Source organism: Cololabis saira, chromosome 10 (assembly GCF_033807715.1).
Source record: "Cololabis saira isolate AMF1-May2022 chromosome 10, fColSai1.1, whole genome shotgun sequence".
Lineage (NCBI taxonomy): Eukaryota > Metazoa > Chordata > Actinopteri > Beloniformes > Belonidae > Cololabis > Cololabis saira.
In genome coordinates, this window is record NC_084596.1 from 27,273,063 (window position 1) to 27,417,241 (window position 144,179).

The 144,179-nt window shown below is 40.0% G+C and overlaps 1 protein-coding gene across 1 annotated transcript; it reads right to left on the reverse strand.

The window, feature by feature from the left end:
* Positions 1-11,388: 11,388 nt before the first annotated feature.
* On the reverse strand, positions 11,389-74,904 carry cdh2 (cadherin 2, type 1, N-cadherin (neuronal)). Its single transcript, XM_061732356.1, has 16 exons — positions 74,580-74,904; positions 72,844-72,952; positions 32,502-32,710; positions 29,447-29,614; positions 27,815-27,970; positions 26,648-26,792; positions 26,270-26,442; positions 24,511-24,648; positions 23,831-24,016; positions 22,965-23,218; positions 21,696-21,838; positions 20,530-20,763; positions 19,451-19,684; positions 19,059-19,198; positions 15,860-16,024; positions 11,389-12,701 (listed from the first exon to the last, which is right to left on the reverse strand). Exons 1-16 carry the CDS (start codon positions 74,640-74,642, stop codon positions 12,495-12,497), a joined length of 2,724 nt encoding a protein of 907 aa, XP_061588340.1. The 5' UTR covers positions 74,643-74,904; the 3' UTR covers positions 11,389-12,494.
* Between the last annotated feature and the right edge of the window lie 69,275 nt (positions 74,905-144,179).

The following is a 144,179-nucleotide window of genomic DNA, read 5'->3' on the forward strand; positions in this document are numbered from 1 at the left end:
TAAATCAAATGCAGGATTTGGGTGGCAGGGAATATAAATTTCCAGGTGCGGATATATTTGGCTGTACATGCAGATAAGTCTTGTAGGATCTAATGATTGATCGTTACGCTGGGCAAATTTAGTGGCATCGTGAATTTTCCCAGACTGTAATAACTTCAGCTGCAGTGACATGTCGCACAGCCACCTCAGCATTGTGAAACAGGGGAGCATCTGGTCTCTCTATATATTTGTTTGCCTGTAACACAATTCTTTCTTGAATTAAACAACTTAAGCCCTTAGTATATAAGCAGACAAAGGGGAAAAATACAAAAGCAAATAAAACTTAGGCCATTCACATTGCTTTGGCTGAAGATCCTTCCCTTTACTTCAGGTCAATCTTGATCGTTTTTTTGTGCTTTAACTCAACTCAACTTTAACTATTTATATAGCACTTTAAAAACAACACAGTTGACCAAAGTGCTGAACACAAACATGGATTCAGATAGAAAAATAAAATAAATTTAGTTTTAGTTTATTTAGCACATACAATAACAAATAACATCACACAAATAAGTGCAGTTAAAAGAAACTGTGCAGGGAGGAGCGAGCAAGCCAGTAGGCTTATGAGGAGCCCCCACCTAATAACATTTAACAATATAGTTTTAAGGATACAAAATCATAAAATAAAAATAAATAATACATCATAAAAATTGCATGCAGAACATGAATGAAAATAAAAAATTACTGTAGACCTATGATCACATCATCATGAAAATATGAATATTATGCTGAACAAATGGCAACACAGAATATGAAGTACAAAAGAAACATTAACAGTGGGAAAAGCAAGAGCTTTCTTGACTACATTGTTGAATTAAATGTTCTCTTGAGCAACTTTTGAAGATGGATAGGGACCTACAATTGTTTGCAATATGGTACCAATTATTCCAGACTTTGACACCTCTAAACCTAAACAAAAATTGGCTTCTAGATTCCAGACATTTCGGCGGATGTAGGGCGAGGGCCTGCCGTGTTGAGTAGGAATGAAATTGAGAGTTTGTAGCAAAGTATGACCTAAAGTGCTCAGGAACATTTCCTTCTGAGGAAAATATCTTGTAAAGAAAAATGCATATTTGGTAACTGTTGATGTCATAAATAGTAAGAATCTGGAGATTTTTAAATAAAGGAGCAGCAGTAGCATCCCAGATTGATCGAGATGCAAGTCTTACAAAACGATTCTGGAGAATTAAGATTTTATGGAGAGTAGTTGTAAATGTACTCCCCCAAACAATATTGCAATATGAAAGGTGAGGATAGATTAGACTATAGTAAAAAGTAAGTAGACACTGCTAAATAAAAATAAAAACATGTAAAGCAAATATAAAACATAAAAGCAAAGAACAAAAATAAAACTGTAAAAAATAAAACACTAAAACCAAGATCTCAAACTGAGTTAAAAAGCAAAAGCAAAAAATTATGTTTTGAGGGAATGTTAAAACAGGAAGTGAGTGGGGCTGCCTGATGTGTAAAGGTAGCTGATCTGCCGACCTGAGGTTTACCGTTTTCAGGTGAAAAGCCATGTTTGATGTGGACTGTGATGTCCAAACTGTTACTTGCAAAGTTTGCATTCAACTTTTTTTCCGTTGTCTATTTTATTAAACTTTGCCAAACTACAGATGTCTTTGATATGATAAAGTTCAACAAATCACCGGATCTTGTCTTTCTACTTTACAATCTAGCTGTCTCTAGTCAGTGGGTTGGGCTGATCCAAAACAGCAAAAACAAGGGGATGTCCAAAGATAGACTGTTACCTGTGAAAGAGGTGGGCTCTGAAAACACCCCCTTTAGAACTTGGTACTTTCCTCCTGATTAAATTAAATTAAATTAAAGAATTGATCAAATTGGAATTTTTGTCAAGCCAGGCTGCATCGACTAATAAATCGACCAGTCGACTGGGAGATTACAGCCCAACTGTCAACGGCATCCAACCTTGAGCCAACCATAACATTACATAAAATTAACGAAAACAAACCGTGTGCCTCTTCTTAGCCAGGTGCTAATGTATTTCACGTAACTTAGTAGGCCTATATAGAGACAGTCTTAGCCTACAGAAACACTTTCCTAACTGCTGGTAAAATCCTTAGCAACGGATGTTTTTATTGAAGGTCTCGGCGAGAGGCTTTCAAAGTAAAAGCACCAATATAACATCTGCTTAATATTTTAAAAATAACGACCTGACCTTAACGTATGTTCATAAATACCTTGGGATCTGGCTGGATGATAAGTTGAACTTTGATGTTCATATTGATAGCCTCCTAAAAAAGCTCAGACCAAAGTTAGGTTTTTATTTTCGTGCAAAAAATTTTTTTCCTTTTGCTGCTAGAAAAAGATTGGTACAAAGTACCTTTTTGTCAGTATTAGACTATGGTGATGTAATTTACATGCATGCATCTTCATTTCTTCTGAAAAAACTGGATGTAGTCTACGTGCTGCCTTGCGGTTTGTAACTGGTTCAAGTGCACGTACACATCATTGTAATTTGTATCAAATTGTTGAATGGACTTCACTGAGTCTAAGGAGAAAATCACATATGTTAATATTTATTGCAAAGGCATTACTGGGTAAACTACCTCTGTACATATCCAATTTATTAAAATATTACTCTAGTAGCTATAACACCAGATCATCAGAGAAAATTCTCCTCATGGTCCCAAGCACTCGAACAGAGTTGGGTAAATCGACCTTTTCCTTTTATGCACCGCAAGCTTGGAATGAGCTACAACACATACTCAACTTGAAATGCTTACCCTCTCTTAACATGTTCAAACATATGTTAAAATCATTTTTCACAGAACAATGTCATTGTTTTTAATCATGTGTCATTCTTTGTCATGAATTCTTTTTAGCTTTCTGATCCTTGTATGTTTTATGTTTGTTTGTTTGTTTGTTTCTTGTTTTGATATGTTTTTATTTTTTTTTTGTAAAGTTACTTGTCCTTGTATGTATTTTCTTTTATATGAAACTGAATTTATTTTTCTGCTGCCATCTTGACCAGGACTCCCTGGCAGAAGAGGGACTTTCCTGGATAAATAAAGGATACATAAAAAAAATAAAAATAAACTAAATAAATAAACATAAAAACAACAATTAAGTCATGTGTCAAATATTAAAGGTAATTTACAACAACCTCAGTCTTATCTTGATTAAAGGAGCTTGAGGCCAGATTGTGGCAGGATTTATGAAAAAAATCCGTATACATTTTAAGTTTTCTAGTAATAATGTCAGATGAAGCGTTCCAAACCCAAAAGAATGAGCCCTCTAGTGTATCTCTCCTTTGCCTTGAACAGGCTGTGTGCTGCAAAATGTGCTGCAATTCGGTCCCAAATTTCCCACGCTGGGCTGCAGATGTGACGTCACATGACGCTGCATGTGCGTTCTCCCCGTTCTCCCCGTTCTCCCGTGCCGGCTTCACTGTTGGCTGCAGTACCCCCAACGGCCGTCGTGGTGAAAGGTGGCGCTAGAGAGTCTAATTTCTTAAAAGGAGCCTCAAGCTCCTTTAAGTGACATCCATGCCTTCACCCTGAGGTCCTCTGGCACCGGCCTTTTAACCATTCCTCGAACCGGGACTAAAACCCACGGTGAGGCTGCATTCAGCCATTATGGCCCCTCTTTATGGAACAGCCTGCCAGAAAACCTCAGGACCGCAGAGAACGTTGATATTTTTAAAAGGAGGCTCAAGACACACCTTTTTAGCTTGGCTTTTATCTGATCTCATTTATCTAGTCTTTTCAGCTATTTATTGTATCTATTGTATTTACTTTTTTTTTTTTTTTTTAATCTTTTTTATTATCTTTAAACCTTTAATCCATTTTAGTGACTTTGTATTTTATGTTATTTATTATTCATCTTAAGTTTTGTATAGATTTTTCTAAAATTTTACAAATAAATAAAGTTTAAGTTTAAGTTCATTTCATCAATGGATTCTATTAACTGTTTAGCAGAGTAAGCTTTTTCATGCCTCCAAGTTCAAATCCAAGCAGAAGCAAGTATAATGAAAAAAGAAGAGGGCCAAGAATAGAACCTGGAGGCACGCCGCAAGTGAGAGGTGCTCTGGAGGACCGCAGCTCCGTGACAGACAAAAAAACATTCTCAGTTATGTAAGATCTGAACCAACTTAACGTAACCCCCTGAATGCCCACCCGGATTTCACAGCAAGGCAGGAGGATCTGATGGTCGCCTGGATCAAAGGCAGCTGTTAGATCCAATAAAACCAAAACAGCATAGTGACCAGCATCTGTGGCTAAAAGCATGTCATTAAGAGCCCTCAACAGAGCCGTAGTGGTACACCAGTACTGTGGCGGGTTATAAATCCAGACTGGAACGCCTCAAGAACGTTGTACTCTTCTAAAAAGTTATCAACTGGTAGTAAGCAATTTTTTCAACAACCTTAGAAAGGAAAGGGAGCTTTAAATTCTGGTCCAGGCTTTCACAGATTATAAATAATGAAAATAACTTATATTTGGGATACAGACAAGGAGAAGTTTTTTTGAAACACCGAATATACTATATCACCTTGATCATAGCAGATGTAGGGGTGATTATAGCTTTAATGAAAGACGGAAATTCAGTTTTGGAGAAGCAACCTAAAAAGGCAATTAGCTCAATAATGAGAAATCTGTATATGAAGATAAATAAACCTCTGTGGCTATTTCCTCTAATGCAGCAAGTACTGGATGTGCCTGCTTTATCTCTGCCATCCACACAAGAGATGTGGAAATATGCCATGGACCGTTGGAAAGCAATAAGGCCCACTGGGACACTCCAGAAATTTCCCCGAGTAAAATCTGTGCTTGGACTTTGGACTTGTAAAGGACACTTACCAGAAGGTGGAATAACTTCAAATTGAGGGTACAGGGTCAAAACAAAGGAAGCGGGCATTCGTAAAAATGTTGGCCTGAGGAGAAATTAGTCGGCACAGGTTGAAAACTCATTTAACTTCATCCAGCTGCAAAGCAGATCCTCTTTGCACCTTCCCAGAGTAGCTGTGGCAACTTCATTCCTGCACAAATGAACCATGTTGGCTATTTATTATCTTTTTTTTCCCCATTTCAATTCCCAGAAGCTGAAAAGGATTCACAAAAGTTTGCAATGGCTGTTTACACTAATGATTTTCAGTAGCTGCTTTACAGTAGCATGGTGTAATTCATCCAATAGCAGACATTTTATAAATGTCAAACACATAATGATTAAAGCCCACTTGAACTGATGTGCTTTCTCGTTACATATTGTTGGCATTGCATGAGTGGAAACTGATGGTTTAGATAGGACTGACCTCCAGAGTTTTGTTCCTGCCCGGCTGACGGCTTGTCAGACTCACGCTCTGCTATTCATATAAGCAGCTGACTACAATAGGTTCAGTAGACGGGAAAGTCTGGCTGACCCAGTAGCCTCTTTTCTCCCGCATATAGGCACTAATATAGCAACCGTGCTGTAGAATCAGCAGCACATTGACCCCCCGGCATCTACCGCTCAGCATATATGCATACAAACCACCAATCGTGGAAGTTCCTGGCTATAGTCAGCACAACCAAAGTAACCAATTTGTGCTTATTGAAAGTCATTTTCAACTTATTGTGTAAATGTGACCAAGGGACCCAAAGCCTTGATGACAAGAGGGTGATGGGATATCAAGTGTTAAAAAGCATGAATAAATCTAAAGGTTCTCAAGGGATTGTTTCCCACTTTTTTCCTCGCTGGCCTTCTTTCTCGCTCATGTTTTGCATATTCTATTTCACAGGAGAATAGAAATATCAGAAGTATTTCTCTGGAGTCGGCGGCTGCTTAATGCGACTGCTTCTTTTAGTCGTTTCAGTTTGTGACAAAAAACAAAAAAACACAAAGGCTGCTGCAGTTGTGTGTATGTGTGTTACAGAAAGAAATTAAAAATAATGGCCCGGGTGTCTTTTCATGTGTGCGTGGTTTATGATTACATCTCTTTTTGCAGAACGCATCAACCTTGCGTGCATGAGGAACCACAGCAAGATGAGAGATGCCCTCTGAAAGTATCACCCGATCCAATACTCACATACAAGCTGGAAATCTCATGCTCAGCTGATATGAATCTTGTGAAAGAAGCTTCGTTCGGCGCCTCAGCCTCTCACATCCCCCTTCGCCTCCCCGGTTCTGTGACCGAGTGTCATGGCTGTGTGTGGACGGGGCCAGATAAACAAGAGTTGATGAATCAGTGTCAACAACAGAAAGAGAACAATACCTGCTGAAAAAGAGGGTGAGCCACTGGAGAGATATCTGCCTGGAGTCGGTGAAACACAAGGGCCTGCAGGTTAAAGCGAGACGTAAAGAAAACTGGGCGAAGCCCCGTGGTCGCTTTTGAACCCAGTTTTTCAAGCATGTGGAGGATGACATATTCACAGGAGCTGACTCTGACTGAACCCAGTTAATCCAAAAATGTGCAAATGAGTGGAATGAACAAGCCCAAATACTTAAGCTCAGTTTAGCTCCTGCTAACCGATGATGGTAACTAATGTTAACTTAAAGGTATAGTCTGTAATCGTATTCAAAAACATTTATTGTTATACTGAGTGAAATGGTCCTTCCATCCTGAGAGTAGCCAGTGAATAATGTGTTCAGAAAAAGTAAAGAAAAAAATCCGACCTCTCTGACAGCTTTAATCCTGTAAAAACTCTGACCAATCTGTTTTTTGCGCACCGAATGAAACGGATTGGTCAGAGGACCAGGGGATTGGCAGGGGGGAAAGAACCTATCAGATGCCTTCATTTTAAGTCCCGCCCACGCCGCCCTCTGTCCCATGCGCGCACATGTCACGTCGAAAATCTTGGAAAACTTCACACACTCGAGTCACGTTTGCTGAAGAATGGCGCAGAAAACGAGAAAACGCAGCCAAAAATACCACCTCCCCAGTATGGAGGTCCGTGGGGATGGAGGCGTCTCCATCCCGGCGAGGGCGGAGAGCGCCGGTGCGGGTGGCGGTGCGGGTGGTGGTGCGCTGCAGTGCCCTGCAGGCTCTGGAGCCACGGCTTTGCCGTAGGGTACGGCGTAGGGTACGGCGTAGGGTACGGCGTAGGGTACGCGGCGACGCGCACCATTCTGCGTGGGTGTAATGCGGAACCATAAATCAGCCTTCAGTGTGTGCTCTGTGTGCTGTTCTGAACTTCTCTGTTGTGCTCATTTTGCTGGGACGTCGGGTCCCTTCGCCGAGACACAACTTTTGCGGTATGCTTTCATTGTTGTGTCTAAAAATGATGCGCAGTGCCCACCCAATCAGAAACGGTACAGATATTCTGTGATATTTTTTTATATTTATAAAAAAATAAAATTATAAAAAAATAAAGGATCCCCATAACTTTGATTGGGTGGGCACGACGCACGTTTGGGTGGGCATAGCCCACCCCTGCCCCCCCCCCCCCCCTAAAACCGGCTTCGCTTACAGGTGAATGAGACATGGGGTAGTTTTGTTGAAAATGTGCTGTCCAAAATGTCCTGGAAAACTCGACTCCTGCAAATGCGCGTTCCCCAAAGTTTGTGGGGGCGTGGCTTTGGACGAAGCGCTGACGGGAGGGGGAGGAGGGGGCGGGGCTTAGAGGAGGTGCCACTTTCAAATCTTGCTAGCTCTCCAACATTACTGACTATACCTTTAATGTTATTATAGTAGTTACTTTCAAATCTTGCTAGCTCTCCAACATTACTGACTATACCTTTAAATTCAATAAAGCTGCCGTGGCTAACAGCACAACCAGCTACATTTTCTTTGAAATTAGAGTGAATATGCTTCCTTAGGTTGTAAATATCTTTATTTTTGCTGCAAAGTTGGAGTCAATGAAGATTGACTGGCTCTTGGAGTCAGGCCCCTAGTGGTCATTTGAGGAACTACACTTTCCCATATTCAAATTGACACGATCAGAAATCCTGCGACTCAGAAGGAGGGATCCTTTCCCTCTCTGCGAGTAGGAAACTACAAACCACCTTATCTAATATTACAGTTAAAGGGAAAGTGTATAGACATCAAATTGATTGATTTTACACAAGTGCCTGAGTCTATACACAAATACATTAAAGAGTGTGCGCGCTCCAGTCTGCGCTCTGTCACCCAGACTGCTTACTTATTCATACGACAGCAGCATGCACAGGCTGGGAAACCATATGAAATATGCTTTTGCTGCTCAGGGCCAGAAATTTCTATCGATAGCCCGGGTAGCATCCATCTTCCCAAAGTCCACCAAAGGTCAGGAGCAGCATAACTCAGAGAGTGGTTTGCATTGGTTCCTAGTCTGTATTCTGCATGTTTTCCTGACAATCCCCCCACGGAGGCTGGGTGGCTCTGTGACACTTGCTCAGCCATCCACACTCGCAGGGGAGCTGAGGATGGCTGTCTTGTAAATCTGCTGTGGTGAGGAGGTGCTGCTGGAAACATTGTTTCACAGTCAATAAAAGGAGCCCTGGGGCGCTGGTAAGAACAGCAATCTGCAGCCATTTTTCAGGGATAACACCCTGGGACGACATGGGGTGTTAAAAGTCGAGTGCCTCCATCACATTTGGAGTTAATATTTTGAATAAAACTTAAAATAATAATCTGCCTGGCATATATTGCAACATCAGATGGGGAAAGATGTGAAGTCACTGGAACGCAGTGCAGCGTGCACACGAGAGCCAGATTTCACTCCAGGAGAGACAACAAAGCCCGAAGTGGGAGCCAGTGAATGATAACACATTCATTACTTATTTATTGTTTTGTATCACTGAGGTGTTAAACTTCTTTTCCTTTTTCTTTTCTTTTCTTTTTTTAAATGTGCAGTTTGTATGTAAAAGAGATTCAACGAAACTGGCAGAAGAAACCGGTGTCATCCCCATCCAACTTAATTAGCTTTGCAAATAATTATCTGCTTATTTAAATTCCCTCGCATTACTATTTTTATCCATTTGTCAGCTATCTAAAATGTGCAAATGAGACAATGTTTTGAGCAATTATTTCACCCAACCTCTCTGCACCATACGGAAAATAGATGATGAAAATATGCTCCTCGCACAATAGTCTTTAATTACTGCTCTGTCTGTCAATTTCAATGATTTTAATCCTCAAAACACTGTATATTGTCCTTTGATTTCCCATGTAATGTATTCCAGCAACACTCTGGAGTGAAGCAGCTTCCTTTTATTACACCATTACAGTCTCTAGCAGTATGTGTCTATAAATGGCAGAGCTGTATGTTTTGGTGTGTATATTGAAGGAGCTGTGCAGCAGCTGCCTTTATGTCCTGGACTCTCTTAGATTGCCGGTGTACCTTCGGGGATAATCCATGTTGTGAAATTGAAGTGGGGTGCTGGAATATCAATTCCTTTCTTTTTCCCCTGCTGAGGGTAGAAAGAAAAAAAAGGAATGGGACCTGACAGCTCGGTGGATTTGAACTGGTTTGAACAATAAGAACATCAAGAAGACAATGCAGCAGAGCAGGAGATCCTGCAGGGAAGAGGGGGTCTTAACTGCCCTGCATTGTGGTGCAATTACGATGCTGCTCACCTTTTGTGTTAATCTAAGAAAAATAAGAGAAAAGAAGGAGGATCTCTTTGTCTCTTGAGGTTTCAGTTTTTTTTTGTAAAGAACCAGGTTAGTGAGTTCAGAGTTCTCATTTTGTAAAAACAACATACTACACAAAACGTGTCAGGGTCTTTTTCTTTCCAAACTTCTGCTCTTTCTTTCTTTGTTCAGCAGGCCAGCAGAAAACACGCAAGCATCAGTCTGAAAATACCCGAATGTTCCTTTAATGGTACAAAAGTATGCCCTGCTTCGGTGTGCTCTTTGGACGCTCTTAAGCTACAGAAATAATTCGATCAAACCCTTTTACGATGTTGAGTCACTGGACACATCTGCGCTCGCTCAAGATCAAAGCAAGGAAAGTAGTTAACCCAAAGTTCAAGCGGCGTAACCCTCCTATGAAAAGAAGAGGAAAAAAAAAGCAAAAACAAAAGCAAAGTAATGAAATCTGGTATAGTTTGGTTCAAAAGCCTCAAAGTGAGAGGAAGCGATTTGGCGGCGCGTATCTGATTCAGCTGCAGTTGAAACAACAGCTCGAGGTCAGACGTTTTGTTGTTTAACATCAAATCCAGCTTGGCGCTGTAACATTTCACGTTGCTTCTGGCAAATGGAGTGCAGAGCTGTGCATACTCGGAGATAAGTGCTGCACGCCAGACAAGGTCATTGGAAAACAACGCCGTCATCAGAGCTATTCCTCGGCTCATGTAGAAGCATGTACCGTATGAACGAGAGGAGCTACAGGAAGAAAAGACTGATTAACAAACATCAGCTACGACTCTTACGACGAGCTGGAAAACAAAAAGGTTGTATGTACCTGAGCATGGTTCAGTGGTTAATCTCCAACAGCCGTAGTCATCACGTTCTGCGTGAGGAATACGCAACCAAACATGGCCCTGTCCAATTTGGTTCAATCGAAAACATGTCGACGACGACTGTACTTGGTACAGGAAGGCTGTGTGAGAGAGAGAGGGGGGGGGGCTAAGCCAACCAAAGACACCGTTTTAACGGCTCAACAGCTACTTCCTCTCAGACACTCACTGAGATTTTAATGCTGCCGAATGCACAAGCAGAGCAGGTACACAGAGAGACTCTTTACGAGAAAAAAAGCAAGTTTTCTCCGTCTGGAGGTCAAGTCCAGGCTGACACAGAACTCCACGGAGCAGATAAGTAGAAAAGTGCTGGATGGATCGGGGCAATCTGTGAACCTTTTACCATCGAGTTGTTTTTTTTTTTTTTGTTTGGATGCAGATAACAGTACAGGCTGTGTTTATCATTTAATGTGTAGGCCTTAAGCCGCAAAACTTATCATCAGTGGACTTACACAGTCCTCCAGCATTTATTGTTGTACAATCTGTGCACACAACAAAAAAGGAAGTGTATCAATGATTTATTCTACCTTCCGGTAAAATATTCCACACTGAACTCTTTTATTTTATTTTTTTCTTAAGCACAAAACTATTGCTCTCTGAGATGTATTACAAAAATGCAGCATTATTAAGCCTCTGCAGTAATGAGTAAAAAAAGAAATAAAGAGGCAGAGTTTTTTTTGCTTTTTAGCTCCAAAATTAGCATTTTATTTGGATGGTTGGGGTCAGAGATGTATCATTTGTGTTTCAGTACACATGGTTATCCACAAGGCTTAGGTCCAAAACCGTTCCCAGTCTTAAAGCTGATTCATTAATTAGCGCCTGGCGTCCCCCCCACCCTCCCCTCCCCCAGCCCACCTTTTTGGTACAAATTCAACAGTTGTGCTGATAAGATTACCATTTCTCAGTTTTTAAATCAGTGCGTTTTTTATTCATCTTTTATACAAAAAAAAAAAAACTCCGAACTTCTACACATTTAATGTCACCCAGATTTTTATTTTTTTCACTTTGTAAATAAATTTGGGAAACATTTTTTTTTTGTATTTTTTTTTCCAATTTTTGTTGTCATGAAAAGATAAAAACATGCAAAAAACTTGAATTTGTTGTCCAAATTATACATTTACAAGTTTGGAACTTTTTGCACTTCTTCATAATACTACATCAAAAGAAAATATAAAGAAAAAAAAACATTATGTACACACATCTTTTTACAGTGAAGTAAAACTTGAAAATATCAGATGATGACTAAGGCAAATGAAGTGTACATAGATTAGACCAAAACTTTTTTTTGTGTTTTTTTTTGTAAAATACTACATCACCTCAAAAGAAGGGGAAAAAAAAGAAAAATTGCTACAAAAGTATGATTCATAACTCCCTTTATTTGCAACCAGCTGCATAATTTTAATTTTTTAGTGAGAAAGTCTAAAAGTCTAGCATACTGTACAGTGCTGCTCTTAATTGTTTTTCTTCCCATCCAAGCTAACAGATGTTCCTTCATTTCTTCATCTATGTGATTTATTTAAATAATCTTCAACAAACAGGAGTGTTGTGTCACCAAAAGAAAAGAAAAAAGCATGTAGAAGCATACCAGAGTGTAACATACTTTGTTTGAAATCACTCTAAAAGTCAGTACCATTAAAGCCTTGAACATAATACTAATCATTTAGATCCCAAACAAAAAAAAGAAAATAAAAATGTACAAAAAGGCACATTATATCCCAGTGCTTCTGTACTGTGAAATTCAAGTGTAACTGAGCGCATTCAATACCGACAATCTGAGGGTGACAGTCGACCAATGTTCCCTCCCACATCCTCCACAACTGGACCACAGCCTATGCCGAAGCTTTCAACAAGCATATGTATGCACAGACTACAACAATAAGCCTAGGTTGGTTGTTTTTGAAAAAAAAATTTGAATCAATGTTTATTTATTTTATTTGAATGTTTTCAGTCACAGTTCTATCATTCTCTCGGGGGAATATCAGAAGCCGTCCTTGTCCTTCAACAGGAAATATTTCCTTTTCTTCATTTTGTTTTATTTTTTCTTCATCTCGTTATCCTTCAAGTTGTGGCTGTGTGTCCTAGTCGTCGCTTCCACCGTACATGTCCGCCAGTTTTCTGAAGCGAGGGCCCCAGTCGTTGAGATAATCGTAGTCTTGGTCGCCCCCGCTGCTGGAGGAGTTGAGCGAGCTCAGGGAGCCGGCTGTGGAGCCGCTGCCCTCGTAATCGAACACTAGCAGGGAGTCGTAGGGAGGAGCGGTGGGGTCATTGTCTGCTGCCTTCAGTCCCTGTGCAAAAGGAAATAAAATCTCGGTTAGATAAGATTAAGCCACGTCTGCACTCTTGCACACCAACACCGACTGCAACAAGGAGCGGGCAACAAAAACCTCTTCCCGACTGCTGCTTCACACAAACAGGCTAATCCTATCCTAAAACCAGTCAGTGGGTCTTCCTCCACTTATTCAGGAAATCCGCTTCTTGTCCAGATTAATCGGGCACCAGTGTTCCTGCACGTTTGAACTGGAATCCTCCTGATGTTTCTTGAACGTTGGATTATCACATTCTTGATCAGAGGCCAAAGCTGAGCATAACCGGGAAGCCTTAAGCTGCAGTTCAACTGCAGGAACCTTTGCGAGGAACCGGGGTGTTTTTTGGGGGGGCTCCACTCCCTTTACAGTCTCATTCATTCAAACTCGAGAGCGGATGAAGAGAGGAAGCTCAATCATGAAAAGAAAGCAATACATCCAAGTAGTTCAACTGAAATCCCTGACTCTCCCTCAGCGGTTATTTTCTAAAGCAAAAGTAAAATCAGTCACAACCCTGCAGAAATGCGTCAGATTAAAAGATGTTCCCTGAACCCGGCTGAAACACTTCCTGGTTTATTTTGCAGGCTGCCGTGACACCAGTGCTGCAGCCTCCAAACTATCAAGCAAATTTAAAAGTCTTGAGGAGAAAATTCTCTTTTAGCTTCTTGTAAATTAAAAAAAGGAGCCTGGGGTATTTAGGTTCCAGGTGCTGTTGGTTGAAATCCACCTTTAAATGCATGGAAGACAATTCAATAATCCTATATTATTACTCCAGGGGAAGTTACTGTGTATCAGCGGGTGCAGGAGGGTTTGTGAGGGAAGGAAGGGAAACGTCTCCCCTTCCCGACGCCTGTGATTGAGCCCTCCACCGCACCGTGCCTTGCACAGGCAGTACAACCGCACTACTTTGTCATCTGCCATTTAACTGAAAATACCTTTTAATATTTTATATCCAGCCAACTCGGTAAACGCTTTGATTCGAGCACTGAGCTCGGCCGAGGCAGAGATGAGGTGCATGTGTATGTTTGTCACGCGTGCGTATCGCCGTGCTTTATCTGGAGGCCCGTGGTGGTTCTATTTTGAAGATTGTTCTTGACATTCCCAGAAATCCTCATAATGGCACAAGAGGTCCTTATGGATTGTTATTGATCTCCACCCTCATTCCCTAACAGTCTCGGGGGAGCTGATGGATTGCTAATCTAGGAGTTGAGATGTGCTCTGGCCATGAAGCACTTCTGGATCCAGTCCCGGTTCCTCCCTCTTATCGCTGCGACCGAGGACATCAAACAAATAATAAATGAATTAAAAGAAGTGAAGCAACAGAACACGCTGAAACGAGACCTCAGCTCATTGGGAACTTCTCAAAGATTTATAGTTTTCTCGGTGCTGCCACTGCAGTTGCTCAAATAAAAAGATGGATTGAATTAAAGCGGCTGGGAACGTGGCCATTATTTTCCACTTGTTAGGTTTTGATAAGTATTTGCTCAGGGCTGCGGTGCTGATAATTTTGCTAGAAATAAGACAGATGGATCGTTCATTACAATTACAACAATAATGGCTCTGCTGGTTATGGCCCCCTCCACCTACAACCAAAGCCCCACTGGCAGTTTCATAAGGTTAGTCAATCACCGAACTAAGCCTCATCATTCCTTTACAGCCGAGTCATCCACCGCAGCCCAAACGCTCACGAATTTTCAAAAGCGAAAACGGCAAACTGTCCTGGCTTTTTTTGGAGCCTCTCTGTCCCGCAGATAAAGCGATGTGTAATCAAACCCGCCGCTATCTCTATTCACAAACGGCCCTGCAAGGCCTGAAAGGAACCGCTGTGCAAAACAATGAGTGCAATCACTTCAGCTTTGTGTCACCGTGTCCACCTGTGATCCACAGAGGTCAAGTTGGTGCTAATATATTTAATGTCACCCCCCTCTGGGAGAACAGACCAAGAGTTGAGTAATGGACCTTTGTTTGTCCAACTGTGGGGTTAAAGTACTTATGCTAAACCTGTGCTTCTTTTTTTTCCTTCTTCTGTCCCTCTAATTTAATTAAGAGCCCCAAGCTCCGGGAGAATGTACACAATTCAGGATGGAGATGAGACAAGCTCCCCTCCCCCGCCTCTTCTCCGTCTCCCTGCCTTCCTGGCACCAAGCCCCCTCGGTTAGGTCTGATTCCAGCTCTGTGTGTGTGCCGACGTTACCCTGACTGAACTTTCGCAGTGCCCAAATTTGGGGCTTCAAATAGACCAACGTCGCCTCGTCCCAGTGAGAACACTCTGGAGCAGGAAGCTCGCAGACATCTCAAAGATCTCGTCAGCATATTAAAATGACAAGGAAATCCCGAGTCTGATGAAGGATGGTGTACACTGTCAAAGTGTTCTTTATTGGACACGGCAAATTATTAAATTTTACTCCATATCAGCTGTTACGACAAGGTGTATTAGGTGTATTCATGAGTCACGGAGTGAGAAAATGAATGTTGCCAGGGTGGAGGGACTTGGGAGATAGATGGCCGGGCAGCAGAGCCGAAAGAGCAAGCACTAATCTAAAAACATGGGCACCATCCAAAAACTGGGAGCGGACTCCATTTGTAATGCCGTGAAACTCTTGTCTCTTGGAGCTTGTGAAAAATATATGACTGCTCTTTTCATTTTACATTCTCCCTTCATGCCGAAGTCAATGATTGCCTCGGGCAAAAGAGGGCTCTCTGAGCCGTGCATGCCGATAGAAAACCAATGCAACGCTCCTCTCATCTTCCACTTCTATCCTGACACATCTATATCTTCACTTTGGCAGAAAGTGGAGAGCAAAACAATTATATCTGAGCGAGTTAGCATCATGTACATTTTAGGATTTATCCAAGTCGGAGCGGATATATTTGAAATTTAAAACAGGTCTGAATAATATGTAAACAATTCTTGACAGTTGACTGAATTTAAATTATATTTTACCAGTACAAGGCAGTGGGGAAAAAAAATACTATTTCTCTTGATGTTCAGGTATACAAGCCAAACAGTTTATTTACATACAAAGTGTTCAGCTTTAAAATGAAATCCAAGCTTTTCAAGCACTGTTTTTTTTATTGGAATGTGTTTCCGCTGCACAGAAGACGGTGTCATTTTCTTTGACTTTTACTCTGGATTTTACCTCATTGATGAAGTCTCCGATGTCTCCAGGATGGGGTGCTGCTGACCTCATGGGGTACTGCGGCTCTGGGTGGAGGGGTCGCTCGTCTAGACGCCGGATTCCCACCGGCTTGATGGCATCAGGCTCTAACGTGTCTGGCTGCTGGAGCTGACTCAGGTCGTAATCCTGGAGAATACGGAGACAGATGGGACTTAGCTGAGCTGCGTGACAAGACCCCAAACTGAGTGTGATTATTTAAATAGGTAAACAAATCGTGTACTGTAAAGAAGAAGAAGCAGCTCCAGTCAGGGGAGGGAGATTAAAGTAAAAAAAATCGAATGCAGCAAGGAGAGCTAAAGAAAATGAGAGAAACTTTAATCTACTCATCTGTGACGCACAAGCCCAGGGACAACTCGAGACATAAAAAGAGTCAGCACTAAGGGGGTCCAGGCTGAGGACCAGATCACACGCTGCAGAGTGTCTGTACTCGTGCCGTCTGCTGCAGGAAGGACGTGCAGGCGACTGTTTTGCTCTAATCAATGCCCAGACACGGGATGGTGGATATGCATAAGCCATTGCTAATCCTATTAACATTACCAAGGCAACGTGAATGGCCCACGGTTTGTGCAAAGTCATGGGCAAGGAAAAGAGGAGGAGAAAGAGTGAAGAGAGCAAAGAAGCTGTGGTGAAGAGCCGAGCAACGGAGCTGAATGACTGGATGGATGCGATCGGGGTCGCGCTGGATATGATGGAGATAATGCTATTTGAGAACCAAGAGTGTGTGTCTGATAAGCGTGCGTGATGGATTGTCTATCCTTACGAGATCTTCTGTAATCCATCCATCTCTAATATCCTCCTTCAAAACTATCTTGCTCAGTTGCACATGTACCTTCACATACTTCTAGGAAAAAAGGTCTGTAGAAACTGGGAGTTCAAAATAAATATATAAAAACAACCAAAACATTCTCAAATCTTCCTGAACAAAATAGACAGGTGTATGTCAATACTTTGCATATGTTGATATGTTTTAATACTTTACCCTCTTATTTTTTTTTATAAATATTTGCAGAAAACATTTCTGCATGTTACCCAAGTCAGGAAAAAATAAACCTTTTCAAAGCAAACCTCCGCTCTCGAAGGCAAACATAAATCAAATTATCCGAAAAATCTTTGTGAGAACCAGATGACACCTCCGTCTCGCATTTTTTCACAGGAGAATTTGTTCACAAATACCCCTCAATCGCGGCGTTATTTTTGCTGCGTATAGCAAGCTGATCGGCTGTCTGCCTCCTGATTAAAGGAGGGCTCCACGAACCGACACAAACCAGGACGATGACAGCAGCGACTAAAATCATGTACTCCTACAGCAGCCAATGGTCTGACACTTCAATTTCCTCTCACAGTTGGAGATTTTTTTGGGGGGGGAGGACCAGGGGTGGGCATTATAAAAAACACATTGCTGGGGAAAGTCAGGTCCATTTTTTACCCCACACTGACTCTGCATACGAATCCACCAGAGCAGCATTTCCTCCTGGCGCCCTGCCCTTCTCCGAGTTCAAAATGGAAGCTTGTTTTCCCCTCAATAAATCGCTGCTCTCGCTCATTTGCCTTTGAGAAGTGCTATATCACCGAACAGTTTCCTTCTGAAAAGGTTCTGGTCCGCAGGTTTATGCGTTTTCTGCTTCAGACCGAGTATGGCGATACACAAATAGGTGCTTTCCCTCCTGCCTAATCACTGGCAGATGTGTAATAGCTTTCCAGTCATATTGTTACCTTAGACAAGGCTTCATTATTGCACCGCGGCAGATGTCTGTCTGCAAATGACATCAGTCCACCAATTACAAGTCCCCGACACTAATATGGCCCTCTGCTGGGTCAGACTGGGGTCTCACGTTTCTGTGCTCCACATAAGCCACCGAAGCACTTCACCCAGCAGAAAGAAGATAACATATTCTGTAAATTACTGCCTCTGTATTTGTTTTTTTTAATGAAACGGTTCCGTTCTGCTAACAAGACAATCATTAAGACAATCAAAATCCTGTGTGCGTCTGATCGGTGCAGAATGATGCCGGGATGGGATATTACCGATGCCTGTGGCACTGCGTCTGCATTGTTATCAGGTTCATTTGGGCTGTGAAGCAGGAAACGTTCCCAATATTTCCAGAACCAACCGGATCAAAATGCAGTTGCCTTATTGATTACAGCTTTCGATTGCTAGCTCCCTTTAGGGGAGAACAAAAACTACCTTTCCAACAAAAGCAGTCGTACTCCTCGTTGTGAATGCCTGAAAGCTGCTCCGGCGCCAGGAGACGCTTTGTAAATACATGTATGCTTCCAGAAATAATCCAAGTGTTCCTGGCTGTTCTAATGCTGCTTCACCTTAACAAAAGCTGCATCTGCGCTGCGTAGATGTGAATATTCCTGCCCAGCAAGTACCAGACACGCCCCTTAACTGTCACCTGTCAAACACAAGCAGCTAACAGACTTAATCTACCCAACATAGGGTCTATTTGAATCAAAAAAGGTCTCACGGACACATTTTTGCCTTGAAAGAAGAAGGAAAAATCTATTAAAATTTGATCCTCCACCTTGATAATGTATAGAACCAGAAAGCACAAGTTATAGCTATAAATAAATGTATTAAGGGCTATGCTAGGGTAAATTCCCAGTCGAGCAGATCATAGTAATCCTAAAAAGCTTAAGTAAAAAGGCGAATGGACTTCTTTCCTCAGAAGAAAAAAGAAAAAAAATATCCAGATGTGTTCTTTACAAGGTTTTTAGGATTATGGGTTCTAGAAATCCAGTGGGCAAGATGTCTTAGTCTTTCTGTCACTTTTAAATAAAAAAAATAACTGGCTTAAATCGCGTTTCTCAGTTTCTAGAAATGTGTTCATCTTAATAATTGAGTCATAACACCTAAATAATATTTAAGTAATAAATTAGTCCTCTTCACAATCAGAATAAACACTATGGGTTTCTTGCCGTCATCAAGCAAAAACATTCACAATTGTCGGTTTCAAGGAAAAAGTTGTTTAGTTTTTTTTTCTTCTGCCTTGGGCCCAGAACCAATTACAGAGAACAGAGAACATATTACTAGCAAGTCTTATTGTCAAAATAGCAGTTCTTAGTTTGGAGAAAAATGTAATCCAGGTATAACATTTTCAGATTTGAAAAGTAAATAAACAGAATCAGAAGAGTGTATTCACCACAGGATTCTCACCTGATCCTCCTCTCCACCTCCTTCCTCATCATACTTGAGGATGTTGTCTCTCACATCATCCTCGGGATCGATAAGAAGCTGTTTGGCCTGGCGCTCTTTATCGCGACGTTTCATCCATACCACAAACATCAGCACGAGAACTGAATGGCAGAGCAGAAAAATAAGAGATTTTATATTTTAAAAAAATACCAACAACAATAAAAATATTAACTTGCAAATTTGTATTCGGATGTAATCGGATCCAGTGTATTAGAGCTTGGAATTGGGCCCGATCGAGGCTCTCTTTTCGATAATCCTACAGTAATCTATTGATATCACGGATAGCCATCTTTATCATCCCTGTGTGCCCTTGTGTGATGTGCTGTGTGAGCGCGAGGCACAGAGACACTCACTGAGGAGGATGATGATGCAGAGGAGGATGGAAATGATGGCGCCTGTTCCCAGACCAGCAGCCATGATGTGCTGCTGGTCGGTGCAGCTCCCACTGATGTCGCACTGGCACACTTTAATCCGCAGGTACGAGGTGTTGGACATGGGCAGGTTGCCCGAGTCCGTGATTATGATGGGGATCTCATAGATTCCAGTTTCAAGGGATCCACTCTTGAGGCTCACTTGAGCGTAGTCACCTGCGAGATGGAGAGGTAAAGTAGTAAGTGATCAATCCTCGTCTGCAGAGTAACATTCAGAGTAACTGTGTGCATTTTAACGTAAAATATCATGTTCCTCTCACAGATCAGTCTTTAACTGAGGATTAAATCTAAACTTGAAATAGTCATTTGTATAGATTGTGTTCACAACGCGATTACACTCGCATTGTCACAAATATATACGGCATAAATTTATACCTGGAAGTTGCATCAGCATATCTAATCCAAAACATGGTCAGGATTTGGATTTGGAGCTTATAAATCTTCTGAATACCTTTTGATAATGCTGCTTAGGCTAAATTCCCAGCAGCGATAATCCAAATGCTATTATCCTATTAAGATTTATTCACTGCGTTTCAGCTCACACTATCTAATAGCTGAATGACAACAAATGACTTCTTCCACTTGTGGTTTTGTCTCAAATTAGCATAAACAATTAATGGCTGTTTGTTCAAATTAATAGATTAATATATTGTCTCTTTGACACCTGAGTAGTGCTACTCGTACACTTTTAAACACATTCCCTCGGGCCTGCTCAGACTGCGCGACATCTGACAGCTTTAAAGTCTCAACAACAAACTGCTGAGCACTGGAGTTTTTTATTGCAAAACGCAGAACGGGGTCATATTCTCTTCTTCAACTTCACAGCCACAAATGTAAACACGTGTGAGCAAAGGCCAAAAAGCTGAATCATCATCTCTGACACATTATCTTGACGACTGCAAAATGAAGATTAGTTTAATCTCATTAGCTCGGGGTTTGGATGCAGAACAAATGGCCCTGGACTGGGTTTCAGTAATGTGGGGTTGTGTTCTGTGTCTCACCGCTGAGTCTCGTTATGGTCCAGTTTCTCCTCACGTCGGCGGGCCTGTGGGCTAACTCGAAGGCGAAAGGTCCGGCGTTCGGGTTCAAGTCCCCGTCAATGGCAGTGATGTTGATGGCATTTGGATCTGGTCTTCTGCATATTTCTGCCTCCTGGGGGAACACCCTGGGCGCATTGTCGTTGATATCCAGCAGGTAGATCTGGAGAGTCCCGGTGCCACTTGCTGATGGCACGCCTGTATGGGCCACCAAATTCCCATACGGAAAGAAATATACACTTCAGAAAAGCCATTTCTCATTTAGAAAACATCATACAGCTGACAGAATAGGGAAAGAAATACGGTTGGGTCTCTAAATAGCTATTGGCTTCAAACCGCATACTGATCTAAGAATCTAATCTCCAGTGAGGAGGTAGATGGTAAAGAGTACGATATCACACCATTTGGTGTGAGATCCTGAAGAACCTCTTCCTGACTAAAGATACAGGACAGGAATACTAAAGCAGACAAACAGAGCCCACTGTCGCTCCTCTCAGGCTCCTCTGTGTATTCACTCAGCTAAGAGGCTTTTTTTTAACCATTCAGGCCACGCTCAAAGGAGCTAGTCATCCAATCCTGACCCATTAATGCTGAGAAACTCCTTTATTGGGAGTGTTTTTAAGCCTATTGGCCTAAGTTATGCTCCCTAGAACAGGGTAAACCTGAACAGAGGTAAATCCCACCAGTGCGAGGAGAAGGTGAAAACATTCACATGCTGCATGGTTCTGGGATTGCTAGCACATTAACCTTTAACTAAGGCGGCCCACGTTCCAGATACGCCGAGTGCCAGGCACGTGATTGCCCTTCAAGCATGGAGGACGTCGCCGTGGCTTCAAACAAGGCCGATTCTTTGACGGATGTGGCACGTTTGTGCACCGGTTTTAGGTTCAAATCACTACAGAAATGGTCAAAAAAGGATGGTTGGCGAAGGGCTGACGTAAGCTACGCTAAACTCCTGCTAGGCCTCTGTTGGAAAAGGGAGTATTAGCTGTTCCCGTATGCTCTCACGATGACGGCATGAAACCGTGTGCTTGTGTAACAGTCTGGTTAAAAGACCTAGACCATGTAACCAGCGCCATCACAGAAAGTCTCTTTTTGGGAAGTGAGGAACAACTTGAATGTTTACATACCGTTGTCAGTGGCCAGGAATGTAGCGTTGTACAAACTGTTCTTCACGTAGGGAGACTCTCGGTCCAAAACAGCAATTGTATAGATACGTCCAGTGTTAGCGTCAATCCTTAGCCAGTTGGCAGGATCTGAGAGTTTGGAGTATCTGAGGCAAGAACAAAGACATGCTCAGGACAGGCAATTTAGAGTTTCAGTTTAGGATTTATCTACAACCTCTATTATTAATCTAGAGAGAAAATAATTAAAAAAAAAAAAAAGAAAAAGGTTCAGTTTTGTTTTCTGCAGTAGAAAGACCATCTTCACCAGTTTGGCATTACTCTATGTTTCAGTGTTTTATTTGTTTACAGAGGATAAATATTTCAGACATCATGCATTTTACATAATTATTCAAACTTTTGAGAGCGGCTTCACGGGGGACATGAAACTGGCTTCTTTTATCAGTGCCTCAAGTTAATTTGTAGGACAAACCATGGAATTACAAAACTAGCTTTTTACTCGTGGACTGTTTTCAAGCAGATAAACACTTCAATAGCCAAGTGGTTGATACGTATAAGAGAAAAAAAACAACAACAACAAAAAAAACAAAACAGGCTTATTCAAAAGTGAGATAGAAGTGCTGGCTGCCACTTTGGGATTTGAATGGGGATGATTGAGAAAGTAGTTGTCGAAAATGCCCACCCTAACCTGTAACCACACATACTTTAAAGAGTAATAGTATCTGACTGAAATACATGCTTTAAATTTAAATAGTTTAGACCAGGGGTCGGCAACCCAAAATGTTGAAAGAGCCATATTGGACCAAAGTCTTGTATCAGCCTTAGAATGAAGACAACACATGCTGCATGTTTCTATATTAGTTATAACAGGAGGAAGATTTTTTTTTCATTATGCACTTCGAGAAAAAAGTGGAAATTTCGAGAAAAAAGTCAAAATGGGGAGATTAAAAAGGAAAGGAAAAAGGAAGAAAAAAAGAGAAAAAAAGAAGAAAAAATAAAGGAAAAAAAGAAGAAAAAAAAGTAGAAAAAAAGAGAAAGAAAGTAGAAAAAAAGAGAAAAAAGCGAAAAAGAGGAAAAAAAGGAAGAAAAAAAAGGGAAAAAAAATAAAAAAAGAAGAAAAAAAGGTCAAACATTTTTAAAGAAGCTCCAGGAGCCACTAGGGCAGCGCTAAAGAGCCGCATGCGGCTCTGGAGCCGCGGGTTGCCGACCCCTGGTTTAGACCCTTCACACCTGGGACAGTTTGTGTTGTTTTTTACTTTTTAATGTAAAATATACCTGATGGATTGCTGCATAAAGCGATCAGGATCTTGCGCAGTGTAGGTGGTGAGCGCCGACTCTGCCAGCAGCCCTTCCTCCAGCTTCACGAGTTTGGGGTTTGGCTCAAAGTAAGGACTCTCATTGACATCTAAAACTTTGATGGAGACGGTGGCGGTCGACTGCTGAGGATAGTGGATGCCTCTGGCCAGGGGAACCTCGTTCTTCGCCTCCACGGTCAGCACATATGTCCTGCTCATCTCATAGTCAATAGGCTGGAAAGCAGAGACAGAAAAGAATACAGAGTGACTAAAGCATAAAAATGTGAGCAAAAAACAAGCCACATGAAAATCCAAGATAAAATTAATCATGTAACATTTTCTCCGTGCATGACACTCGGAGAGCAAGCCGGAGAACTAAAGTGTTTTCTTTCTGTTGCCTAAAAAAATATTGAAAAAGCTGGATGGGAATGGCAAAATGAGAAAGAAATTGAAACTGTTTATGATCAGCTGAAGCATTCACAACAAGAGAGCTGGCGTAAGAGATGTGCAACTATTTTCTTGCATTTGAAATGTGGCCTAAAATTCAAGACGTTAAAATCTTCCAAACAAAAACTCAAGTCTTAATTGTGTTGTAATATTCATTCCTTACACACTTGAAGCTGCAAGCTTGCCAACAGCTATTAAAATAAATGCACTTTGATTATATTTGTCATTAATACAGTTGATTTATATAAAAAAAAAAAAAAACAACAACTGAGCAGTTGGATTATTTCTGAGTAAGCGATTTCAGTGCAGAGCAACTTGATGAACATAAACCCAGAGATTCCACATATTCTATGCATCTTCATGGGATTAAGAGGATGTCGTTTGGGGAGAAAGCCTCACCTTGACGACAGTAACCAGGCCCTCGTTAGTGGTGGGATCAGTGGGGACTGAGAACCTGCCGGTGGGGTCGCCTCCGGTGATTTTGTACACAGCATTCCAGGCCGGCGTGTTGGGCTGGTCCTTGTCAGTCACCGTCAGGTTGGCCACAATGACGTTAACTCGGTTCTCAGGCACCTCGCCGAAAAACTGCATGAATAAACCATGAATGTAAAGAACAGCGAGCTGTTACTGATATTGCAGTGGCAGCGAGAGAAAAAAAAAAAAAAAAAAAAAAATGCACCAGGCTCTGTTGCACAGCGCGCAGCAGGACCGGTCTTTGGTAAACAGACATCTAAGGTAACTTATCATGTCGTCATGGTCATCTTATTTGCGATGCTCCCCTGACAGCACAACAGTAGCATTACAAATATCTTTGATTCACGAGCACGGTAAGTGCCTCTTTCACTCAGACATCTCATAGTTGCATGTGTCAACATTTAGAGGGGGCTATAACACTTCACGCATGGCTGCTGACTTGTACATCTGTATGACTTCAGAAATGCAGGGCAAGCAGAACTAGGTGAGCGAGCAGGGCTAACGCTTGAGTGCATATATCCACACTAGGGTGAAATGGGGGTCCTTGTGGTGCTGTTACGCTCAGAATGCTGCCTTGACATCCCCGATATGTGCTTGTTTCTTACCGTGTCAACAGTAAACTCTGGTGGATTGTCGTTAATGTCGGTGATTCTGATGACGGCGGTGGCCGTGTTGGAGAGGCCGTACATGGGGTTGCCTTCCATGTCAGTGGCCTGAATGATCAGCGTGTACTGAGGCACTTTCTACAGAAGAAACAGAGAAGCATGAAAATCCCCAAGTTATATCAAAACCATTCCAAATACAACTCTATATTAAAAGCTTCACAGAAAGAGAATTTATTCCAGGACTAATGGATTGAATTACAGTCGACTTTATGAGTGTCCCTGAAGGATGGTGGTACCCTGCATATCAGTGCTGCAGTGAAGCCATTCAAATAGAATTAAACAAATTTAGCTTTCCAATTATGGTGATAAACGGCAAGTTTTTCATAAAAATGTGATTTCTTTATAAGCCTAGTTTGTCTTCGTGTATACAGAGTACACCTCTACAATGAACACTATCATGAAGCTGACAAATGAATCTTTTTACATTAAAACCTGCTTAGGTGATGGACCACTTGCTACCTAATGAGAGTTGGGCAAATTACTTTCATGGTGGCAACAGACAAACATAAAACGGTGGCCCCAGGGTGGAAGTGATTGAGCAGCCACCTCAGCCAGATTACCCTCGCTAGAATTGAACGGACCAGCTCCAGCGGCATACATCATTTTATTTATTTTCTCAAACAGCCGTGCAATCCCAATTAAATGAAACAGTGGCAACATTTATGACACAGGAAAATGGAGATCAAGAAGATGCGGGGGGTGAAAGCCTTCCATTTTGGAAAAATAAAGGGAAAGGGGAAGATTTAGTTGCTTACTGATGCACGCTGCCTCTTTGTACGAGTAAATAGGTGTGAAACAGCCAAGTTAACTTCTACTTCTCATTTAGTTGGTAATAAACATTTACTTTGGCTCATTAGCTCTCCGACATCTGAATATTAGCAACAATACAACAAAACTTCAAAATCCCACAGTCCCATATATGCAAGTGTGAAAGAATGTAGGGCTGGGCGATATATCGAGATTTTAATATATATCGATATAGTTTCAAACACGATATGGTACGAGACAATATCGTTTATATCGATTTAAAATTATTATTTTTTTTTTTTTTACATTTTTTTTTTATGATTTTGATATAGCTTATTTTGTGACAAATTGACTTGAATGTTTTTTTGAGATTTGCACAAATGTTTTGTTATTTGCACAACCGTCAACCTCAGTGGAAAAAGTCTGCCTTTTACTGTCTACATTGTATTAATTGCACAGTGTATTTTAATTTAATTGTTATGCAGGAAAGGGATATTTGTTTTATTTTATTCAAGAAGAATTTTTATTCTATATATGCAGGCAGTTTATTTTTATTTCATTTGTTTTATACATTTTGATATTGTGCAGACCTCTGTTAACAAAGGTACCTGTGTGACATTTGGCACGAGGCTTTGTATTAAAACTGACTGTTTTTTTAAGGGTTTGCCTCAGAAAAAAATGAAGCTAACAGAGATGCTATGCTATAATGCTTTGGGGGAAACCCCAATTAAGGCACAGAAAAAATATTGAGATATATATCGAGTATCGCCATTTAGCTAGAAAATATAGAGATATGACTTTTGGTCCATATCGCCCAGCCCTAAAAGAATGTATGCTGGTCAAAAGAATGACGTTACTGAAAGACAAAAAAGATGGCCTTGGAAATGAAAATGAGATGTGTGAGTGGGAAAATGTGAGTGGGAGGAAACCCAGAGATAAAAGTGTCAAATACCTCTCTGTCCAGGCCGGCGGCCACTGTAATGATGCCCCCGGTTTTGTTGTTGATGGTGAACATATTGGACGATGGACTCTCTGGAGTCTGAGACAGAATCTTGTAGCGGAGCATCCCATTTGCTGTCTTCGGGTCATCTTTGTCAATAGAAGTCACCGTCATAACAAATGTTCCTTTGAGGGAAAAGAAAAAAAAAAAAGGAAAATGAGCATGTTCATGTTCCTTCTTTCACTTTTAATTTAAAAAAAAACATTCAAAACTTCAAAATTACTCATCCAGTCCAGCGTTTTCAGCATTTAAATACAAGTGAATTATTTACGACTGCACAGGTGACAATCCAGGTGTGACGATGTTGCTCGACGGTATTCGGTTTCGTACCTGGCTTGGAACCCTCTGGAACGGTGCCGTTCCAGATCTGATGCGTGAACTCGGGTCGGTTGTCGTTCATGTCGATGACATTGATCACAATATCAATAGGGTTTTCAACCTGGTTGCCGTTCAGGTCCACCGCATGAGCTCTCAGCTGGAAGAAAACACAAACACGTAGGTTTGTTCAGGGGATGGAATATTTTCAGCTGTGGAAACAACATGTTGGGAGACACTGCAAATCACCCACTCGGTGGTACACTCTGTGATAATCCGCCCCGCAAACAGTCATCGGCAACCTTTAACTGTGTAAGAGGGGAACCGTAAACGCGACAACACAGTGACTCTTTGTTGTGTCTTTGATCAGTTTCTCTTGGTTCTTTTTGTTGTTGTTGTTTTTCCCAGGACACACTGCTGTCATTGTTCTGGAGGATGGTGCTGCTGTTGGGGAATACTGTTCCCATAACTAGGTAAGTGGGAAGTGTCATAAACTGCATTTTAATAGGATAAGATGAGCAGCGTTCCTCAGTTTGAATAATGTTGTTGTGGCCAGCCCAGGTGAAGTACAGTTTAAACTGTATATTCAGATTCCAGTTTAAGTATCATGAATCAATTACATATTAGGGTGTGTATTGCACACAGGTGCAGGAAAAAGCGAGTCTCATGGACTAAAAGAAAACCGAGGTGCTCTATACTTTATATTCCTCACAAAGCTTATTTTAAGACATTTTTCATTGTGAAAGTCATTTGTGACCTTCCAAAAGTGTATTAGATGAATACTCTAAAATCTTTTACTTTCTTTGGAACCATGTCTGATGATGTTGTCTGCCAGCTCCTCTTGAATCTAATTACACAAAGATAATTTTTACAAAATGGAAAAACCACTGATGAATAAAGCAGCTTTAAAGCTGAAGTTTATAATAATGTATCAAACACTATTCACTGAAAATCCTTTAAATTCCCAGACGGATAAAGCCAGATTTCCTGGGAGACTCCGGTCTTTATTAAGTCTAAGGAGACTGTTTAGGCTACGCATGACCCTTGAGCACATGCCAACGAGCAGGAATGTGCACCGCTGCCGGAGAGAAAGCAGTTCTCTTGATAAACACGGAAAGAAAAAAAATATTTTCAAATGATGATAAAACAATTAAAGAATGCATCCTGCTCTATCTGACTTACATGGAAGTTGGAGATATGCTCTCGATCCAGGGGCTTGTTGACAGAGAGCTCTCCAGAAATTGGGTCGATGGTGAAAATTCCTGTGGGAGGCTGGTCAGCACCAGGACCCGTCACACTGTATCTGAGAGACCGGCTTTTGTCGTGATCTGACCGGATCTGTGGGGGGAAAGATACGTTTCAGTTTGACACATCCATATTAACGCTTTTAGACAACTCATTTCTATAACCAGTTACAGAAATGTTCGAGAGTGGCTTGACGTATGAGCACGAGAGAGTATATAACGAGTGTCTACGTGGTATTGAAGTTCTGTCATAGTTTGACCGGCTATCCTAAACGCCATGTAAGCTGACACCCACTGTACCTACACCCTTAATCCATTCTGAGCTGACCGTTTTCTCTTCTTGACATCACCCACTGGAGACTTGAAACATTTTTATTAAATAATGGCTAGATTAGAAAATAAAACATCACATGGCAAGCCAAAACGCAGGAGCAGTGTGTGAAAAGCAGAGGTTTTCACAGCTTCCTATTGTGGAGCATTTAAGTATGCTCTAACACAATGACAAGGAGGCAAAACGTCAGCAATAATCTTAGAGAAACAATTGTTGCTTCCCATCAGTCTGGGTGTTTCCAAACAGTTTGGATGATTATTCACAAGAGGAAAATGTTCTAGACCAGGGGTCGGCAACCCAAAATGTTGAAAGAGCCATATTGGACCAAAAACACAAAAAACTAATATGTCTGGAGCCGTAAAAAATGAAAGGTCTTGTATCAGCCTTAGAATGAAGACAAATGGTGAAAGGAGAAATGTCGAAAAAAAGTCAAAATGTGGAGAAAAAAGTCAAAATTTAGAGAAAAAAGTCAAAATGTTGAGATTAATGTTGAAGTACAATCTCGAGAAAAAAGTTCAACTGTTGAGAAAAAAGTGGAAATGTCGAGAAAAAAGTCGAAATGTTGAGAAAAAAGTCGAAATGTCGAGATTAAAAAAGAAAAAGGAAGAAAAAAAAGTGGAAAAAGGGAAAGAAAGAAGAAAAAAGAAAAAAAAAGACAAAGAGAAAAAAGGAAGAAAAAAAGAAGAAAAAAGGGAAAAGAAAGAGAAAGAAAGAGAAAAAAAGGAAGAAAAAAAGAAGAAAAAAAGAAGAAAAAAAGGAAAAAAAGGTGAAACATTTATGAAATAGCTCCGGGGAGCCACTAGGGCGGCGCTAAAGAGCCGCATGCGGCTCTAGAGCCGCGGGTTGCCGACCCCTGTTCTAGACTGTGACTAAACTTCCAGAGTGAACTTCCCTGCAAATTCGGTCCTTACAATGCTCCTAGACGCTACAAAAAAGCACTACATGACTCAGTTAGCATATAAGCTGTTAGTTCGGGAATTAGAAAAAAGATTGCAATGGCTGGTTTAAAAGGGATGCCTGAAAAGCATCTTGTTTGTGTGCAGACTGCCTTGCGAATGAAAAATCATATACTGCCAGGTTATCCAGGGTCTGTATGAGGGATTTTGTTGAAGGTGCGAATTATAAGTCAGTAACTGACAACAGGGAAACTACATGGTTGTCATATAAAGCAAAAAGGGCTTTCTTTAAATCTGGGAGACCGGTGTCTTCACATGCAAGTACTTGAGTGAAATACATTACCCGGACAAGCTCTTGTGGGAATGGGCCTCGCGAGTTCTCGGGGACATTGATTGGGGGGATGACCCAGTCTCTCTTCATGCGTTTCAGTTGGCTCTCCATATTCCGTGATGGAAACAGAATTTCTTTCAAATCCTCGGACATAACAGCAGGGACAGCCACTTCCTGGACCTGACAAAAGAAAATGATTTAGTGATAACGTCTATTCAAGTATGAGTACAGACTATGAGGACATCAGCACTGATCTGTAGGCTGAGCTCGTAGCAGAAAATGCTCAACATTTTCACAGAGTCCTGTGGAATTTGTAATGTTTTTAGTAATCCACCGGCTTCAGCACCATCATGTTACCACCATGTTATTTGTGGTCTACTGCATCCCACAAATGCGGTACACACATTCATATCCTGCCCATGATGAACTACAATTACTTCTACGATTCTTTAACTTGGCTCAAAAGCTCATCAGGATTTTCTGTTGATCTGTCTCTTATGAATCAAGTCATGACATTTGTAATGCAATTTGCTTTATAGATTTATGAAGCTCACAAGAAAATGTTATCAAGGCAGACTGGGTAAACAAATCCAGCACAGTCACATTAGGAGCGATGCTTAGCAACATCATTTCAGCACCGTGACTGTGAGCACATTAGCATGTGAACATTAGAATTTACCTGTGAGAGTAAAACCCTGATCTTACTTCAAAGACTAACACCACAGGCCGACCAGTGACCCTGAACTAAAAGGTTATTGACAAAGAAAACTATTGTGATGTTCAAAGAACAGCCTGCCTTTTCCAAATGTTATCACCCATTCTACATGTCTGTTCAATCAAACCCCTCTGTTCTGACTCTTTTTGTAGTCTAAAGTACACACAGCACACAGGTGATGGTATGCAGCGCTAGTTTGCTTTAAATGGCAGACCTCTTCTTATGTCCTGATAAAAACACCCCCACACAGATAGAGCAGCTTCCATAATGGATCTGCCATCCTCCCTCAGCTGTAATGAATGAGATCTGAAACAAAGGAGGATGGTACCTGAAAGCCAGACACTAAACACGCAGATGGCTCAAATTGCCTAGCTGCTCCAGAGACTGAGGAGACTGAAGTACTGCCAGAGAAAGTTAAAATAACCTTGAACAAAACAAGGCAAGAAGAAAACTATACAGTGTGTTAAATCCAGCAAATGATAGTTAGCGTTTGTTATGGAAGTGCCACATTCTTTGATCTCATTTTCCTTAATGCTGTTTTTGAATAACCGAACATTTAAAGCTTCTTATGTAGCGAGTCCAACAACTTCAAAGTGCTTTATGCAAGACAAAGAAATTAATTACTACTTTTTCACCTTATAACATGACCCATATCCTTCACTCCCCCTCCTCTAACATCTGGGGAGCTGTCGCAGAGCTTCCACTAATCATGTTTGAAATCCGATTAAACTGCTTTCACACATTGAAAATGCAGAGAGGAAAGCAGGCAGGTAGTGAAGGAACATGCCTCAGAAATATCTATTACCCTATTAAAATGGCTGCGAGTAAGACGAGCAATTATTTGCAACTTGCGTCTGGAATGATGAATTGCACGGTGGGTTCGTGGAGCCCAACGCGAATCTAACTGGTATGCTGGAGGTCTACACCCATCCACGCTCCGCAAGCACTCTCCATCTTCAGACTAGGAGTCTACTTCAGAGTCCCGGAGAGTGTTGCCGTGAGTGATAGCCTGAGTGTTTGTGAGGGTGTGGGAAGGATTATGTTTGTGTGTATAAGCCCTTTTGGAGGAAAACCAAAAAAAAAAGAGAAAAAAGAATCTTTTACACCCCGAAACATTTTCTCCCGTCCAACAACGGAGCAGCTGAAGCTTACGAGGACAGAGACAGTGGATATGTCAATGCTAATGAGTTCATGCTAATGTGTTTGGCTGTCACTGATTAAAACATTTCCCAAATTTGGTTCTGCAATGTTTTTTTTAAAGCTGTTGATATGTGATGCGTGATAATTAATAACACTAATTATGCTTGGAGGAGGGCACTGCTCATGACCTCAAAACCAGGCAAGATTTTTTTTTTAAAGTTAACAAAATCAGGGCAAAGCCAAAAGAAAGAAGCAAAAAAAATATACAGATGAGAGTTGAGTTTATAAAGTGTATGCACACATGGAACCCAAGTGAGGGGGACAAAGAATAAAAAGAGTGGGAGCTATGTGTAACTATGCGGATGTTTACCTTTGACCAACTCACAACCGTGAGTAATAGTATCATTAAAATCACATATACCTGCGAGATTCCCCCGTAGTAAATGACTGTCAGCAGCTAATGGTGTTTTGAAAATCCATTACCATTACCTACGAGGAGTTAGATGTTAACTGAGAAGCCTACTGTGTCAGCAGCATTACTGCTAATATTAACTTTTAACCTGTGTCTGGGTAAAATATGGTGCTCATCTGCTCCAGGATTATCTCTTGTGTCGCGTATTCAGAAATGACCTCTTGTAGCCATTTGTATCGGTAATGAGAGCGATTACAAAGAAAAGCAGACTGGTGTTTGTAAAACTGTTTTACAGCTTTTTTTAATCCACTTCCTCCGACACTCAGCCGACCGCAATGGTAAAACGTTAGCACGTGTTCATTCTAACTAATTGGAGATGACTGAGCAATACATCCAGTGGAAGGGATTGAGTGGCGCTCTGCAGCCGAGACAGATGCTTTCCATCTTCCGCAGCTCTGAGAGAGGAGTGTTCCCCTTTTGGATGATCAGGCTGTAACCTCAGAAAGTTAAACTTTATTGGGATGTATATTGCATCTGTTCTTGTTATGCACTGTCCATGTCGAGTATATGTTTATGCTCCTTGTAAACTGACACATTAAGTTGTAATTACCAAGCATTCATCCGGTCTAAAGAAACACCTGCTGCAATTTAGGAACGTGGTCATCTGTGAATGAGCAGAGTGCCTGATAGTTGTTTTATTTAAGGGCAGAACTGATTGTTTTACCTTTATTTACAACAACATGCATGAGGGAGTAAACTAACAAGTCAGAATGTTATAGACTGCTCGGGCATTTTTTCACCTGTTTGGGGGATGTCAGCCGGACTTGGGTGACCCATTCCTGCCGGGTGGCGGTGTCACTGGCCTTGATCTGCAAAGGTTTTGCAGGAAGAGCAGCGCGCTGAAGAGTCCTGGCAGCATAAACGACTCCGTCGGCCTCTATCCGAAAGTCAGATGGATTACTGCATTTGAACCACACCAGAGCACCTTGTCCACAGCTGATAAACCTCACTGCGAGAGAAAGAGGGAGGGAGATTTAAGCCCAAAATTAGCAGGATGCTCATAAATAGAGAGAGGGAGAGAAAAAAAAAGCAATATAGACAAAAGAGAAAGAAGACAGGCAGCTAGACAGAAGGTCCACAAAGGCTTTCTGATTCTCACTCATACATTATTCACTTCAAGCTGTGCCCCAAAGGTATTACTCCAAACAGGTGCAGTAGAGGAGAAATATGGGAGGGAGAACAAACTTAAGAAGGAAACATACTCCTTAAGGGCTATTAAAGAAAGAAAAAAACAACAACAGCAGCAACATATTTAAATGTCAATGTGTGAATTAGACTAGTCTATATACTTTGCAATGGTTTTAACAGTATACTATATATTTTTTACATGTATATGCATACATACATACATACATACATACATACACACATACACAAACAATATTTAAGATGTATAATTCGGCTGGAAATGTCTCGTTTCCAACAAAGATCATTACATGCACGTTTTGTCCCTCGTGACAAAAAGGAATGCCTCCTGCGGATAACTACAATCCTTAGCTCCATGAGAGACAGATGTGAGGCTGATGTTTATTTCATAACCAAGCAGGCCTACACCCAGAAATCCAAAAGTCAAGAGTATGCGTTCAGACACACGGCAGAGAGGTTGTTCATGGTGGCTCGAGTCCCACGGGTGCCACAGTTGCAGTGAACAACATTGGTTCATGTTGCAAGTGACTCTGACAGTACAGTACGGCCCATATACCTCTATCCTGCTCACACCAACACCAGCTCAACATCCAAGACTTTCATTGCGTGATCCTTTTGTGTGGAAAGGCTTTTTTGGAACCCTTTCTTTCTATTACAGTATATAAAGATCACAATGTTGCTGTATATCATTTGTATGGAGGCTGTGCTGAAGCTTCTATGAATTATTAAAACAGATGTAGAATTACTTAACAAAAAACCTTGAAGGTGAATGCCTAATCTTCCTTTGTGTTGCTACCTTGGGGAGCCGCAGATGTCTACGGAGCATCTCTGCTTGGTGAGCATCGAATTCCTCCGGGTTTAAAGAAATGATGGTAGTAGACAAGCTTAGCGTCCAAAGTAAACCACAAGCACACTATATCTGATTCTCCTCAAATCTCTGTGAAGAGGAGGGAATTTAAAACATTACTTAAATTTTAAGAGAAGGAAAAACAGGAAAAAAAAAGAAAATGAAAATATATAAAAGAATCCTATAGGGACATTTTTGCAAACGAGATGAAAAATGCAGGTGAAATAAAAACAGAGAATGAATCAAATGTATGAGCTCGCAGAGGGAAAGTTCAAGCATTATTGCAGCATTGTCATCCCGATGATGGCAAATACAATCATATTCCATCTTTTCCAGATTCTTATCTGAACTGAGACCCAAAAAGACTGCTCTGAAATAAATAAATTAGCTCTGCATCCCACAAAAAAAATGAAAAATCTTAAAAATATATATCCAGTTTACAGTTTCAGTTTCTTATCTGCAGAGCTGTCATTCAGCCAAATGTTGCTCAACAGCCCACTGGGTGAATAATCAATATAACGGCGTCAAAGGTTTAGCAGTTTAAGCATACAGAGAGATGATGACAATATCTTTCTTGTACTTGAAAAATATACTTAATCTCATCACCTTCCTGGCTATTTTCACTCAGTTACCCGTGTCCAATTAATTTTCTTTTCCTCTTTGAACCTGGAAACTCTGACATCAAATAGATGACAGTCTCTCTCTGAGGGGTTTGTTTTAAATCCAGGTGCCTATAAACTCAAAGCCTTCAGGCATCACCCGCCATCTCAAGTCAGCGGCAGATACTCGGATGGCGGTAGAATACAGAGTAAGGGAGTGTCAAAATAACTCACAATGCAGCAGAACACACTCACACATTTCTTTATAAAGTCTTGAAATCAAATCAATGGTCTAAGTTTGTTAACCAAACAAGGGCAGGCTGATACAATTAGTAGTTTATTAGGCTAAGGGTGCGTTAATCATTTATTTTGATGGCATTACCCCAAGTTAAGCTATTTTCCCATAGACAGTAATTTGAAAATATGCAATTATCTTCATAAATTGTAGCTGACAAAAAAGAACGAAAAAAAAAAAACCTAAGCAGATATTACCCTGAGTAGTGCTTGTTAATGATTAAAACAAATTGTCCAATGATTTTGGCAAGCCTCCATTCGTCCAGCTGGACCAGCCATTCTGTCAATAAGTAGTGAGCTGACAACGGTAATGTAGCTGTGAGCTGTCAGACAAAATAAAATAAAAAAAATAAACGAGTAAATAAATAAAATTCAGGGACAACACATACACATCTCTGTCACATAGAAAACCCAAGAAAAATATCGAGATTAACTTCCCTCGTTGCCCCCAAAAGTTACATCCCATTAATTTCTATTCCCTGTCAAACAGCTTTTGTGAATATGTGTTGTAATGCAATTCATAGCATCATTCCCCTGTGAGTTATTCTAGCCCGAGCCTCTTCTCGTGCTGAGTGGTGCACTTTAACATTGTCTGAAATTTGGCCATCAGACTCCTCTGAGAGGCGCTTCAACCGTCAGGCCCCACAGCCATCACTAAACAAACTCCCAGCAGGCAGAACCGTTTCCAATGATAATGAATGGGAAGGTCCTGCATGTGCCTATTCATCTCTCAGACAGGCTCTGGTGGCTTATAAAAATGCAGAAATGCGCTGCTTGGTACATCTGCATTTTATCCTTATCTAGAGGCGCACGGCCTTCGCAAGTTACAGGGCAAAAAAAGAGATTGCGGTTACCGCTCCCCATCACATATGTCGTCATGGACACAACAATAAAAGCTGGGATAGGACAGAAATGCCGATGCAGCACAAGGGAACAGGGGGTTGGGGTTAAAAAAAAAAAAAAAGAGGGAGCGAGCGGGGGAAACGGACATGTCAGCAGAAAGGCTTGTCTGACTAATGCCCAGCACCGGGGCCCAAAATTACCTCCGACTGAATGATCCCATTCACGGCATGTCCTACCCCCACCTCCTCCTACCCCCCCTCGCCGGACAACACAAAAAAAAACCCTCTAACCTGTTCATAGTGCAAGAGCGCCTCGCCATTGTCTGCTCATCACGTGATAAGTAACTTAGACAGACACAAATAGTTAAAGACAGAAGGGGGAGAAGCTGAGACACACATTTAATTTGGAAAGCAGAATGTGGACTCCTCGGCTCCACAGAGGTAAAAGAAAATGTTCCACAATCTCATCTTGAATGCCTGTCTGTCATCTTCGCTAGCTACAGACTGGAATCTCCCTAATGTGCTGTTAATGTGACAAGTCCGAAAGTTCTCATCTGAGATCATCCCTTCATGCCATCATTTATTCTGGGAAGTGAGGTCACCGACAGCTGAGAAATACTCAGCATAGGTGTTTCATCAGTAGCTGCAGAGATGTGCATAACCCCAGCACCAACCCCCTCCACTCAACCCTGGCAAATAGTTCAACACCCCTGACAAACAGCATTATTCATAAATGAATGTCACCAGATTTAGTACAGTGGCTTTACACTTGGCAATGAGAAAAAATAAAAATGGCAATATGGCTTCAACAGAATGTGCTGCGCGAGGCATCCATGACAGAACCACTGTTTATAAGATCCTGCTAAGCCCCGCTGCAACTCGCACTTTGGTACCACAATGCAAACTGCTGTGATATTGCTGTGATATGAAATTTTAATCCCGTCCAAAACTGGAGAAGGATGCGTTAAATTACGGTCAGCGTTTTCTTATCGTGCGCAGACTTCCAGTCCGACCACAGAAGGAATCCTCACAGCACATCCTCTAATTGTCCAATTATTGCATAAATTGCTAAAAGCACAATGCACAAATCGAGCTCAAAGAGAGATTGCTGCTTGTTCTGCGTGATTGCTTGTGCATATGTACTTTTTCATTTTTTCACTATAGTTCTTTTTAATGCTTTAACTGTTATAAAAGCATGTTTTAGAACTTCAAGGCCAGTAAATAAATGTAGTCCACTGAGCAACCCAATTACTCCTTTTCCTCTTAATTTGGCATTTTTATGTCTTATTATGTACAATATTTTTTTTCTAGAAAGCACTCCAGAACAATTACGTTTCATCTCTGATCTAATTTAATTGGAAATTATAATTAAGCCAAATTCCTAATTACCTTCATTACTAGGGTCAGTTATGACACTCGAAGTATTAACCTCTCAAAGAGGTCAAGATGCACAGATGAGATTAAACTATATCTATCTTTTCACAAATGCAATATTTTTCAGGGAAACTAAATGGCTTGTAGCTCAAGTCTGAATCTGGGGATGATGTTACCTCTCCCTGCCAGACTAAGCCCTTCAAGGCATTTTACTAATGCACTACACTTCAAACACATAGCCATCCATGAATAAATATGCAAGGAATTTGAAACAGCGCAAAAAGAAAGTCAACAATTTTATGCTACATTTAATGTCTAGCAATTTCAAAAGATCAAGAATAACAGCATCAGTGCATAAACAATGCTACAAAGTAGTTGCGTCATTTTCCTTTCTTAGTCACACTGACCACTCTTTTGGCACTTAGTTTCATTCCGAAATCTGGAAAGACCAACCAAAGAGAGAAAAAAAAAGTATTACCTTCCCTCATCACAAACACCCACATTACACATTCAGAAACATAAGCAATATAAACATCTGAATGGCTACATCCACGCTTGTTCAGCTCAAAACTGGGTTTTATGAAAGGGAAATAATAATAAAGCTTTAATTCATATCACATTTTGACTTTTGTTTCCCCCCTAAAACTGCACTGAACAATTACTGTATTTGGAAATCCCATCAGGTCCCCCAACCCCCCCTTTTTTTAAAGGACCTCCTTAACTTTTTATGGTTGCATTTTCTACAAAAGTGCTGTGTTTGACACTTCTCAACCAGATGTCCCGTGCTAATAACATCAACTACATGCTTGTTAGACACCCCCTTCTGCGACTAGACTGAAAACATAGCCAAACACAATCGTCCACTTGTCCTCTCAAAGTGGTATTTGGTAAGCGTCTTCTCTCGTTTTAAAACCAGAGCTCTCTGCAGATAAAAATGCATGATTCACTTCATTAAGGAGTATTTGGGGTTTGAAAATTAGCAGATGGGCAAAGCAGGGGAGCATCCATCATTCTGGAGCTTTGTTTCGTAAATGAAATGGCTCTCCGTTTTCCAGTATGCCGACAGTTGAGCATTGTGTGGATTAACGTGCCACTGGCGCCGAGACTGATAAGACTAAGCTACATCCTTCAGCGGTTATCAGTGGACAGCTACTAGGATTTTGTTCTGCGAGTTATTGAGACCAACTTCTTGATGCGCATGCTAGTGAGGTGTCTTAAACTGACCACACTGCCGAGATGTAGAACACACTTGTCATGATGCTCTTCAGAAAGTCTGCAAAGACGACAGACTGATAAAGCTTGCAATAAAAGTCGCTAAATATTCAAAAAATAATTAAAAGGACAGATTTATAGACTAGCAGAAAACTATCATGTTTCAGAGCACAATAAGAGGGGGAGGGATGAGTAATTCACTAATAATTCCTGTACACTATATGATGGTGTTAAATAGTTTTATGTACACAACTTATGTAGAGAGAGAGAAGAGGATGAACGAGAGGAAATAAAGATTGCAAAAAAGAGCAAGAAGAGGTGGGAGAGAAATAATGAGGTCTGAGGGAAGAGATAAATTAAACCATTTTGGGGGGCGGGGGGGGTATGTTTTATTTCACATAACTGACTGATGCTGTGAAGTTTTACTTATTTATTTTCTGTCAAATACTTTACAGGAGAAAAGGTTGCCGGGAATCCCAAGGCTGCTCTGGAACAGGAGATTGATTTTTGTAGCAAACAAAAAAGGCGGTTCAAATTGTTGCTGCTGCCTTACCATTTAGGTCTGCTTGATTCTATCGTGACAATACACCAAAGCAAGACACATTTCAGGAAACGCTTCACTGCAATCGGTATGAATAAGTTGCACTTAAACTTAAACATGAGAACTTTTATCGTGCCGTTTTAAATCAATTAAAAACACTAAGTAATTGTTGAGAGAGAACCACCGGGTTTAAATAAGTGGAATGTGGCAAGACACTAAAACATAGTAAAGAGCTTACTTAAACCCCTGTAGTATGCATGTTAATTTTTAATTAGAAGTTGATGCTTAAAAGAAAAAACACGTACAAAAGGGAAAGCAGCCAACTGCTACATCAGCTAATCACCGTGAGCCCCCATGCCTGTGGTTTCAAGCTGAGCTGATGTTTTCTGAAGAGGCTCATCACGAGGGCCAGGCACTAAAACTGCCTCAGTGCAACCTGTAATGTGACATTATTAGGGTCTTTTGATCTCCAAAGCACAGACTCAAAGCTATTTAGCTCTTCTCCTTGATCATTTATGTCAAAATGCCATCATAAAAATCAAATAGACAAAAAGAGGCAGTGACCAGAAATGAGATAATCTCTGCAGGGATTTTCATTGAGTCTTGCAAGGCTTTTTAACTCGCACTCAGACGATCCTGCGATCTACTGATCATTCCTGCTCGACGACGACAATTCAAGAGGTGACTCGTGCAAATCTCTCTGTTTCATAACAGTTATATACTGTATAATTATGCAAAAAAATGCAAAAGTGGCATGTTTTTGGTTTGATTGTGATGTGTGCAAACGCGTTGCATGTTTTTTTTTTGGCGCGGGGGGGGGGCGCATATATCAATCAAATCCTGACTGATTGCATGTGTGATGTGCATGCTGCGAAGGATTAACAAATGGCCACATTTTTGGCACTAAGCAGCACAGAAAGCAGATAATTATTCTACATGAGTGGTTCGACAAATTTGAAAGATTTATTACCACATTTCTTTGGAAAGAAGAAAACTACCAACCTTTAATAGCCGTCATGCAAGCTGGCAGGAATTAAACATCCATTACTAATAGAGTATCGAATTAGAATACATGTCAGTAGATGAAGTATCAATTTTAATTAGATCTATGTGGAAAGGGCCTGAATGAAATCTGGGTTTGAAACAATACATGTTAAAAAAACCATTGAATAGAAAAACGTTTTGTTCCATTTGTCAAAAAACTAGTAGGATTTGGAGGTGAAGACAGTTAACACACAGAACCTTCAGTGGGAGACAACAAATCACATATTTAATTAAAACTTTGATTTGCAATTGACTAAAGGTTGTGCAAATGAATGTTCAAGAAGACAAAGCCATTTCTTGGGAGATTGAGCACAGAGGAAGCTATTTGTTCATTATCAGTTTTGATAAGATTAGCACAGTTGTTTATTAGAATATGATTAAATTTTGACAAATTGCCTAACCTCCTCCGTCAGTACTTGAGAGTTCATTTAATGCTGAAAGAAAGCCGATCCCATCACCATAAATTATCATGTTGCGTGTGGTCTCTCTTCAAATGTAGTGCAGCCATTGTAGCAGCATTATATTCAGACATCTTTAGGCTTTCATTACACCGCTATCAATAACACAAATTAGTTATGAGTGAGGGAAATAAATAAATAAAACACGATAGCAAGGACATGGTGTGATAATCAAGGCAAGTAATAATTACATGAATTCAGAGTTACGTGCACTCTTCCCTCCACTGGTTTTAGCGATTCACGTTAACACATTCAGAGGTTCAAATAGCTTATATGTTTGGTTGTGGGGAAAACAAGCAGAAGAAAGGCACCTCTTTATTTCTGCTACAGGAGTCTTATCATGGACCAACAGAAACATTATAATGCAATTATGATACCTAAATGAAACTTAGAAATAGCAGTTGCCCATAACTTTAACCATTATTGCGCTTTTCGCCAATCGTTTCGCAATTACACGGAGCATGGAGTAGCGTTGAGAGTTTTTAACCGTAATTCTACAACGCAGCACAAAAATAGCATTGTTGAATCATACTTAATGGGGAGAGAACAAGAAATAAAATTAATCTACTTCAAAGTTCCACAAGGCCTAATCAACACACTATCAAGCTGAGAGAATATGACTTGTGGAGGGAATCGAGAAGCAAACGTTCCCATCAGTCCTCAGCAGTTCTAAAGGGCATCGTACCCTCTACTTTAGCGTAGGCCAACGAGTTAGAGATCCCTCCAGCCTGATAAGCACCATCGGCAGTATATCTGCTTTTATGCAGTTCCCTGTTTCTGTCTTAACTGACCTGAATCCCTGGTTTCCGTCTCCTCTTAAGAGCTGCCTAATATCATTAAAGAGAAAATACTGTTGAATCCAACAGCATAGCTTACTGTTAAAGATTTTAGTGCACATTTACCATATAAGAAACTGTAAACTTGGCTGATGACTAGGTTAACAGTGCTGCCTCTGATGTTAGCTGTTCATCAGCTCTCCCTGCATTAAACACTATTAATCAATCTATTGTATTACTTTATATTTCAAACCAGGCTGCCCATTTAGTTTGCTGGTTCCACCTTGTTTTATTTTTTTGCTGGATATCTTGAATATAATCTTAACCAACCAATCTGAGACTGTTTCTTCCTTTTTTGATGGCTCGATAAAAATGTGCATAAATGCCCCCCCCCTATTGTTTTTCTTTAACAAAGGCAAAGCGCGTTTATTTGTACTGCACATTTCAGAGGCAAAGCAATTCAAGGTGCTTTACGTAATGAAAACTGGAAAAATAAAGTAAAAAAAGAAATGAAAAAAAAAATGTGAGCTACAGTGCAGTAGAAAAATAAAGAAAAGTCAGACTCAAACTTAACATTATTTAAATTTAGAATGGTTTACGTAGTTCAGTCAAAGATAGCTGTAAACAAATCAGTAATTAACCTTCATTTAAAGGAACTGAGGGTTTCAGCATTCCTGCAGATTTCTGGAAGTTTGTTCCAGATCTGTAGAGCATTTAAACTGAATGCTGTTTATCCATGTTTCACTCAGATTCTGGGGACACGGGTAGACCTGAACCAGAAGACCTGAGAGGTCTGGATGCTTGATATGGTCTCTGATGTACTTTGGTCCTTATCCATTCAGTGATTTATAAACTCACAGAAGTATTTTAAAGTATGTTCTCCGAGATACGGGGAGCCAGCGCTAGGACCTCAGAACTGGAGGGATGTGGTCCACTTTCTTAGTCCTAGTGAGATCTTGAGCTGCAGCATTCTGGATCAGCTACAGTTGTCTGATTTACTTTTTAGGCAGACCTATGAAGACACTGTTGCAGTAATCAATTTGACTGAAGATAAACACATGGATGAGTTTTTCAAAATCCTGCGGAGACATTAGTTCCCTGATCCTGGAGATGTTCTTCAGGTTATGGAAGGCCGACTTTGTAATTGTTTTAATGCGTCTCTGAAGGTTCAGGTCTGAGTCCATGACTACGCTCAGATTACGAGCATTATCAGTGGTTTGTAGCTGTAATAGCTGAAGCTGTGTGCTGACTCTTAAACATTCTTCTTTTGGTCCAAAAACCACTACTTCAGTTTTGTTAGGCTGAAGAAAAATGATGGCACATCCGCTCATTGATTTTTTTCTATGCATCTACTCAACGCTTGCTTGGGCTCATTGTCACCTGGTGACAAAAAAAAAAAAAAAAGGTTTTAACTCAAACACTGCACACAATAGACCGTGGCTAAATGTAATTATCATCTACTTACGCAGATTAGATTGTAAAGGTTTTCTTTAACAATAATGATGCAAACAGACAAGGAGGTGACTGGTAATGAAAAGGCACAATGTGTCCTCTCTGCCTTTATAGGGAATGAATGTGCTGCCTGTTTTGCATCACTCTGTTGTCAATCAATTGCAAATTATTAGCTCAGGTAAAACCTCACACTCCACTGCATCCAATTAGAAAACCTAAACATGCACTCAGGTTTTTTTTTTGTTTACTTTTACCCTTTTCCTTCTAATGTCAATAGAGGGAGTGATAAGGAAGGATGCAATTCACATATTCAAGTATAGCCTAAAATGTAAAATAAAATGAGCAGGGATCTGGGATCAGTTCGGGGCCATGTGTAGCGCTGCCATAAGTTCATACAGATTTTTTTTATAGAACAGAGCTAAAGGGATTCCTACTTCTCCACCTTTTATTTTGGAGAAAACAGGGCGTGAGGATAAACAAGGAAAAGGAATGTGAATTCTCCCCTGGCCAGAAAAACAGAAGCAGCAGACAAAGGAAAATATGAGTGACGACCTCAGGAGAAGAATATATTATAAGATCATTGCCGTTTCTGTGCCTTCTTCTTTGGTAAATAAAAATGGAAGTCAAAACACGTCGGGAGGGATCCTTCTGCAATTTTAATGGTAACTTATGGCCCTTTTCCACAAGTTGACAATTTTATATGCATCTCTCCACTGTGATCAATCTATCTAAAGAATTAACTTATTTAGTTGGATGTAGATATACTTTTGGTTTCTACTGTTATTGCACACCTATCTAAAAAAATGTAATTAAAAAACCCGATTTTTGGCTACTTCTTGTTTATTTCACATATTTCTGTGGAATCCTTTTAAAATGGATGTTTTGGGGTTTTTCCTTTCTTCTAATATATGGATAGAAAAGATAGAAAATTAAAGCACAAACCGACCATTGACCACTTCTGCATGACCAATACAGATGTCTGATGAGTTAATACTATTTATATTTAATATAATCTTCATATATACTACAGTCTGTCCACAGAGGAGGAAAAGAAATGCAGTGATGAGGAACTAACAATTTAGCTTTTGCCAAACTTTAAGAGCAAACAATAGTCCTGGCTCTTCAGGTGATCATTATCTCTCTTCGTGTGACTTTAGTACATTAGGATGCGTTATATCAGACAGTCAAGTGGTTGAAAGAAAAATATTGTGTGATTACAGTAAATACGCCATGTCAAATCAGACAATAAAAACACATTGTGATTTGACAAGCGTTTTCCTGTATACCTAAAGAACAGGGTTTCCCAGGTATGGCAGGTTTATGTGCAAATAAAACTCTTCAAGTTTCTTATAAATAACCATGATGCATTTTTTTCCAACCTTTAGTGCATGAGGATGACAGCGGTATTTGTTTACTTCAATGTCATTTTTTCCCCCCAAAATGTACAATAAATGCATTGACATATGTAAAGAAAAAAAATAAAGGTGTTTACAGAAGTATCACTTAGCCCTATTAATTAATTACTTTATTTGTGGCTTCAGCAATTGTCTCCAGAAAACATTTGTTTTTCAAATGCTGCTGAATGGAAACATCAACGCTCAGTGATATTGTTTTTAGCCTTGGTGCTGCTAGCCACTGCCTCGTTCTTTTAATTCGTCTTTGACGGGTTGTGTTAAAACCTGCTGTCTTGTTTCCTCATCTCAGAACCCTTGCTGAACATGCTTTGGAAAACCGCATTTTTGCTGGGGAAAACGTCGAGCCTGGGCGTTAGCACTGGTGTTGAGCTATTTGCGCTCATTTCCTCTCAGGTAGACACGGTCTGTGCCTGGGTCCTGCCGCTGAGGCAGATGATGTGATGAGCCCATTTAAAAAGGTGCTACCCACCGGCAAGTAATTCCATTAATTTATTGAAGCCATCTTTTTTTTCAGGTTTAATTTATTTATCCATAAAAATGAATAATTTTTCTCTAATATCAACCAATAATTTATTGGTCTAATAAATGCTGTGGGCTCCCATCTGCTGCCTTTAGCAACAGTCATCAGCATGGCAGCCTAAAAATATCCACTCTTTGCACTTTGTTCCTCTGAAGGAATAAGAAAAAAAACTAAAATGTGTGAATTGATCTGATTCTTGGAAAGGAAAAAAGAATAACGATTATGTTTCTTCTCTTTCAAAAAGGACATTTATACTCTTTTCAAGCTAAACACAACAGCTGAGTCATCTTTGTAGGCAGATCACCGTGGACACAGCCACCTACCCATTATCCTCATTTCACTCACTTGTCCTTTGCCACAAATCATAAGGCACTTGAGTCTCTCTAAGACCTTTTCATGAGAGCAACAGTAAATATACATGAATCAATCGGTTTCTAGGTTTAGAGAGAAGAAATTTTAAGAAAGAAATGACTAGAAAAGGAGGCTTTTATGATAGATTTCAGAGGTTGTGCATTTGAATTAATACATGGTCAAATTCTACTTCAAAAAACAGCTATCCCATGCTTAGAAAAAGATTGAAAAGATTAAAGAGAAAAGCTACTACTGAAAGGCTTTGACAGTCGGACAACGTCTCGTACAAGTGATGGCTTGTTACGTGTTGTTAAAGTCAGACAGCAAACATTCAAGTGTTTGGATTCATTTACAAATCGTGTGTTTATGTGTCCTCACTCATGCTTTTCCCTTCATGCTTTGTTGGTTCCTGGAATTATAAAGACACATGTACAGTTTGTATCTCACTGCTTTGGCCTGCTCACACAGTTTGTGCTCCAACAGATCAGCTAAGTAGAGTGACAAAGGAGGAGGGAGTTATTTTTTTTGGATGGGTGCTATTGAAAATTTAATTAGTGCAAAGCAAGTAACGTCTGTATGGCAAGGCTAACTTTATCATCGTTTCAAATCTGACAGCACAAACGTCAACAGCCGAAGAAAAGCTGTTTGGACCACTGCAAGGATGCGTCATTGGATGAGAAAGAAAGGTCACACTCTTTCATTTCTAAGCTTTTGCATACAAGGACAGGAGATGAGTACTGGAAACTGTTGCTTGACTAGTTCCAGACTGGTTCATTCTGTTATCTGTGTGGCAACGTGAATTTACTGCAACTGTCCACTAACATAGAAGAAGCCGCTGAGCATAAGTCAATTAGATTTGCCTCAGAAGAGTGTTTGCTTTCCATTCTCCATTCACAGCCGAACTCTGAAGTGTGGGCCAAGTCTGTCAAATGTAATTTAAATGCAGCAAATGTATGAAAGGTTGTTGCGTGTCAGACTGCTTTAGCAAAAGATCCACTGCAGTTCCATTTACACTGCAGCTTCATTCTTGCTCCAGAGCTGTCAAGTACAACTGCTGCAACCTCCTAACTTTAAAATTACTATCAATTTCATTACAAAAATATGTCTGTCATCATTAACTCAGTACGCAGACAGTGATCATTTCAAACTTCTAGTTTATATCTAGAATTTATCCCACAAAATGTGAGTCAATGTATTGAGAGGGAAACATTATCCATTGCCAAGGCAAAGGGGCAGACTTTCACAGATCCGTCACCAACCAAACTTGTATACTCTAACAGCTGCTAATCATCAGATTGTACAGCAAAAACTTAAGTCCTCGTTTTTGTGTTATTCCATAATAACTGAGGCTACCTGAGGATTGTGATGGTTTCAAATTGTAGCAGCAGCAGCTCGTTTAACAGTATCAGTTCTTTAAAACCGACAAACAAATGAAGTGCAAAGTACTGTGGGCAGCATAGTACCCAAAAGGTACTGTGGTCTGAGAGATTACGCACATATGTGTATGCACAGTACTGTTTTTGATATTTCCAGAGAAAATGGCCGGAAAAGGCTTTATTTAAAAATGTCCTCTATATTTCACAACTGACAAAATTATCCTTTTATTATTCTTCTCCAAATTTAGGCAGCTTTAATAACAATACTAATAAGCAGAATCAGCATTTATAAATATATCAATTAAAAAAGGATAACCAATCAGCTCATCAGGACATAATACTTATAATCTTACAATGTTTTAAAATAATTGAAAAAAAAAACAAAAAAAAAAAAAAACCTCCGATGGAAAAAGTACACCCAAAATTCAGTGGGCTGCTGAAGCTCCTTTAGCAGCAATAAAATGAGAACCTTTTTCTGCAGGGCCTTATTAAGACCTCACATGCTCATAAAGGAATTTTCAGCATCTCATATACATTATGTTCTTTTGGTTTATTGAGGTTTAGGTTGAAAACAGGCTCAAATAATGATCCATCCGCCACTCTCCACTCCACATCAACCCTTGCATATTCACATCCACAAAAACAACAAAAACATACTTATGCAGTCTTTTTCTAAAACTGCTTTATCACAAACCGAGGCCTGCAGAGTCTGAGAACTCGGGCTTTGGTTATTTTGTACTTTCTCTAAGCACAGTCTGGCCTTGGGGTGAACCTCCTGCCATATCCACTCCTCGGAAGGTTGGCGACTATCTTTCCACTCGTGAATAATCTTCCAACTTCTGCCAAATTATTTGGAAGTAGCTTTGTGACCCTTCCCATATTGATGACAACGAACGACTTCTTCTCTAAAACAATTGCAGATTTCCATCCTTCTTGGTATTTCATTAACACAGCAAATTATTACTATTGAGCAAACTGCCAAAACTTGTGTTTTCATTGAATTAGTCAAAGTTGCTGATAGATTAATCAGCTGCATTTGTTTAGCAGCACCTGGCTGCTGCTTAGGCAATTAATTTCTATGAAAGCACAAACTGTGCACTTTGTTTTCCCTCCACACAAGGCTTCTGTATTTTTGCTCAGCTGTTACCGTATAAATGACGGCGTCTTGTGAAAAATATTTTTTTCCTCAATGCATAAGTACATCTAAATTGTATTTTTGGTGTATTTTAAGTGCAAAAAGATCCAGATGGATAGAAGGTTTTGTGCCTTTCACAATTATTCCGCATAAATTTCACTGGTGTTATTGACTGCTGTGACTCTGTTGGAGGTGTTTACTATTATATGCATGACTGCTTTTTTCTTCAAATTTAGATTTATTTATTTTAGTTTTTGTGTTTTAAATTTATTTTTGAGTTAAAATAATTGGGAGGAAAAGTCCACCCTAAAATGTACAATTCTGGCCTCGACAGAATTCAGAGCGAGTAACATTAAAACAAGGGGAAAAAAACCCATCCCAAACCCAAAAGATCGATAGATCAAACAATGTGCGGCCACTTAATTTCCACCATCGATGAAGAATGAACAGTTCCTGCATGGTAACGGTTGCTTAGTGCATATGAGACATCAGGTGTGAATAATTCATCTTGGCATCTTTCCAGAACAAGAAGTGGTTCCTCTCACGTGTATTATCTGTGTTGTTGAGCATTACTGTGGAGGGGGGGAATCTGACAAGTGGACTTGGAGAAAAGCCTACGGCTCTTGCACACCCCACTGAAGTGAGGAATAAGTGGCATCTGAGGGGCCCCTGCTGTGAAGCCTCACATCACCCACATCTGGGGGGGAATAAAAAAAGAAATGTACAGCACTTGAACACACAAAGATGAAATCCAGCTGCCAAAGATGATGTAACGCCTACTTCCGTACAAGAGGACACAACTTTGCAATCTCCCCCAGTAGTATATGAATTATTTTAGTAAGTTTAAAAACAAGTAAATGGTTGCATAAGTCCAGCCATAATTCATTTTGTTTTTAGCATCCACGTGTTTTACTGCAACTACTCAAATACCTAACTTCTTTTTGAGACCATGAAAGCTTTTCAACATGTTGAATCAACCGAACAAAACACTGATGCGGTCCGACAAAGCCAGCGGTGCGTTACACAATGAAAGACAAAAGCGAAACGTTCACCGACGCTTCTAACATTCCCCGCAGCCAATTGGAACCTCGCTGCAAAAGCGCCCTTACTCCCATGTGATCAACTGGACTGAGTGGATTAAGAGATAGTTCTGTGCAGCTGTGCTTTATTCCAGACACAATGAAGAGAACTGGGAAGAGGGAGGAAGGGAATAAACTATCACAGGGAAAGCGGAAAGAGAGACCTAAACACATCTGTCCCCAGTTTGTCTGCAGCTATAACACCAGACCACAAGCGGACCACGTACAAATCTGTCTTTGCTTGGAGAGGCTGCCTGCAGAAATGTTTCCAGACCATGGCGTTTTAACATGAAGACCCGTGGGAATATCCTGTCACCTCTTGGTGATAGCAAAGTTAGTCAGGGTCACACTAACACTGACAGCGGTAGCACAAACAAGCAGGTGGCACAAACACGTGAGCCGGGGTAGACAAGTTCTCTTCCCTGTGCCCGCGCGTGCTTTTAAGACAGAGATTTTAGGTGACACTTTCTTATGTCCCGTTGATCCATTTCAATTTGTCAACTTTTTCTGAAAATATCACAAAAAGCATCAGGGTCTGTTATAATGCGAAGTGATTCTTATCCAGATACAGCAGTCGTTCTTTCAAGCGTTCATCTTTGTATACTGCTGCACAGCTGTGAAGTGGGGTCTCAAATTTTTATAGCGCTGCCTCTTTTTTAAGTCATCATTCCCAATTCATAAAGAGACAAGAGGGAGAGAAGTGGGGCTGGTGCTGTCCTATCATTCTGCTTCAGTGGAACCTTTCAGGAGGACAAAAAAAATAAATAATAATTCAGGTTCACAGAGTGTTACACAAACAGAGGCAAGATTCACCAGAAGAGATTCTGCTGTCACTAAAGCTTACTCAAAAGCCTTTTCTGTCCCCTTTAGAAAAGCTTACGCACAGGGAGTGATTAAACAACAAATCCACAGCAGCACACTAATCCACCAACAAATTCTTGATGTGTTTCTCCATTTGCCTCGTTTCTTCCTCAACATATACATAACAAAAGACAAGCTAATTCTCTTTTTTTACACTATCCAGAATTAATTCCACAATAAGATGCAGACACAGACACTTTTTTTTTTACAGCTTTCCTTTGTAACAATTTTCATATCGGAAGAGAAACTAAGCAAAGATTTGTAAGCACATTTACATGCTTTTTGTTAACTAGAAAAAAGTCAGAGTTGAGAAGAAGAAAAAACGACAGAATCTGGCCGGCAGGCGCACGGCACAGGCAGGGTACAGTAGAGCTCCTTTGTTGGAAATAGTTGTGAGGATTAAATTGTTCCAGGTGGGGTGCTATTTCCTTCGAAAACTCCCCCTGCTTAGCCTGTAGGTAGAAGAACGGTAATGCTCGAGACTTAAACAGATTCAATTTTTCAATGTGCATGAACACACTAACAGGAATGATGGGGGCTGCATCTTCTGGTCTGTGGCTGGTTTTATTACTAGACGGCTTCTCATCTCAGGCCCTTCTCCTCACTTATCCACATTCCTCTGATTCACTGAAGTGGGCATGAGAATTAGGTTGGGGTTGGGTTTTTTTTGCTCTCCTTCCCCCACCAGCCTAATCTCATTACTTTCATTGGCTGCTAAAACTCTGTGCTAAGTGTAAGCTTATTATTTATTGTTCTGAAAAGAAATGTGTCTGCACCAGGTTGGTGGCCACGCTCATGATGTTGGTATTTGGAAAAGTGAACCAAGGGTAATAATATCACTGCTTTATTTATTTGTTGTGTTCATATGCTTTGTGTTGGGTGTATGGCACAGCTGCTTATGAGCCAATATGATCTCCACTGCTACTCAATTTTCTCTCGGACCACACAGGACAAACCTGGCAATATAAATGGACACTCGAGATGTATGACCTCATATCTCATAATAAATGAATTCAATAACATGTCTGTCGTGCAACATGGTTGCTGATGAGAGCAGTAAAACAAACTTTAATATCCCAGTGTGTTAGAGGTGTTAATGAGCAGCACTGAGGACAGTTGTGCTGTTACTCACCGTCTTTGTCCACACCACTGCCAGTGTGGACTGTAATTACCATGCTAACGTTAAACATGCGCCTATAAATAACTTTCAGCTGAAGCTTTTACAAGTCTTGCCAGTTTGGCAATTGCGAGCACCGAATCTGAAGGCGGCTCAAAAACTTGCCATAATACTTGATTCACGGCCTCTCGTTTTTGTTTGTGATAAAAGGTAATTTTTTTTTCTCCCCTGTATGTAATAAAAGTAATTGGTCAGCAGAGACATGCCCTTTGGCAAAGCTGATGAATGTAGCAAAATATGGCAAACGTCACAAGCAATGAGATCATAAGCTGTCAGCCAGCTGTGTCTGTTGGTGCAAAGGAAAACTTTGAAGCCAATTCAACATATGGCTTGAATCAAGCCCATTAGAGTCATACCGGGTGGAGAGTTCTGTGTAACATGATGATATTTTTACTTATTTACATGTCGCTGGAATCCACCGATTTTCCCCTCTCACTCGCTTTCAACCCCATGAACAGGCTGTTGAATATACAACCCTGATTCTGAAAACATTGGGACACTATAGTGGTACTAAAACAGAATGGGATGATTTGAAAATCTCAAACCCATATTTTATTCACAACAGAACCTACGAAACATATGAAATGTTCAAAGTGATATATTTACCATTTCACAGAAGATATTAGCTCTGTATTTGATGATGGCAACGATTCTCACAATAACTGAGGCACAGGCAACAAAAGGTTGGAAAAGAAGGTGGTTCTAAAAAGAAACACCTGGAGGAACATCTTGCAGTTGATTAAGTAAGTTGGAAACAGGTCAGTAACATGAGTGGGTTTAAAAGTGAGCATCTTAAGAGGAGGCAGAGTCTCTCAAAAGTAAAGATCCAGTAGTGGTTCACCATCTGCTAAGAACTGTGATGACAGACTATTTCAGACTAACAACAGTGTGAAGACAGTGTGAAGACCTTGAATATATCAACTACAGTACGTAATAACATCAAAAGATTAAGAGAACCTGGAGAAATCTCTGTGTACAAGGGATAAGGCCAGAATTCAATATTGGATGCTGATGATCTTCAGGCCCTCAGGCAACACGGCTATAGAAACAGACATGACTCTGTAATGGAAAACACTGCGTGAGCTCGCGAACAATTCCCCCCCAAGAACACAGTTCGCTTTACCATTCCCAAATACACAAGGAAAAAAAAAAAGTAAAAGAAGCAGCATGTATATGCATGATCTAAAGAATGGGGCCATTCTCACTCGGGCAAAGCTAATTTGAAATGTACAGAGGAAAATTGTTAAGTTTCCTGTGGTCAGACAAATCAAAATTTCAAATTCTATCTAGAAAACCATGGACATGGCATCCTCCAGGCTAAAAGGAGGACGAACCGTGGAGCTTTGAATACATGCTCAGTTCAGAAGCCTGCACCTCTGATGGTACTGGGGTGCATTCGAGTCCATGGAGCTGCTGGTTTTCACAACTGGAGAAGAAAAGTCAATGCAAAAAGGTATGGTTAGATTTTAAGACAGGATCCCTTTGAAACAGCACCACTTTCAGGGAAAGCCTTGCATAGTTAAGAATGACAAAGCTACACCATCCGACGTACCATTGGAAAAGCATGACCTCACAGACTCAGGGTGCTGAACTGGCCGGCCGGCAGTCCAGACTTCTTTTTGTACTTGGTCTTTATAGTTATTCACAGAAACAAGCTCTCCTTCAAGTGATCAACTGTTTTATTAAGAAAATAATCATTTTTGTGTAAAGGGTGACTCATTTGTTGCTTTTTTTTAAATAATTATTATTAAGAGAGACCTAAAGCTGGGCAAAAAAGCCTGAAAGGTTCTACAATCTATTTCCTGTTTGCATAAGCCAAGGAGCATCCCTCCTGTACACAATCCAGATCATGTATTGATCCAGTGTGTGCCTGGTGTATGTTTAAGAAAGGGAGCGAGGGGCTTAATTAAAGCACTGCATGCAGCCCTGCAGTTGCAGATTTCATTATTTTGATGGTTGAAAATAAAAATGAGTGGGCTGGCAAATATTTATGGACAGCTGTTAATGTAACTGGGCAGCACGCCCAAGAATTCATATGTTGTCAGAAACTCCAGTATGAATCTACGCTGCTAAAATACAGGTTAAAAAACAAAAAAATGCCAACAAAAGCAATCATGTTGAGGTGAAACTCAGTTTGTTAAGTGTGAAGGCCGTTCTTGCTTTGAAATGCATTATTCTGTACAAAAGTACATCTCTGCACTGCGCAAAAAAAAAATCAACATAAGAAAAGACAATATTGAATGGTGAAAGCCATGAAGTCCAGCTGTCAAACTTCCCGTACTGAAGTGTCAAACAAGGTGCTGTTTTAGTCATTAACACTGCACACAAAAGACAGTGAACAGAAGAAATTCACTCTGACTAAAGAAAACAAAGAAAATTCTCAAATGAAAGAATGTGAATAACTAATAAGCCACTGACACTTAAAATCACAGACTGTGAGGCAGTTACAGAACCTCAATGACGTATGCCTGACTTCACATCAACTCCAAATACAAAATCATTATCCAACATTGACTAGATATAGGTTTGTCACATCACATTAAAATCAAACAACTAACTATCCTGCCTATTTTCCTCTTTTTTTGTTGATAGTCCAGTTATTGTAATTGGCAACTAACCTTTACTTGCTTGATATTAAAGTAACATTACATCTGGTAAAACTGCTTTTATAATCAGTGTTCACTGCAGTCAGGGCACTGCAGGTAGACACTAGAGTAAGAACCCGAGCGAGGCCAAGCACACAGAAGATAAATCTATTTCGCTGATCGTGCTTTGCTATGAAATAAAATACCTGAAACCTGTTACATTTACAGGTTAGAAGATATATTCAGATACAGTATGGGAAAGGGCGTTGTCCATGAACCTCAGCGTGTTGCTTCATCTTGCGTTTCAACCTCCCCATCCCCATCCTTTGTGCAGAGGGACAATAACGGTGTACGAGGGGAGGAGCACAGGATGACTGATTCGACGGATCTGGTTACCTTCCCAACCACTGCCTTAACAACGCACGGAAGCATTTCAGTCGCATGACAACGGGTCCATCGTCCTTCATGTTTCATTTATGTTTGAATACATTAGGATGTTCGTAGCTGAAAACTAAACAGAAATACTCAAGACAGACATAATGTGCACTTACATCAACATTAAAGAAAGTATTTTGTCTTCAACCTCATTACATTTAACAAAAAAAATCAAGACACGCCAACTTCCACTTCTGGTGTATGTAGAGAAATAACTGAATCATCCCTCTAGTTTGTGTTCTCATTTACATGATGTGGGCGTAGAGGGGTCAAAGATCACCCACATCACAAATCCTTTTGAGTACACGCTCACAATGGGGAGAAGCTGAATGCTTTTAGCCTGGCGGCAAAGGGGAGAGTAGCTCCTCCCCTGGTGCTGCGTTCCTCCATCCCTACCGCTGCACCTCTACAACACCCTGTTATCCAGTCGAGTTTACGCTTTGAAAAGGTTCTTGCAGTCTGGGCTGTAACCTGAAGCGGTCTATTGCATATCAGTTTTTCACTGAGCACGAAGAGATGTGGAGGACAGGAGAGGGAATGGAAAAAGACAGAAAAAGCACAGCAAAAAACAAAGACAAAGACGGCTTGTATCCGTTTTGTGTCCCCGTCCATGACGGAAACTGTGGGGCTCCTTTCAGTTGTCATGTTAAAAGACCAATCCGTCAGTAACAGAGTTCGGCCCCTTAAGCACTTGTAAAGAATGGGCACTTTTCTTTTTTTTTGGCAAATCTTTAACTTAGCTCAAATAAATAAGGTTTACCTTAAATGGTATTCAAAGTGCACCAATTGCAATTTTCTAGGCTGATCTCATTTTACGATTTTTGATAAGATCTTATACTGCGAATATAACTTGCTTCATAGCATTATAGTCTTTGTCCTTCCTTTTGTTTTTGTGAATTGAAAATTCAACTGTGTTCATAACAGAACAACGACTATGACAGACTGACATTTTCTCCCCGTCTTCCTATCACTGGAAATCCGAAAATGAATCTCCGGAGTATCAGACAGTTTTACCTCAGACAAATAAAACTCTACTTAATTCAGTTCATCTGATATGATTCAATCCTTTACAAGGACTTGGAGTAGCAGCCAGTAGGGAGAATAGTTTTGGCTATAAAAACAAAATTTAGATAGTGCAGTCTGAGCTCCGCTGTGAGAATACCATGCAAGAGGATAAGCATTTCATCTGTTCTCTCACTGAGGTCATTTACATGTACGTGGCATGGAAAGGTAACCTTGAGCTGGACTTTTTTTTTTTCCTTTTCTACAGCACAGCCATGCTGTCATTTTTATTTTTTAAATCAGTATTTTCTGACGTCTTCACGGTCAATACAATTTTTTTTTTTGTTATTCCAACATTTTATTGGCGGTTTTTAACGGGTACTTAGACGAGTAAACGGACCTGTTGTCATGAACACTGATTTGAACCCCAGGGGAGTGGTAGTAATTGCAACTTAGTATCTAGAATGATTTAACAATCACCTGTTTAAGCCTTTGTTGGCTGTTATTCATGGAAAACTCCGAGCAGCAGGTTACCTACCTCCATACCCTGTCTCGTCATACTGTGCTGTCAAAACTAATGTATTCAGGGGCTCAGTAAAAATGTCCACACAAAAGGCATGACGTGCTCACCTGACTGGGGTAAACCTAAAAATAAATAAATAAATAAATATCTAAATACATTTTGATGTGACCGTTTGCTCTCCTGGTCACTCCAGTCAAGCTGAAACATTGGGTGATCACTGTCACCGTTCCTGGAATAAACCAAATAAAAACGAGGAAAAAGAAAGAAAAGGGGGAAAAAAAAAATGGGAATCAAATATGATTTGTTTCTTTAAATATCCACTGTTTTCCAACTGGGACACAAGCATCTAAAAAAAGGATATTCAAGTATACGAGGATCCCTTTAGAATAACAGGATATATCTTTAGAGTTTTGCAGCTGGGATGCTAGCAGATATCGAGCTACATTTTGCGCCTGGAGTTATGTACATGAAGGGGATAACGTGACAGCTGCCGCGACCCGGGATACTGGGAAGACCTGGAAGAACAAACATTTGCCTTTCTGCATCACTGGAATCCACATTAGGAGGTCATCGGCATTACTAAACCCAGCAGACGTGCCTTGGTGGCAGCTGTGCAAGAGGGGTTTACTGCCCAAACACCAACAAGAGATTGGGTGTCTAGAAAAAGATGGACGTCGCTATGACTGTAGAGTATGACACCGACACTGAGCTCGACTGTGTGTCTGGGTTAAAATTACCAGTATTTAAGTAAATATTATGTATATTTACTTAAATACTGGTAATTTTAACCCAGACTTGGTAAGAAAGGATTCAAATGGGAAATGGAACGCTTAACATAAACTATATTGTATCACAAATCATTTGGGTCATCATCATAAAGATAAGGTAGCTCCATAAAAAGTGGAAATGTTTGATGTTGTCCTTGCGTATGCCCTACTCAATCAGGCTAAGGGCCTCTGCAGGAGTCGACCGGTGGGGAGCTGAGCTTTTAAGATCCATGCAACATATGGAACACACCAAACTGAGAGGGGGTGGCGCTCAAGACCTAGATTTAAAACACGGACAGACAGCTGGTGCCGTGAGGCATGACAGCACAGAATTCACATAGAAATTCAATTCCCTTTTTTATAGCACTGGTATTGGCCGAAATGTGGAGCTTCTCTGGTAAGAACATTAAAGGGCTTTTTTTTTTTTTTTCTTCTGTTTTTTTTTTTTTTTTTATTATTACTCTGCGAGCAGAGAACGGGTGGGTTTAATGAGGGGCAATGTCCAGCCCGTGCTCCTCCTCACTTAGCTGTGTGTTGCCTCAAAGCACACGTTGGACCCTCAGCCACATTAGGGACATCTGGACCCTCCATCTACAAACATGGCCCTTAATGGGCAATTACAAAGTCCAGAGCCTGGGAATATGCTTCAATTTATAGTTCCAATGTATTCAAACCCAGAATCCTCTGTCTATCAAAGCCACATTAGGTTATATGAGACAGGAGGCCCATCAGACCTAATAAGCCTTATCCTTTCCAGAGAATGGCCATTAAACTCCCTCCTTCCATGCCTGCCCTGCCATCAGCTCCCAGTCTAGTAAATTAAACAAATGAATGGCATCCTCAATATTACAATTAAAGCATAGAATAACATGAAACTATCTAGCTCATTAAATGTCGACCTCCTCTACACTCCATGCAGAGCACTGGAAAACTAAATTATAAATAATTTATAAGCCAGACATCCAATGTGTGTATTTAGTTTCACTCTTTCATCGACAGGCTCCTGTTTAGTCCCACTACATGACTGCAGGATCTGAGCTTTCTTAAAGAGAGGGTGACAGGGAGGCAGTTTGCACAGAGCCATTTTAGTTGCCCCTGACAACCAACAGCTATGGCCGAGTTGAACCCCCTCCTTTAAGTTCATTTCACTCTTCCTCCTGCCTTTTTGAAGTGTGTGTGTGTGTGTGTGTGTGGTGGTGAGCTTTCGTAAAGCCCCCCCCCCTTTCATTATAAATGACCACGTTATCCGTATCAAATCCACTGATGACAGACAGCATAAGGGAGTCAAATCTGAAGCCAATAGATTTTCTGCTTTGTCTGTAAATTTCAAAAGGCCAAGAAAGCTTAGACTATCAGAGAAAGCTTTAAACAACTAACTCTTCAAGGCAAGAAAAATAAATAAATAAATCACTAGGCATTGACATTTCTTACAACAGTTTTCATCTTGTACAGTAAAATTCAGTGGTTGTGGTTTAAAGTCCTTTATATAGTACAGAGAGAAAAAAAACGGACAATTAAAATGAGTGTAAACAAATAAAAGGGAATATCTCCTCTCCTTCACAACTCATTATTATTCTAACCATTGTGGTATATCATCTCAGAGGAACAAAGATACAATAAGTGCTTGTAAAAATGAGCTTGCCTTGTTTTTTTCCTTCCTCTTTTTTTTTCCCTTTCTTTCCGCAATTAACACCTGCCAACAACCTCTCACCCTCCTGTCCGGAGCCTTAGGTGTTAGGAGACCAATGTGTGACCTGATGAAAGACACACTGCCAGTGCACTGCCTAACAGTCATTTCCCCACACTGATAGGCTATTCTTTATTTAGCGTAGCCTAAGGAGGTGTGCTTTGCCACTGTGCAGCCCATCACACACACACACACACCGCTGACATCACTAAAAATAAGCCAGACAACCAGCACAGCCCTCTGGTCACACATTAACCACAGAAAACTAGTTATTCCCTACTCGATATGATCAGAATTGAATACAGACCAAAAAAAAAAAAAAAAAAGGAGAGGTAAAAGACCGAGCATTTCATCACACATGAAGTGTGAATCACCATTCTGAGCGGCGTAATTTTTCCTCCACTTCCCTTTGCTCCCTCAGTGGCCGGAACTGTAGAAGTGACAGTGAATACTAACAACACTGCCCAGTGTCTCCGGGGCTTCGGGACAGCAAGGACAGCATAGAATCATAATTGAGCAGTTCTGATCGAAAACACACAGCCTTAAAAAGGGGGGGAGAAGGGGGGTGAAGGATGAGCCGGCGAGGAGGCAATGAATTTAGAGGCTGGGGGATTTTGATATGACAGAGGGTAGTTATTTGCAGGCAGCAGCAAGTCCTTTACCAACAAAGGGCCTTTCATATTTCCTGTGAACAGACACAGAGACTCCCATTAATCCTGAAGGGAGGGCTCATCTCAGGCTTCTCCTCCACACATAAATTACTCTTCTTATGTCCTTCCTACCATTACTACACAATGTTTACTGCATAAAGAATAAGGAGGTTAAAAAAAAAATAGAAATCAGCTAAACATCTTTAAGGTGTTAGGGCACTCTTAAAACAGTTATGTCAGCACTAACTCATAACACATGTGGCAACGTTTTCTTTGCGCCAAGCCACAGTCAGCGGCTAAACCACTCTATGTCACTCTTCTGACTCCGTCTCTCTATGTCTCATTTCAGTCTGTCCTCCTCATATGGGAGGAGAGAAAAAAGCCCTGACCAGCTGTCGCATTTTTTTTTTTTTTTGCCCCAGCAGATAAAACTCCCTCTTACAGGCAAAGGACACGCCAATCCCCACTTATCCTGCACGGAACGGAGTTCAGCAATGGTGCACAGCTGCTTGTGTACACATACTTATACCCCTTGGTGGTCTGGTGGAAGACATGATAAGCAGCTCAGAAGGCATCTTCTTGAATATGAGGCATGTTGAAAATAGATTTGCAAGAGGTGGATGGGAGGTGGATGAGAGACGGAGTGAGAGCGGGGAAAGTAAAATGAACATAATAGTAATAATAATATTAACAATAATCATCATCATAATAAAAAAAAAAAGAAAATCCAAACAATTATGGTGCAATTTATTTTTTCCAAGAACACTGCAGGCGCACACACACACACACACACACACACACACACACACACACACACACACACACACACACACACACACACACACACACACACACACACACACACACACACAAAAAGCTGAAGGCCAGTCGCATACATATGCATCATAGCTTTTAATGGATGCAAAGCTGTGTTTATAAGTTGTTCAGGTTGTTATATTTGTCTGCAATTAAGCAACAACAGCCACACTGGTCCTATGAGACTGAACTGATTATAGTTATAAGTGGAACAAAGATTTTAAGGCTTCATCCTCTTAATGCAGTGATTGTTGACCTTAGAGGAAGTAATTAACATAGGACATTAATTTATACAATTATACTTCAGTAGTGGTCTTTATAGTGAATGTTCTAATTAAACCAAGTTATGGAAATATAACACTACATAACTCAACGTATTATGTGCCGCTTGACTGTTAAAACACACAAGTGCTTTTCGCAGAACCCCAGTGTGTATCATCAAATATCTGACACCAAGAGACCCCAGATAAATGTGTTACATCAGTACGTGACTTCGGGTGCGTCATTAATCTTTTCCATTTAGGCTATTCTAACATTTTTTTAAATACGTTAAGATGCACAACCGCAATATACTCATTCAGAGGACGTGTGTAACTATCTTGGCAGTCAAAATGAAATAAAGCTAATACACAGCGTGACAGCTCACGAATAAACTCTCGTCTTCAATCAGCGACCCAATCTTTCAACAGATGTGTAAAAGAACAATGTGCGCCTGTGTTGCCCACTACAGTCACTTTGCACAAAATAAGCCTGACAAACACCCAACAAAGCTGCGCTTGTGTCTTTTGACCTCAGCTCTCCTTGACAACACATTCTTCGTTGGACAGTGGGGAAACATTCAAACAAGTTCACCACAGTTGTTTTTCCGCTATTTATCCAATAAGATCTGCTTTAAGGACAAGCTGTGTGCACCAGGGGCGACACGGCAGCTTAAGAAAACATTGCATGCAGATCACGCATTTCTCTTTACGAGTATAAACAAGTTAACGGAACTAACGGCTCAATCCATTTTCAGCTTGGCTTGATTGTGCACACAATCAGAGGTGTGTTTTCTTTCCACAAAAGGTGTGATTACATCTTAAATGTTGACCCTTCAAGGGAAGATGCAAGATGCAGCAACCGGTTCCAGACATCACCATAAGACGGGCTCTTGCTAATGGCTCATGCAACAGCCTGGCCAGCCTCGCCCTCCTCGCCCTTTATTTCAGCATCAAGGTGATTTGCCAACAAGCTCTCCTCACTGTTGTACTAGGTAAAATGGGGCTAATTTTGTTGGAGAGTCATCAGATATGCCATGCAAGCTCAAGTACTTCCTTTTCCTCCTTCACCCTTGTCTGTTCAGACCAGCTGCAGCCTGACTGACCTGCACAAAACAGACATTTTTATCAGTTGAATTTGTAGAAAATGAGGTTGAATTTTAGTTGTATTTCAGTTGGCATTTCAGACTAAATGTCCTGTCTGATAACAGAAACAGAAAAAAAATGGTGCAAATGGAACCTTTAAATAAGAAATCGAATTGTATTGAAGTGAACTATATCAGAGCTGAGACAGATGTAGGTTGACAACAGATAAAATGCAAAAAAAGGTAATATCAGTACTATCACAGTAACATTTTGGTGGCTTTTTATTTGTATATAAGTTTTACGTTGGATGACTTTCCTGACACATCCCTTCCATTCATCCATGTTTGGGGCCGTAAATATAAGAACACTAGCTCGTGACCTACTAGTGGCTGGACTTCTGCAATGGGGACAATGTGGGGTTCAGTGTCCTTCCCAAGGACATATCGGCATGCAGCGCCAGAGAGCTAACCCCTAACCCTCGTCAGAGAGCAAACAGCTCTACCCACTACTTCATATTGCATTGTAAAAAGAAAAAGAAAGAAAGAAGAAGCCATGCATGTGCCACTCCTCAGCCTGAAAACAACAATATTTCCCCCCCTTTGTTTGCATTCCCCAGACCCACAAGGGCTCCAATAGATGGAAAAATACAAAGATGTCCTTGTTCTCATTAAATATGAGTGTCAGTAGGTGTCCGATTGCAGACAACTCAGACAAATTGCGAATCAAACAAGAGAAGGAGGAGCCAGTGAAAAGGTCAGTTTCCAACTCTGATATTGCCAGCTTATACTTGCAGAGCATTTTCAGCCCACATTGTAAAATTGTAATAAATACAAACTCAAAAATACCTAAGATTTCAGACTTTGCTGTCTTGGAGTTCAGAGGCCATGCTCATGTGTGAACTTCATACTTTGAAAGACAAATTAGCTGCAGAAAGATAATACCTAAAAAGCTTCTTTTGTTCCCAAGAGCTAAAACTCTCTTTTCCACAACCCTAACTTGAGGCCCATACTGCCCCCCCCCCCCCCCCCCCCCTTAAAAATAAGGCTTTTGAAGTCCAAAATATGTACTCCAGCCTATGTCCACTATTGTTGCCCAGAGGCCAGGATTTTTCTTTTTGATTTTATACACTCAACGGTTTGATAAGTAGCTCATTTGAGCATGCAAATAAGTTCTCCAACACACAAATGAACTATACTGACAAACAACACACTGAAATACACACTATGCTCCTATATTAGGTCCTTTTTACATCATCCTCTAGCAATATTGCAACAAATAAGAACTTGAAACATTCTACAAGCTCAACTAAATTATTACTACAGGAGTGGCTGAAGTAGCTGTAATTTTCTCTCCTTCCTTGCTTTCCAAATGGAACTGTTGAAAACCCACTGGCTCTATCTGGCATGCATGCATTACAGGAAGAATCAAAATAGTCCTTACAGTGGACTACACTGGGAAAGTTGTATAATAACTTTAACACATTTATGGTACACATTCTCCGTTTTCATCTAGTCGTTATTTCCACAGGGATGGAATTGTGGTCCATTGTACAAACACTACAGCAGGAAGAGAAAACCTCATCCAGAGTCAATAAGAAAGGTTTTAGTTGCACCCCATAAGGGACCAGGCATGATTATAAACACACGAAATAGAGCTGGAAAAACAACATCATAGTATGCTGATCCAATATAAATGCAAGCAATGCATCAGGATTTACAAGCTGGGAGTTCTGAGGGGCTGAAATAACATGTGCTGCATTCTCCTCTTTCCATGGCTGTTTCCTGAGTGTCGATGCTTCGGATGCTTCATTTTGTTCAAAACGTTTTTTGTCTATTTGACTGTGTTCTATTGTCTTACAGTTACTGATATACAAACAAATCGCAAGACCCACAAGTATCAAGGATTTGCATTTTATGTAAAGCACCATTAGAAACTGAAAAACAATAAAAATCTGTCTGTTTTATTTCAAACAAGGAAATACCAAGCAGTTTTGGGGACCTCCTGAGGGAGGTAAGTACAACACAGTTTTACTGAGCACTACCTCCCATCAAGGACTTTTCTTCTGTTAACCTGTGCATCACCAATAGATCATTTAAAGGTCATAATAGCTAACCTGCACTGTAATTAGTCCAGATCACTCTAGGTGTTTTTCCACTAGCGGGTGTTTGTCAGGGTTTTTTTCACGGCGTCTCCATTTTCAGAACAGCCCTGCAAAAGTGGTCTTCGGTAACCTGTAGTGGGAGACAAACTCAAATCGGCCTTGAGGAACTAGCCAGCAGGGGCTCTCTGCTGATCTGGTATTCTAAATTATATTCAGCACTCATGTGAAAAGAAATCCCGCAAAACACAAATCATTTGAACCATTTGGACCATAAACATTTTGTCGAGTATATTAGATGGACCGATGAGTTGGTTCAGGCCTTGTTGGCGTATTATGCCAATGAAGAAATGAATGTGAAGGTTTTCCTTTTAATGTCATTCGCTGCATGACTGTGTATGTAAAACAAACAAAAAGAAACGCAGGTAGCATTCATTGTGTTTAAATGTTTTTTCTTTTTCATCTCCATGTATGGCGCTGGCCATTTTCAAACCGCAAAAAAATGCATATTACCACCAACCCGTAGTCAGCTACAGTATATCATTTGTCCAGTCAATGGTTGTTATGAGGCGCTGCAGTGTGAGGGAGCCACGCCTGTTGAAGGGGCTGGGGGGAGGGGGGTCGTCATCCCTATTAGAGGCTCCTGTCTGGCGATTTTACCCTGAATCCCCTCTAATGGAAACACTTTCCGTATATCATCTGCCAGACATTATGTCAACAAAGCCCCTTGTTTTACTGTCTGTACATTTCTACATTTTTGCTATTTTTCAAGGCTAATCTTTCGACAATCCCTTATTAGCTGTTTATATAAGTATTTTGTTGTGATAGCTGCAGGATATATACCGTCCAGACCAGTCCTCTTACAGTTCCATCCCAGATGGTTCCCCTTTTGCTGTGTACCATCTGTGTTAGAGTCCAGCGATACAGAAGCTTATCTGCAGAGATCACATTGGTTTCAAACCTGTGTACCATTAAAACAAATGTTAATCTTTCAGCCAGTTTGCACATAACAATCTCATCTTTCTCCCAGTAGCATTCATGGGAGTAACGGTTAAGTGCAACTCCTGCTATACTGCATGTGCTCTCAAGAAGTTAGTCAAATGCTGCTGAAATTTAATTATTTAAATGAAAAAGATAAAGTAGAGAATAAAGCTGGCCCATGGGTTTGATTCAAAGTCCAGCTTCTTAATAAGCACAATTCATTTCCCCCCTGGGTCTGGCTCCCTCTATCACTAGTGACAGGCGTGAAAGGTCAATACCCTTGGCTCATAGCCCTCGTATGCTTAGCAATGCCATGAATTAATGGTGGAGGCCGTTATTCCAAACTATTCAAGTTAGCCGAAGGAGGCTTATCATCTTCAAAAGGTCACGCTGTTTAGATCACTTAGTGCAACAGTGAAAAGCTGACAATAGACTAATAAGATTGAGTGTATTGTTTTTGGGAATAATCACACAAAAGGTTGGGAAGATTGGGAAGAATTGGCTGGTATGTACAACCTTTAGCTTTGCAGGTTTGCACAACATCATAAGATAAGAAAGATCAACACAGCTTTAGAGTTTAAGTCATTAAAATGTAAAAAGTTTAACCAAGCACCATTTTCAAAATGCTGAAATGTTGCTACACTCTGGATTGTGGACCAATTTGCCGGGTGCCTTCCAGTGCTTTAAACAATAATGACTATTCTTTTGATCAAGGCTTTTATAAATACTTAAAATTAATGTCTATCTGTCTATCTAAAACCGAATGGATTTATCTTTAGTACAAGTAGGCTAGAGTCAAAATGTTGTTATTTAACTCGGATCCACTGAGCTCACCACCAAGGTTTCAGCATTTCTGGCCGAGTCCAGTTGGAAAATTTTAGGGGAATTTAGCAAAGCTTAAATGTAATATGTCTCTTACTAACAAAGTATCATCAGTGCCATGCAGGAAGAAGATTTCAAAGTTATTAATGTATTTTGCTCTTAATTCAATCAACAGTACAGCTGGAGAAACAAATACCATGTACTAAGCGCATAACCGGTTTAATTCCCGACTGGACCATCATTCCATCACTGTCTTTCAGACCATTTCCTGTGCACCTACATTGTCTACCAGCTGAATAAAGGCAAAAATCCAAAGAGGGACAAAGAAAGAAAGAAACAAAAATAAACGTTGCCGCTCTGATGGGCAGCTGCTCTCAGTTCTCAGCCTTGACACAAGCAGATCCTTCCTGCCCTGGGTGATTCAAAATAAACCCAGGGGGTAACAAAATAAAAGAATAAAAAGTCATCCTTTGTTTTAGGTCCAACATCATTCAGAGAGACCTTCGGATTTGCACGACACTGTTACGTGGCAGTCCCAGATATGAGTAGACTTATCAGGCTTCCCTTTCTTCATCTCCATCCAACTTCAAATCTTGCAAAGTTCACTGGGTCAGTTACACACATTAATTGCCATGAGGTATCGTACCTAAATCAGTGTTTGTGATCACAGTGGGATGTGTGGACTGGTGTAAGCTCTCAAGCTCAATACTGTATTCCTCACATATGACATATGGTACTTCAAGGACTCCTGAGTGGGCCGCATCCATGGCAGGACAGAAACCACACCTTGAATACATTCATTCACATGGACATTTTGTGTGTATATATATATATATATATATATAAATAAATAAATGGGATGGGAATCTTTTACTATCTCACGATTCAATTACGATATTTGGGGCTACGATTCGATTCAAAACAGTTTCGATTCATGATTTCTGCTTAGATCTATAGGCATGCCAAGGATCTTCGTGATCTACTCCAGTCTGCTTTGCAAGAGAGAATGATAAATTAAGGCATTTAAGTTGTCTTTTTCACAATTAAACTACAACATCATTGTTGCAAAATATTGCTTAATTAACAACAATAAAAGTGCTTCTTTATGAAAAATTTCTCCACTCATCTTCAGCTCTGATGCTGGCAGATTTATTCATCCATTGTTGCAGTATCTTCTTTGTTTAGGTGCTTTCCGTGCATGGATACTGCATGGTGACGTCTGGAAGTCCCGTGTAGTATAATACATATACAGTACAGACCAAAAGACACACTTCCCCATTTGTTTGAATAAAATAATAAAAATTGACCAATTAAATCAACAGAAAAAAAACAGCCAATCAATTTAATCTGCAGCCCTCTTCCTTGTGCTGAAAGGAGGAGACAAAGTAATTACAAGAGCAATTCTAATCCCAAGCACATGCAAACTGGTATGCCATATGTTGCCTATTTATACACCCAAGTGGTGTATGTTTTGAAGCCCAAGATAATCATGCTGTGGAACGCTGCATATCTTGAGGTTACAGCAGCAACACTATCCTGTCAGAATCTACTCCATTCTAACCCCTGTCCTAATGCGATGACGATGCTGCAAGGCGTAAAGCTGCATGTGCTTTATTGCCTTAGTTAATATCGACAGAGGAAAAGATCGTATAAACTTAGACAATGCTGACCACAAAGCAATATGCGACACACTGCTGTGCATAGTGCATTTGAATGCTGCTGGTCAAGTTAATATCCACGGTGACGGTAGACACCAGTGTCAGCAAGGCCTTGTTGGAGCAGATCACTTGAGACAAGTAATCAGTTGGGCTACATATGCTTCTCTTATCAGCCAACAGTTTGGGGGGATGATGGAAAGCAATATTCCCAGCCACCAATCCATGTTGAGATTTAACAAAGATTTGTTTGCTTTGCAATTAATGATATTATTCATTTTGCACAGCAAATAAAGCACTACAAGAGGAGGAGAGAAGAAAACCGTTGCCTATCTATCCAAAATGTTACCCATGCCCTTAAACTACAATTCTCATGCATAACGTGAGCCAAGGAACCAACAAGATCACTGCAGGAAACCAATCCAGTTGTAAAAAAGAGAAGAAAAAAACAAAAGGCTAAGCGCTACAGTGCTGCTCCTGCATTACCCAATTAAGGCACATCAATCTTTTTAAAAGGGAGCTCTTCCACGTTTAAGCTCAGACAAGGAAGAGGGGGAAGGGACAACGTGGAATAGGGAGGGAGTGGCGTGGTGATAAAGGATTGGATAAAAGGAGGATGCATCAAGATTATCACAACATTCAGCCCAGCAAGTCAGGAGCTAGTGTCCAGAAAAGCGCTGGAGCATTGAAATTGAAGCCTACGCAGGAACACAACAGGCGGCATGGCCTGGAGGAGTTAGACATCTCTTCCCAGGCAGGATATCAGCCTTTGTGAGCATGGTTACAGTATCTGGGTCAATTAAAGTGTCCCAGCTTCAAATGTCTCTTTTGTTGTCAGAGGAATAATACCATGCAAATTTGCATAGGCTCCCTGATACAGCATGTGGTTTAAAAAATATCAAGTCTGTGTCAATTGCATATAGAAAACGGTTAAAACACAAGGCAAAGCGCTGTCTCCATTTTCAACATTTGCACAAGCTACCTCATTAATATACCGTATTCAGTTGAGCATGAGCTTCCTTGTCTGACACTTCACAGAAAGACCCTGTTGTTGGCTCACCCTGTCATTAACGGCTATGCAAGACACATAATGCTGCTGAATCCACATCTAGTCAAAAAAAATAACCAAAAAGCTAAATCTATTGCCATAGGAACAAAAGATTCAACACGAGAGAGAGAAAGCGAGAGAGAATGAAGAAGTGAGCCGTGGGAGGATGGGAGTGGCCCCCTTTTGCATGTCTGCCAATTTAACACTAGAGGACAGCGCTCTCAATACACTCATGAAGCTTAACATAATGAGTGAAAACAAGCACAGCTCAGAGAGAAACTGTGGGCAAAAATCAAACAGTGTTACTGCACAATAAACAGCTGGAGAAACGAAATAAACAGAGCATACTTTGTATAGTCAAAATATGTGAAAGAGAAGTGGAATTGTTAGCTCTTCAACCCTAATAAAAAAGCTTCAAAAAAAAAAAATGGCAGTGGAATCCACAAATCACTTCCTAGAAAAGTAAACAATTCCCGGCATAGAGCTGATGCATTGTCTTGTAGGTGCAAGCTGGCATTTATTTTCCGTACAAGTACTAGCATTTCACCTGTGGAAAAACAACAATCTGAGTTACACGGAGCCATATGCAGAAAGTCAGGTCAATCCGGCTATTTATATGCGGCCTCATTATATGGTAGGGTCGTCTTATGCTCCTTTCTCTGTGTTCTTCACTTTAAATAATATGCATCAGAACCGGTGTTCTCGACCCTCCGCAGTCACCGAGAGTGTCTTCAAATATATTTCATGTCATGACCAGCAGAAATCGGGGAGGGATTGATTTAGCAGAGCAAATAAATCTTTTGTCTTTTGACAGCCTTTTAGATGGAAGGACACACATCAATTTCAAAATCTTAACAACAGAGCATCGGCAATGGAAGAGTCCAGGTGGGAGCGAGAACCAAAACAAACCTATAAACCACACAATTGTATGCAGGAACAGAGTCCAGGCTCTCCGCTATCAAATCGTTATTCATTTAATAGGGATTATAATGGAGAATTAAATTTTGATGTGGTTATATTCAAACTATGTCAAAGATAAATGACGGACCATGATTCAGATCACACACATACATATATAATATATATATATATATATATATATATATATATATATATATATATATATATATTCCGACTGGTTGTGGAAGTCTCTTTTACCAGAAAACTTGTACACGGCCATCAAGAGCTCTCTAGGCAAACCAAGCTAATTATATGCCAAGGACAAACACCCTCCATACACACACAGGCGGGGGGGGGCATCTTAACTACCAGCCAGTGTCAGCAGCATACAGTTAGATGACAGTGGCAGAGGGCAGGGCCTGAAGCTGTTAAGAGTGATATGACCAGATGTGATGACAAGCTGAAGAGTCGATATCGGGCCTCTAGAAATTAAAAAACAACATTTAGGCATTCCATCAGTACCCGTTTGCCTTCATCTACGATGCGATAATTTGCAGATCAAGCAACTTGGAGCATAGAAAAAACATTATTTACAAATAATTTGTCCTAATCTGTTTTGCTGGCCACACGGGCTGCAAAAACACACAACTTGACCACATATGGGTCTGCTTTAATACACCAGCATGATCGCTTTCACTAACATCGCTTTTATACCAAAAGGCCCAAGGACTGAGGTGGTGCGATGATGCTCTGATGAATTATTCTTGTTACCAACGCTGCTGAACTTGCTCTGCGTACTTGCTGTACTGTAGTCAACATGAAAAAAAGGTTCCTCTCCAAATCCGCATACTGCCAAGATTCAATCTGTCGTCACAATATGTGGTAGTTATCTAGGCCACAGCACTCACAAGGAAAAAAATAAATAAACAACAAAAAAAAAAAAGGCAGTGACAGAGGGATGAAATCAAATTTATGCAGTCTGGCAACAATAAAAAAATAAAACAACCCCACCCCTCCAGTGATGCTTTAGCAGAGAACTGGAGCGCGGCCTTCATTACAACATATTGATCTCAGCAAACAAAGACCCTGAAATCATTGATCCACTTTCAGAAAAAAGAAAAAAAAAAGGGGGGGGGGGGTGAACTGCTCTTTCAAACAAACTTCTAATAAAACTGCTGTTTAAGCTTAAAAAAAAAACAAAAAACATTAACCAGAGCTTGAGAATGAATTCCAATAAAATGAGAGCGATGGCCATGGGGTTGATCACAGTGTCAAAGAAAATATGTCAAACATGCTGCAGCTGCAGGAGCCTCTGTGTCTCGTGTTGCCCTTAAGTTTCTTCATGCGAGGCATCAAGGCTCCACAGTACCTATAGATCTCTGCTTGAAAGGAATTTTGAACAGAAAAAAAAAAAAAGAAAAAATAGCCAGTTTGTGGATTAAACCATTCAGCACTGGCACATGAATCAATATATACTCCATGCACTTCAAAAACAAAACATTGGACAGCAAACTGTCTGTTTATGTCTCACCAAAACTCCTATTAAGAAGTCTATATATATATATGTATATAAATAAATAAATAAAAAAAACTTATACCAAAAGAGGGGAATATCCTTCATGTTGTTGGAGGACAAATACTGATAAACCTGTTCAGCAGAGAGGCAGAGATGGGCAAAATTTCTGATTTTACATGTTTGTTTGCCTCCGAGTGATAAACGATCAGCTCCGTTAGTCAGAATAACAACAAGCAGAGGTGCGACACATTTGTGGTCACCCCGGTGATGTGTCAGGACCTCTGTGGCTGGTCTCTCATTCATGTGTGCCTCACCAGGAAACCCCCACCCGTTTTATTCCCTATCCGAGACCAGGGAAGAAGGGTCGACTACATTGGTGAGCACTTGCCCCAGTTTACAAGAGAGGGTCGAGAAGGGTCACGTCTCACCAAACGCTGGGGCCCCTTAAAAAACACACGTGAGTGGCCCCAGCTGTATTCAAGACCATCGAAATCTTAACAGAGCGCGTAGAACCAGAAAAGCAGAAAATCTGTTTGAAATTTCACAAAAATTGTTTTCCCTGTTAAAATTGGTACATTTTATTTTTTTTTTGGCTATAAAGGTTTTCCTTATACACAAGAAAAAGACTATGATATAATTAAGAAATTAACTGTAAATTCTGAGAGCTCTCCTGATGATATTCACTCTACAGACAGAGACACTAATTGTTTCAATCACATTATTAAAACGGGTCGACTGTAAATCATCCCCCACCAACTCACGTGGAGGAGCTCGCAGCTTACTGGAGCCTGTCGTTAGTCACCTTTAAAGCATCTGGACCAAGAACAAAGCTGACCATAAGCATACTTCTCTCTTTATCATCAAAACTAGTCAGGAAAATAAGCAAAACTCAGCAATGAAGCGTGAAGTAAAGGAAAATGAAAGCAGAGGAGAAAGTTGGGGGAAGAAATGGCTGGAAAAAAACCCCCACAATAATAAAGTATATTAAGCTCAATTAAGCTTTTGGGCTTTTCATTAACCTAGTTTAGGGGAGGGAAACCTCTGCTGAATAATGCTCCAACTGACTCACTTTACTTTCCTGCTTTAAAGGTTTAATGAAGAAGAAGAAAAAAGGCACAATGTGTGTCAGCTCTCCAAAGCCACCAGAATTCCATTAGGCACCAAAGACCAAACCACCCACAGCCACAACTAACCTGAAATCAAATGATATCTAGTAAATCACGTGGCTTTTTCCAACCGTTAAACAAGATAAGAGAAACACATCACGGTTATTTATAGACTTGACTTTATTTGATCTGTATGATGGACTCTTCAGGTCAGTATCAGGGCAGAGCAAATATTTGAACCTTAAGAGGCGAGGTCACATGGGCTCCAGAGGGTGGACAGTCTTCCTAAGACGGGTGAGGTTTTGCATGAACAAACCATGAGCTCAGCCTTCCTTTGATGGATCATTGGAGAGGACTTTTCATGGAAGAGTAATTGCCCTACCTAGCTTTCCCCTGTGCTGCTCTGCCAAAAAGAACTTAGAGGAGATAAATTTTCAGCAACTCCACTGAAATTCAATGGAGCATCTCTCAGCTAGCTAACAGATGAAATTCTTGTTTACACCACCCGGGAACAAGATTAACTCAGTTAACAGGCCGGCCACAATTGCCCCTATCAAATCTACAGGATGCGTTTCATTTAGCGCATACAATGTCTGCTGTTTACATGGTAACTGCCACCATTTCCAGGTTTCACGGCCCTCAGGATGTGGATTGTCTTAATCAATAACAAAGGCAACACTGCAATTAGATGGTACAAAGATTTCTGACAGCTCACCCCTGCAGAGTCTAAGGTATATCCGGGGTCAAATGCAATATAATACAAGCAGACGACTCGTATTACTGACACTTTACACAACGTTCTGATAGAATTACACAGTCACTCAACCAGATCCCATTTCAAATAAGTCAACTAAACCAACAGGCAACGGATGGCCACTCATCAATAACGTAATGAGAAATCTATGTTTACTGAAATGAGCTGACCCTGTTATTTATAGTATGACAAACCTTGCATGCTCCGCTTGTTCATCCTCAGACTTTTGGGTGCGTTCGTGATTTTCACAGACATTTTATTCACTATTTGTGGGGTTTCAAAGCAGAAATGATCATGCGAAATAAGTGCCAGGGTAAGCAAAGTACCAACCACTGCGTGTGGCGAGAGAGCCAACAGCTTGAAACAGAAGTTGGTTACGGTCAGAAACGATATCCTAAACCAGCATGGTGGAGGTAAAGTAGGAATACTCTTCACACTGTGGGAGCTTTGTCTTTCAAAACATGCCACAGGACATTCTCATTAGAGAATGCCGTTTCATTAACATCATCCCACGCTACTGAGCCCCACCGCATCACAATGACACAGGAGTGCCCCTCTCTGTCAAGGAAATCTCCTCATAGCAACAACTCGCCAGGGGGAGGGGAAGGCAGAGAAAAAAGGGAGAAGAGGCTAGTGTGGGGGGCAAACAAAAGAGAACCCGATTACCCCTGGTCACGGCTCATCCACAAGCCAACACAAGGAAATCCATCACCTGCGAGATCAAACGGAAACTAGTGCACAAGCTAAAAACCCAGTGAAAGCAGTACCCACCCATCTAACCACTCTCTTCTCTCGCTCTTTTCTTCTCTTATCATTGCCACCTCCCCCCTCCACCTCTCTGACTCACACCAACAGCAGTGTGCAAGTTTTAGACACAGGCTGTGAAATCCAACACAAGTGAGAATGCTTTCTGGTCCAAATGACCTCAAGGCTCTCACCCTTCTAATGGCACCATGGTGATATATTCCAGTTTTTATTACCGTCTGTGGACCTGCGTACCATTTCATGGTAGCTACATCCTCATTTCACCAATATTAAACTCCAAGGAAGCACTATTGGTCATGCTGGCTGCAGAGTAATGAAGCAATGCAAACATTTAGATTGTGTTTTTTGTTTAGCTTTTTTTTTCCTCTCTTTTTTACTTTCCTGACTGCACCAGGTTATTTGCGACTGCTATAAACCTTTTGTATGATATCTAAATTGGCATTTCTACTTAGTGGGCTTATATGTTTCAAGCAGGAATCTTTAGATACAAACTGTTATGAAAATGCAATCTGTACTGAATTTGTGTTCAAATAGGATCAAACAAACACAAAATCGTGGCATAAGATAAAAGAGATATTCCAGTGCCAGTACAAGCAGCAAAATGTTGAATGGCTAGATTATTTGTTCCCTTAAAGTTGCATAGGTTTTCAAATCTGTGTGTGATTTTCATTCATTGCAACAAGATGTCATCATTGCAGTACTTTTAATCATAAAAGTCAGTAGTTGGAATCCATCTACAAATGCCAAATAAAGCACAAAAAACAACAGAAAAATAAAAAAACAAAAAAAGAGTAGCCCGGTGTATTAAACCGTATTTGGGCAACAATGTAAGTCTAAGGCTGCTGTGAAAGGGGGGGAAAAAATACAAAGCAAGCAAAGTGAACAGAAGCTACACAAAGTTGAACCCCGTTTGCTGGTTTACAAGGCGAACTACATGACTTGCAATACCACACAACTGCACCGAAGCTAATTGTTTAAATATGTCAGGCTTGTTCCGATCCTCCCCCTGTAATGTAACACACGGAGGCAGGCACACTCAACTGATTTGCATGCCGACACACATACACACTCAAACGCAGACATAACCAACATCAGGCATGAAAGAGAAGCACGAACATTTCTGCACTCACCATTGAAAAGAGGCTGTCCTTTCTCTGCGATGGCTGGCAGCGTGACAGTGTATAGATCTTCAGAGAAGCCTGGTCTGCATGGTGGGGCACCTCTGCTCTCTGCTGCAATCTGGGATGGAGAGGGAGGGGGGGGGCAATAAGTCATAAATCAACCTTCAAAAAATGCACTCTGCTGCCTCCACAACCTCCTGGTCACGTTCTTGAGTTCCTGCAGTTGCACAAAAGCATCTGTTGTTTTTATAACAGGGGCCGCAATTAGGATAATGAGGCCAAAAGGGTTAAGCATTAGCCAAAAAGCCTGGTTGGGCAAGAACAAGCTCCATTTGTCCCAGAGCAGGGGCCCGAGCTCGGGGTAGTGATCAACGCTCTCCGCCGGCCCCTCTGATCAGCACACTGCTCTGGACAAACAATCTGCACTTTGAAGTACAGAAACAAGGGAATAAAAGGTAAATGCTAACAACCCACAGAGCAGGAATAAACATGCAAACGTGAACGTCTCAATAAAACGCACACAAAGCCTAATATGTTTATTTCAAAGAGCCTAACAGATGATGTCAATAGAAAGAAAAAAAATGTTGACTTTAGAAAGAAATATATAATAAAAAGTAACTGAAGCTTGTGTTTTCTTAAAATGCGAATTCAGCACAAAAGAAACCACAAGACACTAAACAGCAGAGAATTAGAAAGACAAAACAAAAAACATCTTAAAACCCAAAAGCATTCCATCATCACACAGCCTCAGCATTGATTCAGCTTTTGGGGAGCAAAACCCTGCCCTTATTTCTTTGCATGCTTTCTCAAAAGAATGTAAAACGAGAGGGGTCTTGCTGAAAAAGAGCATTGTGGAGATCCGTGCCACTTGCCATTCTTAATCAGAGGAATTTAAATGGGAAATGCTCGCAGACGGGGGGGGGGGAGGAGCACACATTTGACTCCTTACACGCAGCAGGACCTACATTTAAGGATTTTAAATCATAAAGGAAAAATAAAGCTCTCAAATTTGCTTACAACAAACTATCCTGGATATGTTCTTCATCATGGAGCCAATAAATTATCCAAACAAAACCTTAACATTTTAATAGGGTAGGTTTACATCCTTGGTGTTGATAACGTTAACTTTCTGTTAAGTTAAGGTATTGTAATGCTAATTTGTAATAATGTACTTTTTCCGTTGTTGCTCTTGCAGACTTCCCACCAGAGACACAATTACCTCGGCGGTGGACACAGCGACGTACTGCAGCAATCTACATAAATATTAAACCTAAACTAAATATAACCGACTGATATCTAGGTTAATCTAGGCCTGTGTCGCTACCGCTTTAAAATGCGACGAGATTCGGGGGGGGACAATGTGCGGCGAAACCACGCTACAATGCGGCCAATTTTGAAGGACCTTTTACTGGAATAATGAATTCAAATGTGCGCAGTTGCTTCGAGCGTCTCGTGAGCGGCCGATGAAAGAGGAGGCGCTGGCTGCTTTCTGCGGGAGTAGGCTGATTTATGGTTCCGCGTTACACCGACGCAGAGCATACGGCGTAGGGTACGCGGCGACGCGCACCGTACGGTGAGCGTCGCTGCGTAACCTACGGCGTAGGCTCTGCGTCGATTTAACGCGGAGGCATAATTCAGGCTTTACTCGGGCGAGCTGCACCGCTACAAAGCAGGACAACAAGCAGCGGAGAAACTGTCCGGTTGCAACTCCGAGCTCCGAGCCGCTGCTCTGCAGTTACAATTACCTGCAGTCCTGCCAAGACCAGCAGCAGGAGCAGACCGCTGCCTTCGAGTCTTCGCGAGTACATCGGTACGCCCGTCGTCGCTTAATTCCCTTTCTTCTGAATCCGTCAAAAAAATTAAAAATAAGAAAAGGTTAAAAATAAAAAAAAATGGAAAAAAAAAAAATAAAAGATATCCAACGGATTCAAGGATGGCCTCGAGAGAGCTCCCCGTGTAACAAAGGCGGCAGCGGCAGCAGCAGCAGCAGCAGAGTGAACGGTGGCAGCATGCAGCAGCCTCCTCCTCCTCTGTCTACCCGGTCCGTACTGAGGGAGAGCGCTGCCTGGTACTGAGGCTGCTGCTCCCTCCCATCCAGTCCCACACAAACACCCCGGCCACTAGGCTACGAGCTGCCCCTCTCACTGTCTCTCCCTACTGGTCACATAGCCAATTTCATTATTGATACAGCGGCTGGTCCTTTCAACAATCTATTTCACATGCTGTTATCTTCAGTTTTAAGTTGTAGTTTTGGATATTTGGTTTGCGGTGGCATTTTTTGTTGAGTTTATTGCTGCAGTTTAGTGGCTTACAACTTCCAATGGTAGGCTATATGAAATCACAACTGCTGATGGGACACTATAATCTTGAATGCATCAATTCAAATCAATTATGATAGCTATCTATCTAATATGATAGATAAACATCCCTATCTTCTGCTCATAAGACATTTCTAAAGAAGAAGATAGATAGATAGATAGATAGATAGATAGATAGATAGATAGATAGATAGATAGATAGATAGATAGATAGATAGATAGATAGATAGATAGATAGATAGATAGATAGATAGATAGATAGATAGATAGATAGATAATAATTAACTTTATTTGTCCGTTAGGAACTTCGTTTGTGTTAAAGCATCAGCATCAGTGCATGTACAGTTAACATATGTAACAGGACAATTCAAAAACAAACCACACGATCAATGTAAAGCAACATCCATCCATTGGGCAATCACAAGTACTGCTGGACTTAGATATGTTTAAAAGCGGGTACAAAAAATAAATAGGTAAATCAGCTATTTATGAGTCTGATGGATGAGGGCTAGCTCGATAGAACAAAAAAGTTACTGAAAGAGAAATACTTTAAAGTGGAACCAACAAAACAGTGACTAAATACAAGTTTTACAAAAGGAAAAAAAAATACAATATTAAAAAACTATAAATTTAAATTTAAGTGTGGTTGAAAATGCATGGTTGAATGCAGAAAAAAGAATTCACACTGTGCAAACAGAAATTTTGCCAAAGTTGTAAGAAGACAAAAATGCTCTGGTAGCCTATCTGAAGTCTGGTGTTGTGAGGAATTGTTATTTCACATGGCAGGAAAGATTTCCTTTATCGGTGCATTTGGGAGCAGAGCTGGATCAGTCTGTTAGTTAGGGGCTCTGCTGCCGGTCCAGGATGTGTTGGAGAGGATGTGAGAGTTTCCAGAATGGATAACAGTTTGTTCAGGGTCCTCCTTTCCACCACGGTTTCAAAAGTGTTGAATTTGCAACCAATCTCAGAGACAGCCTAATTTGATCAGTTTGTTGATATTTAGCGATTGCAGTCCACGACTCTGATTCTACTCCCAAAGCACAGCACAGTATGGAACAGTACACTGGTGACAACAGACCAATAAGAAATGTTTAATGCTTAATGTTTAATGCTGGTTACATTGAAAGATGTGAAATTCTTCAGGAAATAGTCACAGTTTTGTCTAATTCTGAAGTGTTTCCTATTTTAAGGTCAGTCTGAGCTCCCCATGAAGGCCAATTTACACAGTGTGCTGTCACTAATGTATATTTGAATGATCCAGCCAGGACATCCATGTGAAGCCACTGTGTGGCAAATAAATGTGGCCATTGAAGGATACTAGTGTACTAAATGCGCATGGGTTCAGAAAAGGGAAATAGTGTATCTCCCATATAGTTTTAGTAAAAAATGCCCTTCATTGGAAAATTAACCATTTGGGCCCCACCTAAAATTCCAGGAGCTCTCATTCAGAATCAACATAGGCAAACACAGAAAGGGAAAGCATAGAGTCTGCGCACAAACCCATGTGGGACCCATTTTGGAAAACACTTTTAGCTCATATGGTGGGAACATATAAATCCTGACTGCAGAGAGGCTCAGAGTCTCAGTGGGTAGCTTCAATGCGCCTGTGGGTCAGATATTTTGGTACTAATCATTTTGATTATGTCCTGTACAACAGTTCAGAGTACCCAGCCTTGGTGGACTCCATTGTTGTGCTCAAGGACTTCAATGCTCATGTGGGTAACTATAGACCTGGAAGGACATGATTGACAGAAACAGTATCTCTGATATGAACCTGAGTGATGTTCTTTTGTTGGACTTCAATTTGAGTCACAGTTTGTCCATAATGAACACCATGTTCAAAAATAAGAGTGTCAAAAGGGGTGTGTGGTACCTACCAGGACACCCTAGACTGTAGTTCGATGATTGATTTCATAGTCGTGTCATCAGATTAGCAGCTGTATGTTTTGGACACTCAGGTAAAATGAGGAACTAAGCTATTGACTGAGCTGTCAACTCATCACCACCATGTTGGATCAGATGATGGGGGAGGTTAACCAAATTGGTAAACATAAATGTATAGTAAGGGTTTGCTGGGAACATCTGCTTGAGGAACCTTTCAAAAAGATCTCCAACTTGCACCTCTGACAGAACTTCAACCACCTCCTTGGGGGAGATGGGGAACAGTGAATTTGAATGGGCCATGTTCTGATCCTCCATTGTTTAAGTGGTTGACCAGAGTTGCCACAAAAGCCTTCAGTTTTTGTCATGGCTGCAGTCTTTCACCTGGGTGGTGGACACCCTAGGTAGGAGAGACTACCAAGCTGAAGAAGGAAGCCTATTATGCTTGGCTAGCTTGATAAACTCCAGAAGCAGTCAACAGGTTACCAGCAGGCCAATCAAGGTTGCAGCCTTAGTGATTGCTGAGACATAAACTTAAGAGTGGGAGGAGTTTGATAAAGCCAGGGAAAAGCGACTTTTGATTAACTCAGAGAAGATTCTGGCAAACCATCAGGCAGCTTAGCCAGGAAATGCAGAGTTTTACTGCCCATAGTGGTGAGAGTGGGGTGGTGTTGACCAATCCCACCAGTGGACTCTGAGATGGTCTCGTCCATTACTGGGCTGAGGTAGCGAGGTAATCAAAAAGCCCCACAGCAGCAGGGCTCCAAGGGTGGACGAAATATGGGCTGAGTTCCTCTGATGTTGTATCTTGGTTGACACATCTCTGCAATGTTGGATAGACATCGGGGGCAGTGCTTCTGGATTGGCAGACTGGGGTGGTTGTTTCCTTTTTCAAGAAAAGGGGCTGGATGCTGTATTCCACTTTCAAAGAACTCACCATCCTAAGCCTCCTCGTTAAGGTCTATGCAAGGGTTCAGGAGGAGGAAGTCCAACTGTTAGTCAAACCTCCAATTCAGGAGAAACAATGCAGATTCCATCCTCCCGGTGGGACGCTGGAGCAGCTCTATATTCTCAATAAGGTCCTAGAAGGGGCATGGGGGTTAGCCCAACCAGTCCACAGTGTTGTAGAAGATCTTTAACCATGACCCTCAGGGTATCCATCGGGATGGGCTCCGGGAGTATGAGGACTGGGTCCATTGCTGGGTCCATCCCTGTATGAATGGAACGAGAGTTCGGTCCACATTGCTAATAGTAAGTACACTTTGTTTCCAGCGAGAATGGGACTGCATCAGGGCTGCCCGTCCCCAATACTCTTCATTTTGATAAACCATTTCATGAAATGTTTTAAATTTGGGTACTGACGCATTTTTTATATAACATTTAGACATTAACTTTGTTATTTCCAATCATGACACACTATACTCAATATTGCTTTTCATTTAAATTCTATCCATCAGCTCCAGGCTCCTTTGAGAAAAATGTGTTCTGAATGTCACGAGCTTGAGTAAATCAGGATTCAGTCAGTTGTATGTGAGCCTGCATAAAAAGCAGCCTGGGCTTTATTGATCATTAAGTATAGGATTCTGATCACAACCACTCTTTGATAATTACTGTTAACTGCACTTTTGATCTCAAGGGTTATTAATTATTACCAATTTAGTGCTAAATTTGTTTATATTAACCTTTCTTTCTCTTTGTCTCAGTGCATGTAAAAAGTTTTTAAAATTGTCAAATCACATTGGAAATCTGAATTTTTGAGTCTCTTAACTCCTCTGTGGTTAAACTTTGGCTTTTTAAGCAAAGCTTTTCATGTTCCGCTAAAACATTGAATGAATAATTCCCTGATATTATCATCTCATGTGATGCAGCCCAGTGAAAGTTAAATCAGCTTGGTTGTGCTGCTGACACCTAGTTATCACGGGATGGCTCCATGGAATGGATTATATCTGTGACACTGAAATATTTCACTTCAGTAGTTGAGACAGTCTCTAAATAATCAACAAGGGATGACTTTTGGTTCACCTCTTTCTCTGCAATCTATTGTTTTCAAAGTTATTGACATTTTTCGAGGTACAAGCTTGTTTCTGCGTGATGCGACAAATGCTCCTCCTAGAAAATCAAAACCATCAGTCCTGAAAGTGTGCGGAAATCCTGAACAAACAGTGAGCATTATCACGACCCACTTGCAGTCAACACACACACACACACACACACACACACACACACACACACACACACACACACACACACACACACACACACACACACACACACACACACACACACAACACACACACACACACACACACACACACACACAAACATGCACCGGAAGACAGAGCTGAATCATTTTGGAAAGTGTTCCCCTCTTGTAAAAACTGACTCATGTCACTTGCGCTCTTGTCATTGATTAGCACTCACCACTATTTTGTGTTTTAAAATAATTGGACTCTCTGATGGAAATTAATGCAATTACAAGAAGAAAGAAAGTGCAACAAATTTGAGATAACACACGTAGCCCAGTAACTAACAACTGCTGTCTTTAACTGTCCAAAGATAGATTTTCCCTTTAGTATTAAAAAACATGACAAAACTGATGTTTTGTTTTCTTTGCAAAAGGCAGTGATTTTTTGAGGGTAAATCGGGCAAAAGATCAAACTGAATGACCTGCTGATAATTGATATTGCATTTTGTACAAATTGTTAAATTTATGTAACCTAATCTAATTGAGAGTGGGATCAAAATGCTCCATCTCTTTGATTAATGCAGAGGCAGTTATCTTTCATCAGTATTTGTCTAGGCAGGGAGGGGAGGAGGCGTTAGTGGGAATCCAATTTGGACTTGGTGCATTCAATCAAACAATATCATGTTTCATGATTCATAATACCGATCTGAGACCCCCTGAGAACTCTGTGTAGCATGTACCTTCACTTCATATGTTTTAAAATATGTAATTTCAGAAATTTGCCTTCAAGGTTGTGCTGCAGCCCAGGGAGGATATATCCTCAGGCCTGAGCCTTCTGTGAGTAGACAGATAATATGGTTTTGCAGGCATGTGTGAGGCCACTCTATGATGCATGTAACTGTACTGCTGGCACTGCAGCTGACTCTCATAAGCACAGGTGGCCGAGAGCTGGTGGCCTGCGAGGGGGGCCCTTGATTCCACACCTTTTACTCCGCACAATTGGATGTGGTCTGGAGCGTTGCAGCACGGTGGCCTTGATGGCACTGGAAGAAAAATGGACGAGGTCAGCAGCACTTTCACATCTGCTGACTTTGTGTTGACACAGGAATATGACACAGTCCTCCCTCCGCTCCCACATACTGTAACATAGTGCTCAGTCATTTCTTTTACAAGCCAAGCAATATTCAGTAAAGAAATTCTTGCATGCAGTCTCTTTCTTTTGACTTCCCTAAGACACCCTTTGCAGCTCTTTGAAATGACAGTGAGCTTCAGCATTCAGTCAGTAGCACAGAACATATTCTCATTTCATATAAGTACACATATTGTGACCCCTTTCGACAGCTGGCTAATTACTTTCTCACGGGCCATCCCATACAAGTCAGGGGTCATTTTGGAACAAATTAGAGAGCTGAAAGGACCAAGCTAGTTGTCAAAGACATTATCAATTTCAATCAAGCTTCATTGTCATGCATTCAATAAAAGATCTCTAAGGACTGCCGTGTTGCTCTGATTGTTCTGCTCTCAAGCCAAATCAGCTCATTCAGTCTTTTATACCGTATCAACAATGAGGGAAAATAGAGTTGGGATGTGTGTGAGGGAGCAGTGTGTTTCTGTACTGTAACTGTTTACATCTTGTCTGACTACACTTCTCATTTCTTCCACCTTTCAGATGAAATTCTCAACAAAGTTTTTTAATGCGTCTTCCTCCCAAAACAGCGTATTCCACATTGACAAGAATAGAGCGCGATCGCTGAAATTTTCTGATGATATTGTATTTCTTTCAAAGTAACAAGCTGCATCAGTGACATACACAAACATTTATGCTGAGCCCTTTCTCTGCAATTTCATGTGAAAAGATAGGTGAGTAAAACAGCATGGTGCCAGCCTCAAATGAAGGCAAAAGTGTTGCTTTGCAAGCAGCTTTCTGGCAATGTGTGCAAAGTCACGGAGCTTTAACACAAGTGTGTCCGCCCCCATTTGTGGAGTGGAGTTTTTGCTGGGGGCCACATCTGCCTGCTGTGTGCTGGTGTGGGTTACAGAGCTAATGGTGACTGATTGCCTGGTTAAAAGCAATTGTGTTGGACTCCTAAGCAACCCAAGCACAGAAGGAAACATATTTAATTAGTGTTGGATGTATGAATGCATGCTAAATCTTCATTGTTTCGAAATGTCATCTCTGAAAGGTGATTTGGCTGGTTTGGAATAGTTGTTTTTTTATGATATTTCGCATAGTCACAATTCCTAAACTACAGGTTAAAAAAAAGTACATTGGAGATGATGATATTTTAATGGATTCCATATCAAGGAGAGGCTAATTAAAAAGGCCAACAGCTATCAATATATTTCAGCAGGAGGTACATTGATGGACTGGCTGATGAATGAGTGAAGTCATAGCAGGGTTTAAAATATTCAGCATGTAGTGCACAACAGAGAATCTTTTGCTCACTGAAAGCATACTACAGGTGGGGTTGCTTTTGGAAATGTTCTAGAAGCTACAACATTCCTATAGCACTGACTAAAAGCACCCGTTAAAAAAGACAAGACTGTTTTAATTATAAGAATGTTTGAACATTTTGGCAACTTGTTTTGTCTCAACGTCTGCACAGCAGGGGAAGCTTGCAAAAAAAATAATTCCAAGTCCAAGCAGTGCAAAGTTTTACACTGTAAACATGAAAGAAAAAAAACTGGATATAAAAGCCCTGTTAACTAAAAAAAAAAAAATAGATTCAAAGTACCTAGAGGCAGCTTCTTGCCTAAGTGTTGTCTGAGGAAATCCAATGTGTGACATTCAGAAATAGTTTCCAACCATGCAGGCTACGAGCGCTCAGCGCCTGGAGAATTCAGACCTGTACAGTTCCTGGCACAGTTCCTTGTGAGCAGACCTGGCTAAAAGACTGGAAAGAACGGAGATACAGGCTTGTAAAATCATACTTGGCCAGAGTTACTCAAGGTGCCCAGAGGCTCTCTGCTCTCTTGGATTGTGCACTCTAGCAGAGAGACGCACTCAGCTGTGGCTCAAGTTGGCCAGAAAGCTCCTGAAGTCCAACTTCAGTGACTGGTTATCCTTCTTCAAGGGGGAATTCACAGGGCAGAAAAGAAACTTAAACAAGCTGCCCATGTCAGGATGCTGAACTGGAACATCCAAGAGAAAATCCCCATATGTGAGACCTGTAGATAACAGATTTGTGATTTTTTTATTTATTTTGGATATCCTTAGTATCGATATTTAAATGGAACATCACAAAGACTCGGAATGTTTAATGAGAACTGCTCTTATGAATCAACATTAATGCTGAAAAAGTAATAAACTCATAGATTGCAGACTGTGATGAATCAAAAGACGCAATTCCACGCTTTCATTACTCTCCTTTTCAGCTGAATGAGAAAATGATAGGGGGTCGGTGTTGTAATCTGCACTTGCACAGCAAAATTGGAAAGTTTGTTTTAATAGATAGTGTTATCAACCATACACGACTGTTTAGTCTTTCAGCTGCAAGCACACAAACACTCGCATGCAGCCAGCCTGCAGGTAATGAAGGTATTGTTTGGTTATTCAGAATTGCTTTTTATTATCGTGGCATGTTTCATGTCAGTGCTCGCCCATATTCTACATAACATTAAGCAAGTATGGACATATAATGTGGATAACAAACCATAACCTTAATGGCAGACTCGTGCTGGAAGATCATTATTACCAAAATGATTCATCCAAGTGTTTTATTTTTCTTTTCCTTTCTGTTTTATCCCGTTTCCCCTCACAGCTTTCCTGCTGTGGAAATACCTTACAGCACAGATCACACAAATTTCCCATCCATCCTTTCTATGCACACTTCATCCTGTTCAGGGTCAAGGGGGGTGCTGTAGTCTGTCCCAGCTGTCATCGGGTGTGAGGCGGGCTACGCCCTGGATGGGTCACCAGCCCATCACAGGACCACACAGAGACAAACAACCGCCCACACTAATACCCATCTATGGTCCATTTGTAATCACCAGGCAACCTAATGTTCATGTTTCTGTACCGTGGGAGGAAGCCAAAGAATCTAAAAGCTGACACAACTCCATGCAGAAAGGCTCAGCCAAATATTCCTCCCCATACAAAAACTCTGTCTACAACCTCTGAGGCTCTTTGAAATTTGAGGACCCATGTGATCTCCTTAGCCCCCCCCTCTTGTCATAACTGATCTGCAAGGTCCGTGGCAGTGATAGCCCAGTCTGTCTTATTTAGGAGAAGAGCAACAGCCTGCCTGAGCACGAGGGCTTGGAGTGGATCTATATGAAGGCTGTTCCTGCTGCTTATCCAGTCTCACACTGGGCTTTCTTATCTCCAGCTTTATTTGCGAGGCAGTCAGGGAATGTGACACTGGTTTTTGTAATCACAGGGGTAATAAGATTAGAGGTTAAAACAATTGCTCTTTTCTTTTTTTTTAGTTATCGTGATGTTTTTAGCTGGGACAGTTTAATTTTTGCATTCATTGATTTGCTTTCATGCAAATGGGAAACAAGCCTGATTACAAAAATGTGTTAATAATTGCTGTGGGCTTAAGAAGAAGCCATAAGGCTGGCTTGGTGTCCGAGTCTGTCAGATTGCTTAAAGAGTGGGCAAATTAAAATGATTAAAATCATGATTAAAAGAAAGGAGCTTGATAATAAGAAAGCAAGCGAATATACCATCATTTTGAACCAAATTAATCATGGGATATTAAAATCTTTTATAATTTGAGGTGCCCTTCATCTGAAGCGTGCGGTAACTATGGTGATGAAAATGTACATTTAAAAGTACTTTCTTTTCTTTTTTACAACCATACACTAGATTAAGCATATTATGGATTTTACAGTTGACAGTATCATTGATTTGACACATTAGACTTTACTTTGTGAAGATAAAAACACAACCCTTATTCACAGCCATATACCCTTTTCCAATGCATTTACTAGTGGATATTAGTATCCATTTTTTTTGCCCTGCAAGTGTGAACACAATTATTATGCGGTGTATTATACACTCCACAGCTCATTAGTAGTCAGCAGGTTATCCAAAGATGCTGTTTTTCTTTCATTAACTCAGAAAATAATACAGCATTTCTCATCAGAATCAGATAAAAGTAAAACAACCCAGTGCCAGCAACACTGAACCATTAAACTGCACCCAGTCATAGCCCTAACTGATTCCTTTATTTTCTTTAATGCACGCATGGCTATACCCTTCACAAAAGTAGTAATTGATAATGAAAGATTCTTTTAAAGCAGCATGAATTCCATTCTCTCCTGATATCATAGATAAAGGTTCAAAGCTGGCTGTATAAAGAAGGGAAACAAGAAGGGCATTTGCGGCCAAAACAGCAGATGTTAGTGGCAGGTTGCTCCGAGTGAAGGGTGCTACATTTGGCCCGCTTAGGAGATGATCATGAGACATTTTGCCTTTTTTCTTGCCCTCCACACAGAAACATGACCGCTCTCTTCAAATGGACGAGAAATCAACACGAGTCTGGGACATGTGACAGTGCACCACACCTAATGTTTAGTTAATAGATATGGAATATAAAAAGTCTTCCTCAGTCATAGCAGAGTTTTATAAACTGTGAAGAATCAGTCATCTTTTTAAGTCAGACAATCAACACCTTTGCAAAAAAACATCACAGGTGAAGTCATTTTCACACTTTCACACTGAGGTTTTCCACTTTTAAACATACACCTTGCGCATGTTAAGACCGGATTCGGGTTTTGATTTAGAGTCGGGTATTTTCACATAAATCTTTTTAAGACGTGCTCTTTGGTTCGCTGGGAATTTCTGTTACTCAGTCCCTCTCCCACCTTTCACGATATCTATTTGGGTTTCATTGATTCACTACTCAATGATGCTGGCTTGGCCAAGTCTCTGCTGACCCTGCAGAAAAAATATCAGCCAGGCTGTCTAACCGGCACTGTTCCGGCTACACGCGCACACACACACACACACACACACACACACACACACACACACACACACACACACACACACACACACACACACACACACACACACACACACACACACACACACACACACACACACACACACACACAAGCAAGTGAATGATTGTGTCAGTGAGCTGGAAGTGAGTCAGCCTGCTGCTTCTGTGGCCCTCACAGCAGAACCATAGATTAGCGTTGCACTGAAACAACATAAGGCTGGGAAGTGGGTGGGTGGGTATTTGCACCCACTGCACAGGGACTCCAGTACGGGAAAAACTGATGGGGTCCACTTGTAGTTGTCAACAGGCTCAGGGACGCAGCCGCTCATCTGTGCCTGAGCAGCCATGTGTCACCTTGAGCTCTCCGGAGGAGGTGTCCGGACGCAAACCTGCTGGGCCAGACGGGGTGTGAAGAAGGAGGGAGGATGAAGGCAACGAGGAAGCACAACTCGCTATCCAGCTTTCCACGGGAGACATCTGTGACTAAGCTGAGCAATGGCTCGAGGAAAATTCAGGAGAGTGAGAACGATAACTTATGTATCCCAACTCGAGATGCAGCAATTGTGAATATTAGTGGATAAAGATATGACACTTACAGCGTCCTCGTTTCCCCCCCCCTCCCCACCCCCAACCCCCTTCTGCTATGCATTATAAACGGTTGATTGTGACCATGACAGCTCCTCAGGTGTGCAGCATTCTATATTTGTTATTCAGCTCACACGCACTCCCATCCCTCCCTCCTACCACCTGCACAGGCACACAACCACAGAACCACACACACACACAGGCAGAACTATATGCACAAACACACATGCACACAAGCGCAACGTATTGCTCACAGCTGCTGTGTCAGCAGGGTTCTGGAGCCAGAGAGAGGGGGATATTACATGAATCAGCCCCACACAACCATTGTATTTGTAATGCTGTGATCCAGAGTCACAGTTGAAACTGACCTTTAACAGGGGATTTTGGTGCTTACTTTTGGACATAATAGTAGACGGTAAGGGTAGATTTGCAAACCTGGATTATACCTTACAGTAACGATTTTGTTTATTTATTTATTTTAATCTCTGGGGCCCAAATGCGATGTCAGAAGCACAGAAAGGTTTGGCATCATGTATTTTTTAGATGAGTGGTGACTTTATGCTCTAAAAGATGCAGTAACCACATATGAAAATGCCTATATGAGGAGATTGTCCACAGAGTCAGGTGTTGACATTGTCCTGGGCTGCCCTTTCACATTTGCAGTACACAAGAGATTTTCCATATCACTCACAGACTGACTCAATGCGTGGCCTGGCTTAGGTGGGCCTCGAGAGCGGTCTGTAATTTGGTCATAAACAACAGAGCCAGTATTTTTCTTGTGTTAAATGACTGTGTCACTATGTGAGTCACTGCTCAGTGTGAGTTTTGCATGCGCAGGTAAGGGGATTGCTTACGAACCATGGACATGGCTCACATCTTAAAGCAACACACATCAGATAGTGACAGATCCGTCTTCATGGTTGGGTGTCTGCATTCTTCAGGTTTCACTTCACTTGCATGCTTGATTTGCTATCAGAATGCACACTGGTTCACCATGAATTGTCTGGACAATTACTTATGCTATTACTGCTGGAGCTTAATTTAGACATTAAAAGGACTTTGCACGAGGAAGCTGGTAGAGTTAGAAAAAAGGAATCCTATAATCTGACTAATGCAGGCATTTGTGTTCTCTTATACCTACTTTAAATAATGCCTTGTTCAGGGCTGTGGTGCATCTGTAAAATCAACATAAGCATAATATTTCAAAAAGTTAAAATCCAGGTTAAGTAGAAAAAAATATCCCCTCTCATTTTATCACTGAGCTAAACTCGAGTGGCAAAACAATGGTCAAATATATGAAATCAAGTTATGTAAAAAAGTGGTGTGTTTGCGATGAGCAGCTAAGGTGGTCTCCGATGACGATGCTGACCGACAGCTTTCACACCAGCTTAAAAGAGTTGCACTAATGGGGTAAACATGTGTCCTCTAGCTCCAGCTGTCTCTGGTGAAAGTTTGTTATAAAAACAAAAACAAACCAAAAAACCAGTATGGCTCCCTCAGCACATCAGTAACTACTGTGAAAATCCTGAACAAAAAAACTGGAGTGAACAGTCAAACTCCACAATTCAGCACAACACACCTCTCAGGGTTTTTAGTCTGGGTTTCAATGCAAACCTTATTTCATCTGATTTTAATGTGCGACGACAGACCACCGGATCGTCATCATAATCGACTGATTGCTCGCTACAATGTGGAACAATAGACCAACTTTTTTTAACGTAATACTGCTTTGAGCTGAATTTCTAAGACTTCTGGTAGTAAATACATTTCTCTTCTTCATTTCAATAAGTAAGAAAAAGGGACAGTAAGCAGAATTTACAATGGATTTGGTCCTCTGGGTTCCCAAAAAAATACAACTCCAAATAAATGCTAAATTTGGTCTCTTTCTGACACGACTCAGCCGTTTGCTCACACATTAGTCACAGAAGTAAAAATGTGACAGTGATTTATAATACTGCTCCCCAGGCATTAAAAATAATTGAAAAAATCATCACATTTTGCACTTATTATTGTTATTGTATGATACCTTTCTGGGCCTGTTGCTTGGTGATGAATTATTATGTAGTGCTGCCCGGCTATTAACTATGTGAAGTGAAGTCACCTTGAGATTCTACTGTAGCCGATAGAGGAAGAAATGCTTTATTGACAAGACCAGTCCCCGGCTTTTGTCATCAGCGTTCTAAATTGATAAGCAAGGACAAGTTCCTTCAAATCCGGAGTGGCTTTGACTTCACATTTATAATTGCCTTGTAAGTCGTTTGACTGAAAGCGACAAGTTCTCTGAATGTTGTTTAAGAGCTACCCTGAAAGACCGAAGACATTCAAACACATGGACATGTTTATCCATTTGTGAAAGTGGATAGCAATAAACCAGTGCAAGCATTGGTCATATAAACTGTGACTGTGCGTTCAAAAGGTCCAGATGGTTGCAGCAGGATATCAAGTGTACAAGAATGAAGCAGAATTTTCCATTGAAGAGTTAAGTGACAGTACTGACCCTCTAGTGTTGTATACAGTCACTATAAACATAACCCCTGCAGCTGTGTTTTCATGATACAAGCTGGTTTCCAGATAAAAAAATATTTAAAAAACCAAAGCAGAAACTAAACATGCAGAATAACAGAGAATAATATTAATACAGCAGCTGAGTGTGTCCGCTTGCTCCAGCATTGGTGTCACTTTATCACATAGCTGTGATTGTTAATACATTAGTATTGCTTTTGAATTAGTTCTTGCTGGAGCTGCTTAGTAAATAAGTCAGAAACTGACAAATAGAGTGATTCATCGTTTTAGATTGCCTAGCTGTGGGAAAGCAGCAACCTTCACAGCTACAATTCAACCTTTAAAGTCTCAATCATCTCAATGAAATTTGGTGCAAAATCTTTAACTTAATGGTACATTTCAGAGCTAAAACAACCCGAGGTCTATAATTACATGCTGAGAGCTATAAACGTTTGTTAGGAACCACAACAACATGAATTAGAACAGTTTTGACTTATAGATGAGAGCACGGTTTGCAGAAAAATGGCAATTAATGTTAGCACAAGGAGCGTTGGAGCCATGACAAAATATTTTGCTATTTCAAGCTTTTAACAAGAGTCAAATATGTGAAATAACCAAACTGATATTGTGATAGTGTCTCTACAGACAAACCAGGGCCATTTTAATTGTCTACATCTACAGAAAGGGCATTAAAAGTGACTGCACAGGAATTTCTATCTGGTTGCTGCTATCTTGTCGTAAATCTGCGCAAGTCAAGCAGTTTTGTGGGATTTCATGAGTCAACTTGTGCGGATTAATGACAAGATAGCGGCAACTGGAAATTCCCTTTTGTACAGATATACATTTTAAATCACCTTGGTTTTTCTATAGGGAGTATATTGACACCGTCACTTAAGTGGAATGAAATCTATGTGTCTTGTCAGAGACTCAGAATAGTTATTTATTTTGACGTAGCTCAGATGCCCCCTGTGCTAACATTAATTGCCATTTGCTATTAAAGCATATACACTCCTTAGCATCTAACAATAGGTTGATTTAACTCCAGAATATTTCTTAAATCTAACTTGGCAAGGTTAATTTTGTAAGGCCCAGAGTACAGTTAAGAATACTGCTAGCCTTTTGACATGCAGAGTCACAGTCAACTTTAAATTAGAGTCCCTGCTTGGTTCATTACTTTGCCGTTCTAACGCAGGATTGGTTGCAAACAGTAGCTATATTAGATGTGATGTAACCTGAGTAGGTCAGCTTGGCATTGCACTCTCTACATTAAGACTGATTGCTCAACCTTCCCCAAGAAAAGTCTATGTCAACCTCTAATTTACACCTTCTTGTTTTTTTTTGTTTTTATTTTTTTATATTATGCAGTGAACAAGTAATGTAAATGTTAGTATAATGTTGGCAAGGTCATGAGCTGTAATGTTAATTCCCTTGTGCTTAATTTACTTCCTCTCCTTGAGGGTCAGAGATTGCTTCCCAATCACGCATCATTACGGCTGTATTTGCCTTCCACCTATAGGGACAAATTAGACGGGCATCACCTTGATTGGAGGCTGCTGCTGCTGCAAAGTTCTAGTTTCATATTTTAGTAGTGAATGCAGCAGAAGTCCCTGCACAGTATCAATTATTAAATACCAATCAGCTTTTTTTAAAAAAAAAAAATTCTATTTGTCTGGCTTAAAAAAAAAAATTTAATTATCTGCATAGGAAATGTAGATATTATGCTATGGAAATGAGCAGGTCGTACAGTGGGAATGAACCTCGGGGACATCATTTGAGCATCTGTTTGTGTGAATGCCAAGGCTTAGACCCCTTAAAATAAGAATGAAATTGATAGTGACAGAGAAGCTCTCATGAATGTCATGGGCCTCTGAATGTGATGACAAATTCTATTGTGGGGAGAGTTTAGGATTCTGGTGACAAAGTGTCATCCTGCATTAGCTTGCGGAAGATTGGCGGATCAAGCTAAACAAGGTGGCAGTGAGGTGGAGAGAGGCAGCCAGCAGATGAGTCAGTTCACTCCTGACAAGCATGTGCTGCTCACGCTCTGGAAGAGCCTGTAAAGCCAAGCAATATTTATGCTTCTGACTTTCTCACCTCTCACTGTGAACCACAAGCCATTTTTAGTTATTTTTCTCTTTAAGTTTTAAGCTCTGGTGCTTATCCAACTTTCCCCATCCGCATTACAAGTCTGAAAAATTTATAATTCGATCTCTTAAAGGATCATATTGGAATGATACAGTATGGGGAAGTGAATAAATAAAGGATCCATCTTAGATTTACCGCTTCTTGTTACCTGCATTTAATTTTTTATCAATTGTGGTTTGGGAGCAGACTCATGCCTCCAAACTGCAACTTGTTTTAGATGGACATGTCAATACTACTGCAGCTACAATAGATTTTAAATTCTTGGTTTGTCCATTTTGCTCCTTGAGTCTGCTATTTTTGTCTGAGTGTTTGATCTCCTGAAATCTTCCTCTAAATTTAATGAATGAAAATGAATTATGTTTTATTTGCAACACATTTTTTAATCAATTGGTTTTATTCAATATTTAGATGTTCCTCTATAATTAGTGAACCAGCTGCATAACCTGTATAATTACTTATAGGATTAAAATGGCATGCTTTTTTTTCTGTTGCTTAATCCCCCTAATGTAATTTAAAAGCTGCTTTTGTTAGGTAGTGTTATATGTCTTAAGAATGACGTACTGATAAGCATATCAGGGGTGATCTGGATGTTTATCGTCTTGCTCAAGGGCACTCACACACATGGAAATGCCAGGGATCGAACCACAGATGTTGTGATTGGAAGATGAGCTGCTGTATGCTATAATGCCTGAACAACAGACACCATTGACATATGGCCAGCTCTGCTGCTGCTGGGGAAAAATAACAAATGCAATGAATAGGATGCTGAAAATTGCCCTTGTAGTATTATGATGATAATTTGATTTGTGTTCACAATTTAGATTTTCAAAAGACAATGTGACATCTCACTGCATGCAAAGTAAGAAGAAAAAAAAGTGTGTTATCTTATAACAGCTAATTAGATTTCTTATGCGAACACTGACATGTTAAACAGGCTTCTCCTACCAGTGTCCTTCATGGGACATACTCGTGTTTATGATTATAATTAATCCTGCCAGCAGAATAGATCTTGCTGTCTGTTTAAATCCAGAGCTCCTCAATCATGTAAAAAAAATAAAAAATAATCTAATTTGTGTTATTCCATTGATGTTGACCATTTTAGCTGAGGTTATTTTTCAGTGAGATTACTTTTTTTTTCCTCCTTGAAGTTTCTTAGTTGTGACTAAGATTTATATGCAAAAAAGATTTGGTTCTATAAATATGTGAAATTGCTGTGCATACAAAAGAACAAATCTAAACGTGTATGTTTTAACTGGTTTTTAACTTACATGCAGTTATGAGTCTCAGGAGTAATAATTTCTTAAAGGATTCTTTACAAATAGTTTTCTTTCTATTACAATATTAATTATTGGGCCTCAGGATAAAATAAAGCAGCTTTAGAAAACATTGTAGAGGCTGAATTGTTTTTTATTGTTTCTGTTTTGTTGAACTCTCTGAGCTAACAATAATTTCACACAATTTCCAAATAATTCAAAAAGTTTAAAATTTTATCCAGTTATTATGTCTTTATTGAAATTTTGTCATCCTAGAATTTCATTTTTGTCTTTGTGGATGTTATAAGCCCTGTTCGCCCACTTTGTTCCGGTCCCTGCAGCGGAGGGGATACTGAGCCTCCCTGTGAATGCACAGCTGGAGAGTGGAGGCGGAGTGAAGAGCGGATCTCCGGTACATCTTTATAACCCGATTGCTGTATGGAAGTGGCAGCCAAGTGTGAAGCAGACAAGATGAAAATGTATGCCTCTAAGTCTTACTTAGGCCAGAAAGGTTAGGTGGATATTTATATTCTTTGCCAGAGACTACAATTTGTTATTGAGATCAAATAATCCACATCAGGCTATCTGAATATATATCTGTCTCAGATGTTTCGCCCCTGTGATCTTGGTGGGGCAGTGGTATAGATGGCTTCCTAGCGCTCCCAGCACCTGATCCTTAGATTTTTTTCCCCATTTCAAGTAATTTTTCTGAGCCAAAGGCAGAAAACTTCCCTGGTTCCCCTACTTTGCCTCTTCTGAGCCTTCTTCTGCTTGGACCTTGTAATTCTAAGAGGTGCATTTATTGTCCTGTGAAACCTCTGCAGCCAACTGCTACCTGGTAGGTAGACACCTTCCACTGAGCTTACATCCTGCAAAAAGTCCTGTGTATTTCTCTTTCTTCATCTTGGAAGCTGTCTCCTTCCCTTCTTCTCATTGGACGGCAAGTTTGGCCAGGATCACCTTTCTCGCAAAGGTCGACGAGAGAACAGGATCTGGTCATAATGAAGTTTCTTTGAGCTCTGTAGGGAAATGAGGCTGTTGGTCTAAATCAACCCCCATGTTCCACCAATATCCAGGTGTCAGAATGATCTGCTCCTTCTCGCAGGTGTTCTGCGCCTCATCTCCTTGTCTGATGAAGTGAAACTGATGTTGAAAAGTAGGTGGACTGATCGTAGTCACTGCATGTCTAAGTGCCTCCAAATTGTCCGCCAGTCTTTGAAGGACTCAGTGACGCCAAAGATAGCGTGTCAGAATTAGAATGTGAATATGCTCCAAGCTGGAGTTATGGGCATTGCAAGGAGGGCCCCTTGTTTCTAAAGCGGTACCATCGATGTAGGTTTCTTGGGAGGTTGTTGAATGTGGATCAAATATGAAAACTCTCACTGGTAGGATCTTCCAAATGTCTGCCCATGTTATGACCCTGTTGGTGACTGCTTAGATCCTGTACATCTTGTACATATGTTCTTCCCTGAGGCCTGAGACCACATCTTGGGAGTTGGTCCCCAAACATGACAAGCCATGCCTGCTTGTAGTCATTTAACTATCTCCTGAGGGTTTCAACTGGCTGACAGCCAGTGCAACTGCCCGTTCAGCTTTCCACATGTGTCCTGTCTGAAATGAGGCTCCTGCCTTTTTGATGCAAAGGTCACTGAATCTTTCAGCTCAAAGCAAAGCATCCCTTTCTGCTGTTAGGAGCTCAAATTGAGTGACTTCAGTGGCAGCTGGAGTGGGGAGGCACCAGGGCAGACATAGCCATGATCTGATGTAACGCGAGCAACCGGAAAACCACAAAACACCATGAGGTGGCGGCTCAGGGGGTTAGCAGACTTCAGCAACTCCGGTCTCACCTTAGAAATTGAAGAGAAAAAAAAGAGTTTACTAATCAAAGTGACTTTCAGAAAATCAAGGTGAGAGTTGGAGGGTATTTTACACCAAAAGGGATTATATACTTGTGGTTAGATAAAAGCAAGAGTTGGTGGATTTTATTGCAGCTGTACAACGGTGATATGAAGACCTGGAGGACTGCGATGAAGTGCTGTCTGAAATGAGGCTGACCACAAAAGGCATCATGAGTGCCATCGGGAGGAAGATGATACATTTTGACAGTATGGATGTGTGTTTCCCAAAAAATCTAAGATGCCGTAAACGGACATACCCAATGTATTTGCGTATTTGGTGACTGTGTCAGCGGTCAGCTGACAAGCTAACCGCATACATACAGTCACCAAGATGGTTCCTGTGTGTATGCGATCAGATTCGGCTTCATCGCAGTCTTCCAGGTCGTCGTACCTCCTCCCTGCAGCCACAACAAAATCCACCAACTCTTGTCTTTTCATACCGCAAGAATATAATCCCATTCAATGTAAAACATTCTCTAAATCTCTCCTTGATTTTCTGAAATTGTTGATCAGTAAACTCTTCTTCAACTCTTCTTCTTCTCTTCAATTTTTGAAGGGAGACCAGAAATACCAAGGTCTGCTAATCCCCTGTTCTGCTCCCTGAAATAATGTATCATGCTTCTTGGTTTGACCGTATCGTTTCTCGCTCCTGAGGAAAACACTCAACTTCAGTCACCGAGCGTGTGTACAAAGGGAAGGGACAGCCCTTATTGTTAGGATTTAGATTAATTGGTACTATTACCATATTACCATAACATATCATGTAAAAAGTCATTTCTTTTTGTTTTGGACAGATTGAGTGCTTTATCCAGACGGTCATTAGGTTTACTAGTTTTATAATTTGAACATTTCAATTAAGGGTACTGTTACATTAAATGTAATCACCATTAACCATTTAGTATTCTATTATGTATAATGTATAATGTATGTATAATCTATTATATATAATGTATGTATAATATATTTTGTTTTATCTTTGTGTTTTGAAGCAATATGGTTTTAAATGTACTACATGAACAAAGTTTTCCTGACTGGATCTTGACTTGAAGACTGAATGCTGTTTATCCAGTTCATCCAGTCAAAAGACTGTTAAATGGTGCAAATAGTGAAAGTGTCCTCAAAATGTAGTATGGAGTCTCTTTATGGGGCCCGTAGAGCAAGAGGCTGACACGACATACAATATGTTTCAACACCTGCTGTCAGCAGTATTGATTTGCCAACTTTGGAGTCACTGACCTACACCGAAGTTCACAAGTCCAATTGCTCATAATTTGCAGAGGCAAAGTTTTGAAGCAGGTAACAACAAAAAAAAAAATAACAGGGTCTCCACTGTTTATAAACTAATCAATGTGTCATTGTTAGTAAAAATGAGGCTGGGATGCAGTTCCCATCATGATGATCTATTGATGATCCAGCAAGTAATCGTTGTGGTTGTTTTTTTTCCACTTCTCCGTCCTAAAATCTTCAGTGCAGCACAGAAATACATATGTTGAATATGTGTAGTGTTGCTGCAGCCAAAATCGCCGCTTCTAACAATCACCTATAATTTTGTAGCATCCCTCCATATTTTTGGCAGATATATCTGGTCATCAGATGGGGAAATTGCAACTTCACAGAAAGGCTCGAGGGGGATTTGTTCTGCTTGTAATTTTAATGGTCTTTTTTTTGTTGGTCTTTTTGTATTCATGTGACTTATGACAGATGAGATGATTTACCGTGAGGTTCAATCTGAAACTGGATAAAACTGGACACACTGGGTACTTTCTGTGAACTCTATGCCACAACCAGATAGTTAAGTGGCCCTGTGTTAAATGTTATAAGATAACAGTGTAGACTGGGGCATATTGACAAATGGACTCAGACTTCAGGGCTATTGGACATCAAATGACTCAATACTGCCTGTTTCACAAAAGTGACAATGAAAAAAATGCAAAAAGAGACCTTGTAAACACATTTCTTTGGGGCATCTATTTACTATTCCGTTCATATATAGCCTACTATTGGAGGTGAAAACCTAAAGACTAAAGACTAAAACTACTACTACTAATGATAATAATAATAATGTCCAGATTTATAGTTAATACACTCTAGCTTCTTTGTTTGTTTTATAATGTCCCCTGACCACATAATATAAATAGATCATTTTAGAAATTCATCCATAAGACAATATTCAGTCTTCAGTGAGGGCTCGATGTGTAAACAAAAAAATAGTGAGAGCAGTATTATATATACACTTCAACAAATGTGGGGTGTGTGTATGTTTATCCCAATGTGTCATTGCCGGTTGCACAATAGTCTTGATTTTGGCCTGATCCTCCTCCTTCCTGTTTATTGTAGAAGAGCTGGACCAAGAAGGGCAGCCCTCCTCATTTGCATAATGAGGCAGAAATGCATAAGGTTAATTAAAAAGAGGAGGTGAGGGAATGAAAAAACTATGAATGCATGTGTAAAGAAAAGTAAAAAACAAAATCTATATTCCTGCTGTTATCTTTAATTATTTCAGTTTTGGTCCTCCATAATATTCACGTCCTTAAAGGTATAGTCAGTAATGTTGGAGAGCTAGCAAGATTTGAAAGTGGCACCTCCTCTAAGCCCCAACCCCTCCTCCCCCTATGGAGCCAAATCAAGGCCAAAAGTTTTGCTAATTTGAAAATAAAATTTAAACCTGAAAATTCTTTTTTACAGTTTCAATTTTATTTTTTTCAGTATCAGATCTTTTTTTCAGTTTCAAATCTTTTTATTTCAGTTTCAAATCTTTTTTTCAGTTTCAAATATTTTTTTTTCAGTTTCACGTCTTTTTTTTCAGTTTCACATCTTTTTTTTTCAGTTTCACTTCTTTTTTTTTCAGTTTCAATTTTTTTTGGCCCGGATCTGGCGTGGGGGGCGTGGCATCAACTGAGAGGGGCGTGGCATCATGAGTGACAGCAGAACAGAGAAGGCGGGGGACGTTCCTCAGTCATGTTGCCTTCAGGAAACGTAGGTTGCAGAAGTTATCAGTAGAAGTATGATTCAACACTGTATATACACCATATTCACGTGATTGGTAGTGGAAAAAACTGATATTAGTGACACATTTCTGTTTAAAAAGCTGTTTTAGACCGTACTTGGTAGTATGTGGAAGTGGGAAATGTCATACTTTAAAGTGTGGCCGTTGAACTGTACAGTCTGGCATAGTTTATTGCTTTTATACTGCGATTGGTGCCAAGTACGGTCTAAAACATCTTTTTAACCAGAAATGTGTCACTAGTATCAGTTCTTTCCACTGCCAATCACGTGAATATAGTGTATATACAGTGTTGAATCATACTTCTACTGATAACTTCTGCAACCTACGTTTCCTGAAGGCAACATGAGTGAGGAACGTCCCCCGCCTTCTCTGTTCTGCTGTCACTCATGATGCCACGCCCCTCTCAGTTGATGCCACGCCCTCCACGCCAGATCGGGGCCAAAAGTCTGAACCTGAAAAAAAAATTTGAAACTGAAAAAAAAAGAAGTGAAACTGAAAAAAAAAGATGTGAAACTGAAATAAAAAGATTTGAAACTGAAAAAAGATCTGATACTGAAAAAAATACAATTGAAACTGTAAAAAAGAATTTTCAGGTTCAAATTTTATTTTCAAATTAGCAAAACTTTTGGCCTTGATTTGGCTCCATATCCCCCTCCCGTCAGCGCTCCGTCCAAAGCCACGCCTCCACAAACTTTGGGGAACGCGCATTTGCAGGAGTCAACAGGGCAGAGGAGAGTGACTTTTCCAGGACATTTTGGACAGCACATTTTCATGTTTATTTATTGTTATTTATATTTTGTCATATTTGAATAAAAAATAGAAAACGATAAATGCCTTTCCTTTACTATTTCAGCATAAACAAGCTATTACATTTCTCACCTTCTTACATGCTAAATGAATAATGACAATGAATGTGGTATAACACTTTGTTTTATTTAAAAAAATACAAAATAGAACAATCATACATAGTATTTTTACACAAGTATCTATAGTTTTGCCACCTCTGGGTGTCAAACATCTGTATTTACACAAGAAAAGCCGTGTCCAGGGACGGCTGACAGATCAGGCTTTGCATGAGGTGTCATTGTGAGCTGAGGCCATCTAGTCCTTGGGCAGTGATTTACCTTTAGGGGGAATATCACAATTAGACATCTGACAACAATTACTGCATTTCAAAGACACAATGAATGACAACACTTCAACTATGTTTCCATTTCACACAGTAACAAACATTGATGACAGTTTTCTAATTGGTTTATCCTTGGCTTTGTTTAGATAAATACAGGTGCATCTCAAAAAATTAGAATATCATGGAAAAGTTCAATATTTTTGTAAGATATTTTAGAAAGTACAGAAAACAAAAATATATAAATATTTTCATGGTGTCTGGAAATATGTATACATATTTTATTTATTTTTCATTTCCTGAAATATCTTACAAAAGAATATTGAACTTTTCCACGATATTCACATTTTTGGATATGGACCTGTATTTTAGATCATAAGTTATGATATGGATTTTTCAAATTACCTTTTCCACATAAGTACTTCATGATCAAGCTACAATACTGTAAGAAAACTCACCTAGCCCTCTGCCGAGTTAACTCTGCAAAAGCTCCTGCGTTGATGGGGCAGGGACACCTGACAGAACCCCATGTTGACGCGGAGTTTATAAAGTTTATGAACTGGCAGTGACTTCAAGAAACAACATAAATGGTCTATATAGCACAGATTTTTGTTTCTCCATAAAACATGTAAAAAGTAATCTCAGACAGACTGAAGAAATAAGGTATTTAACACATTCAACATCTTACTAATCTTTTCACACTGTGATGCTGGCAATGCTTTAGTTTCACTCAGAGATATCGCCAAAGGCTTTTACTCAAACTTCAGTGGAACAACAGTGACTAATCCTTCTTCAGCAGGTCCCGCGCCAACTACAGTCACATGTGTTTTAGCCCTGTGTGATGAATGAATACGCAGTCATTACAAGGGTGTACAACCCTGACTCCATTCTGCAGAAGTGAGGTTAGTCTTCCCTATCTAATAATGTTGTAATTATTTGATAAGTGATAATTCTTGTGAAAAATAAGTGTGTGCTGCAATGGTAGATGTAGAACATTCCAAAGAACGGGCAATGTCCAAGAAAAATAAAAGCCTGAACATGATACCAAATATCAGCTAAGAGTCTGATACTGGGTGTAAAAAAAGTGCCCTTGGTGAGATGTATGGGAGTGTGTGTAGATGAATGCTTGTATAAGAAGCACACTATTAAGCGCTTTGTAGAACTCAGTAATACAAAAGTGCTACATAAGTGGAGACTCTTTACTACTCTTTCATACTAAAGAAAGAATTTGTTTCTAAAGCAACTGGTCACTCTGCTGAGTTTTCCATCCTAGCTCTAAGTACTCTCCCTTAAACAGATTATATCCCTCTGCAGGTTTGGGAACGGCTCCATGCATCTCGGCAGCAGGTGGCTGGGAAGAGGGAGGTCTGGATGGATGGATGGATCGCAACCATATGTTGTATGTGTCAACTGGAAATTTAAGCAAATAACCAGTGAATAGCATTGGAACATATTGTATTTGTATATGTAATTATTAACATTTGCACATTACAAGTAGAAATTGTTTTTAATGTAAAGTCAATGGAGAAGTTTTATTATTACATTTTTGAATTCACATTTTTATCCATAACTAATGTTTATTTGCACTTTGAGGCAGAAATCTTTATTTCAGCAGGACTGGAGCACACCAAACTTTCCACTTTTATTTCTGTCTATATTCCGAAGGTCTACTGAGAAGTTTGTTCATGTATTATTCTAAACAAATGAAGAAAAGTTTATTTTTCAGAAAATCTATGTCTCAAACATGTCAACAAATGGAAACAAAAACTTTGAACCTGGCTTTAGTCAATGTTAAGATTTCTGCTCTGAAAAAAGTTTTAGTTTTGATTGTCATTATCACCTTGCATACTTTGTTTTGATAAAAAAATAAATTGTCTTAGCAATAATTTTTTGATCCAAGTATTGATCTGAGCAGACTTTCATGTCATAACTATTACTAAATTTCTTTACACTATTTAAATGTAGTTTTAAGCTGAAATGGTACTGAACTGTAATCTACAGTGTGTTTTATTTTTACTTGTATAATTTCCTGCAATAATTCCATCACCTGTTTGAATCTTCCTTATCGGTATACTATATTCATGGATTAATTGTTTGTACGTTTACATAACTGTTGTCGTGCAGTTGGTATTTATCCAACTTTGATGCCTCTTAATGTCTCTTGATCTCAGCAAGGATTTATATGAGGGGCCCACCAGAGATACTGTATTAATGGTTGGTTCCATACTGGCTTCATGTGAATTTCCTGCTTGGGTTTGCTTACATGGCTTATATGCATGGCTCAAGTGGGACCCATGTACCTGAGCATAACCATGGAACTTGAGCACAGTCCTCATTTTCAGCCCATTTATATCACAGAAAAGCCCCATACACAAATGTTTGCTGGGATTCTGTTCAGGGGCAACACAAAGAACAATCTACCTCCACATGATCACTTGAGAATAAGCAATCAAAATGATTGCTTTGCTCTTTGTGAAGAAGTCGAAATACTTATCAAAAAACCCAAACAAGCGTGAGAGAACACAAACTCCACCTAGAAACGTGTTTATCTGCAGAAGAAAGTATACCCTTGCTTTGTTGCTGCCGATATGGGCTGTAGCGTTCAGTGCTTCAAAGGAACACAGTATTGTGATCCTGACAGCTGTCAAGTGCCTTTGTCAACATGTGTGATTTTGCTGCCTCGCACCACCAGTGTTGTTAATTTCAGGGTGTAAACTGGAGCTCATGATTATAGGGCTTCCGTTGTTAAACCTGCTGACTCACTAAATGTGCAGCGTGGACACATTTGCACTCATAAAGTATTATTTCCATCATAATTATGACTTGTATAATATTGTCTGCATGGAACATAAGCAACTGCTAATAGTAAAAACACATTGCATGGTAGGATTTTTATGGAAATGTCTATTTGATTCACTGGGAGACTCAGAAGAAATAGTAGTGGGTAAATTCAGTTAAGAAAATAAGGAGTAAGTAGCTGAAGTTTTGAGAGGCCTTCTGCAGGAGCTAAGTTACAAGTTGTGGTCAAGAAGAACAGTTGAAGGAAGTGGGCTAAATTCAGACATAAGGAAACGAAAGGGCCAAAAGTTATCTGTTCCCCTGGTCGCCCTCCTTAACCCTCTTCAATCCTCACGGACCTCGGTCTTGGCTGAAGTGTCTGGACTGCTGTTTGACCATATGTGTGCGGTGTTAACTGCTATTTTCATACAATCAGAAAATGTGCTTACGTGTGCATTCTAAGAGATTAAAAATGTTTCCGTGGCAGAGGTCACATAGTTGTCCAGTTAATAGGATAAGGCATAACACCTTGAAAAACTCCAGAAAAACTCAAACTCAGTGTCCTATATTTAAAAAATATAGCCTATGCTACAGTCTACACAAAGGAGCTTTCTATCCCCTTTTTTTTCTCTTTGTAGAAAATTCTAGAAAAAGTATTTACAACTGGCAGGACAGAAATGCTAAGGTGCACCGATTCCTACTTTTATCACCTATTTTGTATGTTACTAACTTTTTACTTTTTGCAAATGGGGAGAACGATTTGCACTAAAGTCCCGGTTTCCTCTTTCCTGTTTGGTTTACAGTACATGGCCTGTCCCACCCTGACATATGACATGCTCATCAGTGTTTTAATATCAACAACTGACACTGCAAATATGAAGCAATATATCTGTTCACTGCATTTACCAAACCCACAAAAATCCCATAAACCTTTATTGGCACATATAATACAGCACCAGCACCCGACTCGCCAAAATAAAGGCAACATGTAAGGGTGATAAAGACAGAGATGATGGATGACAACTGCATGTAGACTGAATATAAAACACGTTAAAGGGCTATTTGGATCCCACTAACATCATCCAGTAAAAGGTGTGCAGCTGGTACACAACCGAGAGCAGTGCTGTTGTAAAGAATTGTCCATATGAGCATGTTGGGTAAATGTCTCGCTTCAGTTCTCACACCGCGTACAACATGCATAACATTTAAAAAGACCCAGGAGTTAACAAATCTGTGAGGTTTAACATCTTACACCATGACATTTCATTTCTCAGAATAAAGATTAGTTTTGACATTCAGTTTTCATAAATATAATAGTAGTAATAATTTAAAAAATTAAAATAAAGAGCAGGGAAAAGGTCATTTAGAGTGAAATGGATAAGAAATAAAAAGAACAGACCAACTCTCCTTGGACACAAGGGATGTAGTACACCTCCAGTGTTCCTGCTGTTATGGAGTATACAGTATGTGGCCTATTCAAAGAAGCTGTGAAGCATCTTGAAGCCTAAATTTAGTTGAACAAAATTATCATCAAAGCTATTCTAGTATTGGGATCACAAACAAGGGGCTGATTGTAGAAAAAAGGACTTTTTGATTAGGAAAACAAAGCTTTTTATGGCATCAAACTGTCATTGAACCGCACTGATTAAGATTTAACAAAAGATTCTCAAATTAAAATGCAAATACGGATGCTGTTGTAACATGAATGGCAGCTTGGCTCTGGGAAAAAGCTTCCAAGAAAGAACATCGCTGTTTGCTTGGTATGGGAGATTTACTCACCTAAAGAGTTATATGACAACATTTTCTAAGGTGCATTCAGTCAAACTGTGCATTTGTGGAAAATATTTGTTTCAAACCTCCCAAAATAATGAACAATAAAGTAATTATTTGTCTTATCAAAAGAGCAGAAGCATCTTTTGTAGGTATTAAGCATTTTGCAGACAGAAAAATCACTGTTACTCTGTCATCCTTCACTTTTATGGAGAAAACAAATTGATGACACCTAAAATGTGACAAGTGTGTTTTTTTCCCCAAAAAATAAAATATGAATCAACAGCAATAACTTAATGTTATTTTCTTTTGCTGATTGATTTAGATAAATGTACCCTGAAATATAACATATTAAGCTCACAAGGATTTATTTCTTTATTTAGATTCAACGCTGTAGTCAGCTGTACTCTAGATCATTTGCCACTGAGTGTACCTGTGTATTTAGACCAGTGAAATCAACTATTAAAAAGGTATTGCTGTACAGCAGACCAAAGACGTGTCTAAGACTGCTGCTGAAGAGTGCAAGTGGTAATTACAGAGAAAAATCACTTGAGTGTAACCCAACTATGGGGAAATAGATTAAACGAATTTCCTAATTTGTTGAAGGTGTTTCAGTAGACATAATACATTTAGATATCGCCCTCAGATGAAAGTGTGTGTGAAAATATTTGGCATTGGAGGATATTCATGTTATGTAATATTATACCATAAATATTTATTTGTTACTTTCACAAAAAACACATCTCATTAAATTGATCAAATATCCACAATATTTTGATGTCAAAATCTTTAGTCAGAAACTAGGAAGAAAGTAAACTATTCCAGTAAAAGATTTCCCAACAGAACACTGTTGAGGTAAAAGAAGAAATCAGCTAATTATTCAAATCCAAAAACCAGTCACAATAGTACTTTGACTTCTGTCTCTTTACTTTTTTTTTTTAAACCTGTGAATGATCCATTTAGCTTTCTCTCATTAGAGCTACCGGTAGTTAAAATGAGCACTAGTTTTTTAAATGTCTTTATAATGTGTGCACCCTGATTCGTGGGCAGACAACTTGAGCCATTATTTGCCACAGTGTACAAAGTATCATACAATAAACATATGTACAACACCAAACAAATGGGAGAAATCTGCTTTAACTCTACAAAGACCGATTGCGGCTAAAGCTGCATAACCTAAGCTTCCTTAAAAACTAAAGTCTGCTCTGTGCTTTCTCATAAACAGCATTCAATTCAATCCCATCGCTGTACCAGTGACCATCACTGATATTCCACAACTGCAGAGTCATCTGAGAGTTTTTGCAGATGACAGGACCCTGACTTGTACTGGAAGCCTGAGGTGTACAGTGTAAAAGGGAATGGTGAAAGTACAGTCCCCTGTTGCGCTCCCATGCTGCTGAATACCTGGTCAGACACAATCATTCAGTCAACCAAACTGGCTTGTTTGTCAGGTAGTAACTAATCCAGGTGATTGTGGAGACACCTACCAGTATCTTCTGGAGTTTCTTACGTAGTAATGCAGAGTGGATGGCATTAAATGCACTGGACAAATTGAAGAACATGATCCTCACAGAGCTGCCTGCTTTTACCAGGTGACTGTAGGACCATTGAACCAGGTGTACGATTGCATCTTCAACTCCATCCTCACAACGATAAGCAAACTGCAGTAGGTCCGGAAAGTTGTTTGCCTACTTACGTAGCCAATAAAGGTCTCTCCGGGACTTACATGATGTGAGATGAAAAAGATGGAGGAGAATTGTTTTGGTACTGGAACAAGGTAGGGTCTCTTCCACAGCACAGACATCTTATCCTGGCTAAAGATGAGATTGGAGATGTCCTGCATAATCCCACATACCTGGTCTGAACAGACCTTCAGGACTCTGGAGCCGACGCCATTTGGACCACCCATTTGGACCGGTTAAAGGATTCCGGATGATCTCACATCTGTTAGTATTTGAAACAAAACATCAACAAAATAAGAAGCACTAGCTCTTCCCTCAGGTGCTTCCCTCCTTTTTGTGTAAAGGATGTGTTCATTATGGTTTTACAGTCTGGTCTTCGGTTCTTGAGTTTTTCTTTCAGTTCTTCTATTTGATGAAGTCGTCTTGCATTCCTTTTGCATTATTTTAGCTAACTGTCTTTACCTCCTGCTCTAGTTTGGAGTTTCCAAATGGACTACATCCAAACACAGTGTACAGTGTACACATTACACATTACATGTGTAATGTGCTGTGAATAAGTGCTGTCCCAATGTAAAACTGACTTGTTCCCTTACTGAAAATGACAATGGCAAATGTTATTCTTTGGCTACTTCAACAAATCCTCATTCTTTGTGGGTGTTTTTAACTTTCGTCGACCTCCTCTGGTTTGGTCAGCCCCTGTGACAATAGATAAACAGTGTTCTAAAGCACACACTTTTACTTTGTATTTTAAGCACACAGGTGTGTTTACATTGAAAAATATGTCTTCGGGAAGTACACTGCAAGTAACTGCATGGTGCACTCAAAACATTCAGAAAAATGTGTGGAATGCTAAACACTTTGTGCACTCAGTCATCGTCATCTTGCCGACTGGAGGTGCTGAGATGCTTGTGCAAAAAAAGAAAATGGCGGTCCGTCTTTGGTACTAATAACGACGCAGTTCAACCTCTCATAAGAAAGGGGAGCGATTGCACATATTATAATAAAAATTAAAGTCATTGGGGTAACATTGGTATAGCAGCTGAAGAAGAATGCTCACTGTTGTCACTTCTGGCAAGAGTGTGATTGCATTTATACTTAGGGACAACAGTCATTCACACACTGCACATTTAGGTACCTGGTGTTCAGAGCATATGCCATTTGGAACATAGCTATTGTTTTGTTTTCCTCCTAGACTCGGTTTTTGCTACCTCACTGTGTTCATGTGTTCTGCTTCCCTGTGTGACTCTCTTTATCCATGAAGTAGTTGCTTTTTAAAATTCTATTTCTTGAATCTTGCTTCACAAAGTCCTGCATTTGAGTCATCTACATCTCCACTACATCTGCTCTCATCCCTGCATTTATTACATCTTGATTCAAATGTATTCGTGTTCATTAGACCTTTATCAGTGCAGACTTTTTTTTCTCTTATGATCAAGTTCAAAGTACAGCTGAGAGCATAAATACGTCCATCAACAGAGAGCCTGAGCACAGAGACTGAATAGAGGTATTACATCACTCTCCTCTGCATGCAAAAACCCAGCCAGCAATAGGTTTTCAGTAGAAAGTTTGATTAAAGCCTTCATGGTAGATTTGCTGTTAAAACACTAAAATGAACAGTAAATCAGAAAGCAGGTCAGTGTAAACCACAGTGCTGTAAGATTCTAACAAGATACCAAAAATCGCTCACCAGGCCCATCCCCCAGTTTGAAATCAAATTAGTCTAAATTATACCAATCAATCATTACCTTTGGCCTCCTGGCCCTGCTTTCTGCCAACATTCTGTCTTTAGATTATTCTTTTTACCCCCTCCAAGGACAGAATGTTTTTAGTCTTATGTCTTAGCCTGCTCGTCATTTATTTCAAAAATGTATTAACAGACTTCAATGACATGCCTGGAATTTTCCATTTTTAAAGTTTTGCTTCTTCGTGATCATGCAGCTTTAAGTGTGTATGCAGCCTTGGAATGCTTGCTGATGATCATTGTTAGCATTTCCGAATGTTTGGTGCATAAATTGACATTTTTCACTTGATGGGTGACTGATACTTGTTGCCAGTGCCATTGCTTTTGTAAACACAGTTCTTTGAAGAAAAAAAAGTTAGGAATTAGTTATTTTTTTCTTTTATCTTCTATTGGTAGCACTCACAATGTGAGACTTGTTTTGGTGAGTCTTTGAAAATATGGCACAAGCTGAATAGTTAGGTATTATTTGATCAAAAGAATGTTGTAAACCTTTGTGTCTGTGCATCTGCCTCTGTTTCATTTCAAGGAAATAACTTCTTCTCCCGCAAACCACAGCTTTGCAAGGAAAAGAAAACATAGTGTGAGAGCGGATCGTCCAGAAGGATGGGTTGATTAGCTGTTTTGTTGTTTGCCATGCCTGACTAAATACTGGCTGAGACCAGTCTGCAATGAAAATTCAAAGACTTTTGGAACTTCTTCAGTCTTTGATGTCAGCAGTCCAGCAGTTCGTAAACATATTAAGGAATTTGGCTGAGTCCACAAATGAACCTATTTGGCTGTTGCCAAAGTCCAGGCCTGCCCCTGATCCCAAGTAGCACCAACCCTTGACTGAAGGTACATCTGAAACAGGACTTTCATAGTTGACTAAGGCTTCCTGACATGTACAATGATTATAGATTCTATCACATAATGCATTAATAATAGTGTATTATGTATCACAAAATACACATACAGAAGTTCTGGCTTACCAAACAGTCACCCAAATGGCTCCTGCCTACCTTCACTCCTTCATCCAGAGCTACACTCCCTTTCAACAGCTCCACTCAGCCAGTGAAAGACACCTGGTGCTTCCACCACAACACTGGATGAAATCAGTAGCCAGACTCTTTTCCTCTATTGTTCCACAATAGTGGAATGACCTATCAAACTGTCCGATCTGCAGGGTCTTTACCTACTTTTAAGGGCAAGCTAAAGACTCAGCCCTTTAAGGAGCATTTCCAAAGTTTAAGTTTAACTTCTCTACTCATCAGAATGAGTTAGACGTTTTGTCTAGCTCTTTGCATGATTCAGCACTGAGAAAGCTGCATGCACTTATGCTAATCTGATATTATCAAAGGGAATTTAAGAGCTAATTTTGCTGAATAAAGGGACTGGTTTGTTGGGTGGGAAGGGAACAAAAAACAAATCCTCTAGAATTAGCATGGCAGCACCTGTGTCCAACTGTACTCAAGACAGTCTGACCAGCACTTATCCATGCTGGACTCGCCTATGTGATTTTGTGCTTGTGTTGTTCACTGTGATGCAAATCGCTTTGGAAAAAGCATCTGCTAAATGACAGTAGTAGTAGTAGTAGTAGTAGTAGTAGTAGTAGTAGTAGTAGAAGGAATAAGGAATTAAACACCTTGAAAATCTGTATTAAGCTTGAAAATTTTACATAGTATGCATTTGAAATTAACAGTAAACATACCTTGAACATTCCTGCTTGCAAGAAAACATTAAGTGACTTCATCTAGCCTGCAAGTCTGACACAAACCCGGCAGTGAAGAAAATTGTAGATTCTCAAATAACGACTGGAGCTGACTCCAAAAGTTTTACAGTCCTCATTGACAACGACAAATGCTGGGACCCAACACCATTTGGTCTTTTTTTCATTGTCCTATTGGCCGGTAGACTTGGTTGACCTGCAGGTGACTACAACTGGCCTAGTCCCCCAAATGAAGGGCTGAAACACCACAAATCCCAGCAGAGCTTCACCAGTCCACGTTTCATCTCTGACAACACGAGTTTCAGCAGTGCCATTTGAAATGAGGATGTTTGGACAAATCTAACATTTGTTAGAATCATAAGTTAGTATAAACTAAGCTAAAATAGCAAGTGTCCCGTAACTCCCGTGAACTAAGATAGGTGTGCTTCAGTCTGCTTCCAGGATTGCTTGTTCAAGCCATATGCCAATGTTTTTCTTAACCAAGGTCAGGTGGTGTCAGTTCTCACCAACAATATACCAGTGACTGGGATGAAAAAGAGGCCTCAAACCCCCCTTTTTCATGGAATACAGTCTATTTCAAGTGTTGAAGATATATTCAAGCTCATACATAAAGAGAATCAAGGTTTGTTATGCTTCTAAACTATTTATTTTTTACTCGATAGTTTGATTTTCTCACCTGTCAAAGTAGTCTTATATTTATGTTTTCTTTATTTTTTAATACAGCATACAATCTCAACCTGTTGTTTTGTGTACTTTGGTCATTATGCCATGGTACTGGTAATTTGAAGTTATTGTATGAGGGACATAATGATGTAAAATGAAAATACAGTATGTTACTTAGAAAATATAGTTATAGGATAGTTATGGTGAAAAAGCTTTGTTCTGGATCAAACATCTCTGTAAGTTACTTGTTCTCAAATTGGCTGCTAATGCTGGTTCTAGGAGTTTTTGAGTATTACGTTTCATACATTATGTTTTGGTGTTTATATTAGGAATTCAAACCCATTTCCAAAACACAGATCATGCGGTTTTCACATCTTCTGATCTTTGACTTTTTTCCTCACTTTTCTACTTTAATAAGCACTTTTTGACCTTACACTTGTCAATCAGACGAAGAGGCAGAGTCCTGCTGCTGAGGTCTAATGTGATGATTATGTAGAGGGGCCGGACTGAACAGAGCAAACACTCACAAAAGTTTATGACTGGGTCATGGTCAGGTTACAATCAAAGTAAACCACAATCAGCTCTTCTGCCTGATGTCTTGCTCTGGCGGTCATGTCCAAATCCTTTTGGCTCACTTCTCTCACGCTAAGTGCCAGAACTGAGAGTGTCAGAGCAGTGAACAGAAAAGAGCTGTGCCATCGACATTGCGGTTCCCATTCATGAGATAACATTTTGACTCAAGACTCCGATTGTGAAAGTTCATACCCTGCTGCAGTTATCCAGCTTTGTATTTCAATTCTTATCATGAAGACAGAGACTCCCAAAGCACATCATTACAGAATTTCAAGCATGAATATATTTCAAATGTGTTACTACATGCAGATGTGTTCACTGAGCAACAAATTCTGCAGTCTGGAAGGCAACAAGCTGCGCCTGGCAAGAGAATATGCAATGCTGGTACTGCTGAAGCCACACGCTAACTTTGTTCTGAAACATTTCATTTTCCTGCACAGCCTAGTAACACATACTGTTTAGCAGCTGTAGGGACTCAACAATTTTGTGAAGCACATAACAGAAATAGTCTCTTACCTTCACAAAGCATATGCAGAAAATAATATGGACAATAATTTGAATCCTCCTTTTCAGATATGATGAAAAGGAGTCTAAAGCTATTGAAGGACGGGCAAATACAATGATTTCACTACATACACAACACTCCTACTCAGATAATGACACGATTATGCATATTTTCAGATTTAATTCACTGAAAAATAACCTTCTCAATAAGTAGTGTCCTTAAAGTGTGCATCAGAAGGCCATTTCAGTCATTCTTGTCTTATCAAGGATACTCTTCCTCAGTGGCACATTGCTCATATCGCCAAACATTTTGTAAAATCGTAAGAACAATAATGTTTTAAAGTAGTCTGCTTTCTTTCTGTCTGCCTCACTGTCTGTCTTTCTACCCATTATTCAGCCACTTTCTTTGTTACTCCTCGCTTTGCCTGTCAGTTCATATATTGGTTTTTGGGTTTTGATTTCTTTTGCTCCTGCATCACCAGTGCTTTTGCTGTTTAATATGCTCCTGTTTAACTACCTGATAATGAAATGTTGTTGTCTTAAGTGTTTTTTAAGTGGTCTAATGTCCTGAGGCTCTCAAGAGTCTTCTGATGCCTTAATAGTCTTGAGATTTCTTTGTACCTGCACAGATTCAAGACACCCTGTACCAGACGCAGCAAAACAGCCCCAGAACATAACTGAGCCTCCTCCATGTATCCCAGGAGATAGTCTTCTCTTCTTTGAATGCTTGATTTTTGCATCTGTGTACATACAGTAGAGTATTTGTGGCTTGGCAAAAAGTTAAATTTTTGACTTCTCTGTCCTACGGACATGCTCCCGGAAACTTCTCAACTTTTTGATGAATTCCTGTCTCAAGATTTTTTTCATTTTTTTGTTATTTTTGTTACGCCTCCTCGGTCATCCGCTATGGCTCAAACAGTGATGGATGTTATGATCTGATTCTGACATATCTTGACCCTTGAGTTCACCTTGAATTGCTTTGGAAGTTGATATGTGTGACGTCTGGGGGTAAGGTGTGGACCCAAACGCAGGAGAGAGAGGGAGGCCAGAGGCAGGAGTTCTCAAAAAATAAAGGTTTATTCCAAAAAAACCAAAATCAAAGCACTGCTTGGCAGGGAAAAACTAACAGGGATCAAAAACCAGGAGCACATGGAGGGAAGAACAGTACGGTCCGACAGGGAACAAGGGAATGACAAGAACAGATATACACAGGGGATAACGAGACATGACGAGACACAGGTGCAGACACAATCATGGCAGAAAACAGCAAAAAACAGAAACTGAAAGCTGGGGGGAATCTCAAACCTTGACAATATGGGCTCTTTGTGTAACGTTCGTATATAATTATCTTTAATTTGTCATCAATATTCCTCTTGCGGCCAGTACCACACTGGCAATGGTCCCGTGGACCCTAAACATCCGAATGAAATTTGCAACTGTAGTTACAGGAACATTTAGCTGCTTGGAGATGGTCTTATAGCCTTTACCTTTAACAAACTTGTATAGAAATGTCTTTCTGATCTCTTTAGACAATTCTCTGTCTTCTGGTCCATGTTCAGCTTTGTGAACACTGAAACAGTAGAGTGATGATTTTTCACCCTTTAAATAGTCAGACTGACACCTGGGATCAAATTAAAGGACAATCTTAATTTTAACATGTCACTATGATAGAAAGCATTTTCAATGGATACCTACTAATTCGTCCAGACTTGTTTCAATGTTCAGTAAATTCTTATTCATTGTTATGTTTGTTACTTTCAAATTCGTTCAGTGACCATTGTGGGGTTTTCTTTCTTTAATGTTAAGGTAATAACAAATATGCCCACGCTTGTGGCTGTCACTGTTGCCCGTCCTTATTATTGGCAAAAACCAGCTTAAGTAACTTTGGATTCCTGCCAAGGTTGCCTCTTATGTCAACTGTGTATTAACAGCATTATGTCAACGTCTATACCATTTAAACTAACTCACAAAACTATTGCTGAATTCATGGCAGAAGCTAGTCAGAAACTTGCGTTGTAGAAACAACTTAACATCTGTGCCTATTGGGGGACTCATTGAGCTAAAACTTTCAAAAGTAACTTTGTGTTGCTTTGAACTCTAACAATAAATATATTTACAATTGCCCAAGAATATATCTACGACTACAAAATGAAACATCACCATTGCTATTTTAGACTTTCTTACGAGCTAAACGTATTGCATTGTTCAACTCGATATGTTGTACTGAAATGTTTGCTGTATGTTCAAAGCGCTTTATAAAATTTTAATATGTCTAAGAGGGTTCTGCCAATACGTACATGTTTTCAAGGACCACTGTTCAATATTTGAAGTTCACCGCACCAGTGGCAGATACCACACTGAAATTCAAATGTGGTGAAATGCATTTATCTTTTCATGAGGAAAAAAATATTGCTAAAGCTTTTAGGAGTTGGGGCTTTCCATTCATTTATTCTGTCACCACCGAACTGCTCAGCTGTATTACTGAAGTGATGCACTATGACAGTCCTAAGCTATTTTTATCTTTTTTCCTCACTGCAATGAGAAATTACAACTGATCCACTGTAGAAAAGTCATGGATTTCAACCTGACACTGAACGTGATATAGCTCATGACGGCATCTCTGCCTGTGTATTGAGTTTTGTTCCTCTGTGACCAGTAGATCAAAGTAATGGACTGTTGGAGGCTGTGCACTCCAAACTAAAGAGGCTTGCGCGACATAGACGTTTAATGGTTTTCGGCAGGTTCTTAATTATAGCACAGTTTCCCTTGAGCAATTTCTCTCTTATGCCACACCAAGACAATTGTAAATTTTCATCTGATCAATACAATGAGGATGTTTAATAAAAGCTACACAAAGAGGCCCAGTCAAATCAATTAAGACATAATTTTTCAGACCAGCAGCAACGCAGAGCAATAACATAATGTGACAGTGTTCTAATAGCATATGGTCAAAGCTTTTCTCTCCAGACTTGGCATTTTTCGAATTTGCATGACTTTCCTCTGTCATCAATATTGTTGTGGTCACTTTTTCAATGCAATTGCTTTCTAATGCAATGGTTTTCATTATATTTTCCACCATTTACAGCATAAAAGGATGGCCTGAGATCGGTGTTCCACAGAAACTGCAGTCTCTGTGTCCAAAACAAGCTGCCCTTGTTCTCTCAGCTGCTGTGGGCGTCTTGCACGGATGCGCTGATAATGGTCTGATGACTTTTTGTTCCAACAAGTTCAGCAGGTCATACGTGCCATCCATTTTACTTTGGTCAGAGCTGGTATTGATCTCCCCTAAGTGTAGCTTCTTTTTCTCTCTTAGCCAGGCTTTCTGTGGCAGTGAGAGCAAATACACTTCTCCTTATTACCTAGGCTATGCTTACCACGCGGCTTAAATCTGGACAAGCTGTAAACATTAATGTGGTGCTGCAGAATGGTGAGGAGCCGATGCACTGCAGGTATATTTGTGCTGCACAGTGAAAATACATCAACTGTCCCTAGTGGATTGTTGAATCACAGTTGCTTTTGGATTCTCCTGGCATAAGCAACCTGAAATACACATGCTGTGTTCTTTTGAACACATAAATAAATCTATCTTAAAGTATTAAAACTGTTAAGGTAAACATTATAAGAAAATATTGTGGTTTTGAGCTTTGAAATTTGGGTTATAGAAATAGAAGTGTACTGTAACACAAAACTCAATTTCCTGTTTCATTCTTGTTCTGCTTGGGGCAGCAGTTTGACAACTAAATCTAGGACCTTAAAAGAGAAGTGACATCATGTAGTATTTATTAAAGGAATATCCTCAAACCATTCTGATCGCACAGAGAGGAAGTGGTCACGACCTTTCTCAGCATTGCATGATGTGGTGGATGAACATGATGTGTTAAAGTTACATGCTATCACTATAGAAACAGTGTCATTAGGGGCTGATTTTATGTGGTAGACACAGTACTATGTAATGTAAAACTTAACTTTTCCCACTCAAATGTCATGAATCTTAAGATACATTCAGTCATTAACACGCATCCTGAGACATCTGATTACAAGTAGCCAACTGTTTGTGTAAGTGTTCATACCTGGTATTAAAGCAGCACAAATGACTTATTTTCATTACATTTGTTAAATTATGACTTTCAATTGCATTTAAAGAAATGTTTACATTATTTTAACGAAGCATCAGCTAGCTCAGTCTCAGTCTTTGCTATCACCAAAAACAGCTAAAGTTACTGGCATTATGTCCCACATCTACAACAATGAAACTAGCTCACAGAGCTACATTTGACAGAGAGAAATGAGAGACTACGAGAGCAAGAGAACAAACAAGAGTACATCTTTAACAGTGTAAAAGAAACCAAACATCCATGACTATGGGCAAACCAAAAAGTAAAAAAATGCAAAATTACAAAAAACATGGTCTTTGTGACTTGTATTGACTGACAACAAAGCTATAAAATAGTTGTTTTATCCATGGAGCCAGGTCATAAACATAGTGTGTGTATCAAAAATGATGAAAAACATCCTTTGGGTGAACAAACTGAACCAAATCACTTATTGAAATGATCCGTTTACTTTTCATTTCAATTCAGCTCAGTAGAGAATGACGCAGCACGCAGAGACAGCACAAGACTGAAGAAATATGGTTGTTAAGCAAACATATGACTTCCAAAATGAAACCCTGCATCCCCCACATTAACAGCCAATGTAGTTGGAGCACAGCTACAAAGTTGCAGATTCTCCCAGTTGACATAAGATTAAATAGTTTGGCTGTCCTGTAATGGAAGGAAGTGAAGAGTCTTGTGGGTGCGGCCGCATCAAGATCAGTGCTCCATTCATTGGATGTACTAAAATAGCATAGGCCTACAGCCAACAGTGTATGTGAGTCTTGAGTGATAATCAGTGACTTAAACTGTTAGAATCATACTGAACAAATGCAAGAGCAATGCAAAAGTGCAGAACATCAAAACGACATATTTAAATAATTCAAAACCAACATACATCCCCAATATTAAACAAGGAAAGTTAAATAATCTTTTAAGAGGAATCTGGTATTATCTGTCAGAGTGACAGCACTGGTCTAAATCGAATCATGAGCCGAACTGGGGGCCGTGTTTCAGTTAAGTGAGCCTGATGTGCAATCAGAGCTCTGATAAAATTAACTATTTTTAATGAGCTGATCTTAGGGATTTATTACAGTGGAAAGAATAGCCATGCCCATCACTAGCAAGAGCAACACAAACGGGGGAAGCATTCGAGTTATTCCGGTATGTATAGGCAACCCACGCTTAGCCGAGCTAGTGACTGCCCCGGGACTCCCCCTTCTGGAAGTGACGACATCACGAAAGCCAGAATATCAACACAGTAGGGAAAGAAGACGAACAACAAAGAACTAACCGGAAGAACACCAACACAAAAGTGCATGTGGCGCCACCTACCTGTAGCATCGCAAAGTCAAACGGATTTGACTCAATAATTGATTGTCTTCTCACGCATGTATATTTGGATTTTTCGGAAACTCCAGTTTAATCCTTAGCTAGATTGTTGCCAATAGCTTGATGTAGATGTGCATGTAACTGCACTGACCGAGAGGCAATGTAAAAGGTAAGAGGAGTTCATCTAAAACTGAGTCCTTCATATCTGTGAGGGATGTTAAAGGCAGTTGCAAACAAAGCAAGCCTATAAAGATCAATATAAACCAGAGGGATGCTGAACTGTAAAAACCTTCTTTTGTTAAGTAGTACTGGAAGTGACAGTGGGAATGCAACTGACCTGGCTTGGTCTCAACATGCTTGGCTTTGGCTCAATAGTGGGAATTGAGCATGCAAACATTAGTGAACTTTCAGAAAACATTCTTTGTGTTAATAATGAAACTATGTTGCTCCTTCTAACAGTGCTGGCCCAACACATCCATATGTCAAAAGCAAAGAAAGGTTTGTAAACTCAAGTTAAGAAGACAAGCACATTCTTTTCATGTTATCTAAGCTATAATTTTGACCTTATTGCACTCAGCTGGGCTTTATTGTTTTTTTTTATTTACAATGTGGCGTGTTGTTCTCTGGACTTAAAGATGTCATTTCTCAGTCAATAAATCAGTTTGGTACTCACTTGTGTGACTGTGACTTTAAATCCTTGTTGAATCTTGCAATTGATCAACCCGTCAAGGGCAAATAATGTAATTTTCTTTGCTGTCAGTTTCAAATGCCTCGTCTTCGTGAGTGGCATTGAATTCAAACCTACTGGTACACACCATATTCTTTTGCATTTCAATCTAAAGTAAAGTTAAGGTCTGCATACACTGCGCAAATTCTCTCTTCAGATGGTAAAATAAATATTATTAGACTTATTCAGGGCACAGGAATGAAGATGTTCACATTTTGGGTTAAATTCAGCATGCTATCTTTCTTACATGCCATCAACCCACTCTGACTGCTGCCGAACTTTCATCACATTACTAGCAGAGGCAATGATAGTAATAGCACAGAGATGAGCAGTTCTAAATGTTATGTGAAGCGCGAGGCCTCAGAAAGAGAAGTAACACACATACCAGAAAATCTAAGTGACAACCAAGCGACTGCTTGATCACTGTTGCTAAGGGCAGGGGCAACTGTATGTAAGCCCAGCTCAGTTGTGCGATATACAATTTAATTTAGTCCACTCTGTTGCCCAGAAGTTCACCCGTGGGGGAGCTGCAGCAGCGGAGACTTCCTGGCCAGCTGCTGTTGGCACTTGTTTGCTGGGGGCCGGCACACCTGCTCTCAGGTACAAGTTCTAACTCAGATGAGGCTTCAAGTGAGCTGAGCTGATAATAAACAGTGATGAGAAAAACCCAGCTGACCACTAGGGATGGGCGGTATGGACTAAAAAATGTATCACGATAATTTCCGGCATTTATCCCGATAACGATAAAAGTTACGATAAAAAAAATACCAATTCAACTCCACCTTTGTAACTATAAATCTATCTCACTCTCAGATCCGCCATGTTTGTTACACAAAAACGTCATCAACGGCAATTTATCCTTGTTTCTTTCTTTCTTTCTTTCTTTCTTTCTTTCTTTCTTTCTTTCTTTCTTTCTTTCTTTCTTTCTTTCTTTCTTTCTTTCTTTCTTTCTTTCTTTCTTTCTTTCTTTCTTTCTTTCAGGCTCATTTCCTTCCTTCTTCCCTTCCTCTTTTCTCCCTTCCTTCTCCCCTTTCCTTCCTTCATGTACGTTGTGCGTGGATTTAACGCAGAACCATAATTCAGCTTTACACAAAAACATCATCAACGGGAATTTATCGTTTTTACCGCGAGATGACAGATTCTTATCGTGAGGACATTTTTTGACGGTATATCGTGAACGGTAAAATATCGCCCATTCCTACTGACCACTGATTGGTCAGAGAGAATCCTTACCTGATAGCTTAACACTGAAGTCTGGTCACACCGGCACGAAAATAAGAACCTTTTAAATTTACATCATCATCAGCGAAATACATTCTAGTTTGTGTTTTTTTCCTTGGAACCAATGCAAGTACTGTATCTCTTTAAAAACACCATCCTCAAATCTGAGGATCAGTTAAGCTGTACTTAACAGCTCTTCTCTAGATTTTGACTGTTTCTCCTTAAACGTGAAATCCAAATTATTTCCAGATTTTAGGTTTAACGGTACCCAACATGTATTTGTTTCTGTGTTGTAAGTAATGCCAGTGTATGGATATGCTGTTTTCACCTCACCGAGCTGATATGTTTATACAGAGTACAGACTCCACTCACTCAATCCAGCACTTGCTTGGTTATGGTTTAGACACACTGTTGTGACCAGGTCTGACTCTGTCTAGGATCAGTTGCAAAACCTTAACAAAACTTTAGCTTTTAATGACAGAATCAGGGTATTGACCAGTTTTAGATGCTATTGATGTTGCTAAAATCACACAGGTGAAACTTCAACCCCTGACTGGGTGTATAGAAAGATGTCATGAGTATTGCCGTTTACCTCGTTCAAGAAAGGACAATGCACATTAATTAGGACGTTTATCTTGGCTTACATGTGCATTTGCGATGTTTTTCCCTCTGCGGCAGCTGTCAATCCCTCCTGATGCTCAGTACTTCTTCCTAAACTACAGTCCACCATCATCTAGCATGGTGGACTACTTTTATTAGTAGATTTCTTGTTCCATTAACAGTTCTTTAATCCTTATATACACTATGTTTTGTAGCCTTTAAAAAAAAAAAAAATACCATCTCCTTTCTCATCTCTAGGGCACACATTTTTCCAAAACAGAATGAATAATTTAGCGTTCAAGTTGGATTGCCCTAAAAATCAAAGAGAGAGCTTGTCTGGGGTGCTGATGTGTCTGCTCTGTGACCATGGTAGAACATCTTTCTGTCAACTCTGTGTGCTTAAAAGTAATTTTGCAAGCGTTTCATCACTCACGCATAACGTTTCTTTGATGCACATGGCCTATGACAGTGAGTAATGCTAGCCTGATTTTGCTTTGGGATCACTGAGTGACAATGTGTTTTCTTGCCTGCAAACCCTCATGTATACAACCTTGTAGATTTTGAATTGCAATACTTGTATTTTTTAGTTTTTTTAACCTTGTCCTCCAGGTTGTCCTATCAGATCATATTTTGACTGTTAAATGAGAAGAGACAAGACTTAGATAAATATATCAAGCAAGACCAGGGATGTTTCCTAATGTGTAGATGCTACATTGCTCAAATCCACTTTTGCCTTCCAAATGTGTTTGATATGTAAAATGTCTGCATATCATTATGCTAAGCAAACACCTCAAGCATTTTCAGAACTGGGCAAGGAAAAAGGGCTTTTTTCCACTGTGAAGGATCTCAGAGGTAAGCTAGTGGAGACAGTCAGCACACACGATGACTTTGAGAAGTCACATTCTGGACTGAGCTGTATTTGAACTATTTAAGGCAGAGAGAGATAGCATCCATCAGCCCCTTCACCTGTGTCTAATGGCTCGCTGCAGACAGCCATGTTTGCCTGCATGTTTGATGTGTGCATACTGCATGCCCACCTACTCTTTTCATGTCAGAGTATCAGCAGGCAGCACGACGTCAGGGCTCACAAATGGATTTCCTAATCCAGTTGTATGCTGGAAGTTCTTTCAACCCCCGGTTTTGAAGCTCAAGCCAAAAGTGTACTTAAACAGAAGCATTCCCTTAGACGCCCGTCTGCCTCACCCCGTGGCTGTCATTGTGTGCTTTGACTGCCTGAAACATTTCCGTTAGAGGGAGGGAAGAACGGAGAGAGAGATGCGCGCACGGAAAGGGAAGGACATCAGGAAAGCTCAAATAATGAGATGTCAAGCGAGGCAGACCAGAATTGTTAATTACATTTATTCCAGTGCCTTTGGAAAGCAGCCATGATGCTTTCAGATATATAAAGTGGTGTCCTCAACATGGTCCAGGTTCAGCCTTTTAAATGAGTTTGAGTGATTACTCCTGGGATTCAATACGTACCTGTTTTAATCTACAGACTAGCCACACATTGCCATATATTTGTTTTATTTATTCGCACATACAAGTTAAAAACAAAAAGATACATACATGTTAATATTGTGCAGGAGAAGTTGGAAGCCAGAAGGCTTATCGAGAACTTCTCCCAAAAGAACACACATCAAAATACCAGTTGTAGATTCACATGTTTAGATGCAAATATACCAGTACATACACACAGTACAGATTATTACAATACATATAATAATAACCTCTTATTGAACTTAATATGATTGAGTGACCTTACATTATTCTACTGCAAAAGCATTTTTTTGTAGTTTGTTTTGAAAGCTAGCAGAGATGGTGATGTTTTTAGCCAAGGATCAGTAGCATTCCAAAGAATGGACCCTCGATGTCTTATTGAGAACTGCCTAAGAGAAGTACGACTATAGGGTATGTGCAGGTTCTTGGCTTGCCGAGTGGGATATGAATGAATATCGGAATTCAAAGAACCTTAAAACCAATTGAATAAAGAATAAATACAAGATAAACTTCAACAGCATTTGCCTAAATGAGCCACTGACTTTGTAAGAATAATCTACTCTGACATGTATTAAAGTATTTCTCCACTGAAGGGGGGCAGCGTGGGTCCCCAGGACGTTTGACACCGTATTCATCAAACATCCGACTGGTTTATGTCAACTGGGAAACACTCCCAGGAAGTTTGCTTTGACTGTTCTCCTCTTAAAATGACACATGAGTGGACCTTTTCAACTTTTTACCTCCGCTTGAACTTGTGTTTCTGGCACTTTTTCATAGCAGCTGAGAGAGATTAAAAACCTGCTGGACAAGTCAAATCTACGAGGTCCAGAGTTCATGACGTCCCACGCTGCCTCTGATATTGATGTATAATGAATAATCTCTTATCAAAATAATAGAAGAGGATTTCTTGTCAGGGCTGGCTGAACATCCTGCAAACTCTTAATGCAACACAACTAGAAGCAGTCAGTCATTTCACTCTTCTGTCACTCCAAATACTTATCAGCGCTGTGAAAAAGGTATTGGATCCAAGATCTCCAAATAAGGCCACATTTTCTTCCTTCTTTTTTTTTTTTTTTTTAAAAAGAGCTTTTACTCTGACACTTATATACCTTCATCGTTTTTCCCGCCCTCAGCCATCTGCTGTCAGGCATTGGTAATTAGTTTTATGGTGTTCTTGGCAACAAGACTACAGCTTCATGTTAATTACCCCTTTATTGTTGTGTATTCTATTGTTAATATTGTGGTTGTTCTTTGGCTTGTCCTAATTAAAAGTTTGGGGATTTACAAAATTAACACAGGCTGCCCTTTTTGTCCTTCTAAATTGCTTATCCTGCAAAGCCAACATGAAAGGATATGATGGATGGCGTGAGTGACTAGAGATGGTATGAGACAGTAAAGCATTTCACTGATAGAAGAGCTTAAATCCCCTGGACGACAGTGCCAGACAGTGTGGGTCTCCAAGAGCTTGAATTAGGACTGTATGAGATTTCCTTTCTGTTGTGGACACTTTTCTCACAAAGAAGAAACTATTTTTTTATCTTGTTTATTTTATTTTTTAGTGTTATTATTTTTCAAAAAGTCTTACCCATAGGTGCTGGTGCAACCTGCCTCCACTCCTCAGATTTCTTTGACACTTCTTTATTTCCTCCATGCTCTGCTTTCTCCTGGGTAAAGCATGAGTCAATATTCTCTCTGCATCGCTCACTGTGCTGCTTGTTTTAATGGGCTTAGTTGACAGGTGGTCAGAGCTGGCTTTCTCAAGCTTCAAATGAGTTGTCCAATAGGTCTCTGGAGCTGAGCTTTGGTCATCATTGAGGGCAAAGCCACTCACACACAACCTAGTATGCTCTCACAGTAACACATTTTAACCTCAAGTAAAAGCACTTTAAATTAGAAGGCTTTGCCAGGAAGAAGAAAAATAAAGTCTTGCACACATGTATCTTGATCCTTTGATCCGTGCAGCAGATATAACCAATGCATAATCTGACCAAATGTTTTAATAAGACTTTGGTAAACCCTCTGCTTGATTGATTGTCGTACCGTTCCCAAAAGGGACGTCGTATTGAAGTCGGTCCTTTGTTGGATAAGGGTTATAACGTCAGACAACGTTAGATAACTAATTATGTAGTGCTGGCAAGCAACTATCATCCAACATTTAGTCAATATTACCTTACTATAATTAAACGTCAAGCCAACGTTAGGTTTTTAGATTAAACCCCTTTTTCAAATCTATATCATAATCCAATTATAATCAAATGTTGGAATACAACATTGCGCCAACCTCACACTAACTTCAGGTGTCTGCTACCCCTGGCAACGATGAGCCAATCAGAGAAGAGTAGGTAGTATGACGCTTACACCCTCCCCTTTTTATTTGTGGATTCAACGAATCATTTAAAATGTGAGTGTATAAGTTACAACTGAACGGTATTCTGAGTTATTGTAAATGAGTTCGATTTACTACAGTTTTATCTCGCTTTATACACGTTTTATCATGCGCCTCATAACACCTTTTGTGTGAAAATAGACCGGTTAATTGATAGAGAGAGAGAGAGAGCTTGGTGTTGGTGTTGACTGATTGGGATTGCTGCAGGCAAGTACACTAACACAGCACTCAGAACTCTTTATGGGCCCGAGCACTGACAGTGCGAAGGCCATATTGTATCTGTAGGAATTGTTTTCCTTGTTTTTATTTTCGTTTTTCTTCCGACGAAATGAGGGCCTTTTTGCCCCCCTAAACGTGCCCCAAAAGTCACCAAATTTTGCACGCAAGCCAGGCCTGGCGAAAAATTTGATATTTAATGGTTTGCATTAATGGGCGTGGCCTAATGGCTCAACAGCGCCCCCTAGAAAACTTCGTGCCTCAAGCCCCACAATACGGTTTGACGTACATGCACGAAAATCGGTACACACCTGTATCATGTCGCAACTTAAAGAAAAGTCTCTTGGCGCCATGGCCGAAACCGAACAGGAAGTCAGCCATTTGGAATTAATCGTATAATTTTGGCACAATTTATGCCATTTCTTCTTATTCTCCTACTTTCTGCCGTAACTTTTGAATGGTTTGACATAAAGAGTTGTGGGTGGTGTCATCGGACTCGGTTTTGAGTCCTTGACCATAATTGGTGCAAATTAGCCCTGCCCCTTCTTCTGATTGGTCGATATTTCATAGTTGCTATTTTCTGCCATATTTTTTGAATGGTTTGACATAAAGAGTCGTGGGTGGTGTCGTCGGACTTAGTTTTGAGTCCTTGACCTTTATTGGTGAAAATTGCACGCACGAGCTGCCCGTTCATCGGTGCTTGCAGCTTTAATATCAGTTTGCTGTTCTTCTTAGTTGTTGGTGTTACATCCTTTTTTATCATATTCACAGTTTTTTTTACTAGGTAGTTTACTAGGTCAGTGGATCTTATCAGGTCAGACACACAGACCGTATAAGTCACCCTGTGATGTCACCCATAAGTTTTCTGAAGAGTGATTTTGAAGCCTCTTTTTCCTTGTACTGCACTTCATCAGCTGAAAAGGGGTGAAACAAGCAGGTCTGGGCAGCCAGCTGGAGATTCCCCACCTCATTTCAGTCAGAGTTAACTATTTTAGCTTGGCTGGTTTAGTTCAATGATTCTGATACTTTACATGTATTTTGATCAAATCTGTAATAAAATTATCATTTCAAGTGTTGCTGCAGAAACAACATCCAACATGAGTACTACCAGAATTGAAATGAGGGCTAGCAAAACTCCACTGGGCACGACGGCTCGGCTTGCTTTTTCAGGCTGATTTACTACAAGTTCCAGCAGACTTTGATGCAGAAAGATCAGAAGCACAAGTTGTTTAGCCAAGTATCATCCTCAGACTTCTCAAGACCACCCAATAGTTGGCCGTGGTGGTTAGAAGTGCTCAGAAGTCAGGACAGTGCTAGTTGCATCAGTAATGACAAAAAAGCCATGGCAAAATATTTTAACATAGGGGTCAATGAAAATTAACTAACTTTTAAAATCAGCTCCCAGTGGTCAGTTGAGAAACTGCAATGTTGTTTTACCATTCCATAGGATTCGTCCGGAAAGTTGGAACATTGGAGCTTGGTTTGACACGGTAATGGAGACTCAACGACTGAAAGAACTGAGCAGCAGCCCTTTTGCAGTTTCAGCCTCCACAGTTCACCCTGGACACCCGCCAATGGAAACCTGCCTTTTGTGACGGTGATGTAATGACTATCAGTATATTTACATGATCACAACATCCAGTAACACCGAGGTATCTGTTTATTTCTAACTCCAGAAGCTTACAAAGATCACAGTACATCATACAAGGCCGGCACCAGCTGTACAGATTATTCCTGATATCTAATTCACTGTGAGAAATGAAACATTATTAAGGAAGTAAAACAAAAAAAAAAACTGCATGATCATCAGAATAGGTTTCATTACAGCAGGCAGACACCACCGCAGTAAAGGTGACTTTTTACCTCTGGATCTAACCTAGATTTTCCTGTAACATGAATTTTTTAATTTGACTACATTGCCTTTTTTCTGCAAGGAGCCTTTTTTTCTTTTCACCCAATTGTAATTGTAAAATGCAGTGTGCCGTGACACTGACGGGAACTCGACAGGATTCTGTGATTTATAAAACTTCAGGCAATTATAATGCAGCCTTTCCTATTCAGTAGTTGCATGCAATCTTCAGGCTTCTGAGTAAAAAGTATGTGTTACACAGTCCGAATATGTGAACACTAGATCTTTAAATCAAAGATGCAATAACTGACCAGCCAGTGACATGAATCTACGGGGTTTTGGCTATTAACATCGACTAGCTCATCATTCTCAAACATTTAAGATTCATTGAACTGCATGATGTGTGATGGATTAGATCATGTACGAGGCAAGTCAGTGACAGACTGTCCCTGCTTTTCATTTGCAGAGAGAAAGAAAGGGGAAAAAGAGAGACACGCACCAAAGAATACTCTTCTAAAGTCTTTGAGTGAGTATAATACAACTAGGTACAGATTTTGATCAAATGAAAGTAGGACGGTCAGTTTTTAATTATAAAATTCTGACGATGATATATATTGGCTATAAAGATTATGCATATGTATCGTGTTAGTCAGTATTACATTATGGTCTTTTGGCAGTGGATTGCAGATTAGCTTTGGAATAAAAGAGACAACTTGCAAACCTTAATTACTCAGTTACTTAGCTTCCCAACATTCTAACAATGCTCTAATAATCTTTTAAAGCACATAAACAACTTTGAAAGCCAGCAGTTCTTGTCTTTCGTCAGGAGTGCCCATCACTGCCAGCTGGTTCACAGACTTCCTGTAGATGCAGCTAAGGATGTATCAGGATCTGTTCTTTCTTAGCTGAGCTTCCAGAATCTCAGCCATGAGTTTAGTCTGGGTTTTGGTTCAACATCTGGCCTGTGGTGGAAGAAAAGCTTCTTTCCACCACTGCCGTCACGCTTGTTTGATGCCTCTTTAAAATCCCCCTCTACTTGCACGTCTGTTTAGTCTTTGATGTTGCTTTAGTTCAGATCTTGGTAATATCTACTTTAATATTAAATGAAGGTTGAGAAATTTTTATTTGTCACTTACATAGAGATAGTAGGCTGTTTAGTGGATAATTTAATGGCATTTTAATGTCAACTTGATTTTTTTTGTCACTTGAAAGCGGCATCAATTTTTTCCACAAGTGCTTTTAGACTTTTAGCAGACTTCTTTATTGTTAACGTGCATGTTTTAATCTTTGTCATTCCTATCATGTTATGTCACCATTAAACTGCAAAGGACATGAATGCTTGCAGTCCGAACAACAGTGTCATCACTATTAAAGTTCCAATGATCCCTTTAAGCTTAGATTACTGAAGTTGACATATGCTACAGTATACTAGAAAGTAGTAAGATTCTGTAGTAATCTTAGATTACTACTAATCTTAGTAGTAGTAGCAATCTGTAGTAATATTAACTGATGATTCCTATGAAACTGATTTGAGTGTATTTTGAAAATGTAGGGAAGTATGGATATTCATGTCAAAAATGCATGTTGTAAAAGTAAAAAGTTGGTGAAAAACTGAATTTATTTCCGCTTCTGGTCAGTTATGGCTTTTCTGAAAGAAATAATTTAAGAATTAAGAAGTCAGATTTATGCTTAAAATCAAAATTTCCCATGAAAACTGAAATTGTTCCCATTAAAAGTTGTTCCATCTAAGTATACTGAATGATTTAGGGTGGAAATCTGCAGTGTTCCCTACATTCGCTTCAAAATCACCTGAAGGAGATCAACTAAATTCTTAATCCACTTTGCAAGCTTTTAAAACTCATTAGTTAGAACAAAGGTAATTTGCTCTGATAGAAAAATAGTGGAACGATTTATTATGTTCACAGAAACCATTAAAATGCTACATTTCTATCTTGGCATACGGCACAATCACCTTCTTAGTAATAATGTACTCAATTAAATGTTCATCATAAAATATGGCTCTCTAAAATACTCTAATGAGCAAGAACAAAGTCCATGGCAACAGATGAGCAAGAGCCACATATAAACATCCTTTCTCCTCGAACAACAGTAACAATAATTGAATTAAATTACTTGACAAATGAAGAAAAACATGATGAATAGTAAAAAAACAATCACTGGGCCACTATACTGAGAAGTAACACGCTGCTCCAATGTGACATTATATGATTTTTATTACACATAGAAGAGCTTTAGCACAATTTTATTGCTGTTAAAGGCCAGTACTTAATTAGGTTTGGTTCTTCTTTCACTATTAACTGGAAAGCATAAATTTACTTGACCATTTTCAATTTTTTTTCCCGAATTTCAGTTTTTTGTAATTGCACAAGTTTACGTTTTGCTTTTACATTTTGTCCTCTCCCTTACCCTAAATGTCAGACCATTACGTATTTACACTGACTAATGACCAGGGCTGACAAGAGACAGAGATACATGGAGAGTAATGATTTGTGCTCAGAGGGCGCTCTGGTGGGGGCTGGACATCTCGATCTGTGTCCTCTAATAGGCGCTGTCTCCAGTGATTAGGGATTTGTTGACAGGGGAAGTTGTAGTGCCTGGCACCAGATGGGGCGCTCAGTTCTTCTTCCCATTTATTACCGCCATCCCAATCTACGCTCAACAGTAACCCACACCCGCACACCGAGACATATCTTTGCTCATTATATCAAAACATCGTATGGCGAAATAAATATTGTTGCGTCATGTAAGGGCGGGAGGTTGGCCGTCTCCCCTCCCACGCCTTGTGAAAACTTCTGGGTCCCAGGGCCACGCTGGCAATCAGACTCATCATTACATCCTGGTTCACAGCACAGCATCAGTACATTCGCCTCTGAACCAGGCTGCATCCAAACTAATTATGCTGTCATCTCTTGTCTCTCATCTTTGAGGTTGATGGCTTTTCTGCAATTTTTCCTCTGATGTAATTTCTAAGATGACTCAAAGGCTGTAAAACTATTTTCTCTCAAAATTCATCAAGAGTGCTCCTTCCTCTTCTAATAAAATAGCAAACAGATGACTTAAAAACCCTGAGCTAATTGTAAAGCTCTGAGTCAGATCACGACTCTGACTGCAACAGTTGCTTACTTTTCCTGTTATGAAACATTGATTGCCTCATTGCTGCTAATGCATAGCCACTGCAGGTTACATTTCACCTGCACCTCTGACCCATGCTTGCACCAAACTCACAGCCATAAGCAAGAAGCAAGACATGCAAACTGATTAAGTATGCCTTCCTTTGTGCACTGAAGGCTAAATTAATTTAAATGAAAATCAAGGATAACTAATGGACAGCATGGACAGATAATACAATAAGAGCTCTTGTATTCCTTAGCAATTCAAACACACAAGTTTTATTTGATTATATATTCCTGCCATTGCGTACTCATCCCCATATGCATAAGGGGACCTAATGGCATACTAATGCACAGTGTTAGCCATTATGCATGAACCGGTTCATCCTTAGCCACCATGAAAGCCAATCAAACCACGGCCCTCTGAATTCCACAGTGTGCCTTATTTTACAGAACAATGTGTTCTCTTGAAATCAGCAATTAATTGCGCAGAGTTAATTGCAGACTGAACTGCAGCTGACCTCCACTGCTCTGCTGCTGTAGTGTGTGCGTGTGCCCTGAGAGAAGAGCATAATAGATAATAGATGTACCACAAGAGAGAGAATGCACTCACGGGATTAGGCTGGGCTCTCTTGTTGCAACCGAAGCTGGGATGATTCCTTGAAGATGGTGGCTGAACAAAATTACAAAGAAGAACCATCCAAAACATATTTCAAAGCTGTGTCCATAGACAGATGTTCAGGCCACAAAGCCTTGCACCTCAAAGGCATTCTAAGATCTGGAAATTTGACCCAGCTCTGTCACCATCCATCATATGCGATCATTAACCTGTGACACATGGCAACCATGTCCCAGTCGTCTCTCGCCATAAATCACTCTGTCCCATGAAACAATACTGTACACCTTACAATGCAATCTCACATGGGATGACAGAAAAAAAGAAAAGGAGAGAAAGGAAATCAAGAAAGGAACTTCACACTCCCTTGTAAAAGTGTGTGTTGATGGTCGGAGAGCTATAACTCCAGAGCATGAATGTTTGGTGGTTAGTATGGGCAGCTTCATGTGCATCCCCCCTCTGGTCTTAATCGCCTATGATTATGACTAATGCTGTATTGATGTAAATTTTCTCACCAGCAGGATCGTGCAGTTAGGATCTAGCAATTTCACTATCTCCTCAGGCAGTCTGCAAACACCCTGTCTCTAATGGTGTATTGAGTCGAGCATGTATTTCACTGTATTAATGGGCTCCCAAAAGCAGCACTGCACAACACAGGCAGCTCTGGCTGAGGAGAAAGAGTAGTGGTCTGCTGGTAGCTTGAGCTCTGGCTCTCTGTGCCCACGTCAAGGAGTCCTTAGGCAAGACACTGAACACCACATCGCTCCTGATTGTGTGACTGATAGAGCAAGAAAATATGTCTTTGAGCGGTCAAAAATGCTAGAAATGTGCTGTATTAAAGCAAACCATTCACTCTTTTATGAGGATTAAAATGCAGTATCTCACAAGTTGATGAAGCTGTTTCAGAGCTAACATTTGGACTTAGTGGTATAAGGCAGCTGCTTGTCAAACGTATTTAGGGCACTGGCAAAAAAGCCTTACGTCAAATCGGGCCACCGGTAATGAGCAGTGTAACTTATCAACAGAAAATTGCTAATAATACTTATGTTAAAGTAACTGGATTCAGCATAACTATTATTCTGTAGTTCTGTTCAAAGTTTGTAAAAACGAGTCACTGTAAAGTGTGCAGGAGAACAGAGCAGCAGTTAATACATTAGTGTCCATATTCTCCATTTGGAGGTACAGTATGCTCATTGTTTTGAGTTTGTCAGGAGTAAAGGGGACAGGACCATGATGGGATATTAAATTGTATGTACCTGTAGTTCTGATCAGGATTAGCAGGGGAAAGCTTATTTCCCCAGTTTCCCCTTCCCTTCACTGGTTTCTTGTTAAATTCAGGATAATGTTAATATTATGGGCCTAGGTTCCTGTTTTCCTATAGTTCTAAATCATTGCAATAGAGCATTTTGCTCTCAGACTGTGGTTCCTACAGTTCCCGTAAGTAGAATGGGAGGCAGAGCCTTCAGTTATCAGGCTCCTCACTTGCTGAACCAGCTCCCAGTTAGTGTTCTGGATACAGGCACCATTTCTACCTTTAAAAGTAGACTTAAAATGTTCCTCCTTTGGAAAGTTCATAGTTAGACATGGTCTCTTTAACGACATACTGTATATGAGCTCATATTTGCATGTTCATGCCAGTATTATTCCAGTTTACCATTCATCTCTTTGATGTCTCACGGGCAGAGATGCATTGATGAAAATGTGTGCTTGTTGGTCTCTCGTTCCTGCCTTCTCCGACTCTAACTCAGGCAGACGACTGTTCCCCCCTAAGTCTGGTTCTGCTGGAGGATTTTTTAACTATGTTAACCAGGGGTTGTTGTTTGTCTCCCTCTCTCATGATCACCCACATGTTTGAGGTCTGGAGATGAAACACACTCACAATCATTACCAAAGTGACGACCACTTCCACTGGCAATGTGAAATGCTCCAGTCTGCTGACTCTGACCATACGTGCTTTTCTCCATTACACTTAAAATTACATAAATTAGAAATGCTAACATGGAATATGCCTTGAATGGAAATGTTTCCTAAAATTGCCATATAGTGCAAAAAAAAGGTGTTTTTTGAAAAAAGAATATCGGACAAAACTGCAATGAAACTCCTTTTTCACATTTCAGGTTACCTGAAGTACCAAAATGAGTTACATTCACTTTTGTAAGTGGTTCTCTTGGACATTATGTAGCATGCACAGCATTAGGAGCCTTCACTTACAATGACTCATCAAAAATAATGTTGAATCCATGGCTCCTCTGGGAAATCATGGACAATGACCTCCCAGAAATCCTTCAGACATGGCTGACGTACAAGCAACTTACCATATAGCAATTTGTTGCAGGTGGGTAAGTCTTTTTTGACTAAAAATAATAATGGCTAAAGTGGATACAGAGAAATACACCTACTGAGATTAAATTGGACATTGACTGCCATTATTCATGTAAGGAGACAATGCACTTCTTACACATAACATAACTTTTAACCAAAAACTGCAATTGAACTGTTGCTAATAAACACATGAAGACACTGACTGTGGTGTCTTCCTGCAGTGTTTGTAGTGTCTGCTGAGGATGAGAAAATCAACACAATGATGACTTCTTTCTTCCTCCTCATCACAGATGTGCCCCCCATGATGCCCATAACTTCTAGACATTCATGGCTATGGGGGAAAAAAAAAAGATGTGTAGTTTCAAAACTAAAGCCCCATTCTCTCTGGCAGTAGTCCCTACAGGAAGAGCCATTCTAACAATTGGATCTGTAAATAACTGTTTTCAAAAAGGACAAATGATCAGAAATAACCTGAACGTTATATATGAACAGATCTGTAGCTGCAGTTTCACACATGCAGCTTTAAAGTTTGAGGAGAAAACAGGAAATTACCAATTGTATGTGATGCAACTAAAGTAATATAAAAAATAATATAACCAATTACTTAGGGATATACACTTTCAAGGTTGGATAGGAGATGTTAGAAAAGTAAAAACACACATTGATCTGAGCTTGAGACCAACACTATGAGTAGCTGGGGCATAGGGGGCAATCTGGGGTTTGGTGTCCTGCCCAGGGAGACTTGATGGGGATTGATCTTCCCACTTGCAGGGCAACTGACTCCACCCACATCGGCTGGCCTTCGACTCATGAGTAATCGCTGGTTATTCATGGGTAAAGGCACATTGATTGTTTCTGATAAACCATTGATCACAGAAAACTGGAGTTTGCCACAACCTTCACCAACATCTCCACTCCAACTAATAAATTAATAAGTATAGCCTCTCATACTTGAGGCAGTAGGATACTCTGTATCGGACTAATATTCTTTTAATATCTTGTTTCTCCGTGTGTGAAAATGATGCAGTCTTGCAGCCTGTGCATACTAATAAGAAATATGTGAAAAAAACTGTGTTGTATAGATTTTTGCAGTTTTGTTGATCAGAGATGATTGCATTATTCATCAACCAAGAGTGGGTTATATTCTCCACCCTGCAGCTTTTTGAAATTTGTTTTTTATTTATTTATTTTTAATCCTTCAGTCTCACTTAGCTGGCACATAATCTCCCCTCGGCCAGTAGCAGTGTGTTATAGTCCGGTTGTACTTTATATCACTTATAGGCTAAAGACTGAGAAAACCAAAAATTGTTTTAAGTCAACATGGCTTTGGATCAGCTCCTAGGTTTCTAGTTGCCATGGTTACACGTATTCTATAGTCGGCCAATACAGGATGCTTATCATACTGCCAGAGAAGGTTTATGGGCTTGCATTTAGCTGTACCTCTTTTCTCTTAGCATGCACACACATAACCATGCTCTCATACACTAACACACACACACACACTTACATATACACATTGTGCTTGTCCAATCAAGTTATGTCTCCCTGGGAACTGGAGTCAAATAAAGTGGCCACCTTAATCACTTGAATAGTAGTACAAAGTTTGCTCTCGCCTGGCCATCAAATTGCGTTTAAAAAATCAGCATATATGAAGCCGTTTAATCTTACTGTCATTGTATTACGCAGTCACACATGATGACATCTGGAACAACTCTCCAAAATGTTATAGTAAGGTTTATTATAAACGTAATGGTCAAAGTCTGTAGTTCTTAAAAAGCTTAATTATATATAAGCATTGCATTCAAATTGTATACATATTAAACAACTGAACTGTATAACCTGTAGCTGCAGATGACAGTATATGGAACAGTTATGATTGAATATATTTTGTATTAATGTGAGAGCGTTTAAGTAATGGTCTTCTATCGGTTTAAACACCTGATAATGCATCCTTGAGTGCCCACTGTGCTGTTACTGGCTACCTGTGTGAACCAGTGATGGTGCGATTGCTCCGCACACAGACTTGTTCAGCATGCCTCCTTCACCTGCGCAAATCAGTATCAGAACAGAATGCGTATGTGATGACAAGGTCTGTAACAGAACCCCTATGATTTTGACCCCAAATCTGACACGGCCTGCCCATAAAACCTCCAGCCATGACAGTAAGAAAAAAGAAAAGAAAAAGGACACACTATCTCAGTGGGAGTTTCAGCAAACAGAACTTTGCCTGCTATCCACTATCCACCCACGCAGCACGCTGCAACTTCCCCTTCCCCGGAGGCCGCCCTGCCTACCGTGTAATCCTTGGGGAAGCACTGGTATTTTCAGATGCTAAGGTACACATACGGAGACAGTGAACAATGCTGACCGAGGTAGAGAACGTTTGTTGTAAAGAGATACAGCAGGTAGCAGCGAAGCACAACCTCACGCTGACTAAAACAGAGTCCACCTGCATCCAGATGTACCGTTCCAGATTGTTCTGTGCTCAGAGTCCAAATTAGCTCAGGTTTCTCTTCACATCGTCTATGGAAAGTTTTGAAAAAGAAATGATCTCAAGCCTTGCATTTTGAGCCTTCTGAAATGATATTTATTGACTATTATATTGATCATGCACCACTTAAAATTCAACTTACAATTTCCGTTCACATGGTTAAAAGTTGATATTGATACTTTAAGATCCACATGTTTTGACTGATCCTTGTACTTTTCTTCATCATATTTATTGTTTATTTTTGACTGTATTTCAGATGCATGTGCAGCAGACATTTTAATCAGAACCTTCCTCTAAAAGAGACTTCGTCCTGGTTAAATGAAGGTTTTACATAACAAAACACTTATGATGCAACAAATAACTTTTTTACATTTTAGAGGGGGCAAGCACACTATGGGGCTTTCAAGATACAATGCATCTCTTTATTTCAAATGCGGTAACTCTTGACTCCAAAGAAAAAAAGATGGTGATGATCAGGTCCAAAACTCAAGGGAATCTACAAACCAATGGCTGAAGACCTTGTTTCTCTTTCGGATGCAGTCTGTGATTGCATCAGCTCCCATCCCAGAAGTAGGGATCTTTGTTAAACTACCACTTTTCCCAAGAGAGTTGGGATGGGCTACAGGCGATCCCTGTGACCCTGAACATGAATGAGTGGGCTTAGATGAAAGGATCAGGGAGAGCATTTTGGATTTAGACTGAGCACCATATGGGGGGAAAAATAAATGAATAAATCATGAAGATGTTAGCCAACAGTAAAATCTCACCTGTATTACAGTAAGACTCATTTAAGGGTTTACTGCTGTTAAATAATCAGGATCTAAGACATAAGGATACATATTTAAATTTAATTTAAAGCAATATTCAAGTGACATTAAGAGGCCTCACTCTCGCGGTCTCCCATCCCTACTATCTACAAAAACCACCATGTCACACATCACCACTCATGAAATGTTCTCACAGAGCTACAGTGAACATCACTCCAGCGGCAAGTAAGACACTTAAAACCATACTAATACTTTCTTGAGTCATTACATTGCCGCAAACGCAGATTATCCTCCATGACGAATACTTGCAGCAGCTCATTGTAGTGATGCGCTACAACATGAACAGAAGTGAGCCATATTTGACTTATTTTGAGTTTATGCCAAAATTAGATCTAAAAATTGTTAATAATTTATATACGCTGTTAACTGTGCTGATTAGAGCGACGCGTCAGGATTTAACTGACATATAACAGTTGTAAATGCCTTTTATGAGAGTGAGATCTTAAGTGCCGTTGATCTTTTTTCCATTTCAGTAAATACACAAGCGTGTCTTATGAGAACGTGGCAAACGTGATATAGCGCTTTATACTGGCACTCTCAGAAAAAACAAGCCATGATTGATGCGCCTGTTTCAGGTTTTTTCTCCAGCCATCTCTGAAAGGACTACACAGGCTCTATCTGTGTTACCCATCCTCGTCCCCCGAGGCAGCGCTCTGATGTGGATGAAGTACAGAATTATCACTGCAGAAAAAGATGGGCGCTTGCCTTTAAAACCTACATTTCTTTGTGTGTTTTCATGCAGGCTGGATTTATATGCATTAAAGTGCTAAAGAGGAGAAAAGGAGGAAAGAAAAACGAAGGACTGAAATTCTTTTTCTCACATCAACTTAGTTTTCACAGCCGTCTCAGAAATGAATAATGAGGTTTCTGTGAAATTAACATCAATCGATGCCGAACTGCTTTGGAGCAGCTCTGCAAATGGCTTCACTTTTTATTAAATATAATACCTTTGCAATTGGAATGAAATTGTGGAAAAAGCATTTATATTCATGATAAATCCTGCTGCACTTTGTCATAGATTGAGATTGTCTTATGAATGGATGCTTTAATTTTCTAATAATTATTAAAATTAGTAAAACCAACATGTCTATATGTTGATATGTTAGATGTGAGTTAAACAGTTCCTATTACTTTCCCTTTTAATACTGTTCTTTATTTCTAAAGGCAGAAGAGAAAATGCAATTTGTTTCATACCAACAGTGCTTAACACATTTCCTTTTGTGTCACTATGATTTAGTCGTCGATGCTGCCACTTCTGAAGACAGTGATTTCTCGAGGCACGCCAGTCAAATCTTATTTTCTTAAAGGCTTTCGCATGTCCAATTCCTGAAATCAAAGAGAGAAAATATCAAGAACAGAACACCTGAGCTGTGCCTAATAAAGTCTGAATGAATGACTATTATTGTATTAAGGTGACAGTGGAAATGTCTAAAAATAGGGAATTTTTCCAAGAAAAAAGAAAGATTTCTAGTCAAATGACCAGATGAGGCTGCAGACATGGCAGTCTGAGAGAAATTCACATAAATCAAGAAGTGGAATACATTTGCAGTATTTGAGCTGTAAGAGCTGATATCGGAAGAAGGCAGAGGAGAAAACAGTGTCATATGAATAATACATAAATATCAAAAATAAAATAAATGAATGAATCTGCCTATCTTCATTTGATGAAAGATGAGAGCGTAGAATAAAGAATATTGGCTCTTCAGCTGAAAAACTTCAGATGTAATACAACAAATTAAAGCAAGAAGCTATATGACCTTTTAAGAGTGTTTCTTTGCCAAGTGTAGTGTTGTTTTTGTCAGTCTGTTTCAATTTTAGTTTTAGTCTAGTCTTTGGGTCAAGCTATCATTTTAGTTTAGTTTGAGTTTTAGTCACGTTCATTCTCCTTTTAGTCGTGTCACGTTTCAGTCGACTAAAAGTCTGAGCATTTTAGTCTTATTTTAATCAGAATTGTCCATGACCGTTTTAGTCTAGTTTTAATCAAAGATTGAATTTCGGCAAACCCATTTTACAATTCAAACGAGGTTATCTTATTATATTATTGTTACCTTATAGACTCAGGAAAACATTCATTACAGATACAGAAGACGCTCTAATTTGAGTTTACATTTCTCAAGCATTTCTCCCCGTCTTTTTCGCCGACACATTCGGTTTTCTTTTCCACGTCTATGTAGCGAAAGTATATCCAAAGATCGTCTCTTTTTTTCTCCCAGCCCCAAAGAAGATACCCGCGTGGCCGCCATCGCTCCCTTTCTCTATTTAACTTTGTTTTTAATTGAAGTGAATCTAGAGCTCTGCATTAACGGCATCAGCCTCTAACTCTGCAGCTGCATCTTCTGGATCTGATTCCCTGCGGGCCGCGACTGGGATGGAGGACGTGACGTCACCCAGCAGCAGAACTAAACCAGAGGAAACTACTTAAAAATGTATATTAAGAATATTTGTTATAACATTTCGTCTCATCTCGTTTTGGTCAACAAAAAATTAAGACACATTTTAGCATAGTTTTTATTTTGTAATCCACATTTTAGTCTTGTTTTTATTCGTCTACGATATTGCATTATATATTTAATTATCGTTATCGTCACATGACCAGCATTTTCGTTGCCTCTCGTTTTCCTCAGCTGATAAAGATTCGTTAAAGGGGGGCACGGTGGCGCAGCTGGAAGTGCAGCCATCTCACAGCAAGAAGGTCCTGGGTTCGATTCCCGCTGGCGCTGTGGGCGCTGAAGTGCGTGTTAGTTCCCCCATGACTTCGGCGCCCACACCCTTGGTGGGGTTGGTGAAAGGGCCTTTCTGTGTGGAGTTTGCATGTTCTCCCCGTGTTCCCTCTGGTAGCAATGTGAGCTACCCTCACAAAAACATGCACACAGTCCTGGGCTATACATACAAGGTTAAGAAGGAGACCTGAGCTCAGTGCAGGGCCCTCCCGGGGTTGGTAGAGGGGAGCTATCCCCAGGGGCCTCATTTAAAATGGAGTGCGTAGGAGTCATACTAAAATTGCACGTACACTCAAAAGCCGAAAGGATCTATAAAACTGCGTGCACGCAGATTTGCACGTAATGTTCCCTTCATAAATCACAGTCCAGCTGGAAGGTTGCGCAGGTGAATCCGCTTCATATCCCGCCCTCTACACGCCCACTTCATACCAAAAATTGTATTTTTTTGCATATGGATGAGCCTACTGAGCATGCGCAGTGGCTTCCTGCAGCCTGTTTGGCGTCAGAATGAATGAACGCGTCGAGCCACCGTGCCACCGAATTTCACTGAGATCTGACATCTAGATGTTGTGGATGATGTGGAGAGAGGACAGTGAAACGAGATTATTTGGTGGTCACAGTAAAAGTAGAAAAAGTATATAAATAGTATAAAATAAAGCGAGTGAGTGGCAGCGCGCCGTTGCTGCCTGTTAGTGCCACGATGCAATTTCCACTGGGGGCAGGGGGGACATGTCCCCCCCACTTTTCAAAATCATGTATTTGTCCCCCCTGCCCCACTTTTTACAGTTTAAAAACTAACGGTAGGCTCAGCAAATCATCAAGACACTCGGGACGGCGGCCCGGCAGCCCCCGCTCCCCCTCCTCCCTCCCGTCTCCCCTCAGAGCTGCTCTAGGTTGATTTATGGTTCCGCGTTACACCAACGCAGAGCCTACGGCGTAGAGTACGCGGCGACACGCAACCTACGCTGGATCCTACGGCGTAGGCTCTGCGTTGGTGTGACGCAGAACCATAATTCAGTCTTAAAAGCAAACAACATGTGCGCACGTACCCGTGCATGACAGGCAGACACACACGGGGAGAAGGGACTATTTCTTTAATTTTTATTTTTTTTAAAACTTTATCCTTATGAACGCAATTGTTATATAGTCCAACTTAGCAGCCAACCCCCCCCCCCCCCCCCCCGCCACCCCCGCCGCCTGCTCCATTATCAGCACTATTTTATTATAAGTCTGATATATGTTGTGATATGTGATGACATTATTAGGAGTATGACATGAATCTGACTTCATTTCACCTCACAGCCTGCGTCGCCAGTTCCCCGTGTCTTAAGTAAATTCTTACAGGAGGGTCCTGGTTGCCGTAAAGATAAGCAGATTTTTCGGTTAGTTTTTTCTTTTTAGATCCGAGGCTTTGCATAGATAGCGGCTTCCGCAACTTTCAGGCGCTTTTTCTGCGCAAGCAAGCTTTATAGATGAGGCCCCATGACTGTAGCTTAGGTAAAGCACTGGGTGATGAAAATGGGAAAAAAATCAGGGATAAAAATATATAAAAAAAAAAAAAAAGATTCGTTGACGATATTTAGTCATAATTTCCATTGACGAAAGCAACTTTAGACAAGTGTCACCTGGACATTTATGGACAGATTTGAACTGGTAGAGCCAAGTGTTGTCAAACATTTGAAAACTTTTCACTATCTCACGGATTTATTATTTAAAGCACTTGAAATTAATTGATTTAGCCTTAAAAAAACAAATCCACATCCAATGACCAAACATGTACAGCATGACTTGAACAGTAAAGATAAGAATATTGTAATCACTCATGTTACAAGGTTGTATGTTTTATCATGAGTGATATGACTAAAACAGGTACTGACATTCATTGTAATTAATTTCTTTCTCAACAAGTTTAGTGTTCCTGTGGATAAAGTTTATTAACATCCATAACTTATTTTAAGTTTTGATGAGCTCAGAGAATAAGGCAGATTTTTACTACTGTATGTCAAATCTCAGTCCAGCCTGGTGATCCATAAGAGGAAACTTACAAAGGAATATTTGCCAAAATAAATAGATAAAATAAAATCATTTTTAGCTCCCCCCATTGGTGTGGAGGTTAAATCGCTTTTACGACACCGCCTGAGATTTACTTGCCTGTATTGTTCACCCTATTTTTTTTTTTTTCTTCTTAAGTCACTTCGGCCAGTTTCTTCATTTTTTATATATAGCATCAAGATGCACCTTAAAGGAATATGCAGGTGAAGGAAGAGACCATGAGGATGTGAACGAATGTTCTTTCAAGTGAGACTGAAGCTGATGTATTAAGATAAAAGAAAATTCCTTTGTTCTGCTGTAAAGGTAGGGTAGGTGATTCTAAACAATAAAAAAATGCTCAGGGGCCACGGTGGCGCAGCTGGTAGTGCAGCCGTCTCACTGGGTTCAATTCCCGCCGGGTACGCTGAAATGCGTGTTAAGTTCCCCCATGACTTCAGCCCCCACACCCTGGGAGGGGTTGGCAGAGGGCCGGTTAAGAAGGAGACCTGAGATCAGTGCAGGGCCCTGGGGTTGGTAGAGGGGAGCAATGCCCAGGACTGTCACTTGTAATAGCACTGGGTGATACAATTGGTAAAAAAAACAGGTATATATATATATATATATATATATATATACAAAAAAAAAAAAAGCTGATGTTTTTGTCTCAAATATTAACCGTTGTAACATGATCCTTTGTTTGATCCATACAGAGTCCAAGCTTGATTGAATAGTTTCCACTGAAAGACTTTCAGAATCTTATAACTTAGAAATAGGAAAACATAACAGACCTTAGAGGGTTAAAATGGACACCACATATTGGTATCTGAAATCTTCCAGATTCTAGGTTTCCAAGATTACGAAGGAGACAGTTCACTTAAAGGAGCTGTATGTAAGAGCAATAATAAAACGAATCATAAAATGACCCCGATATGTCAACAGACATTTAAAAATCATGTTCATTTCAAATACTTATGTCACTGACAACAGCACTCAAGCCAGGATATTCCAGTTTAAAAAGAGGAGTTGCAGCCCTCAACTGATGTTTATTTTGTCATTTTTTGTTTTGGCCTGAAGCTCCACCCTCCACCTATCTCCCAATCACCAAGTCAGTATTGTTTCTGAAGCTCCACCCTCCACCTATCTCCCAATCACCAAGTCAGTATTGTTTCTGAAGCTCCACCCTCCACCTATCTCCCAATCACCAAGTCAGTATTGTTTCGGCATCCGGGTTGCCAGCTCGGCTCTAATTATCGCAGCCATGGCAGCCTACGTTCCTGCTGCATTCTGCAGCCTACCTGGCAACCTCTGGTCGGGGGGAGGAGGGGGAGGGTACACGCCGCTCAACAATATTTTGAAAGTGACTGCAGTACCAGTTTTGGCCATTTCTTACAGACGGCTCCTTTAACTTTTTTGAAGGAATTTTTTTTTAACAATGACCAAGCATGAAATACAACTCAGTTTTTTGCGTAAAATACAATTTGACCCATCTTCACAAAATAATAATTTTGTTTCACGTCTAAATCATTATTTATCCAGGCACGAAGAATCATAAGTAGAGTTCTACCTGAAAATGTATTCTAAATAATCACATTTGTGTGGTGTGTAGAGCGAGCAAGTCCAAAAGGAAAGAAGCGCAACTAGTACTCAAGGTCCACAAAAAACACTAAAATGTCAGGAGAGTGCAGGGCTGTGGGGGCATGGCAGGCACTGGAAAAGAGTGGAGAAAAAAACCTCAACAATAACTAAACAGGAAATTCACTAGAACTCAGTGATCAAAACTTTATCACTCAGGTGACCGGGAGCCAACTGGTACCACGGTAGGTGTCTGAATAATCTGCCGTCGAGGATTGCCTCAGCAGGCTTCAAGTAGGGATGTTGATTGGCGGAGTGGGAGCAGGTGAGTCCAATCACTCCTCGACGCAGCTGGGAAGGTACAGTAACCTCCAGGAACATGAGATATTAGCTGCCACACAACCTCCACAATTTGCCCCTTTAGAAATTTGTGGCAGTCTGTTTTTTTTATTCCCTGCCTTTTATCATTCTTTTCCCATTTTGGTATTATTTTGCTATATTAAGTGCCATGGCAATGCCAAACGGTCATCTTACTGTATAATATTTACAACCCTAAAATTAAGAAGAAGAAGAAGAAGAAAAAAGCCAGTGATTCTCTTATTTAGTTTGAATCTTTTTCTTGGGAAACAGTATGAACCCAAGATAAGTCTTGTCTCCTTACTTTCATTTGCATCAGTTAATGGCTTTCAGGCCTTCAGCACATTCCAAAATGCATTGTGTGGGGCTATTTAAAAGAAGTGAAAGAAAGATGTCCTGTTCAAAGTCATGATGTGACTTTGAACAGGTGATGTCAACAGGTAGCTGTTATGATGACTTGGTACAAAAGCAGTATCCTTGAAAGCCTGAGTCTTTGAGGAGCAAAGCTGGACAGAGGCCCTCCCCTTCCTCAAAAAATGTACAAAGGAATCACTGAAATGTTTAAAACAATGTTCCTCAAAGAAAGGCTGGAAGGAATTTCTGTATTTCTCCTTCTGCAGTGCACAATTTCATTGTACGGATCAAAGAATCTGGAGGAATTTCAGAGCGTACAGGGACACATGCCTTCGCTAGATGCCTGTGCCCTACAATACCACAGATGACACGACATCAAGAGCCATCATTCTTCTGCAGCTGATATAACCACAAAGGCAAGGCATCACTGTGGGAAACCATTGTAAAGCACTGCAATACAGCACTACATTGAAAAAATGCCACTTAAAACTTCATGATACAACAAAAGAAACCTTAGTTTGATCTCGACTACAGGCATCATCAACCTCTCTGGGTTCTGGGGCATCTGGCATAAACAATTACTGAGGGAAAACATGTATTGTGGTCAGATGAATCACTACTGCAGAAAAATGGGCACCATGTGCCAGGATCTGTGATGGTATGAGGTTGTGTCAGTGTATCCTTGGCAAAGTCATTATAGACTTCTGTAATGACATGAAAGAATCCCGAGCAACATACAGCCTTCAAAACATCTTCTCAAGGGACACATTTACTACTCAATAATTAGGGACGTCCTGATCACATTTTTTTTAAATCCTGATTTTGAGTCATTTCATTTTGAGTATCAGCCATCCTCAATCCCGATCCGATCCTTTTTGAAATCCACAAAAAAAGAAAGAAAATTAAAATCAAAACACCTTCCAAATTTCAAACAGTAGAAAATGCTGTAGCACTGCATTTGCCGTCCAATTTGAAATATTTTGTTTTTGAAAAGCATTGGAGCCCACTTTACGCTATGTTTACATCAGCCAGTGTTGCCATCTCCCCAGTAAGGTAAGTAGCTATCAGATTAACAAGTTGGAAATAATTGCAATGGATGCTGCAGTAGGACAGAGAAATTATGTCCTGGGAGAGACGTAAATAGAGGAAAAAAATACTGTAAATATGTTTACGGACCCATATATATACGACAACCCCAGTTGTTATTATTATAATTATGTTTTATACCATCATTGTCTGATTTAGCTTTCTATTTATTTTTATATGGTCAATTTGTTGCAAAGAAATGAGTTTTTGTTTTATTTTTCAGATGTCAAAAAATTTAAATGAACTTGCAATCTACACAAAGTTAGTTAATATACTATATATACTTTATACTATACTACTATATTATTAATATACGTTAATATACTGTATACTTTATATACTGTATATACTGCTAAAGAAAAAGGGAACACTTAAACTGGGATGTCTTATTTTTGTGTTCCCTTAATTTTTTTCAGCTGTTGTATATATGCGCACCATCAGTTCTATCTTTGAGACGATTTACCTATCTATTTATCTATCACATATCAGAACTGCCCCAAGAGAGTAAACTTATTTTATATTACTAAATATAATCCACCTTCAGGTGCTTTTCAAGACATTTTGAGGATTTCGGGAACATTTAGAGCTATTTATATCCACCTTAAAACACATGCAAATTCACCCAACTGACTGAACTCAACTGATAAACAGTCAACTTTACTGCTTTCAGGTAGGAAACTCAAAGAATTAATTTAATGTACAAGTCTCTAAGCACGAGTTCTGTATTGCACACATGTTGAAGTATCCACGTTGTCAATCACAAGCTTAGAAAGTGTTTTGAAACGTGTACCCTTCGAAGACAAATTGTTAATTGAACGATATGTGTGTAATATAAATGAGATGTGATTCTGTATATAAAAATCTGCTATGCAGTATAGCGAAAATGTCAATGTAGTTGGTATCATATGTCTATATGGTCCAATTTAATATGCATCATGTGTCGTCAACCAAACTGGATTATGTAAAGTAATTGTTCTTGGTTCCTGCTAACAGGAAGCAAAAGCAACATATGCAGACCTAGAAAACATAATAACTGAAATGTATTTAAAGATGGAACTTTTGCCCGAAGGTACAAATGCTCTATACTTCTTATATGAACAACACCAAGACAAGTGGTGCATGACTTATGAAAAGATTGCATATTTATTTGTTCAGTGCGTGCTGTATGTTAATAGTTAATGCTTATATTATGCTCTAGTATATCAGTTTTTCAATTTTTGCATGTAACAGCAATTCTTACATTTACTCTTTCTATTTTGATATGAACAGAATGAAACCAAGTTATTTCAGGTGTTTAATTCAAACTCCTTTCTTTTCTTATCATACATCAGTTTTAGACATGTCTGAATAGAAGAGACATTGTCGTTTGTTAAGTGCAAGTGTCTCAGACTCTTTGTTATAACCTGTTTCACTTTGAAAATCCATTGTTAGTACCTTTGTGTGGTTTTCTGCCTCACACAGCAGGTGAAAATCATTGTCCACTCATATGCTCTGCGTAAACAAGTTGGGACTGCAGGCTTGTTAAAAAAAAACAAAAGACGAATGGATGTTGCAGTCTTGAAAGCAGCATCTTTTATTCTAAAATTTTAGTTTTTGTAATAATGCTTCCATGGCAGAACTTCAAGTTTTTGGAATATTTTCCAAGCCTGAGGTGTTAAATTTAAATGTAGAATACTACAAAAAATCTGAAATGTGATTTATGGTTCTACAAAGCAGCTATCCACATAGCCTAGTTATGGGACCTACTGTACATCATTGTTGGCATTTATACTTGCCCGCTGTTTGTGTCACTTTGTAATTACATTAACAAAGTCTAGGTGACAATACCGGCTCTTTACTGCAGCGCTGGAGCTGGCATTGCTGAGTTTCCTTTTTCACTCTATTTATGTGGCTCAGATGTACCTACAGAGCAGATAAACTAGATCTTATGTGAGTTGCAGCTGATAACTGTTGCGCAAGAGTAATTTTAAATGCCAATCCAGCAATTGATCTTTCTACCCAGCTTAGAATCGGCCAAAAAGAAGGAATAATGTTACCACACAGACCAATTACATTTGTTGCAGTCAACATCGACCCGATGCCTAGGAACATTTCAGGAGAGGTGAAGTCAGGCTAGACATAGATTGCCCTGCTACTATGGGCATATGTTGTCACTTCAACATCACAGTAACTCCTAGCCGTGTTATTTTTTCAGTGTTAAAATAACCAACACAACCGAATGTGAGGGGTATGTATGTTTATCCCAGTGTGTCCCAGTTATTTTGGCCTGATCCTGCTCCTTCTTGTTTATTGACCAATAGTTTTGCATAATGAGGCAGAAATTCAAAAGGTAAAGTAAAAATAGGAGACGAGGGAATGTAAAAACAAGGAATGCATGTATAAGGAAAAGGGGAAAAAATGATATCTATTTCTTGATGAAAATGCACAAATAAGGAAAAGTAAAAACACAATATATACATTTCTTCATGAAATGCACGTACAGTATATGGAAAATGAAAAACAAACTATATATTTCTGCTTTTATTTTTAATTATGTCATTTTTGGTCCTCAATACTTTACAATCAATTTTTATTTAGTGTGTACAGAACTAACTCTATTTAAGGAGACTGTCCCATACAGATGTTTGAACTGATATTAATATGGATTCCATTGTCTTTCAATTTAAGAGAGCTAGGTTTCCTTTTTTTCTTTTTATTTCTATTTTGAAAACAGATTAAAAAAAAACATTGATAACATTGACTCTATAGTACTCTATATTATCAAATGAATGGACGTTAACGAAAGAAAACATGAAAGATATTTCGTTGATATTTTCTTTTTTTTAGTATTATTTGGAGTTTCCTTAGCATCCTGTCCATCACACAAAATATATTATTATTCTTTCTCAAAACACCATACTGTTATATCATTTTTGACACCTATTACTTATTATTGCTTCAGGAGATCTTTACCTCCATGTCTATATAGTTTTGATATTGTTTTGTTCTTGTTAGATTTTCTCCAACAAAACACTTCAAGACCTGCCTCAAGCAGAGGGCGATTTTATGTTCTGTTATATAATAGGTAACAAAAAGAAGTAGGATGTATCATTTAACTTATTCTCCTGTGCATTACTGACTCCCCATTGGCCTGTGTCAGCTTAGTCACAATGTGTCAATAAAAGGAAAGCTCCAGAGGTGAAGTGATGGGGACATGTTTAATTAACCTCCCTGGCCAGTAAAGTGATATAAAACTAGATACTATTAACCTGAACTCTCTGGCTGCAGTGTCTGAAGAGCTTGATATTGTTGAAATTCTTCCAAATGGAGTTTCTTTGCTCAGCCAAAGTACTGCCTGGGAGACTGGGGTTAGCTATTGAACAATTGCTTGTTTTGATTGGTATTAGACCTACAGTGCCATCAGACTCAAGGATATAAAAGAGAATGAGAAATCATAATCTCCCTTTTATAAGATTTCAAGCTGTTGAAAGTACTGGTGAATCTTTAAACTTTCCGTGGATGTAGACACCTCAGTGTGATGCGGCCTCTGCTGGGCCTCTAGAGTGCTTACCACAGGGCTTTAACAGCCGGTACTTTGATGTGTGGTTAGATTCGTAGACATAAAGAGAGGAAGCGAGACCGAGAGAGAGAGTCTGTGAGTATGAAGTTC

Bases quoted from the DNA above. Each gene is read 5' to 3' on its own strand.
- cdh2 (XM_061732356.1), bottom strand. From the start codon at position 74,642: ATGTACTCGCGAAGACTCGAAGGCAGCGGTCTGCTCCTGCTGCTGGTC. The intron at 29,615-32,501 runs GTGAAAAAATGC...TTCTTTTGTCAG, and splicing joins GGCTGACATCCCCCAAACAG to GTCCAGGAAGTGGCTGTCCC. The intron at 12,702-15,859 runs GTAAAATCCAGA...CCTTTTGCACAG, and splicing joins TCGGAGACTTCATCAATGAG to GGACTGAAGGCAGCAGACAA.